Genomic DNA, 144,179 nt, shown 5'->3' on the forward strand with positions numbered 1-144,179 from the left:
TAAGAGGAAAATGTAGCACCGGCTGAGTAAGAGGAAAACATAGCGCCGACTGAGTAAGAGGAAAACGTAGCTTCGGCTGAGTAAAAGGAAAACCTAGCATCAACTAAGTAAGAGAAAAACATGGCACCGACTGAGTAAGAGGAAAATGTAGTGCCAGTTGTGTAAGAAGAGGAAGCATCGCTAGCTGTGTAAGAGAACCCATCCCCGTCTATGAATGCGAGGCCTAGTGCCTGCTGTGATCTAGCGCCGACTGGAAAAGAGAAGCAAGAACGAGAAGCATCGGGAGTGTCTTGGTCAAACATACAGCCTCCGTACATGTCAGCACCGCTCTGTACGTGTCAGAGCTGCTCTGTACATGTCAGAGCAATGAGTGATTGCGTCAGCCATAGTGAATCCCACCAATCGTGAGCACTTAAGCCCTTTGACAACCAGTTTTCTTCATTCTACTCCATCTCTCCCCCTAAGGAGTTCACTGTTGTCCCTTGAAGATAACCCACTGGTGGAGCTTAAGGAAAATCCGTTGAGGCTATGAGTGAGGATTTGAGATACCGTGAAAAGTCAAGGTAAGTGGGTTTAGTTTCTATGCATCCATAGTTATGTAAAGAGTAAATATTTAAAATGGATAAGATGAAAAAATGGAAATGTGAAGAATGAATGGGTTAACATGAGGTTGAAATTTCAGTTTTTGTGCTTCTCAATGCCATGACTGTTTTTACCACATATAGGATATTTTTATTTATGGACACTCATGAAATTCCTCACTGTGAGACTCCTTATCATGAATAAGGTTCCAAGCCCAATGTGTAGCTTGGAAATATTAAGTGTTCTTTAAACGCATGTTATCTTAAGCATTTGAATTTCCAGAACTGTGACTGTTTTGCATCAACGTGTTTGACGACCAAATGGCATCCAAATGGGACCAAACCTATCTCAAATGAAAGTAATGTATGTCTAATTTAAGTCTACTTTTTATGTCATGATGAAATTTCGCCTGGAAGAAAAGATATCGCCTAAAATGTCAAGGCATGACACTACTCACAGTCGTTGCTAATTCCAGCAGCTGTGGCCCTCCTTAGGCAATACTTTTGACCTATCAAATGGTTTCTAAAAGCTTAAAACTTCCACCATTGGAAAGGTTTATGAATTTACTCAAAGTTACATGTTTTGAGGTTTTTAAAATTTCCCTTGGATTTTGAATTATGACTTGAAATGCGCGAGTATGTCACTGCACACTATTGCAGGGAAGATTTCCATCAACTAATGCTCACCTTGTACTGAGCTATTGACCCATCAAATGGCTCCCAAATTCTTTCAAATTAATATCTTTGTAAAGGTCTGTGTATTAGCTCAAAGTTTCATGTTTAAGGCATCCTAAAACTCCCCTTAAATCGGGAGCTACACCCTTGCAAGAGGGACATGTCACTGTTACTTGTCACTGCATCATTTTACGACCATGCGGTGCTAAGTTATCTTGATATATGATAAATGTAAATGCCATATGATAAATTCCTTAAGAATGCCGTAAAGATAAGTGAATGATGCCGTGTAAACTGCACTTTGTGAGAAAGATGGGCCACAAGTGCGGTAGTGTAATAATTCTAAAATTTTAAAAAAAAAAAAAAAGTTAAAAATATAAAAAAATAAATAAATAAATAAAAATAAAAAAGAAGGAAAGAAACTCTTAATAAGTGATGGTCTATATGAGCATGATGGTCCTTAGGGACCATCACTATTTTCAAAATCTTTTGGTTAAGTTTCTTTTGTTTGCTCCTGCCTTGCCACGTCAAGTGGACGTGAGCTTTAAGCATATAAGGGGTATTGTAACGGTTACACCTCGTTTATGAGGTGTCACTTAATAAAATATTATAATAAGGTGTCGTAAGAGTTTAAATACGAGAGGCGAGGACTCCCACCCTAGAAAACTTTTGAAATCTTTCCCTTTCTGGTCAAAACACAGTGAGCTCCTCTCCCTAGCCGAATTTTTATCGGAAGCTCCCTCTCAAATATTTTAGGTAAGTGACATCGTCTTCCTGAAAAATAGTCTATTTCTAATAAATAGTGATATTTCCGTCTAGGATCTTTATTTTATAAGTTTTGTGTGTAAGTGACATCGTTTTCCTGAAAAATAGTATGTTTTTAATAAATAGTGATATTTCCATCTAGGATATTTATTTTATAAGTTTTGTGTGTAAGTGACCTCATTGTCTCGAAAAATGATCCATTCTTTTTAAAAAATAAAATGAAATAATTATTTCAACTTATTATCATGAATTTTAGGCGCGATAAATTTTATGCGCACGTGACCTCATTATCTTGAAAAATAATCTTTTTAATAAAAATTGTGATAGTTTATCTATGTTAGAAATTTTGAATGCTGTAAATTAGAAAAATAAATTTATTTATTTTTCTTGTCTATTGTTAGAAATAAATGCGATATTTTTGCTTTTAGTAAAATTGTGATATTTCTTTCTACTGTTTTGAATATTTAGACATTGTAAAATTCATGTGCAAATGACTGCCTTATTATTTAAAAATTGACATTTTTGCAATCGATTATAGTATTGTTGTGAAATGTTTATTTGTGGATTGATATCCCATAAATTGTGATAATTCCGTATTCTTGAATTTCTATAAGAGTTTTTCTATACATATTAAATTGGCAATTATGCTAGAATGCCTTTACAAACTGCTACCTTTCTAAATTTGAGCCCAAAATATTTGATTGGTTATTTTTGAAATGTTATTGAAAGTGAATGTTATTAATGGTTTCAGTGAGATTCATATTAATGATTCCAGTGATATGTTGAGTACATGATATTGCTGCTTTCGAATGTTTAAAGAGATTTAGAAATAATTTAAGTATGCAAGTGGACTCATCCGGTTCGCCGGTGAGGTATAAGTGGACCTATCTGGGACGCCGGTAGGGTTTAAGTGGACTCATCCGGTATGCCGGTGAGGTATAAGTGGACCTGCAGGGATTAAGTGGACTTATGTGGGACGCCAATAGGGATTAAGTGGACCCATCAGGACGCTGATGGGGTATATAGGTGACCTACTTGGGACGCCAGTAGGGTATTTTGTGAAATCCTTTGAATTATGCACTACCGTTAAAGTGTTATATGCATTTCAATTATTCGGATTATTCTTAATTATGCATTTATTGAAAGTGAAACTGTTGATGCATTTCTGTTAATATGTCTCCTTTTGGAAAATATTGATATCTTTCAACCATGATTATTTTTAGGATTATGATGATCACTTACTGAGTAGCCAAACTCATCAAACTATGGTAAACATTTTTCAGGATAACTGCGGCTTCATTTTGAGTACTCGTCAAGGGCAACTTTGGAAGATATTGTAGTTGTGTCTAAGCTTTTTTTTTTTTTTTTTGTAAGAATTCGTCAGTGTAAATTTGTCCTATCAAGAGATGTATATATGTTTTGACTGTCACATCTCAGGAATATCAGTATTGTAAATTCTTGGGGTGTGACAGGTAGTGATGAAATGAATTCATGATGAATGTCAAATGCCACTGAGAGGGCTTATGTGTAAATGCCATGTGAAAGCTTATGAAATGCATATCTTTTACTTAATACTATGATGTTATGATGAAATATGACTCATCTGTATGAGACATTCATTTATGAGAATGTGATTCATCTATTATGAGGCATTGTATTGGTCACTACGCAGTGGGACACTCATTGGGAGTAAGGAAAGAGATGTCAACATATCCCCTAACTTGCATTATGATAAAAATGGGTTAAGGGAGAGAATAGAGGGTCGCACCCTAGATTTATGAAATGAAATGATTGATGCCTTGCAAGGTAAGGGTCTATCAAACCCCAATACGCGTTGGGGACTATGTGTGTGTGTTGAGGGCATTACAAAGTGGATTAACCCACTTTTCATTACCCTCCCTCATGTACGATGATAGAGGTCTTAAGCAATGGGATTGGCTTAGCCTGATGGATAGGGCCTCTACTGCAGGAGTAGGTGATTTGGGGAGTGACTGGACAAGAATTGATTTTCTGTATATTTAGTATTTCAATGATTGGATGATTAATGATTTCACTAACTAAATTCTTATGATCACACCGATTCAAAGGTAACTGTCATTTAAATGACATGTTCATATTCACTGCCTTGACTTGATATGCATATATGTTAAACTATGACTTCATATTGATGAACTGTACTGTTTTCACACATGGATAGAACCACTACATATGCATGACACTAGACCTGCTTATTGGGATGTATAGCTCATCCCATTATTTCTCCTCTCCTTGTATATTAATAGCGACAGGTGCAGGGCTGGAAGTTCGTGTTTGGCAGCTGGAAGACGAAGCAAATATTCTTGAAGAAGGTGCTTAGACCTTGTTTATGTCTGGGCTGTTTGGCCCTGGTTTTGTTTTGTTCTTGGTGGATATGTGTAATATTGGACCTATGTGCCCCTAACTGAATGTAATATTTTGGAAGATTTTTATATTATGAATTTTGGTATGTGGAGTTTTTCCTAATTTTGGTATGTAGAGTTTTTCCTTACTCTCCTGCTAGTTGAGTTTTTGTTCTAGTTCTTTTCCATGGTTTGCTCAATTATTGAAAATGAAGGCGTTGAGTCTACTCCTACCTGAGTGACAAACGTTGGTTGGGGGCAGGGTCGTGACATGCCTGGTTTCGTCCATCACTGCATGACGTTAAACTGTCCAATCGGCTCCTCAGTCACATGAGCTTAAACTTTGCGACCACCCTTATTTCTATAAAAATCATTTCGAAATATAGCCCCACGATGGCGCATAGCCCCATGGTGGCGCATAGCCCTAGCCCCCCAATGGTGCATAGCTCCACGATGATGCAAATATCATTAGCCGGTCCTGAACTTTCGGCATGCTCAGGGGAGTGCGTGGGGAAAACCCTTTTTTCTTAAGAACCTGTGGTGTCTTTCCGGATCTCAGAGAGTAGGAGAATAAAAGAAAAAGAAAAGGTGAGTGTGTGTCATGGCCCCCCCTTTTTGGGTTCATGCACGTGTGTCGTGGAGGTGACCCCAGTGCCCACAAGGATAAGGGTCGAGCAGTGCTGTAGGTGTAGATCGAACCAACAAAAGAAGTAAAAGTGCGAGGTAAGGCCTACCTCGCATGTTTGGGGTCGGGACACGAGTTGAGCCTTCTTAAATCATTTCGAAAGCCCCACGACCTCTTTGGCTCGATTTGGCTGTAGCTCCCTTGCAACTTTACATAGCTTCACGTACCCACTTGATAAATGGCTTAAAATTTTGTCCCTTGGCTCGCCCTTTCGTAATACGATTTAAAGGGTTTTGGGGGATGGGAGTTTAAGAAATGAAGATGGACAAAGGGGAGATGGAATATAGAAATATAAGACAAGACAAAAGAGAGCTAGGAGTCACTCAAGAATCGGATAGCCTTCGGGCGTCACCTCCCTAAGGAGGTATTTGTCTAAAAACAACCGAAATGGTATTGAGCACGAGACTCAGATACCCGAGGGATTCATAAGACACTATACTGGTCCGTAAAATTTGACCAGGATGTGTCTCGGAAGAGCGTCCTAAGAGTGACCTAAGAATAGTAGCATAATCAAATGGAAGACAAAAGAAAAGATAAGAAGATAAGGTGAGAACACAAAGGAGCTCGAGGGTGAGTCGAAGGTGGTAGCCCTCACAAAGAGGGTTTAACCAAGAGCACAACCCCTCCTAAGGAGCGAGATGAAATAAGAAGAGGAGAAGAAGAGAAGTAGAGGGAAAGGGAGAGAAAATGAGCAACCTCATGGCATTGCCTCCCTAATGAGGTATTTACCAGAAGACAACTGAAAAGTTACTAGGCTTGGAGCCTAAGTACCCTGAGGATTCACAAGAAATTATAATGGTGGGACGAGCCTGACAAGGATGCGTCTCATAAGAGCTTCCCAAAAGTGCTTTGAGTGGGATGAGAGGTAAAGAATGAAGAGGGAAAGTTAGAATAAAAGAGAAGAGAGTGAAGAAAATAAAAAGAGCAAAGAACCAACCCCAGAGGTTTCTTAAGGTCAAGGGAATGAGCCAAGTCTGGCATGACCTCAGAAGAGCCTCACACAAAAGGATGGTCCAACTTAGAGGATTGAAGTGAGAGGTGAGAAAAGAGGATGATGAAGTGGGTAGAAGAGCGAAATAGAGTGAGGGAAAAGAAAGGGGAGAAGAGAGGAAGAAGATGAGGAAAAGAGGAAGAGAAAGAGAATGAAATGGAGAGATTAAGATAGAATAGAAAGAGTGAGAGAGTGAGAAGAAAGGAGAATGAGAGAGGAGAAGAGAGGGGGACGAGAAAGATAAAGAGAGATGGAGGCAGCGACTAAGTTGCTAGATCGAGTGGAGAGAGAGAGAGAGATTAGCGGCAACACCTTAGCTGCTGGCTCAAGGAAGAGAGAGAATGAGAGGGAGAGAGAGGTTGGGAGCAATGGTCTAGCCACTAGCCCAAGATATATATATATATATATATATATATATATATATATATATATATATATATATATATATATATATATATATATATATATCTTTGTGTGTGTGTGTGTGTGTTGGGAGCAGCGGTCTAGCCGTTGGCCTAAAAAGGGGGGGAGAGAGGGGAGAGTGAGGGAGAGAAAGCGGGGGAGAGAGAGAGAGATTGGGGGAGCAGCCTAGTTGCTTGCCCAAAGGAGAGAGAGAGAGAGAGAGAGAGAGAGAGAGAGAGAGAGAAAGAGGAGACATGAGATAGAAAGAAAGAGAGGGGGATAGAAGAATAGAGAAAGTGAACATACCTGAGAGAGAAAGAAAGAGAAGGAGAGAGAGAGAAGGAGAAGAAGAACAAGAAGAGAGAAAGAAGATGAAGAAAGAGAGAGAAAGAAAGAGAGGGAGAGATAATGAAGTTAGCTCTGGGTATCTATGTTACGAGCCAAGGGGCTTGATCTCGAAAGACTATGCTTGGTCCTAGTGCTCTTTGAGATGTCCTTGTAGGGGAGAAAGGTCACGGAAGGCTAAGGGATGTGTTCAAAGGGGTGTGGTTTATGGTAGGGCTAGGCTAGTGTGTATGGTTTGTATGGGTTGGGTAAGGTTAGGGTGTATAATCGGTTTGGATTGGATAAGCTAAGGTGATCTAAGGGCTACGATTTAAGATGGATTATTGTTTACGGTTGAGGTAACCTAAGGCATAAGGCTAAGGTAGTCTATAGTTCAGGGTTATGAGAGTATGGAGTATGGTTGGGAAAGTATGGGCAGTATGAACTGTAGTTAAGGGAGTATGGACTATGGTTGGAGTGGTCTAGGGTTAGGGTAGTATGGGTAGTGTGGTCCAAGGTTGGGGTAGGGTAGTCCAAGGGTATACTCTCACAAGCAAAATATTTCTCTCTCCTCTCTCTTGAAGTGAAGAATGAAGGAACAATACAAGAAAACTCAAGCTATGGCACATTGTTTTCAACTTATGTTCAACTTAGGGTTACAAATAAGAAAAACAACTTATATAAAGTCATCCCATAACAAGGGTGGGTGCTCAAAAGACAACAAAATTGCTTAAACATAACATTTAAGTGAATAAAATAAAAAATCCCATTTTTGTGCAAAATGGCAATTTAGCCCTAGCTAAAATCTTGCAAATGACAAAACCATCCCTCCAAAAGGGGCCTCTTGCCATAGCATGCCTTGGGGACTTTTTCGATGCTTTACAATGACATTTGAGTGATTCGACATCATAGAAATTATGGTTGTCTTGAGATGATCGATTTGATATCTATTATTAAGCTTGAATCAAATTTTTGAGGCTGAACCAAAAATCCAGCCAAACCCATATACTTGAAAACTTCGATCATTGATGTAGCTTGATTTGTCGTGTTCTTCGTCGATTTCTTTATCACAAATCAAAAGGGAAGTTGTTGGGATCGTTTTGCAATGAAAAATCCCCGAATTGAGTGTTGATTGATCATTTTCCTAATTTGGATTATTGTCAAAAAATGAAATTTCTTCGTCAGAAAATGGAATTCCGACATCGAAAAATCATGCTTTGCTTCGATCTTAAGTAAGGTTTCTTCCCTCCCTTAATCTTAGACAAATTGTACCTTAAATCGAAGCCCTTTGAGTCACGGTCGCAACGGATCTACTCTTGAGGCCATTCAATGTCGAGGCTTCGAGAAACAGCCATGGGAGTGAATTGATATCTCACTTTAAATATTCTGCAATTTGTTCTTTTTTTCGAACTTCTCTCTAATATTTCTTCTATTTCAAGTATCATCTCGGGCCATGCCATACGTCAAAATGTGCGTCTTGGTGAGACGAACAACGTACAAAAATTTGGGCTTGATTGGTCTTAAAAAAAAGAAGTCATGAACTCTCAAAGAATTTCCTTTTTCAAAAAATACAGTTTTCATAAATGGAAACTGATTCACCGAGGCTATATAGGAATAATATAAAACCTACCTAGTTTAGGAAAGTTGGGCCTAGAAGAGTCCAGAAAAATCCAAATGAGCTAAAGTTTGGTATTCAATGGTTTTTTAGCCTTTTGAATCTATTGGTGGTGGTCTTGGCAATAGTTATAAGGCATATTTTAGCATGCTAGGAAGCAACATTGTAAATGAAATTTCGTCTTTATCCTTGTGAGATCGAGATGAAACTTAGAGGACATCCTTGGGACATCGAATGCTACCCTTTCATAGTTTTGAGGTCAAAATGAAACCTTTTCGAATTATTCCAAAATTAGGCTTATTTGATCAGGGGCTCCCATAGTCCCTAGGCATTTTCATACCTGTGGGCCTAGGTCGCCATTAGCTTCTCCATTATTCATATTGGGGATACAAGTATATCAAAAATACCCTACAACAACTTGCTCCACCGAATGTTACTCTTCAAGAGGAGCAAGAAGTGTAATATTCAGAACAAAACTTGTCTCTCAATTTTCATTTTTCTTCCCAATCACTGGCATCGACATGACTTTTGAGAGGAAATCATACCAAGCTTCTCCCTTGGGGGATGAATGAAGTTGTTTTTGGTTCGAACGACTAGGGGTCTTGTTTAAGGGCTTGAAAACCCAATAATGCTAGAACTTTTGAGGGAGACTGGTGGCTGGGGCCTTGCTTAAGGGCTTAAGACCCAACTCATCAATACTCCAATTTATCTACTGGTGAGGGTCTTGCTTAAGGGCTTCCTTCCTACTTTAATAGGTATTTTTGTTCCAACAATCGGAAGTCTTGTTTAAGGGCTTGTGACCCAGTCATGTCAAAGTCGAGATTTGTTTAGCAGTTGAGGGCATTCCTTAAGGGCTTCCTTCCCACTTCAGTAAATTTGCCTTGGCGGGTACACGAGCAACTACACCAGGACTCAAACTGGTTGACATGTGGGTGCCTCTTTGGGGCTTGAACCCCATCTTACCGTATTTAGTCAGGGGCTTTTTAGTAGCTATCTCGAAATTCTAAACCTTTAGCAACTGGGAACCTTAATAAGATGGCCTCTATGGGGCTTGCACACCAATCTATTGGGATTAGTCGAGGGCCTTTTAGTGGCCATCCCGAAAATCTAAACCTTCAGCAATTGGAAACTTAATAAAATGACTACCCTATATGTCGGGTACTGATCCGGCATGGCAATCAATATCCCAAGTTATCTTCATGACTTTGCTATGATTGACTTTTTGAGGAGGAAATATTTCGGGCATACAACTGATCTGATTTACCATCTTTGTGATTCTTTTTATCTTAAGGAGCCCTTTAGAGGTTGGCCCTAGTTGTTGAAGATTTTTCTTAAGCTCTTTTTGGTTCCAGTAGTAGGGTATTAATCCCACGCTACCAAACTTTTGCATAGTGAGTAGGCTGAAGTCACCTATGAAGACAAGCGCTGCATCAACCTACTTATTAGTCCAGGCACCTTTTTGGTTTTTCGCTTAAACTGGGTGGAAGTAGTGCCACATTATAATTTTCACCAACTCCTTTTTTTACCCGTGACTTCATGATCACGTTTATCTTTATTTTCATTTATACTCACGGTCCCCTTTTAGGTTTTGACGATATCCGATTTCTTTTTCTTTTTGGCTCTTTTACCTATAGCTTCATGGTTACGTCCGCCTTTATTTCGACTTTAACTCATGGTGCCCTATCAGATTTTTACCATGTCCAGTTTCTTTCATTTTGGGCTCTTTTACTCCTAACTTCATGGCCACGCCCGTGTTTATTTTTCACTTTTCTGATAACATGGTGGTGGAGTGCATTATGAATGACAGGAAGTTCCCTTATTGGTGATGGGGATGGGGAGATGGGTTTAATAGTGAGTGTGAGACTCGGGGAGACCCTTGGCTTGAATGAGGCTTCAATGGGGATGAAGTGGTTAATATGAGCACTCATTCGTGATTTCGAATGATGCTCGGTGGGGTTTGAGGATATTGAGTCATTTTCGGGGTAGGAAGTGTTTGGATGTAGAAATGACGACTCAGAAGGTTGAGGAGTGATGCTGTTGATGAGGGTACTCATTCGTGAAATTTGAATGATGCCTGATGGAAGGTGGGGGTATTGAGTCGTCTAGGGAAGGTGGGGGTATTGAGTCGTCTTGGGGGTATGAAGAGATCGAATAGAAGCGCGGCCAGGAGGCTAACGACTCACCTGGGGAGCGATGTGGTTGAATGAGGCAAACACTCACGGACTTTGTATGCGGTTGAATGACCAACTACTTACGGACTTGTATGGAAAGAGCACTTGGATTTATGAAAAGGTTGTTTGGATTTATCCATGATTTATCCGATCTCCAAACTCACATTTTACACTTGGATTTATGAAAAGGTTGTTTGGATTTATCTATGATTTATCCTATCTCCAAACTCACATTTTATTTCTTCATTCATCTTGATCCGCCCAAAATAGGGTTTGGTTTATTCATATATGATTTGCTTATATAGAATGTCATTTCTTCTTCTTTCTTTGAATGTTGGTATACATTCTATCTATTTCTTTATCTCCAAGAGAATTGTTTGCTTGGAACAATAAGGATAGAATTTCTTCAATGGCAATCGAGTATGTGTATTGTATTGATTCCTTTTTAGTAATATATTTGAAAATACAGTGATTCCTTCTTAGCATCAGCAACACTTCGAGCACGACTGTACATTCCAAAATAACTATTACTCTAGCATTTTACCTTTAGCCAAGAACCTTCTTGATTTTGAATTCACTCTTAACTCTTCTATTTTTTATCAAAAGAAATAGAAGGAACAAAAAAGAAAGAAGTAGGAATAAATATATTTTATCTCTCAAAGGTCACCAATTACTTGTCTCTTGGCGTGTCCCTTCATATGTGTTGTACATAAAGAAGAATTTGATTATTCGTTCACTTGAATCAAAAGTGAAGATTATGTGTGAACAGGGATCCTATAAAAACATCTTTGGAGGATTGGGCCAGACCCGGCCATTTCTCAAGGGCAACAACTAAAGGCCCACTTCTACCACTTAGAGTCTAGGGTCTAGGTCCTACATACTGATGGTCACAATTTCAATAACCATACCAATGATTTGGGGGAGATTTTGAAGTATTTAGTGCTCATTTCAGTCAATTATCTATCATCTTTCTTTGGTTGTGGTATGTACTTCCATCATGCCCATTTTTCCAATTATGAAACCCGATTGCATGATCCTACTCACATCACACTCAGTGCCAAGTGCTTTGGCCAATAATTGGTCAAGAAATCTTGAATGGCTATTTAGGTGAAATTTTCTTAGGAATACAAATAATCTCTAGTTTTTTTTTTCAGCTTTGGTAAGCATATGCATGTGTTATATATATATATATATATAGAGAGAGAGAGAGAGAGAGAGAGAGTGAGAGCCACAATCTAGACCTCTTGCCCCAATACATAGGATTACTTTTTGATGTCCAATTTTTTGGCTGGTTGGTTTTTGGCTAGTTGAGTGGTTTCTAGCAAAAGATTTTAACTCGGGTCTCTCTTCGAAATTTTAAATTTTTGCGGTTCCCAATGATCAGCGATTTCCAGACAATATTTATAATTCTCAGCCCAACATCAGCGATTTCCAGACAATAAACGTCTTATCTTTGCCTGAAATCGAAGTTAAATAGAAGTCTTCCCGGCCTAGAGCAAACATTATTCCCGCCAAAAGGACACTTCACAAAAAGCTAATTGCTCATTTAAGAAGAGGATATCAAGACATTAGACCACAAATTTCGGGCACAAAATAATTATTTCATTACTGAGAGAGAGGTGGGGGCAGGTTCAGATTGGGGCACAGAGACAATTGGAAATAGAGAGTGAAGAGGAAGGTGGAAGAGAGAGAGAGACAGAGAGACCGAGAGAGGAAGGTTTTAGAGGCCGCCTGCTGGTGCTCTGGAGGTTTGGTGTTTTAAAACTTGATTTGGGCAGGGTGAAGAACTATATTCTCAAAAAATAAATCACTGCAAACATTTCAAATGACATTCTTGCATGTTTCTCAAGAATGATAATGGATCTGCATGCAAATGAACATTGATCCACCTAAAAATAGCCCAAAGGAGTCCAATCCTCACAATCCTCATGTTTTATGAGTTTGGATCCACCAAATTGATGAGCGGTCTGATCCAATTAATATGGTCTTGAACACCAATCGAACTGATTGGATTAGGTTTTAAAAAAAATAAAAAAATTGTAATAATAATTTAATATTACAAAATATATTTAAAAATAGTCGAACAAATTTATTAACCAATCTAACTAATCAAAACCAATCCGCTCAATCGGTAAAAGCTGAACAAACATTAATTTTGACCGGTTTTCTATGAAACCCCATTCTTTTGCTTTTGACTAGAATGGCCACATCACCAGATGGCAATCTGATTTGATTGGACCAGCCAGTCTGATCAGGTGTTGATAACTATGATATATACCACGCAAATAGATTCGAGCCTTCAAGAAAGTGGTCAACAATGGAAACATGAGTAAATCGACAAAATTGCAAATTTATGCATTTCAACTGTCAAAACTGATTACATGGCTGAGCTCTTAGAATCACCACTTCTCTAACATGTAAAGAGAAGTCATCTCAAAGCCTTACAGCTACAAAATTGTTCCGAGCTCTTAGAATCACCACTTCTCTAACATGTTAAGAGAAGTCATCTCAAAGCTTTACAGCTACAAAATTGATGGGCCGAAACAATGCTGAAAAGTTCCACAGGAGGTTGATAAACAACACCGGCCATTAATGAGCCCAGGTAAGATATAATTATGTGATAGAGTTGAAAGCCATCTGTAAGATATAATTGACAGAGCAGATTTCCCAGCTCTTAATGCACAGCTACTCCCCATCTGATAAAGACATCACTGGGATACCCTTAGTCGAAAAGCTTGAGCATTTGACCAGAAGCTCCTCTCCAATTTCAAAGTCCCTCTTGGAACAGGCCTGAATAAGAAAAGCCAAAGCATTTAGTTCAATGGCAATGGTGAGAGAACCTTTGTTTCTTGGAATGCACATTACTTTCAATAAGGCAACAATTACCAGAGCAAGTACAACCAAAAGGCAAGAAATATTTTCATAAAATTTGGCTTTAGTCTTTCATTTGTTGACAAGAAATAAAATAGAAAATCGGGACGAACAGTCAGGCAGATCACAAAATTTTATGCACCTCAAAGAAAGAGCACGCAAAGTGTGACTCTTTTCCTCCAAAGGTCACTAAGAACTAAGACATTAAAAAAGTGTAAATGGCCATCAATATCTTTCCTCCACGAAATCAAGTCATCTCTAAGAACTAGGAGAATTTAAGAAAGTTTGAGCATCACTATCCCAAATAACACAACTCAACTAAAAGATCCCTTCTGCCAAACTACTAGAAATAAGGTTCCAAACTTCCAGTATTTCATTTGAATGTTAGTTAGCAGACACATATCCAGAATTAAAAATTTCGGTATCTGAATTGATGGAATAAGCAGGGTAAGATATTCACTAAAAACTCAAATACGAATTTTAACATACCTCAAACCTGTACATACCACGAATACCACTTTCCAACTGGAGAACAAGACCATGCACACGAATCTGTTGAACGGTAGCAATGCATTTATCTCCAAGCTTCAGTGAAGTTGCACCAGCACGAGTGCTACCCACTGGTTTTTGCTTGTCTCTGCTTATTTGCTGAACCCTAGAAGTAGTCTCTTCTTTATCGCGCTCCTGTGAAAGAGGTACTGATTTCTTTGTGTTTTTCACAGGTGAAGAGAGAATCCCACTTATATGCTGAAGTAGTGGAGAAGCCCTTGATTTGGGGCTGGTATCTTTCTCTTTCTTGTTTTTAGGAATGGAATTTGAACCCTTATTATTATTTGATTTCAGACGAGAAAGAGATTCTTGCCTATTGCACTCTTCGACACTTCGAATCAATACTGAAGGTGGGGAATACAACGTAGTAGGATCAGCCGCTTCATCGCCATCACTGCCAGATGATAAGGGACTGGGAATGACGTTCTCATTCTCTTGACATGGGCTCTTTTCACTTTCTAATGATGTAGAGCTTAGTGCACCGTTCACAGGAGGTGACTCAGGATCACCAAGTGGCAAATACTGAATTTGAGATGGGGAAGGTTGGTTAATAGCCTTTAGTGATAGTTTAATGTTTCCCCTGACATCTTGCCCAATGCACATTAATGATAGCTCTTGCCCTACAGAGACCGCATCAGAGACCCGAACTACCTGAAGCAAGGGTGATAAAAATATATATTGGGGCACAATTCACCACCAAAGCAAAATGAAAACGCTCGAATGCAGCTGTCCTACAGAAAATGAGAACAGGGCCTCAGTAGATGAGGAAATATGCCATACACATCCATTGTATATCATACACAGGTGGGCACCATATGTTTCCGAGATGGACAGTGCAGTTGAAACATAGTTCCAGGGTAAATTTCTGTCAATGTAACACAGCTCATCTCCACCACCTGCCATCAAGAACAAATGAAGGATGCCCCACCTCTGTATGACATATAATGCACAGGATGCATATGGCAACTTCCTCCTAGTAGAAAAGGGAATTTATGCTATTAGACCGTTTATAAGGTCACAAGAAATCTAGAAGTCAGATGTCAAATCTTAAAGCACATGATGTGTCACAACAATCAAGAATTTTCTTCTGAACATTGAGCTCCATCAATGGAACACCCCCAACCATCCGATTTCAAATCTAATGGCCACCTAATAATTGTAACTTCCTTGTATCAAAGGCAAATAGTCTTATTCCATACTTTGCCAATTCGCTGGCTCAGGATTTGATATTTTATTGACGGGCATCATCCATAGCATTGTCTAAGTGTTTAAAAACAACTGAAAAAACTAGTTGAACAAGTTAAAAAAGATTGTGTGACTTACGAAATTAAAACTAGAAAGGCATCAATAAAGCTTTACCATGTTTTAGGATAAATTTATTTAGAAGAGACTCGTTATGGATGGTTTACAGATAAAGCTCATTTCAAGATCCGGCAATGCATACAAAAGAGTCATGTACATAGTTTGCAACTCTGGTAAGTGTCAGGGTACACCTCAATAGCTGGACATGATAAAGCTTTAGGGGCCAAAAAGAAGAATATCATCGGCAATGCCATAATATGATTGGATGGGTGAAAAGGAAATTTTCCTCCCATTCAATTAACTAAGTTCTCCGCTGGCTAGTACAAAAAAGTCTTATTAACGCAAAATGGATACTTACTTCAATGGATAATGCTTCTATATAGAATGAACAAGATTTATTACTGGTGAAAGGATAAAACAAACAGCTATCTTCATGAACTGACTACTATAGATTTTTCATGTTACTGTAGCTTCCATAGCTACTAGTGACTGTACGCTCTATAGTTCATACTACAATAAAATCCAGGGAGGGAATTTATTATTTAAGGACATTTGTCATACAAATCCCACAATAACGACAGTTTAGAAAATAGAAAACGACGACTGTGTAAAATAACACATGCAAGCATCCATGAACATCATAGAAATGCATTGTCATTACGAATAGAGTGATATCATGTTTCATGCCTGCGCACTCATATCCTACATGAATATGGAATATTAAATCATAGCTATGTTTGTACATTCCTTTCATTCTATGTGCAAAGGCACAACTATTCGTAATGACACCTTTATTCGTAATACAAATACAAAAGGCACAACTATTTGCAGGTAAATGTAATGCTTTCCAATGAGTTAGTGATGTATAGAAGACTATACAAAGACAAGTGAGTTCCTGTAAAGACATATCTGAAGGCTACTAATATTATGAGAATACCTTAAATGTATTCTCCAATCATTAAAGGATTAAGGCAACCATGCCAATAAATATTTTTTTTTTTTTAAGACTTATAGTTTTCCATATTTCTACAAAGGCAACCAGAAGAAATAATCATTTAAAGTCTACAGGTGGGTAACAACAGATACAAAGATGTTGTAATAAAAAAAATTTCTCAGTGCTTAGGAATTTTTAAAAAGCATACAGCAACAAATAATCAAATGGAACATCAGTCCAAGTTCCTAATTGACGCCACCTCTAGTAACTCTAAAGATTAATCAACAGAGTAATACTAAATGATGCCAAAGAACAAGGTCAAATCAACTTATATCATTTACTATCATGAAGAACAAAAGATTTATATCAGCCCCAAAAGACAGAAATATCCATTTACTTTTGCTTACCGGCTCATGTGATAACTCAGAAATATGTAACAACCCTTGTTGGCCTCCATTAAACTCCACAAAAGCCCCATACTCTTTGATTGAAACTACAACACCTTTATAAATCCCACCAACCTCAATTTCGCGCCCAACAATGAAATCAACCTGAAAATGAAAAATGGTTAGTGACTGTTTTCAACAGTAAGCTACTAGTTACAGCATAAGATTGCTAGCACATGGCTAAGATATTTTAAACCATATCAGAAAGCAACGCCAGTTCCATTTAGCTGTGGCCATCCCCAACATTGGTCCAGGAAAATAGAGAGGAGTCCTAAATGTTTCAAGACTCGAAAGAACCAGACTGCAATGGCTTGAACAGGCTGGTCTATTCTTGTCTTACATGAGAACCAACAAAATCAAACTCCCAGTACTGAGGTGTCATTCCAGTGCTAATAACCTTTTTTCAGAAAAGTTCCAGTGCTTCAGACCTTATTTACATTAAGATGCAGCTAGAAAGAATAAGCATTTATATGGAGTAACATTTTATATGGAAGGTATACATAGGGTTGCCCTTCCTTGCAGGAGTTTAAACTTTGGATCACTTGAGGATACCTATTTTCACCTTGGTTAAAAAGTGCAGACCGTTTGATATGGTAGAAAAATATCCCTAAACATTTCTCTTCCATGCCTTCATTAAAAAACACTGCAAGATCTAATCTCTTCCGTATAAAAATTTGGATTATCAAATGAACAAGTTACAGATGTAAAGACATGATCATGTATCACAAGAGGAGAGTATAGAGTCATGAACTAAGATGGTCCAAAAAGATAGACTGATGGTGAAACATGTTATCTCATATAAGGTACACAAGTTGAGGCCCCAACTTTCCCTAAACTTCGAGTGTGGTGAAAGATTCAATTTCAAGCTTAGAGCATACGGGTTTCAAAGCCTACATGATGATAGTGCACCTCACAGTGTTAGTCTCAATCATAAGACTCCTTGTTCACACCAACTTCTTTTACAAAAAATTTTAATACATTGAGGCCCATGTCATCAACCCTCAAAAGAGTTCAGGCACAAGATATAGAGCAGAATGCATGGATATATAACTGCACCCATAGATGTGCAATTGCTAGGAAATCACTGAAGTAGTATCAAGGGAATCACACAAGGTATGAAAATTAAAAATTTTAAAACTTCTTACAGAAATATTTATTTCACTTTGGGAAAACCCTTGCTCACTACAAACTAGGTGAACAACAATGCCCTTATAAATTGATCATTGCTTTTTACAACTTGAATAAAGTGCAACAAAATAAAGACAAAAGAAACAAAGTGCATGAGCTTAAAGTATCGGATGGGAAGCCAATTTCCAAGAGATCACCGTGCGAATACCATAACGGTATAGATACAACCCTTGACTATCACTCAATATCGATAGCGCAAGAAAGGTCGGATTTTCGATCTAATCTTGGAAGCAAAATAAATCAACACATAATTGAATGTCTTTCACATAAAAGGAGATCAAAATAATGTTATCAAGGACTTGGGACCACCGAGACAAAATAGGTACAAAACCGGACTCCAGACGAGTTCCGAATGTAGTCTTGGTTCAAAACTTAGGTGCAAGGTTTCATACAACTATGGGGTCAAAGGGAGTGAACTATGTGTATGAAGCAAAGCTAGCGCTCACTGTTATGTACTATGTCTACGCAATTCCAGTAGCATAAATAGGCATAACAGTTTGCATTAAGTACTATGGGAAAAGCACCAACCAAATGCACAAGCTTGAAGGAATATTAAAGACTACTAACCAAATCAATACAAGAGATATGGAAGCATTAACCTCACTGTTGTTATTAATTTCCAGCAGCATAAGGAGTCAAAACAGTAGCTCCTAATAAATGAGAATGGCGTGGGAGAGTTATGATGGACACACTTTCAACTAGAGTGAAAGAGGTGCATCAAGGAAGGAGAGCTACTAACATAGGCAACAAAGAAGAGAGAGAGTTATGAAGTGGAGCGTGAGGGTTTTGAAAGGAAGAGATAGGTGGTTCAACACAAAGGCATTCAAGTCAAATTGAATTAGAGGGGGATCCTATTTATAGACATTTCATAAGGAGTCAAAACAGTAGCTCCTAATAAATGAGAATGGCATGGGAGAGTTATGATGGACACACTTTCAACTAGAGTGAAAGAGGTGCATCAAGGAAGGAGAGCTACTAACATGAAGGCAACAAAGAAGAGAGTTATGAAGTGGAGCGTGAGGGTTTTGAAAGGAAGCGATAGGTGGTTCAACACAAAGGCATTCAAGTCCAAATTGAATTAGAGGGGGATCCTATTTATAGACATTTCATAAGGAGTCAAAACAGTAGCTCCTAATAAATGAGAATGGCGTGGGAGAGTTATGATGGACACACTTTCAACTAGAGTGAAAGAGGTGCATCAAGGAAGGAGAGCTACTAACATGAAGGCAACAAAGAAGAGAGGAGTTATGAAGTGGAGCGTGAGGGTTTTGAAAGGAAGAGATAGGAGGTTCAACACAAAGGCATTCAAGTCCAATTTGAATTAGAGGGGGATCCTATTTATAGACATTTCATGGATGTAAAGATTAGATAAAATCTCACACACCCATAGAATGATCCAAGGGTTGAGAGAGGCTAAAAGCCTAGCCTAGTTAATCACCATTGATGGCTATCACATGGATAGTGTTTGGTGAATACACCCTTACCACCATACTCACATACCACCTTAACACATTTCCAATATTTTCACATGTGCCCTTTAACTTTAATTTTCAAAAAAAAAAAAAACATTCCATCTCAATTGATTTTATGATCATAAGATCTTCACCATCAATAGAATATCTTCATCAAGCTTAAATGGGGGCTGTGTGCCACCCATTTGGTTCATTAAAAATGAATGTTCATCCTCACTTAAGCCAAATGAATAGTCACTTTCAAAGGGGGGACATGACATCACTTTATGTCATGGCTTGTCCCGTTATCCCCTTCACAACAATGAGAACTCTTTATTTCAAATACTTAAAGGATAACCTAATCAAATAATTAAGTGACAATATTTAAGAAAAATGACATTTCTATATTCCCACATGTGAATCCCCACGTCCCCACATGTAATTCACGCATGCGCTATAAAACATATCACACAAGGGCCTCCACGCCTAGGTTTAGGGTTTGCACGTGATGCCCAGTGGGCAATGACATGGCCATCCCATTGGATGCACGTGTGACACACATTGGCCATTTGTGTGCCACACGCCACATATGTGTGTCCGTACTTGAAATTTACACACAACAAATTTGTTAAAGAATTTTTCCCATGAAATAAAATTTTCAAAAATCATTCAAAATCATGATAAATCATTTTTCATCATTTCTTATCAAAACATTAACGTTTGGCACATTAAATAAATTCAGGGTGGAAAAACCCAGTTCCACAGGTGGTCAGGTTGTATGGTACTCCACTGGGCTAAACCCAGAAACCCAATCCAATTTCTCAGACCAACCCAACATGCCCCTATGTGTCACAAACTTCGGTCCGGACATGAGTTCAAAGCTAACCGATGGTTGGACAGATTCCAAGGCATTCAATGGATTACAGGTGCCCCCCAAGGACATGCACTCTTGCGGATGCAAGGATCCTCTCTCAACACGCATGTACAGTTCTGATAGACAGATCTTACCTTATCAAAACGGCTTCCCAAAATGCAACTATTTGTGCACACGTTGTGAGCAAGCTACATATGTCAAGGATTTTCGCTTATGTCCTCATCTAGCCCAGCTATGCTCACACATGGCTTATTCACAACATAACTCAAACAAAACGGGGATCCACCAAGCCCCAAGCCCTGGCTTATACGACAAGAACTCAGTCAAACTGACCCTGACTAGAGGAACACCCTAAAACCTCTTGGTTCACAATGTGGTCCGAGAACCTCACCTTAGTCAAACTGGGTTATTTTGGCTTATCTGGATCCCAATACGCAAGGACATCGGCAGCCACCATGTTCCTGGTCACTCCCACTATGACTCTGAACTATGTTGGTCATTGCATATAAGGCCTTGAAAGGCCATATATCCAACAATCACGAAGTAATAAAAGTGGATGCCTAAACTCATATCATCGCAAGAAGTAGTTATCATAGGTCTTAGACAAGACAAACGCAGCCAATTCAAAGCCTGACTGGAGAAGTCAAGGGCTAGCACTTGGACTCCTACAAGGCACTAGTATGATCATTATGACAGTCAGATAGTGGCAAGCCCATGAATGGGGCACGTCCAACAAATCACTTGACCACTATAGAGGCAGGCTCAATAGTGAATTATTCAACTTAGCACTCATTCCATGTCTTTAAAAGCAATTTCTTAGTATGAACTTGCATCATGTATTTCAAAAAGTCCATGTTTTTTTTCTATTCAATAAGTAGGGTTCAAACCCTTAACCATCAAGTAGCAACATGTAACGAAGCCACAGGCATGAAGCCAACACAAGGCCTTTAAGTCATGAGTCAATCAACTATGCTTCAATTTAATGATGCCAAGAAAGATTATGATACATGGGTCTATGTACCTACACGCACCATATGATACCTTCTGATGTGGAGTAGAACATAAATGTGGATTAATTGCAAGTGGCACCCTTGCGAGTTGCTTTGATACCCTGCAAACATTAGAGGGGGGATCCACATCCTAAAGCCCGAGGTTGAGTTGTTTTACATCAGCAAAGGTAATAGAGTCATTATTTACATCAATAGAGGCAATCAGGTGCGAAGTGTTAGAGAGCTGTGAGAGGCAAGGGCTTGTAAGATAGGAGCAAGGAGAGAGGGCAGGTTGATAAACAAGCATTTGTGACCATAAAAAATGCTTTGGCTTCACATAAAGTACGTGAAATCATTCTAAACAATAAAAGGAACTCCCTTTGAAACTGACCTGTCTTCGAGAAAGACAGTTTAAGGTAACTTAGTGCACGGTGGTATGAGGACATCCATGTCAAAAACAGGCTCAGGGGTTCAATCCCAGCTCACCACTTTTAAGCTTTTGAAAGAAAGAAACAACATAAGGATCTTCTTGTTTAATACATGGAGCCAATTTGGATGCAGCAGGTAAGTCGCCACACCAAGCCACCTTGATGGGGATGGGGAAAAGGAAATATTTAGGGCACACTTTTGTTTTTGGGAAAATAATTGTCTAGAAAGTATTTTCCGAAAAAAGCACCTTTTTCGCATATGCATTTTCGAAGGAGGAGTTTTATTGTAGCTAATGGGAAACCCAACTCTCACAAAAACAATATAGCAACTAGGAAAAGTAGCTTAATGTTTGCGGCCTTTAATGGCCGTGAGAGCATGTAAATAAGAATTAATAGTGGATTATACACTTAAGTGAGAGTGTGTATGTTGGTGGACTGACCTAAGGTTAGGCAGTCCATGACCCTGGCCAAGGTCTAAAACTCTTACCCCTTGGCCTATGGTACTACCAAAGAGGGTTTGAAGAGGGTTATCCCTTGTTGAAGTTGGAGAGATGCCCAGGGATGTTTTTGTAGGCCAGGTGAGCATGGTCTCCTATGTGTAGTTGTAGGCTTGTGCAAACAAGGGCTAAATCATCAACAAACTTCCGCACACAATGTACAAATGACAACCACATTACTGAGAAGCAACTCTAAAAAGAGATACGTGTACATGTATATAGAGAGTCCCCCTTGCACTATAGTGATACATGTGTCTTGCTCTTAAGGGAGAACATGTAATCCACATTTCGAGACCATTGGTTCCACTATTTATTAGCTAGTTTTGACAAGCTAATCCTGAGGCCCTGCATGAAATTATAGGTTATGGGTCTCATTCGGTTGGTTTGAGAACATAGTTGAAGATCACAATTACTAAGACAGGTAGAGTGCCTTGACCCTCACTTATCTTGACCAATTAGAACTGATCCACTTCTAGATATCTTGTTTTCGATGTAAGACATATTTCTATGAATTTTTTAAAAAAATTCAAAATTTTAAAGTTAATTTCACAATTACTAAGACAGGTAGAGTTCCTTAAAAGGGTGCCTTAAAAGGGCATTTTGAAAATTCTAGAACTATAGAGGGGTGGAGCGTAAGACATTGGGGTCTTTGGATCCAGCCTGCATGCGTATCACACCTACATGGGGTGGGGCATGCAGCCCATAGGGTCCACACCTCACACATGGAGGTGTCACGCCTCTCTCCACTCTTCTCTATTCTTATATTTATTTTTTTGGAAAGTGTTTTGGGTGGGTAAGGAAATATTTTTTAAAAGATTATGTCCTTATTTTGTGGAGTTCAAGGTATTTTGTTTTCACTAAGAGCGTGTTTGATAACTGGAAGTTTCTGGAAGTGGGAGTTAAATGTCCCACTTCCATGTTTGATATTACTGCGTGGAAGTTGTAAAGTGGAAGAGCGACCTTCCATGCAGCTGTTTTTTTAGTGTTAAAATGGGTTCAGTTTTGGAAGACCTCTCTTCCATCAAAAATGATGGAAGAGGAGTCTTGCATAATTTGTGGGAGAGTCCCTTCCACTCCCAAAAAGTCCATGTATTAAACACGCCCTAAACCTTTTATCTTTTTGACTTCTGGCAAGTTTTGTGAAGGACAAAGGAAGTTCTATAAGATTATTTTAGATTGGTCTTATCCGAATTTGACTAGAAGTGGTTATGTATCAAAGATTCAAGCGATATAGGTTCTATAATTCCCCCCAAATCATGATGGTTCATTCATGAGATAGATGCCTCAAATTTATACCTCACATATTTCCTAAAATCCTAATGGCCATGATGAGTCACAATTTTGGATAGGCATACCTAGGGCGCTTCAGTCCTATATAAGGAGGGGAACCCCCCCTCATTCTCTACACTATTTTTCCAAGCCTCTCTCTCTCTCTCTCTCTCTCTCTCTCTCTCTCTCTCTCTCTTCATTCTCTGTCCTCCACATCCCTCTCTCTCTCTCTCTCTCTCTCTCTTCATTCTCTGTCCTCCACATCCCTCTCTCTCTCATCTCTCTAGCTTTCTTCTCTCTCTAGGTGGCACGCCAAGCCCATAAGAACATAGGGGTGGCACGCACCACCCTATAAGATTTGAGAGATAGGGGGCACAACAAGCTCTAGTCTAGGTTAAGGAGAGGTGCCACATAGTGGCATTCCCCAAAGGTTAAAAAAGGGCACCAGAAATCCTAATTGTGTTTATACTCTCAAAACCTTAGATTCGATAAGTATTGCCTTCGACGCTTACCAATTCAGAAAATTCAATAAGATCAATAGGATAAGAGTGCACCATCAGTTAGGAAATCGGTTGGGGGGGCGTACTAAGTCCTAAAGAGGTAACCCTAAGCAAATTCTAGCAAGTCTTCCCAGCTGTTTAGTTTTTATTTTTTCAGTCATCATTGCTTGTTTATTTGAATTTCCAGGAACATTCTTTTTAGTACTAAAATTAATAGTCAAAGCTTGTTTTTAATCTTGGATTGTGTTGATTATTTTGGGCAGTAAAAGGAAAGATCTTAGGTTGCATTTAGGGCTTTATTTCTTGTTTAAGGCAGTGTTATGTGCCACTTATAAGTAGAAGTTAGATTCATTAATAAAAAAAAATAGAGAAATTTTTTTATTTTACTCCCTTCAATTCCACATAGCACTTTCTCTCATTGGTATTGGTGTAGTTATATTTTACTGCCATAGTTTAGGAGTTGTCTTTTATTTTTTAGTCAAGAAAGAGGGCAGCTAAAAGTTTTATGCCTAAACTTATTATATCTGAAAAATTCAATGCGAAGAATTATGCAAGTTGGAAAAGGAAAATTGGCTTTGTCCTCTTCGAAGGAGTCAACTAAATGCTCACTGAGAATCCCCCACCCGCTCCAAGAAGGAATGTTTATGAAAGGCAGTCCATATGGGATGTGCTTATGTTCAGAGTACAAAAACACCATGGCTAAGCATCTCCTTCTTATGGCCATGGATGATATTAATGCCCTCAAGTACGAGCCTCTCAGGTCTACAAAAGATATCCATCAAAAACTCAAGGCTGATTATGCTACTCCTTCCCTCATTGGAAGAACCATGCCAATGAAGCAATACTCAGACCTAACAATGAAAGAGGGAGGAAAGCTGACCAAAAACATTCAAATTTTTAGAGCCCTGATCTGAGAACTCAAGACCGCCCAAATAAAGCCTGACATGCAAGTGTGCCACCAGCAGAATTTCATGATAAGCTCTTGGGAAGCCCTCATCTCAGCCCTCAATGCAAAAGAGAGCATGCAAGCGGGATGAGATAAATACCAAGCTCAAATCCGAAAAAAGAAAGAAGAATTGACTCATGATACTCCAGCTATTAATAAATCTCTGAACCTGGTAAATTTGAAACCTTGGTTCATTCAAGAAAAGACAAAGGCAAGGGCAAGAACAAGAATAAGGATAATGAGAATCAAAAGGGGTCTGACTGGCCTAAAAGAAGAGGGACTTGAAGAATACCCAATGCTATAACTCTAAGAAGTTTGGGCACATCGCAAAATACTGCGAAGCACCCAAAAATGTGATTTCCAAGGGCAATAGGGAGCATGCTTGGGTGGTTGTTGAGAACAAGCTAGTTTATACTAATGAAGGGTCATGGTGTTTTGACTCAAAGTCCACTGGCCATGTCTCTAACAGCGAGGATGGCTTCAGAAATTTCAACCATGTTGCCCCTCGGGATCAACACATCGTTGATTTTTTTTTATAGGAAAAGGTTAACTGTATAAATATAAATAGTAGTAAAATAGAAACCACAAAAGTGGCAAATAGGCATCTCACAGATAGGGCTGAGAATTTACCCGGTTTGAATCTGAAACCCAAAATTCGGATCCTATTCGAATCTGGGTATGGATCCAAGATTTGGATCCAAATTTCGGATCCAGATCTAATCCAAATTTCGGATCCAAATTTCTGATCCAAATCTAACCCGGATCCGAAATTTGAGTCCAAGAAACCCTAGCTCGAAGAGAGACTCACTCTCTAAACGGCCCCATTGCTTGCCCCTCCCACACCTCTCTATCTCTCTCTCTAGACGGACCCATAGCTTGTCCATCCTGCACCTCTGTGTGTGTGTGTAAACTGTAGTTTATTTTTGAGCTCTCTAAAACCCTGGAGGAAGAAGGATTGCCTACAAAACTTGTTTATCTTAGACTTTCCCGCAACACTTTAAGGAGTAAAAGTCCGTCATTGGTCAAAGAATCGGGTGTAGGGTGTACCATGTCCTGGTTGGGTAACTCCAGGTATCTTCTAGTAAGTCTTCCTATTAGTTTTTATTTATTTTTAGTTTTATTTTCTATTTTCCGCAAATTTTTAGGAAGTTTAAAGTTCCTGGATACTTTATATTTCTCTTGCCAGTAAAAATAAAGATCTTAGGTTGTATATGAGGCATCGTTTTAATTTTTCAGCAACATAATGTGGCCCATGTAAGTGGAATTCAGGTGTTTAGAGTAAAAGTAAAAAAAACACCAAAGTAGAATGGATTGTTAAGGTGGAGGTGCGGTTTGGTTACAGTCCTTTTATGAAAGGCTTTTTGAATTAGTTTTCTTTTTTAATGGATTGGAATATAAGTGTCGATCATGTCACCCTTGGGCATATGGCACTATTGAATAGGATTTTCAAAGCGTCATCCGCTGTTGAGATTGAAAAGATGCCCAGGGATGTTTTGTAAGCCAAGAGAGCTTTGTGCCTGTGAAAGCAATGATTAAATCCTCAACAAACTTATACACAGTATGTACACATGATAGCCACATTACTGGGAAGCAACCTTGGAAAAGCATACATGTACATGTGCATAAAGAGTGTCCCATGTTGATAGTGATGTGTGTGTATTTCTCTTAAGGAACTTGTAATCCACATTTTGTGGCCATGGTTCCACAATTTATTGCCCAGCTTTGACAATCCAATCATAGCCCCTCCATGAAATTGTAGGTCATATTTCTCGTTGGGTTGGTTTGGTAAGATAGTCGAGGATCACAAGTACTGGGTTAGGTGGAGAGCCTTAACAGTCACTTATCGCGAACCCTTGGTACCACTTCACTGATACTTATGTGAAATTCAGAAATTGTTTTCTAGAAATTTAAAATTAATTTCAGCAATAAAAACCCTTAGACGGCCTTTCGATCTAGCACGCGTGTGTGCCATACCCATATCGGTGGAACGTGAAGCCCATGGGGCCCACATCTCACACATGAAGGAGGCACGCCTCTCTCCACTTCTTTATTTCTTATTTCTATTTTTTAGAAAAGTATTTTGGTTGGTTAAGGAAATCGTTTTGAAAAGATTATCCTTATTTTGTGTGAGTTTAAATATTTTTTTCTAACTAAATATTGAACTTTTTTACTTCTTTGTGAGAGATAAGGGAAGTTCGAGAAGAGTACTTTAGATTAGTCTTATCCTAGTTTGACTAGAAGCGGATATGGGTCAAAAATTCAAGGGATACAATTTCTATGATGTATTTTGTATGAGTTTAAAATATTTTGTTCTAACTAAATCTTTAACTTTTTTACTTCTTTGTGAGAGATAAGGGAAGTTCGAGACGATTACTTTAGATTGGCCTTATCTTAGTTTGACTAGAAGTGGATATGGGTCAAAAATTCAAGGGATAAGATTTCTAAAATTCCTCTTTAAATTATGATGGGTGATTCATGGGATGGATGGCTCAGATTTAATCCTCTTTCACCTCACATATTTACTAAAATTATATTGGTTATAATGAGTCACAATTTGGATAAACAAACCTAAGGCCTTTGAGGCCTATATAAGGAGGGACATCCAAAAAAAAAAAGCTCTGCACACAATTTTTTGAACCTCACTCTCTCTCTCTCTCTCTCTCTCTCTCTCTCTTTTCATTTTCTCTCCACATCCACTCTCTCAGCTCTCTCTCCTCTCTCTCTCAAAAAAAAAAAAGGAAAAAAAAAAAAATAACCTCGAGTTAGTGAAGGTGCTCAAGAAAGCCGGAAATTGAGAAGAATGAACAAATCATCGTTCCATATCGAAGGAGGGAAGACAAGCCTCTTGCCATTTTCTACAAAAACATCTTTTGCTCTCACCATAGAGAGGAAAGAGTCCCAACCTCCCAAAGCAAAAGAGGTAGGGATTTTATCTTCCCCAAGTCTCAATCCTCTCTCCCATTTATTCAGATGAAACCTTTTTCCTGTTGTGTTCTCGCTCTATCTGCTTCAATTTCTCTCAGCAAACCCTAGTACCATATCTGAAACATTTTAACACCATCTCATTGTTCACTTTTTAAAAAAAATTTCTTGATTTTCTTATTTTGAATCTTAGTCCTTGTCCAAGAGAGAGTTCTGAATTTTCTCATAAGTTTATATTGTTACTGATTTTGATCCTACGACTACTAATTTTGATGGTGAATGACTTGATTCAGTTCCATGGATTTGTTTCTTTTCACTTTCATATTTTTTTATTATTTTGAACCCCTATTTATTTTTTTTATTTTTTTTGACGTTTTTGCTTGAATTGGTTATAGCCAGTACTTTCATTTAATTGCTCATCTTTATATTTCTTCATTGAGTCCATAAAATGATGCATATGGTCCAATACCTGAAGGAAAAGATGCTTTTATCTCTTGAATGTAATTGTATTTTACATCATTTACGCAATGAATTGATGATCATAGCATTTTAGCTCATCTTTTTTTAGAAACGATCTGATGAATTTTACTTCGTGAATGCCTTGAATATCATTTCCCTTTGTGATTTGCCGTGGTCTTTGGTTTTAATTGACAGGTTTTTCTTGTTGGGAATGCTGAACATTGGAAACGGAATTGTTGTATGACTGCAAACGTCATGAATTTGGTCCTATTCTCAATTTTTAAATTTTCACTTTTTTGTTGCGATTGTTTGGAATGATGAACCTATACAAGAAGCAGTAGTTCTGCATCAACACCTTCTAACTTCATTCAAAGCTTTTAGGAAGCTTGTGTCGAAAATGGTTATAAATCCTATTGTGGGCATTCAGTTCATGCAATATGGGCTACATTGATGACTTTTGCATCTTCTATTGGGTTTGCAGTTCGTTGAATTTTAAAGCAATTTGCTTTGTTTAGAATTTTGGTTTCTGCAAATGTGGATAAAATAAACAAATCCATATTGAATTTGATAAGGATCAGACCTGGAGCACCTAGTAACCACATGAAAATAGCAACCACTTCCAACTCAAGTGCATCTTCAATTTTTGGGATTGACACATTCAATAGAATATCATCCCAGCCTCTCTCTCTCAACTAAAATGCATGCAACTGGTGACTTTGATCAAATGCTCTTGGACAGTGGTTTGTTGTGATCAAGGCTGCAAAGAAATTATTCTCCTCTCCTTAAGCTCGTTTTATTGTGCAAAACAATGTTTTGCTCCAACGTCAAAATTGAGCAACTCATTACTTTAACTGCATTGCCAAATCTCTCACCTTCACAACCTGACTATATGTCAACAAGAACGTGAAGAGCCATTTTGGATCTATGTCTTCATGGAATGCCACTTTGTCTTGAAGCTAAAAGAGTGAAACAGAGTTTTGCACTGAGTGAATCTTCAGCACCTAATATTGTTTGAGATATTTTTTCTTCTTGTTTACCAAAGTTTTATATTGATTTACTTATAAAGCATTGGCAAAGAAATAGAAATGAAAAAAAAAAAAGGAATGGAAAAGGCCATGCATCATTTGTAATTTTGTGTCACATATGAATTTTATTAAGAATTATGTATAATTTTTCTTCATTTATGGAAGAAGGTATTAATTTACACCAATTTGTTAGAACGATTTAAGTATTTTTATTGTCTGGATTGATCATTCTTTTCTGCGCATTATCTTTGGCAAAAAATATAATGCATTTATGCATCACAATATATCCCAGTTATCTTTAGACCACCCAATTCCTATTTTTACCCAATTCCTATTTTAATGTGATGATGGCGCAAAGTTCACTCTTTCATTGAGGGTTACTAAACCCAGTCCTTATAGGAGTCTTCACTCTGATGATTTAATAGGGGACAGGTAGGGAGAGAGAGAGAGAGAGAGGAGAGAGAGAGAGAGAGAGATTTAAATAAATGCGCAATCGACTGCTATTTAGCAAAGATAGAGAAAGATTTAAATAAATGCTCATTTGAGTGTAAATGTTCATCAGGCAAGGAAGACAGCAATAGAGAGAGATTTACAGAGAGAATACCTGTTAAGAATAAATTAAGAAAGAGAGTGACCACTAAGACTAAATCAAGAACCTATAATCTGGAATGTTCATTTTGTGAGTCCTACTATGGATGGTTTAAAAAAATTCACCTCCATTGAACAGATATCAACATCTAATCAGTGAAATTTTTAAGGAACGGTAAAAAATAGGTTGCTTTCCAGATACCAGCAAAAGCAGTTACACAAACAGGTTACCAATCAAAAGACTTATGATTTCCCAAGGAATTCCAGACAAGTTACCAAACATGGGAAAAAACAAGGACTGAGAAAGCAGTTTCCTATTAATCTATGCTCCCAGGAAACTCAATTCAGGACAAAACGTTTCCTAAAAACAAATAAACCCCCAGCATCTCGCCCCAATCCCAATATGTTGGGGCTTAATTATAGGCAGAGCTGATTTGCTCTAGCACTCAGCCCCACAGCAAATCCCAAGCGTGTGATCTGCATGTATAAAGCTACCGAATCGGTGTCTTGTACACCATCCATAAAGGCTTCATTTACAAAGGCACATAATTGACAAGACAAAAGTTGCAGGACATTCTGTAAAGTAGAAAAAGTACCTTCAATCATATTTGGTGAGTTATTATTGAATGGCAACTTCTAACTTCAATATTGCACAACAAGAACAGTCAAAGCTCTTCGTGTGGTTGCTTATCTATTGGTTTATACAATTTTCATTTGTTATTTTAGTTTTTTTACTCAGTGGTGTTCAGTTAATGCACAGTAGCTCACACTCCAGTAAAATTCACCATCCATGTCATGCTCATGGAATTAAAAATGCATAAGCATACAATTTAGTAGAACAGATACCATCTTCATGGGAAGAAGAATGCTAACTACATGTTTCAATAAATCATAAAAATTAGAAAATAGTTCTATTGAAAACTTCCAAAATTAAAACTTAAAAAGAAATGGATAAACAAATGAGGTTGAATTAAATACCTTTTCCTGTGTCTTTTCCAAAGTCACTTGATTCTTCGCCAATATGGTAATTCCTCCATCAGTATTGACAGCGATCCGAGCACCTATATTAGCATCATCAAATGATACCACTCATTGATCAGAATGCCATGAAATTCTTAATGCCATGAAATTCTTACTCAAGAACAACAAATGCTATACATTAAAAGAAGTTATATAGTTATCAACAAAAGCAAGCACCTCACAACCAATCTATGCACGGTTTAAAAAAACCATTGGAATACTGATCCAAATACTAGCAATCTAATAAAAACACCTATATTTCACAAAGACAGAAATATCCTACGTAAAACAAGTTTCACACGAAAGCAACATAAATCCAAAAAGTTGCATTCAGAAAGTTAGCCTGAGCTGAATTCTCATACGTGAGACATACTAACTAGTAGGGGTCAAAACTTAAAAGTCTGAAAGTAGAAAAGTGGGAATGCTTCAGCCCAGTCAAACGCAACTTGCTCAGGAATTGAAAAATGGCACCAACTTTTGCAAGTCAGTAAGCATTTCTAAATCTCCAATTCTTGGGGAGAACCTGAAACTCCAAATAGTGATCTTCGGACCTATAAAAGCACACTGGATGAAGAGTTTGGCAGGGCTGAAGTTCATTTTATCCTTTCACCCACTGAACAACCACTTAATAAATAACTACCTCGTATGTTCAAAAGAAGCAACCCAGAAAAGGGAACCCTCCAAAAGAGCCAATCCAAACCTAATATAGTATAGAAACAGCATAAAAATAAAAAGGCGTTAATAAAAACCTGTTTCCTGCTCAATCTTTTTGAGTTGTGAACCTTGAGGACCAATCAATCGCCAAAGGGATTCCCGACTGAACTTCATAGTAACTGCAGTAGATTACAAGTTTGTTCCTTATTAGTAAGCAAGGACAAAGAGTATAGAACCTCTAACTGAAACATGATACAAATCATGAAGCCACCGATGATCGAACCTAAGCATGGACAATTTCCAGCTGAACGGTCACGTGGTTCGCTAGTCACCCTCTCCATGTGATTAATGATGTGGGTCCGAGCTTTAAGAGCAGGGTCTAAGCTTTCGCAGATGATATTTAAAGGGATTCCAGCAGGTTTTATGTCCAACTGTATAGCAGTCACACCTTTTCTTGTACCAGCAATTTTGAAGTCCATGTCACCCAGATGATCTTCTAGACCCTGTCATAATGCACCATTGAAAAGAAGCTGTTTCCATTTTCCAGAAAAGGCTAAATGATAAGAAGATATTTAGGCAACAATAACATCACAGGGCTGGGGTTGTGGGGGTAGCACCCCCTATACCTTAGTCGCACATCATGCTCTCCAATCCCACTTACAGCTTTGAAAACCTAACTATTTTGGAAAAAACAGGGTAGGGGGCCTGTATTCCCCACTGAATTTCCCTAAAAAAAAAAAAATTCAGATTTCATAGTTTATATTGCATACCAAAATATCAGTCAATATACGGTAATCCTTTATAGTTCCAGTAGACGAATCCACCTCACTAATAAGCCCCACAGAAACTCCTGCAACATGCTCCCTGAGTGGGACACCAGCATCCATCAAAGCTAGGCTGCCTGAAAATTTCAAGGACATGCAAGTCAGCAAAATGATATGCAGACTAAACTTATGACAAAGAAGTCACCAAGCACTCATGAAGAAATGATTGCTGAATCAGATAAAGCATATCAATGTCTGCTAATGATAATTGATGTTTTCGGAAACACTGAACATATTGGTCAAGAATTCAATTCATAGAACTGGGTAAACCAGACTAAATAGAGTAGCTCCTTTTGTCCTAAAAAGTTACTAAACAATTACTTAAGCACAGTAGTCAATTGCTCATCATTTTCAAGTAAGATGTAATCAAGTCAGCAAAATGATATGCATGCCAATCTTATGACAACGAAGTCACCAAGCAATCATGACGAAATGATTGCTGAATCAGATAAAGCAAATCAATGTCTACTAATGATCATTGATGTTTTCGGAAACACTAAACAGATTGGTCCAGAATTCAAATCATAGACCCGGGTAAACCAGACTAAATAGAGTAGCTCCATTTATCCTAGAAAGTTACCAAACGATGATTTAACCACGGTAGTCAATTCCTCATCATTTTCAAGTAAGTGTAATCAAATAAGATGGAATAAAATACACAATGTAAAACTAGAGCTAAAACATTTTGAATGAGGGCACAAGTGCAAGTTATTTCTTTTCCCGATAAGTAACAATTGCAGTGTTGTGAAACTAAATAATGTACTAGAGCGAAACAGATTAATACAGTAATGGAGATGGAGAGCTCGAAGGTTACAAGGGTCTCAAATTTTCCATTTTTTTTTTTTTTTTTGTTTCTTATTGTTTATTTATTCAATACATGGCATACTGGTAGGCCAAAGCAGGAGGTCTACAAGGCACAAGCATTCATCCACACAGCCAATATTACCCTTAAATGAAACCTATAGTAGTCAATTTCTGTGATAGTAAGTTTGTAGCAAGGGCCGCAGCCAGGAACCAAGAACTATATATTTCTGCCGAGAAATCACAATGCACTCAAACAGAAAACCTAATCTACACAAATGTAACAAGAATCAAATCTTCCATATCATTCCAAAATTCTAATATAATAATAAATTATTATCATCATCCGAGCGTCATCCCAACTATTTGAGGTCTGCTACATAAATCATATTTCATCATTCTGCTCTATCCAGGGTCATAACGCCAGTCAAACCATAAATCCCTAGATCTCTTCTCACTTTGGGCCTTCCCGCTGCCCTTTCAAAGCTTTCCTCTTAGAACCAAATCATCCCTCCAAACCGGTGTTGCTCTAGGCCAACACAGTGCATGGCCAAACCATCTAAGTCTACTTTCTCTCATCTTATCGCCTATTAGAGCTACCCCTATGTTCCCTCGGATGTATTCATTCAGACTACCATCCTTTCTTGTAATGCACTCCATCTCAACATCCTCATCTCAGTTACACTCATTCTATGGATATCTTATTTTTAGATCGCCAAACATTTTGTCTTATAAAGCATAGTTGGTCTTACAACCATCTTATAGAACTTCCCCTTCAATTTCATAGAATCTCCCAAAATTCTAATATAACAATCATTGAAGGCAAATCTTGGACTTTAATTTCAATTTCAGAAATTAACTTGAGCATGTAGAAACCATTACAAACAATACATTGTAATGTATATTTCTTTTTGTTGAGAAAGTTAACTTTGTATAACTATGAAGGGATAGATTACAGAGATAAGATGATCCGAGAGCACCCTCATGGTGTGTCTCTCGGTAAAAAATGCGTCAACCAGCCATGTACAAAAAATGGCGCCCGATTACAAAGATTTACAAGAAGTTCTCAAAAAATAAACCAAGGCTGATAGATTTGCCCGAATACAAAAAAGTCTATGTTGTGTGCCTGTGGTCCAGAAAAAAAAAAGAGTAGGACCGGGCATGTTCTTCTACTTGGATTCTAGCTCCGTCTTTCGCGATGAGATCTGCGAGCTTGTTGGATGTCCTCCAGATATGCTTTCAAGAGATGTCCATATCCCTGCAAATGTAAGCAATTTCATCAAAAATTGTGGCTAGGTACCATGGTGGTGGTGTCGTCCCAATTGCCCAAGAGAGAATATTTTGTGAGTCTCCTTCCACTAACAGGTGTGGACCCCAGGAACGGTTGAAGCCTTTCGGACCTAGTAGTAAGGCCATGGCTTTTGCGTAATGAGAATCATTATGGCCAAGATGCTCAGAGTAGGTAAAGAGGATTTGCGATGGTGGTCTCTAAAGACGCCCCAAGCTCCTGCCAGGCCAAGGTTCCCAAGGGAACAACCATCAAAATTGAGCTTGATGGTCCTTCTGGTGGTGGCAGCCACTTGTTAGGGTTTTTAGCCTTCGCGGTTGATGGTGGATGATGCTTTTCCATTGGCTGAGGAAGAAGTTCCCTGATATGCCCAAGAACACTTTGTGGTTTAAGGCCCAGAAGGTTGCCAAAGAAGTAGCCTTGTGGAAGAGTGCTGATATGTGGAGTTTGTGACCTTGAAAAATTCTGGTATTTCTTTCTACCCAGATTACCCATATGGACGCGGCTATGGTAGCCTTCCATAGGGTTCTTCCAGCCGTCGGCCAATGTGACGCAAGATCGTATGAAATCAGGGCCTTGACCGTTGGGGACATGGCCCATTCGATACCAAAGAGTTAAAACACTTGGCTCCAAAGTTCGTGAGTGAAATTGCAGAGAATAAAAAGGTGGGGATTGGATTCCTCCTCACATTGGCACAGGGCACATCTATTGGGGATTAAGATCCCTCCCTTTTGGAGTTGGTCCACTGTGAGTGCCCTTTGAGAACAAGCAATCCAATTGAAAGCGGCGATGGTGGACCAGACTTTCGACAGTACAAAGGTGGGATTTAGGGGAAAGGTAGGGGGTTGGGTAAGGCTCTTATAAAAGAAGGCTACCGTGAAGAAACCTGAAGGGGCTGAAGTCCAAACCATGGCATCTCTCCCATGTGTCGAAATGAAGATCAAGTGTAAGACTGTTGAGCGACTGGAAGTGGTTGGTTTCCTCTTAAGATAGGTCTCTTCTGAATGACGTGTTCCATACTCTTCGGCCTCCGAACAATACCATTTCCTCAACAATGGTAGAATCTTTGTTTGAGGTGAGTGTGTAGAGGGCTGGAAAGACTTCACAAGGTGGGGTGTGTCCCAACCATAGATCTGACCAGAAGCGCACTCTAGTACCTTCTCTTGGATGAAATCTGATGTACCTTTTGAATTGTGAGAGGAAGGAGGCAAAAGATTTCCATGCTCCTGAGGCTCTATGAAGCTGTCTCCTTTCTGGCACCCAGGCTCCTTCCGGGATCCTATATTTTCTACGTAAGACCTGAACCCAAAGAGAGTCTGGCTGAGTGGTTAGACACCACCACCATTCCCTAGGAGTGACAAATTGTGTTTTCTAAGGACCCGAATCCCTAGTCCTCCTTGGTGTTTGGGTAGGCAAATCTTATCCCACGATACTAGGTGAAATTTGATCTTTTCTACCAGCCCTGACCAGAGGAAGTTTCTTATGAGCTGATCCAAGCGATTGGCCACCAAAGATGGCATGTGGAATAGGGACATGAGATAAACCGGAGAATTTGCCAGGGTGGCTTTGATTAGGGTGGCTCTACCTGCCAAAGAGAGGTATCTACCTTTCCAACCTGCTAAACGCTTATCAACCCTGTCCATTACATGAGACCATTGTCTCTTTTTTGGCTTCCCCAATCTCAGTGGAAGACCTAGGTAGGTTGTGGGGAGATCCTCCAGTTTGCACTCCCAATTAAGAATGATCGCTCTTATTTCTGCATTCATTTGAGCAACTCCCAAAATTTTAGATTTTCCATGTTAACTTTGAACCCTGTCGCTACTTGGAATCATTTAAGAAAAAGCTTGAGGGTGTCAACTTCTCTAGGAGAGGTATCAAGGAACACCATGGTGTCATCTGCATATTGCAGGTGAGACACTGTTGGGCCATGGGGCTGCTCTTGAAGTCGGAGAGGATGCCTACCTGGTAAAGGCAGGAAATCGAACAGCTGAAGACTTCCGTTGTGATAGCGAACAAAAAGGGGGAGAGAGGGTCCCCTTGGGGAAGTCCCCTCGAGGAAGGAAAAAAGTCTTTTGGGGTTCCGTTGATGAGGATTGAGAAGTGAGGATGAGAGTAGCAACCTTTCATCCACTTCCTCCAACGGTTCAAGAAGCCCATTCTTTCCATTGACTCCTCCAGAATCGACTAGTCAATGTGATCGTATGCTTTCTCCCAGTCAATTTTGAAGATTAGACCTGGTTTCTTATATAAGTGCCTCGAGTGGATGCATTCGGGAGCCACTAAGGCCCCATCTAGAATCTGCCTATCTTTGATGAAGGCAATCTGAGATGATGAGATGATTAAAGGGAGGACTTGTTGTAGCCTTGAGGCCAGGACTTTGGCGAAAATTTTGTAAGAAGAGTTAAGTAGGATGAGCGGGCAGAAATCCTTGATTTCCTCTTCCCCTTCGACTTTGGGGACAAGGGCTATGTAGGTGGCATTGATGGCTTTATGAAGAGTTCCCCGGTGGAAGAATTCCTCAAAAACCTAGTGAAATCAAGACGGAAAGTATCCCAGAATACTTTAAAGGGTGCTATCGGAATCCATCTGGTCTGGGGGCTTTATCTTTGGCTAGGGCATCGATAGCGTGTATAATTTCTACTTCAGTGAAAGGTTGCTCTAGCCAAACAGCCCGGTCTTCTGGGAGGGTTAAGAAATCAAGGGTCATCATTCTTGGTCTTGGGCCAGAAGGAGCTGCATAGAGAGTCTGAAAGGACTCTAGGATTGCCAGCTCGATGTCTTCTGGTTGAACCAGGTAGCGACGGTTAGATTTGATCATCGAGATAGTATTGTCTCGTCTACTACAATTAGCTATCCGATGGAAGAAGGTTGTATTAAGGTCACCTGCTTTCGACCAATTTACTCTTGATCTCTAGAACCAGTAAAGTTCTTCTTTTTTGAGGGTTGAGAGGTATTCCAATTTAGTTTTGGTTCTAAGATCCAGCTCTGTGGCATTTCAAAGATCTGGATTCCTCGAGATGGTCAAGGTCTTTGATGGTTTTCAAAAGGGAAGATTTGATTTGAGTGTAGTTGCCGGGGACGAAGCTACTCCAGGTTTTGAGGGAGGTTTTGAGGAGATGGATTTTGGTCTGGAGTCTATAGCTTTCTCTACTCGTGACCTAAGAGGTGAAGGAGTTCCACAGGGTAAAGAGGACTCCTCTTGAAGCCAAGCTAATTCAAATCTGAAGGGTTTAGGGACTCTCCTTACTGCGAGGGTATCTAGAAGGATGGGGCAGTGGTCAGAGGTGGGTTTGGGTAAAGCCAAAGCATGAGATCTCGAAAAGTGTTCCTCCCAAAACAAGGATAGGAGGAATCTATCTAATTTAGAGAGGGAAGGTTTGGGAGCATGGTTGGACCACGTGTAACGACTGCCTTGAAGTGGGATGTCTAGGAGTTCATTTCGACTAATAAAGTCAGAGAAGTCCCTCATGTCCTGAGAGATTGTGGTCGAGGAGTTCCTCTCATGGGACCATCTGGTGACGTTAAAATCTCCTCTCATGCACCAAATTGGGTGGGGCAGGGATGCTACATGGTCCAATTCTGACCAAAGCCTGTGTCAGAGAGAGGCTGAATTGGGGCTGTAGATGGCCGTCAATTTCTAAGGGAAGCCGTCTGATGTACTTGAAAGGAGTATAGTGACGGAAAACTCTTATATATGGAAGGACTTAAGGGTGTGATCTGAAGGATGCCCCCTGATGCCCCATTCGCCGGCAGAGAGACCCACTAGAAGGGTGTTCTGCCCCACACCTGGCGTATGAGCTGGAAAGTGGGCTCTGGTTGTTTAGTTTCTATGAGAGCAAGAATCGCAAGGTGTTTTGAGGTAAAATCCTTGACAGCATCGCTTTTGGACGACTGTCCAGAACCTCTTACATTCCACGTAAGAATCTTCATAAGTAGAGGAGGAGGCCAATCTAGAAGACCTCCTCGGACGAGCGGTGGAAGAAGAGGGCGGGAGGCGGCTTGCAGACTGTCCCTCTTAGGAATTGGAGGAGAACAAGTTTAGTAGTTCTCTGTCCTTTGAATCACACCTTCAGTCGACTCTAGCGTCTGCGAGTAGAAACATGTGAGCCGGTCCTTCGGGGCCATCATGTCAAAACCCCATAATCCTATACATTTCTTTCATTTTGTCCTCCTCCCTGTTTATCCCATCCTCGTTGATCTCATCGATGTTGTCAAGGGCCGAAGAGGGAGAGATGGGTTCTCTTGGTGACTCGATCGACGCTACTTCAGGGTCAGCTAAAAGCGAGGTTGGGTTGATGGGGTAGAGATCTAAGGGCAGAGTAGGGAGAGGCTCTAGGAAGGCCGGGGCAGGCAGGGGGAGAAATGCAAAGCTAGGAGTAACCAAAGAGGAGGTGGAGGGGGAAGGGAGCGGTGCAATAGGAGGCAGTTCTGAGGGCGTAGGAGGGCAAGAGGTGAGCAGCCCCTGGGTCTGAATCGAAGGAGAAGAGGGCGGGGCGTAGGGGGGAGAGAAGAGGGGAGGAGGGTAGGGGAGGAGGGGTAGCTAGGGGAGGGGGTTCCATAAGAGAAAGAGGGGAGGAAGGTGAGAAAATGGTGGGCCTGGACAGAGGTAAAAAGGGGGTAATTCAACAGAGAGTGGGAAGGCAAGGCAAAATGCAGGGTGCAAACCCTACAGATATGGACCAAGTGGGGAGTATAAGAGAGGTGAGGGGCTAGCAAGGAGGAGATTAAAGCTAGGTCTGGGGGAGAGTGGTCCATGGAGTGAGTTGCTACAATGCCATAGGGGAGCAAGTGCCTGCCCATTTTTCCGTTTTGAGTTGGGCCATCCGACTGCTTGTGCGTCAGAGCTGGTTCCAAGAGTTCTTCTAAGTTGAGGGGGAGGAAAGTCAAGGAGAAAGGGGGGGGAGGGGAGCTAGTAAAGGACAAGGGTAGCAAGGCCAATAGAGAAAGGTTTAAAGAGGTGGAAAAGGAAGAGGGAAATGGGGCCAGAGGAAACGGTTCCAGGTTAGGGTTCGCCGAGGGTGGGGAGGTAGCAGAGAGGGCTTCGAGGTTTCTAGGGGTAAGGGAGAGAGTCTGAAGAATGGTAGCCTGGGGGTGACAGGGGGGAACGAAGGTGGAGAGCCGGGCAAGGTCAACAAAGGCTGAGGGTGAGGGTGAGGGAGAGGGAGGCATGGCCAGGTAACACCATCATGGGGAGAGAGACATGGGGGTGACTCTTCGAGAGGCGACACGTGGGAAGGCGTAGGTAGAGGGGGCGATTGATTCTAGAGGAAATGCAGCAAGGAGACGAAGGGGTTGGGCGGGAAAGGGTTTGAAGAAAAGGACGGAATGGGCGATGGGGACAGGTGTGCCAGAATGGGCGGCTGGGGCGACAGGTGGTCTAGGAGGGGCGGCGAAGGCGATTAGGTGTGTCAGGAGGGTCGGCTGAGGAAGACACGTGGCGGGCTAAACTGAAAGGGGGTATGGAGAGATTAAAGTGAAGGGCTCGGATGTCGAGGATGTGAGCGGGAAAGTGGGAAGGTTCGAGAAAGACGGGTCGGGTCACTCATGTTCATCTAGCGATAAAGATGAGGGAGAAGAGTCCGCCATAACTTCCTTCCCGAGTCGGCGAGGGTGGGAAGGGGAAACGGCAAGGGATGGCAGCGATGGGCCGGTGTGATCGCCACCTTCGGGGTTCGAGCCAATCAAGAGCAACAGGGTCGTAGGCTGCTTTGCCAGCACGGTGGCCCACCCCCTTTACTCGGACTGATTGAGGGAGTTGACACATGGGCACCAACTGGCAGCCCGTTGTGGGAGGGGGTTGGTGTCCCTGGTGGGGGCGGGGGGTCGCCGGCGGCGCCTATTGCAGTTGCACCCTTTCTTCGACACTGTGATCGAAGGTTGAGGGGCAATTTCCGATGAAGTATATTGATACATGCCAAATCAAATATACATTTAAATATCTATGCATTAATGTATCATATTATTATGATTGTGCAGTGGCTAAATTAGATGAAATGTGACCTATCAAAGAAAGGATGAGAAGTGGATCGGATCTGCAATGAAATTAAAAACAAATATCGATTACAACTTATCTTATTTTTTGTTTGTTGTTAATTATGTTATTGAAAATAAAAGAATCGCCAAGTCGACTCTCCCCGGTCGTCAATTGATTTTGTATCAATGTTACATCTTGAACTAGATTCTTTGCCCAATGATATAGAGAAAATGTTGATTGGAAAATCAACTAATAGAAAAATGATAGAATACAAGCAGTACAAATCAATAGGTGTCAACAACATCATAGCCAATGGAACCGGTAATCATAAGTAAACCAGTAATCATAAGTAGTTGGCTTAAGCCTACCTCCACAAACTGTGGCCATCGACGTTGATCCATCAGAAGCCATGACTTCAGAATTGATGCGTACACTGTATGGGAAATTATCCTCAGGAGGTAATAATGCAAGCAAAGCTTTCTCTGCTAGCGTGCCTTAAAAAAACGAAAGAACGTCATAAATATGGCAAGGGTATCATGCAGAAAATACAAAGACAGTGATTTCTAACATGTCCAATTGCATATTAAACAGCCTGGCTTGAATAATATGCTGAAAGCATGAACCCAAAGTGAAATGAGTAGTAGGTAAAAACTACAAGAACTACTGCTCAAAAAGTAAAAAACGTACGTAAAAACTACAAGAACTATTGCTCAGAAAGTCAAAAAAACTAACTTCCCATTTAAACAAAACAAATTATATCGGCTACCATAACCAACCAATGAATGTACCATAAGAAACTGACAAGTGAACTAGATCTCACAGCCAAACTCACCGTGGAAGAAGTAGTTCAAGCAAATTTATGAAAAGGAATCATATACATTATAATTAGAAGGGCCGAGATAGAAGCAGAATATGATTTAAAAGGAAATAACATGTTAAATCACATCAGATCAAACAATTTGGCAATAATGAGCAATTCAAATCAAATCGGATATAAATTGGCTTAATATTCTAATGATTTTTCCAACTCAGCTTATTTTTAGAGATCACTGCCAAGACCTGGCTGTATACATGTCTGTCCACGCTTTTTTTCCCTTATTTATTTTTGAGAGGATGTTCATTTTGGAGAAACCCAGAGATTTTTATATTAATTGGAATCAGAAGCCAATTTCACCCATATCTCTCATGGTTGAGCATTAATATACGAAATGGCCCCAGCACTTCACTTTTTTCGTTAATAAATTTTGTACTTTTGTTTTATTGTAAGTTTTGGAAAAGTTTTACGTTGACTACCTAACTAACACAACCAAACTCCTTTACCAGGGTAAATAACTAAGGCTATTTATGACATGAAATGGGTGCATCAAAAAGCCAATTCGATTTTATGCCGGGGAGGTCAATAACCGAGAGTAGTTTCCTACTTAGGCAACTGATTGAGAAGTTTAGGACGAAGGGAAAAGACCTCCACATGGTCTTTATTGATCTAGAGAAAGCTTATTACAGAGTACCTCGAGATTTGATTTGGTGGGTGTTTAAAACAAAAGGAGTCTCCTGACACTACATCGACTTAGTGAGAGATATGTACAATGGAGCGTTGTGTAGTGTACGAACAACTAGCGAAGAAATGAGTGAGTTTTCAATGACAATAGATCAACAATAGGGGTCAGCATTGAGCCCGTCCCTTTCTCTTAGTCACGGATAACTTAACTAGGCATCTACAAGATGAGGTACTATGGTGTATCTTATTCACATATGACATAGTTTTGATCGTTGAGACCCGAAACGGCGTCAGCACAAAGTTAGAACTTGGGAGGGATGCAAGATTTTAAAATTAGCCGAACTAAGACAGAGTATATGGAAAGCAAATTTAATAATAGGAGTAGAGATGGGGAAGTAGTGAAAATTGATGGCCAGGAAATATCAAAAAACGCACACTTTCGATATCGTGGGTCGATAATTCAGGAAAATTGAGAGATTGAGAAAAATGTTGCACACAAAATTAAAGATGAGTGGGTGAAGTGGAGATGTACAACTGGAATTTTATGTGATGGTCGTATATCAATGAAGCTAAAGGGCAAGTTTTATAAGACAACGGTGAGGCCAGTTTTGCTCTATGGGATAGAATGTAAAAACAATATACCCATAGAATGAGTGCAGCGAAGATGAGGATGTTGAGATGGATGAGTGGAAAGACAAGAAGGGATAGAATTCGAAATGAATACGTTAAGTAAAATTTAGGTGTGGTACCAATAGGTGATAAGATGAGAGAGTAGAGTTAGGTGGGCTGGCCATATGTGGCACAAATCCAGTAAAACACCTGTAAAGAGGTGCAAGTTAGTTCAAGTAGAAGGCTTAAAAATGGCAAGGGGTAGGCCCAAAAGTACATAGTTGGAAGTAGTGAAAAAATATATGGGGACTTATGGCCTCAATGAGAGTATTGCCCTTCATAGAGCAGAATGACATACTAGGATTTGTGTAGGCGACCCCAATTACTTGGGAAAAGGCTTTAACGACAACGACTTACTATTTTATCCATTTTCTCTTTAAAAGTTTCCCATTTCCTCTTTTCTAACTTTTATATCACCATAACAGAGAAATTTGTTCACATCGACCATTTATTGAGCTCCATAAATCAATCCGCTGATTTAACAAAGCTTCAAGTATCCAAGTAGGGCACCAATGAGATAGAACAAAATGCATTATGAAATCAAACTGGATCGTCAAGCATGAAGCAATCAAGAAAAATAAAGCAAAATCAATTCAATAGTCACACAATTTGTGTGAATAAGTGTCCAACTAATGCAGTAATGAAAATAGAAAGTATTAAAAATCCATTTTATTATTTTTATTTCTCTTATATTTAAGTTAATACGACCTATATGTCCTATTTCCAATTCATATAGGCAGTTTTGGCTTTCTCTAATTTTACTAATATAAAAGATATTTGAGAGGTGCGTGAAATTTATCGGAGAATCACATAACTCTCACTTCCTCTCCCTCTTTTCTTTTCATCTCTCCTGCGCCCCCCCACCACCTTCTTTCTTTAACATGATATCAGAATCATTTTCTTCCCTCTTGCTTTTGTTCTCTACCCTAAATATTTCCTCCATCGGGATTTTCTTGTCTATCTTATAAAAGGGTTACTTCCTACGCTGTTTGATCCAAACCATGGGGTTTTCTCCTTTTATTTATTTTTTCTTTTCTTTTCATTTTTGTGTGTGCAAAAACTCATGGGGTTGTGCGTTTAGTGTGGTGATGTTGTTGTTCATGTGATGATCGAGATAAAAGTTTGTAAGCAACCGTGAATGATTCGCCAAAGCTTCTCTCAAAAACCTGTTAAGGTGTTGCTCTAGTCTACTCAGAGAGTGGCAACATGTTGATGCTCAGATTTGGATGATGGGTTATTGCCTTAGTTTGGTCAAGTGTGAGAAAGTGACTATGCTCTGAGTAATAAGTCTCTCTCTCTCTCTCTCTCTCTCTCTCTCTCTCTCTCTCTCTCTCCCTTGAAAATTGTTAACTCAATATTAAGTGTAAAGGATTTACAGGTCACAAAAAATTGGTTACCCATAAAGAGAGCACTATAAGAATACCACCCCCCCAGTGGTAGTATCAAAAAATGCTAGACAAGCAAGTGATTATAAAAAAACAAGTCCCCAAGATGACAAAGACATGTGCGCTAAAGAGTCGCCTAAAGAGCCCCTTCTATGGTGGCGTCCACTCAACCAATAGGAGAGCGAACGAGAAGACGAAGGTGCCTTCATGGTTTCTGAAGATGGCCCCGATACACGCTGGGCCCGGGTTGCGAAGGGAGCAACCATCGAAGTTGCGCTTGACGTGGTCTGGGTCCGACAATCTCCAAAGGGAAGTGCAGGGTGGAGAATAGCTACCTAATTAAGATGGAAGTCAGAAGTGGAAAGGAGCTTGAAGCGGTTGTGGTTGATGGCCCAAAAGATGACCAAGGACCTGATACTATTAGTCGATGCCCTTGAGTTGGTGATCTGACCGCGAAAACTACGATGGTTGCGCTCTATCTAGATATTCCAAAGGGTGGCAGCAACCGAAGCTCTCTAAAGCATAGTGACTAATATGGGCCACGGGAGGAAGCGCATTTGGTGGAAGAGCTGGGGCAGACTTGGGTGTCACTTAGGTCTAATTGAACAACTTAAGAAGGTCAACGCACAGAAAAGTAGCAGATTTGTAGTGTAGGAAGAGGTACAAGTTGGTTTCCTCGTCTTCCAGACACATGCAACAGTGATTAGGGATCATCATGCCTCTCCTTTGGAGCTGATCGACTGCCAAGGCTCTCTCCGACAAGGTGATCCAATAGAAGACTTGAATCTTGGGGGGATGAAAGGGATCCAAGCTTTGGCAACAATAGAGTGTAGGTGTGAGGGGTCCCGCGAAAAGGCAATAAGTTTATAATAAAAGGAGGAAACAGAGAAAACTCTGGAAGGGGTAGGAGACGAGATGATTTTATCCTCGCCATGAGGGGGGAGATAGAAGGAACGAAGAAGAGCGGAGAGTTCCAGAAAGGCCAAGATTTTGTTGTCACGGAGATTTCTATGGAAGTTCGGATTCTAGGCTGTGGAGTTCCCTTCGATAGAAAGGAGTTTAGCAATTGAAGAATCTAGGGGTTTCTAACAAGGCGAAAAGGGTCATGAAAGCGAACCATGAGGGCATTATGGCCAATCCAAAGGTCTGACCAAAACCATATTCGATTGTCAGTTCTGGAGTTGGAAACAAATGTGAGACTTAAAATGGGTAGAGGCTGCAAAGCCATGATCTCCAAGCACCAGAGGAGTTAAGAGGCCCCACTTGGGAGCAGCCATGGAGAAGCGTAAGATGATATTTGTTGCAAAGGGCATGCTGGCACAGTTGACCATCTTGTATAGCTAGCTACCAGCACCATTTGCCAAGCAGCACCATTTGCCATGCTGGATGCGTATACTGAGACAACCGAGGGCATTAGGTTTGCAAATTTTGCTCAAAGAGATGAGATGATATTTCCTTGACTCCATGTTGCCAGACCAAAGGAAATTGCGATCAGATGTTCGAGATGTTGCGCCACTGAGACTAGCATGTGGAAAAGCAACATTTGAAAATTTGGGACATTAGATAGGGATCTCTATCTTCTTTTTTTTAAGAAAGAAAAATAGTTCCTGTCATTCCACTAGACTTGGTATAAGTGGTTGTCTTCAGATGACCCTAGTTGGTTCCTTTATCTTTTATTTCATACCAAATGACTAATGAAACTAAACTTGGAACCTTCCGTCTTTCCTGAATACGTGGGGATACAAATTACTTCAACAAAATTAAATAAGTCCAATTATACCGTATGAGCTCAATCTATTAAGGTATTCCATGGTGCTAGGGGGGAATTGAAGTACTTGACTGAAAACAATCCTAGTGAGTCCGATAGTAGATATGAAGAGTAGATGATAGAGAATTGCATAATCATGACTTGTTTGTGGAGTAGTATGGAGCTCAAATAAGTGCAAATGTGATGTTTCTTAATACTGCTAAAGAAATTTGGGACATTCTAAAACAAACACATTCATTAGATAAGAACATCTCTTCTGTATTTGAACTGTTCGAGAAAATGTTTCAATTGCAATAAGGCGATAAGAGTGTCAGTGAAAAATATAATGCTTTAAAGATATGTGGGAAGAGCTGAATGTTGATCAACCTACATATGGTGATGTAGAATTACAAAGAAAGCAACATGAAGAATTCGGAGTTGCCAAATTTTTATCAAGTCTTAACCTTGAGTACCATTCTCTGTTTATTGACAAATTTTGGCAACCAGTGAGTTGTCATCTCTTTAATAATATGCATGTGCATTCAACGTGTCAACATATCTGCCTCTTAATCTTTTTTTGACTTAGAATATTAGTGATGGATCACCATTGAATATGTTTGTGGGAAGAGGTGATGGAGGTAGAGGTAAGGGGTGTAGTCGTGACTGAGAAAAAAGGTCGTAGTAGAGGTGATGGAGGCAGGGGTCGTAGAACTCGAAAGCATAATCGTACAGTTGATAAGTGTTGGGATAAGATTATTAAACTTATTTGGGCAAATCAAGTTATAGATCTAAGAATGATGTTTATCTGAATGGACCTAGTGACAATAACTACAATCAAATTCCGCTGGTGGCTCTATTGTGTTTAGTATTTACAAAAGAAGAGTACAATAAATTTGTTAAATAAGTACGACAGCCTAGTATCCATCCTTCCACTTCCCATGCCATCCTTGCCGAAAGGAGGAATGAATGGGGAGGAGATCCAGTGTTCGTTGTTTTCGTCTCCACCCCCTCACCTGGAACAATATCTATGACATGTATCCTAAAACCTACCTTCCCCCACCACCACCCGTTAACCCTCCTACTTCTCCCCCTCGCCCTAAGCCCTCCTCATTGGATACATCCCAGCCCCAGATAACTGCCCACCCACATCCAAAGTGCACCTTGCTTGTTTCGCCTCACTCTCAAAAGTCTCTTTTGCACAAGCAGTTGCCTCAAACAAAACTCCTACCATTTCTCCTCCCACCATCCCTTCGCCCTTAAGAGGCCACTCTTCTTCCTCTGTTGGTTCTCCCTTCCTCCCTTCCTGCATCCACTCCCCTTCTAAAGAGACTTCGAAGAACAAATCTCAACTCCTAGCGTCGCTAGTAGGAAGTTTCCAACCTGCACGTGATGATCTAAGAGGGAGAGAAAATTGGGCCAGAAGACTTTGGAAGGAGCCAAACTTAACCTGCAGATGCCTATCTAGTGACGACTTCCTTTTCTCCTTTCCTTCACCAGATGAAGCCCAACATGCATTACAGGAAGCCACTTGCCCTTCCTTCAAAGGGGCCTCCTGTCTACTTCGGGCGTGGTCGCCTAAAGAAGGCTCTTTCAGAACACAAAGAGTATGGCTTACCCTAAATCACATCCCCCTTCATGCATGGGCCCTCGAAACTTTTCGGAGAGTGGCGGCTGCTTGTGGTTCTCTGGTATCCATTCACTGGATTTCACTGGAGACTCTTCCTCTGGGCTCCATTCGACTCCTCTTGGAAGTTTTAGATACTAGTCGGATCCCACAAACTGTTTGGCTCGAAATAGAAGAGCTCTACTACCCTGTCTCCGTTTCGTGGTCGTCGACCTCACACCCCCCACCCCATTTTCTTCAACAAGCAAGCAGTAACCCAGCATCGAAAACCTCCGCTCAACCCTGGACTCTGGTGACCAGAATAAAGAGACACCGCAAGAGGCCCCACCGGCGTCCTCCGGACCGGGCCCAACTCAAAGCGAGCAACCCGGGACAATTTCCACTGAGGAAGTTGTACTGGCGTCCACGTGTCCAATACCACGACCAATCCAGGTGAAAGGTACTGGACACCAAGCATTCAAAGCTTTCATCGAGCTCGCAGGCCTCAACTGACCCGAATTCCAATGCCTTGACCGGGTCACCTCTTTTTGTCAATCCCCCCTCACCCCATCGACCCAGGAGAGAAGTGGTGGAGGACTCTAACCCCTCCCCCCCCTCTTCGGGCCAACAGGGTCGACCCGGCCCATCCTCCTCTTTCCTCCCGCAGCCCGTCTCTTCGAATGCATTATGTCCTAAGCCACCATCATTATTACCCCCCTGCCACACTTCAGCCTCCCTTTCTACGTGTCCTCTCGAGCCCCCCCACCCTGCACACTCATCGCCTTCCCCCCCACCTGTCTTCGTCCGATGCCCACCTGTCGTTTTCGACACCCACCCCTCGCCTTCTACTGCAGCCGCCTTCACCCTCACACTTGTCTTTGACCGACGCCCACCTGTCGGTTGCACCGACTACGCCCCTACTCTTGTCCCTGACGGAGTCTGTGACCCCGGACCTTCTGATGACCGATGTTGCCAATCTGTCTCCATCACCGCCTCTTTCTGTTCCTCAGACTTTGTCACCCACCCCCTTTACCCCTCCAGCCTTTTCCCATCAATCCTCCAGCCTCTATCCTACCAAACCCACTAAGTGAGTCACCCCAACAGCACCCCGCCATTGATCGCTTTTCTCTAGAAGGTGACACATGGCTTAACTGCACCTCATTTCACGCAAAACCCCTGCCTCCCCTTAATGTTAACTTGACTTCCCCTCCCTTGGTTAACCCCCTCGGCTTCTCCTGTTCCCTCTCTTCCAACCCCAGCTCTGCCGCAAAACCTCTGGTTCCCTACGACCAGATCCCTCTTACCCTTCCCTTTCTCCCAACCCATCTGACCCATCCCAACCGCTAACCCTCCAACCCTCTCCTATTCCCTACTCCTCTTTGTTGGAAGGTATTTTTCATCAATATGCGGCGTCCACTCAAAAAAGGCTTAGCAAGTAGTGGAAATTCGGACATTCTCATAACAGCCCCAGAACTTGCCAAGATCTTCATGAGGTCTCTCAAGACTCTCCAGCCAAGTTTCACCGCATTCCAAAATGTTTAAAGCAATGCAGACTGAGAAACAGTTCCGGCAGAATCGGCCTCGAGCACCCTGAAACGGACTCCTATAACTAGAGCTACATTTTCAGCGTCTCAAATTGTTGTGGGACCACCACCATTGGATCCGTCACGGTTGAAAACCCCCAGGGGTAAAGTTTCAGCTCAAACGGACATTCCAGGAAGAAGTTACAGGCGAAAGAGTAAAACAAGAGAAGCCGCACGCTATTTCCGTGCGACCACCCTGCAACACTACACCATTGAAGGGACTTTCGACGCTCATATCTCACTCGTCCTAAGTCGGATCGCGCTCAAATTCGGTTAGCATGTTCGTCCAGTCAAGACGAGCAATTTGTTATGTGGCAACCCCCGTGATGATACCTGAGCGCGAAGAAAAGCTAGAGAGAAGTTGTTGATCCGTGAAGAAATATGCAGAAAAATCGACAGCATCATACCTCGCTCAACTGGCTAAATCACCCTGCTCGCGAGCCCGATCAACACGAGACCAATTCCATTGCGGGTGTAAGGTCTCGGGCCATCTCTGACCCGAACCCCGTACATGATTAACGGTCGGATTCTGCACACGAAGCCAACAAACAGACTGCAAATTCCGTCGCCCGAATCCTTGATTCCGGCCAAAATTCCAAACATGCAAAGTCTTCGTTAAGCAACGGAATCGAGCTGCGTTTGATGCCCCGTGATCGTAGTGGCATGCTCAGTGTGATTTAGTGAAGAAAACACAAAAAAACATCGAGGAACGAACACACTATTGATCCAAAGTTTCAAGATCTACTCAAATTTCAAGTCACATGATTGTGCACCAAAAACACGATCCATGGCTCGAAGTTGGTATCAAATCGATCGTCATCGCGAACCTTACAAGAAAACAATCATCTTACGATCAATCAGGTATCAGAACGACCCCGGATCAGCCATGCAAGATCACGCAAGTCTTAGGGCAACATAAGGACTGCTCTGGAATTCCACGACTTGTTAGGAATGGGCAAATCTGTCATTTTGTACCCTATTTTCTAATTTCTTTTAATTTAATTTAATGTTAATTTCCAGCAAATAGCGTTACTTTTGATCATCCATCCATGTTTGGGGGAATACTTCTATATATACATACCATCATTGTACGAAAAGAAGAGACAGAGGCATACACACACGAGAGAGTTTCACTTAATACAAGTTTCTCTTTCTTACCATTGTGTTGTCGCGTTTGAGAGAGTGAGGTGAGAGAAACTTTTTAACCGGTACCCCTATGGTTGAGGTAAACCTTCTCTCTTCTTTTTCTTTTCTTCTCTCTCTCTTCTCCCCTCTCTGTTCCCTCTTCTTTGTCTGAGTTCCTTGCAAAGGTCTTGCACGGCAGTGGCAGTGCCGTGCATGCCTCTCCCTTGGTCCCACAGGTTATGCATGGCGATGACAGCACCATGCACGAGTCCCCCTCCCCTTCTATTCGTCTGTCTCTTTCTTCCAGTGAAGTCTGTAGGCACTGCCTATCGCCGTCCACAGACATAGCTGTGAAGTCTCGACGAAGAACCCAGACGGCAGAGCTTGTTGCCGCCTGCAGGGGTCCTCTTATACTGCACGTCTAGCGGAGACGACGATACCTATCGCCACCCGCTAGAGGCTCTGGTGACACCCATCGCAGTCTGCGAGCTTCCTCCGCGCAACCGGCGCCCATCGCCATTCTCCCTGCGTCCCGTGCCTATCGTCGTGCAACCTAGGAGAAGCTTTCGCCGTGTGCCTCGTCAAGAGTTGACGCCGTCCACAAGGGATGCGTCGTCTCCTTACATTGCCCACCGCGATGCCTATTGACGTTCAGGCTTTCCCTTCTCTTTGTCGTCTGGTTCTCTCCTCTTCACCTCTTTCTCCTCTCACTTGATTGCGAGTAGACCTAGCCTATCACCGACACGCCAACCACGGTTTCGAGTAGTATTGCTGCCGTGCTGGTCCCGAGAACCATGTCCGTCTTGCTGCCACTCCGAGTCGGTAATTTCTGACTGTCATGCTAGTCTCACTCCTACGTCAAGCTCTCTTCTCTTTTCTATCTTTCACTGAACCTTGCACTTCATCGCCTTCTCATGTGAACGTGTACTGCCCTAAGACAAGCGCTTACAAATTAACCATAGAAGTGTTGTGAAGAAAAACAAGAGGATTACAGGTCAAGGGAAGCGATTCCAAACCAGCTCAAGCAGGTAGGGGGACTTTCTTCGTGATCTAAGACGCGCCCACACGAGCTAGCCCGAGTAAGTCCTGAACCCACCTAAAATTCCTCTCATTGGTTGGTATACCTGCCTTTGCCCTCGACAAGGTTCAAAGAGAGCGATCTAAAATCCCGAGTTCACTAGAAACCCGTGACATGTGCCGCCAGATCACTTAGATCCGAAGGGTGAGATTGAGGCACCTAACCAGCTTGGCGACTCCATTGGGGAACTTACTACCCCTTAGTCAGTTCGCTCTTGTTTGACCAACTTCTTTTTTTACTTTCTGCACCTATTTCTATGGCACCTGGGTTGTTCAACCCGTTGATCCGGGTCAGGAACTTCCTTATCCCTGCACTCGTGGCTATCCTAGGGAAGTGAGTCGCTCAAGCCTCCTTCCCTGCTCTACTTCTGAGTTAGGACTCACGATCCAGCATTCACTTTCCACAGCTCAAGGCAGGGCTAGCTCTATGCCACCTCGAGCACAGGAGGGTCGACTGTTCCGTCTTCCCTCCCGGCACACACAGCTTCACCTTGTGAGAGACAAGCTCCCGCCTCATCCCCCACAAACACAAGCTCGTGGGTCTCGACCTCCTCAGGTCGATCCCATTGACCGACGGCTAACCCTAAAGGTGCACACTCACCATCTTTGCAGATACCTATCGGATCCCGACTCAGGCGGAGTCACGAACCTGCTTCTTCCTTCGCCATGTCCCCGACGCCAAGCAAGCACCTCCAGCCTTGTTACTCAAAGGTCTTCCCTAAGAGTACCATCTTGAGCCAACCCCAGGTCAACCAAACACCCGAGCCTCACAAAGGAATTAGGGGCAACGGCTTGATGTCAGACAGAGGCCTCCGGCCTCCAAGACAGGAACCCAAGCTGCCCTCCATCCTTAGGACCCACTCCCTGCTCCAGCTCATAGACATGGCCCTCGCATGCTCAAAGAAAACGGGGCAATCCAGGTCTCAGCTCGGTTCTGGACTGAGGTCCACAGCCGCCTCAGGATCAAGCAGAAAAGAGGCTTACAGATCTTGACCAGGGAAACCACCAAGGCAGTCGAGGTTACCACCCCTAACGACCTCCTGCCTTGTAATCCCTTCTTCCCTCTTCAAACTCCAGAACCTGAGCAAGTCTAGAAATACTGTTCGGTGATCACCACCCAGAAGTCACGGTCCCAAGACCGTCAAGAACCGGTCCTCACAAGATCAGCAAACAAAGCCCGAGTTCAGTCGGGGCAAGTTGAGCCCCTCCAGACAGACGTGCCACGCACGACTCGCCAGTCTCGGCAGTCCGCTGCATCACCTGACTCTAACCTTCCAGAAGAAACGGTCAGTGTCATGGTGATCATTGACTCGAACGACACTCCGGAGGAGCGGATGAACAAGTTCGAGGAAATGATGCAAGCCATCCTCGGAAGATGGAGAGCCTAGAGGCCTTTAGGTCCCCTTCTTCGTCTGATTCCCCGACCGGTGAGGACATAGCTAATAGGCAAACTCCCCCTCCAATCTCCCAAGACAGCGCCTCTTCTCACAAGGTCTCCCAAACTGACATAGATACTATGGTGGCCCATAGCCTCAACAACAAGGTCCCGGGCATGTAGGAGATGCCACTCTACCAAAAGTCGTATCCTTCGTACGTTGACCAGGTGTCGTTTTCCCCGAACTACCAAAAAGGGAAACTCCCCCTGTTCAATGGTACCACGTCTCTCACCAGCATACAGCCCACTTCCCAGCGGCCTGCCGGGAGACAGCAACTAATGGACGTCCCCTCCTCCACCAGTTCGTCGAGACTCTCAAAGGACCATCCTTCCAATGGTATGCTCGGCTGCAGCCAAACTCGGTGTACACTTGACAAGAAATGGAGCAGTTGTTCTACTTCTACGAAGTCCAAAGGAATGTGGAAACCATCGAGCTCCTCACTTTGATGCAAGACCCTGGTGAGCCGGTTGACAAGTTCATCATCCGATGGAGAGAGCTAGCGACCTTTCACGCCACTCCCAAGATCGAGAAGGAAGCAGTCCACACCGGCATACGAAACATGCTTCCCGAGATCGCCCTACATGTCAAGGCATCCAATCTACCCTCCATGTCAGAGCTCATCTCTAAGGCAGTTCGTGTCGAGGGATTGTTCAAGCACCACGGCAACCCTCGTCAGCAATCTCCCGACTCAAACTCTCAGCACTTAAAGAAGTTTGTCCCTGAGACTAAAACTTATGATGAGTTCAAGACTAATGCACCTCGAATCGAAGGGGTGAGGAAGCCATGAATTATGAGTCCCTCTCCAATCAAACACTAAGGGGTGCGAAAGCCACTGCTCCCCCATTCGAGGTCATTGAAGCCACAGCAGGCTGCCACAAAACGAAGCAAGGAGTAGGCTATTCTCTCTCGTCTAAAACCATGAAAGAGCGGAAGCAATGAAATGAAGAAGAAAAAGAGGGAACAAAAGACATGCCATGCACAGGGAAGAGAAAACAGTCATTTCATTCATCAATCAAAGATGGTTACAAATATTAGCAAAAAGGCAAAAAGGGGGATTCTATCGCTATTTGGGTACAAAGAGCTATGAATAGAAATATCCGGTCAAATCTCAAAGCTAAGCCTATAATGGTCCTGTTGTGCCCACTTGATCCCGTCCTTCAAAGCTGCCGCCTGGAGGAGTGCAAACTTTCTAACCAAAGGAGGATATTCCCCATGCACCAACTGAGATGAAAATAGGTCCTTTCCCACCTCGCGGGCCACAATAATCAAGCTTTGCAAATCGCTGATGTTGCATTCACGAATCGTCATGTCATCCTCATTCTCAAAGCATGCGATTTCTTTAGCAATCGAGGGAACCTCTGAAGGCAAAATCTAGAAATCAGGATGAACGAACTGACGCATGAGCAGGCTGGTTCTAAGGTTACCCAAGTGTTCCACCACAGAATCTGTGACAGTTAAAGGCTCGAGAAAGAATCTAAGTAGTCTGATAGAGAGATACTCCTCAGTAGAAGCTGATTCTTCTAAATACAGAACTTCCCTAGCTTGATGAGCCATCTCAATCACTTTCACTTTGAACAAGTCTGCGCAAGGAACATCGAAGTCTAAGAGGTTGTCTATCAGCCTCTTCGCCAAAGAAGGGAACATGATCAGCTTGAAGAGAGAAGCCTGGCTGAAAAGTTGATAAGTGGCTCTAAGAAGATCACGGCTGTTGTCTGTAGAGACATTATGGCAATTAAGCCTGGTGACTTGTGCAGGAAAGGGCATCACAGCCTGCAATACAACAAAGCCTCCCCAGATGCGCCAGACAAGAGGGTGAATGACTTGCCCAGAAAAGGAGGTGACTACAAAGGCTGAACCTATGATTGGTTCCCTACGAGCAGAACGTGCACGACTCCCTCTCAAGGTGGCAAGAGGGATCGCCTTGTTGCCCATGATTACCAGGCTGTACTCGCACTCACCTCCGGAGACAAGATGTTGAGGAGAGGGATGCAGTTCATTCTCAGTAAAAAGGGGCTCTTCGTCCTCAAAGACGAGGCCCCTGTTTGAAGAGGCCTGCACCCTGAAAGCTTTAGAGACCTTAGCTGATCGTGGAGAAGGCATGTGTCAGAGGGCTTTTATCCAAAAGCATAAACTATTCACCCGGTCACGAAGAAACTGCACTCATCAGGCGGGACTATCGTCGTCTGCCCACTGAGATGCAATCATCGTCTCGCAGTCAAAGGCAAGACTATCACCACCAGGAGGGAATCGACGTCTCACGATCAGCCAAGGACTATCGACGTCTCGCGAACCAAGGCGTATTAATGCCTTGCTACAACTGTCACCACGTGCCGCACGTGCGACCCTTGAAATCCGGAAACGCCACCCGACACTTGCGGCATGGCCATCGCCGCGCGTGCGGAGGGTGACCGTTCGCCGCCCCACGACCCTCTGTCTTCGCGACTGTTACGGTCCCACGACCCTCCGGGTTCCCACCGGCGTTTCCCCTCTCCGTCGGGGAATCCACCCCTGTTCACCGGGAAAATCCTTCCCGCCTTCTGTTTGTTGCTGGAGTTGGCGAAAACCACCAGAAATCCCCGAAAGCTGCAACCCTACGGATTGCCCTTCTCCATCGTTTCCCACTTCAGCAGTTTGCCAAAGTCACCGGAATTCTACTAAGTTTCCGGTGAACTCAATGCAACCCCTTCTCCTTCTCCTTCAACAACCAGAGAGTTGACAAAGCCCTCTGAACTCCCTGCGACGTCCCCTTTAGCAGCAAAACGACCGGAGGAGCACTAGAACTCCGACACGGCACATCTGCAAATCCTGCTAAGGCCTCGAGAAGCCCTATTCCTTGCTCATAAAGCCTCGACACTTCCTAAAAAGGTTCGCAATCACGCTGCGAAGCTTCGCACCTCCAGAAGCTCACCAGAAAAATCCCTAAAGACCTATCCCTGCAAGTTTTGGCCAGGAAGTGCTCGTCAGAAAACCCTCACCAGAAAGCTTCTCTCTCTACGAAGTTTTCTACAGTTTTACCCTTCGTTAAAACAGTAAACTTTCTCCCCTTTTTATACCGCGTGGTACCGCGAACTGCCCCCGACAAACTCAGAATGACGCTCCATTCCCCAGCTCTTGATGGCGATAAGACCAAACCGGGGCGGGCCAAGCCCGAGACCAAGCATCATCGTCGCGGCCCTCGTAAAGACTTGCGTCGCATGCCTCATCAAAAGGCTAGTGTCCCACGCCCCATCAAGACTTTTACCGTGCGCCTCGACCACAGACTATCACCGCGCATCTCGTCCAGAGGTTATCGCCATGTGTCTCGTCCAGGAATCACTGTCGCGCGTCTCGTCCACAAATCACCGCCACACGAAACGTCAGAGCCTACTGCCGCGTGCTTCACGAAGGGACCTAACGCATCACCTAGGCTTAGTGATGCATGTGCCACTCCACACTTGGTGTCGCGCGCATGCCTTGGCACTCCCCTCTGGACCATTGTCCTGCCTCTTCAGGAAGTTCTTTCCCTGCGTCACAGTCTTACTCCTCAGGGAGTCCAGTCTCTGGTGACGGCCCTGTTCCCCATAGAGTCGCATGCCTTCATCACTTAATGGTCTACATTGCATGACCTTAAACTGCACAGCCATGGTTCGTATTGCATGACTCTAAACTGCACAGCCATGGTCCGCATTGCATGACCTTAAACTGCACAGCCATGGTCCGCATTGCATGACCTTAAACTGCATAAACATGGTCCGCATTGCATGACCTTAAACTGCACAGACATGGTCCGCATTGCATGACCTTAAACTGCTTAGCCATGGTCCGCATTGCATGACCTTAAACTGCACAGCCATGGTCCGCATTGCATGACCTTAAACTGCACTGCCACGGTCTATGATGCATGACCCTAAACTGAATAGCCATGGTCCAAACTATACAACCCTAAATTGTAACAGAAGTCTAATTGCACGACCTTAAACTGCACGGTCCTGGTTGCATGACCTAAAACTACATAACCACAGTCCAAGCTATATGACCTTAAACCATAGTGCGCGTCCTGGCCGCATGACGTTAAACTGCTTTGCCCAAGTCTAGGAGGCGCGACCTTAAAATATGCCCCGTTAGCAGCACACCCCTTACACGTGCATCTTCGCACACGCCTTCCCTAACCACTCATTTGTGTGCGCGTACCCTCTTCTCCCCAATGAACCTACGTAGGCGTGTACGCCCTTTATGTGCATCACCACGCACGTCTTCCTTAGCCAGCCCATTCGTGTGCGCGGGCCACCTTCACCATCTTTCATCATCCCCCAGTGAGTCTTACCCATGCTCACCAAACGGCAAGCCACCTTGGCATCCGTATTCGCCTCAGCTAGTGGGTTGCCACCTTTCACCTACCATCCAATCAACTCTTCACAGGCAACTTCATGCCATCCTCCCAAGTGAGTCAAAGTCATCACCAAACTCACTCTATGGCCTCTACAGACTGCCATTCCTTACTGCTACGGTCCAGCTGTATGACCCTAAACTATAGGCCGCAAGACGTTGAAAGGCTTCGCACAGGCCTTGAAGGCACGACCCTAAAACACGTCCTCTCAAAAAAACAAGGCATGGTGTACACCTGGACAAGGGAACGCCATGAGTAAAAAGGACAAACGGACATGGTTACAAAATCATGAGTAAGAGAGTTTCATGGAAAAACAAAAACCCAGGCACGGTGAACACCTCAAAAAGGCACCGTGGGCAAAATGGATGAAAAGGGTGGACAATGATCGCAAGGTCATGGGCAAAAGAGCCCAGAAATAACAGAAGTTAGTGAAAGCCGTCGTCACTGCACCACTTCTGTTAAAGTTAAAACCCGCGCCAGGGCGCATAAGATCTCCCCGGTTTCATGGCTCATCAGGGAGTGAGAGTCGCATAAGATCTCCCCAATTCAACAACAACAGGAGTCCTTGAGGGTGAAGACGATGACCAAAAGATCCCTCCAAAAATGTTAAGAGTCATCGCAAAGGCAAGAAACTGACGAAGCCAGGGTCTAACCAGCCTCAAGCTTCAGGGTAGTCTTCGCCAAACCCCTTAGCCTACATGGGACCAGACTTTCAGGTTGGGTCAGAGCCCCCAACTGGACCCCGTTAGACGAGACCTACAGGAGGTACCTTGAAGATCAAAAGGAAACCTAGTGTAGCAGCAAACAACGGCGAGCGAAGGTTCGTAGCATTGTTCCTTCAAAAAAAGGCGTGGTTTTGTGCGAGGAGGTCCTGACAAAAGCCTCATGCTCCAGAACCACGGATAGCCTCTTTAGGGTGCAGACTCTACAAAGATCCCTCAAACTTCTCGAATGATTGCACTTCTCGATTCTCTCGAAGCGCAACATTCGACGGGGCATGCTGTTGGAGATTATTTTTCATTAACATGGGGCCCCTGCATAATAAAGGCCTAGCAAGTAGTGAAAACTCAAACAGTCTCAAAACAGCCCCAGAACTTGCCAAGATCTTCATGAGGTATCTCAAGAGTCTACTGCCAAGTTTCGTCGCATTTGGACAAGTGTAAGCCAGTGCAGATTGAGAAACAATTCTAGCAGAATCGGCCTCTAGCACCCTGAAACGGATCCCTATAACTAGAGCTACATTTTCAACGTCTCAAATTGTTGTGGGACCACCACCATTGGATCTGGCACGGTTGAAAACCCCCAAGGGTCAAGTTTCACCTCAAATGGACATTCCAAGAAGAATTTATAGGCGAAAGAGTGAAACAGGAGAGTCACACGCTATTCCCGTGCGGCAACCCTGCAACACTACACCATTGAAGGAACAGCCGCGACCAGTGACTTTCGACGCTCATATCTCACTCGTCCTAAGCCGGATCGCGCTCAAATTTGGTGAGCATGTTCGTCTAGACAAGACGAGCGATTCAATATGTGGCATGCCCAATGACTCTACCCGAGCGCGAAGAAATGCTAGAGAGAAGTAGCTGATCCGTGAAGAAAAGTGCAGAAAATTCAATAGCGTCGTGCCTCGCTTGAGTGGCCAAATCACGCCGCTCGTGAGCCCAATCAACACGAGACCAATTCCATTGCGGGCATAAGCTCTCGGGCAATCTCTGACAAAGGTCTCGGGCCATCTCTGACCCGAACCTCGTACATGATTAACGGTCGGATTCTGCACACGAAGCCAACGAACAGACTGCAAATTCTGTCGCCCGAATCCTTGATTCCGGCCAAAATTCCAAACTTGCAAAATCTTCGTTCGGCCACGGAATGGAGTTGCGTTTGGTGCCCCGTGATTGTAGTAGCATTCTCAGTGTGATTCAACGAAGAAAATACATAAAACATCAAGGAAAGAGCACACTATCGATCCAAAGTTTCAAGATCTGCCTAATTTCAAGTCACATGATCGTGCACCAAAAACACAATCCATGGCTCGAAGTTGGTATCAAATCGATTGCTATCCCGAGCCCTACAAGAAAACAATCATCTTACGATGAACCAGGCATCAGAACGACCCCGGATCAGTCATGCAAGATCATGCAAGTCCTAGGGCAACATAGGGACTGTTCTGGAATTCCACAACTTGTTAGGACGGGGAAAAATCTGTCATTATGCATCCTATTTTCTAATTTCTTTTAATTCAATTTAATCTGAATTTCCAGCAATTAGGGTTACTTTTGATCATCCACCCATGTTTGCGGCATACTTCTTCTATATACACATACCATCATTGTACGAAAAGAAGAAGCAGAGGCATACAAACACAAGAGAGAGTTTTCACTTAATACAAGTTTCTCTTTCTTACCATTGTGGTGTCACATTGAGAGAAAGAGTGAGGTGAGAGAAACTTTTTGACCGGTACCCCTAGTGTTGAGGTAAACCTTCTCTCTTCTTTTTTCTTTTCTTCTCTCTCTTCTCCCCTCTCTGATCCCTCTTCTTTGTCTGAGTTCCTTGCAAAGGTCGTGCACGACAGTGGCAGTGTTGAGCATGCCCCTCCCTTGGTCCCACAGGTTTTGCATGGCGATAGCAGCGCCATGCACGAGTCCCCCTCCCCTTTTACTCGTCTGTCTCTTTCTTCTAATGAAGGTTGTAGACGACGCTGCTTATCGCCGCCCACAGACGTAGCCGTGACGTCTCGGTGAAGAACCCAGACAGCAAAGCTTGTTGTCGCCTGCAGGGATCCTCCTCTTCTGCGCGTCTAGCGGAGACGGCAATACCTATCGCCGCCCGCTAGAGGCTCTGACGACACCCATCGCCGTGAGCTTCCTCCACACGACCGACACCCATCGTCGTTCTCCCTGCGTCTCGTGCCTATCGTCGTGCGACCTAGGAGAAGTTATCGCCGTGTGCCTCATCAAGAGTTGGCGCCGTCCACAAGTGATGCGTTGTCTCCTTGCATTGCCCACCGCGATGCCTATTGACGTCCGGGCTTCCCCTTCTCTTTGCCGTCTCGTTCTCTCCTCTTCACCTCTTTCTTCTCTCACTTGATTGAGGGTAGACCTAGCCTATCACCTATGCGCCGACCTTGGTTTCGAGTAGTATTGTCGTCATGCTGGTCCTAAGAACCATGCCCGTCTTGCTACAACTCCGAGTCGGTAATTTTTGGTTGTCATGCTAGTGTCACCCCTACGTCAAGCTCTCTTCTCTTTTTTATCTTTCACAGAACATTGCACTTCTTCGCCTTCTCATGTGAACGTGTATTGCCGTAAGACAAGGGTAGGTCCCTTCGACCCACTTTTCTTACAAGTTAACCATAGAAGTGTTGTCCAAAAAAACAAAAGGATTACAGGTCAAGGAAGGCGATTCCGAGCCAGCTTAAGCAGCTGGGGGCCTTTCTTCGTGATCTAAGAGGGCGCCCACGCGAGCCAGCTCGAGTAAGGCCCGAACCCACCCAAAATTCCTCTCTTATTGGTTGGTATTCCTGCCCTTGCCCTTGAGCAAGGTTCCGAGAGAGCGATCTCAAATCCTGGGTTCACCAGAAACCCGAGACACGTGCCGCTAAATCACCTAGATTCGGAAGGCGGGATCAAGGCACCTAACCACTCTTCATTGCCCTTCTCCTTGACTTTCTTCCCCCTGAACCTTGAAGATTTTCTTCAACCGGTCAAGAAGATCAAGCCGTTGATCAGCCATATTCCCAACCTGATTACGAACAGAGACCTTATTCCCTAGGACATGGTTGCTGCTCACTCCATAGACCACTCTCCCCCTGACCCTGCTTCCATCTCTCTTCTGCTGGCCCCTCACCTGTCGTACACCCCGCACCTCGCCCTCATCCGCAGGGTTCAAACACTCCAGATTGCTTGGCCTTCCTCCTCCCCCGTGATGGTATCCAGTTACTCCTCCATCCAGACCCACCATTTCCTAACTTATCGCCCATCCTTTTCTGTCACTAACCCTCCGCTGCCCTTCCCCTTCCCTTATGATATCCCTTCTCCCCCCTCACCTTTCTTACCAAACCCTAACTTGGAGCCTAACCCCCAGCCGCTTCATACTTTGCCCCCTTTCTCCTCCCGTGCTCCTCCTACTCTCCCTAGCAACATCTCTACCCAGGTTCTTGCCTCAGACTCTTTAGTGCCCCAACCCCTTCTACCCCCTGACCTCTACCCCTCCAACCCACCCTCACCCATGGCAGAAGTTGAAACCGTGACACTTGACTTGACAGATTCTGAAATTGAGTCTGCCGAGGTACCTAAATCGGCAAAATCTGTTACTATACCCCTCGAAAACTCACAGGTACCCATCTCTCCTTCCCTAGCCTCCGTCGAGGCAGAGGAGGTCGACGGGGATGGGACAAACAGAGCTGAAGATAGAATGATAGAGATGTACAGAATTAAGGGGTTCGAGTATGATGGACATAAAGGACCGGCTCACAAGTTCCTCACAGCAGACGCGGAGCAGGATGCAAGTGAAATTCAAAGGACAGAGAGAGCTTTGCAACCTTTTCTCCTCCATCTCCTTTGTGGGACAGCCTGCAGACTGTCTCCCCTCTCCTTCCATTACAAACCATCCAAGGAGGTCCCTCAAACTGGCCTCCTCCTCCTTGCTCACCCCCAAAAGATGAAGTTGCTAGTTTGGAACGTTCGAGGGTTAGGACAGTCCTCCAAGAAGGACGTTGTCAAAGACTTCACCTCCAAACTCTCTCCTGTAGTTCTTGCCCCCATCGAAACCAAACAAACAGAGCCCAATGTCAAACTCATTCGCCAGGTCTGGGGAAGAAGACCTTGCCAGTGGGTCGCTCTTCCGGCGAATGGGGCTTCAGGAGGAATCTGGGCGGTATGGAACCCTTCAGAACATATCCTAAACTCCTCCTAGATAGGGGAGTTTTCAATTTCAATTCTTCTCTCTAGCACCTCAGACGAGGTCAAATGGAAATTCACGGCCGTTTATGGCCCAAACTCACCCACCCTCGGAAGCAGACTTTGGTCTAAGTTGGAACTTGTTGCGTCCCTACCACACCCCATTTGGTGCTTGGGAGAAGACTTTAATGTTACCCGATGGTCCTATGAGAGAAACTCCTCATCATCCATCTCTCAATATATGAGGGATGGCTCAGACTTTATCAGTCGGAATGAACTCTTTAGATATCTCTCTTCAAGGCTGCCGATATACGAGGTCCAACCACGCAACAAACGCCACCCTTTCTTAAAAAAATAACATGGAATTGCTGACAGGAAAAATCAATATTGACTTGAAGTACTTGCACTCTGCTAATTAATATGCATGTTCCAAAAGTTTATTGAGGAGATGCCTTGCTGACATCATGTTATTTAATTAATCAGACGCCCTCTTCAGCTTTGAAAGGAAAAACACCACTCTGTTCTCTTCCTTGATACTCCGATGTTTGTTGTTCCTCCATGAGTGTGTTTGCTTTGTTCCTCCAACAATGTGTTTTCTTGGTGTGTTTGCTTTGTTCCTCCATGAGTGTGCTTGCTGTGTTTGCTTTATGCATGTGTTGGGTACTAGTAATGATAAGTTAGATCCTTGAGTTTTTGAGTGCGTTTTTCATGGGTATTCACACTTTTGAAAGGTTATCGATCCTATCATCCTAGTTTACAAAAGAAATTTGTTTGCACTAATGTTAGTTTTTTCTACAACAATCCTTATTTTTTCAAAAAAGGGTCATGTTTGATGCACATTTTATTTTATCTTATTCCGGAAGAAGTCTCACAGTCCTCTTCTTCTATAATTCCTCTTCCTGGTCCTGTTGATATTTCTTATTCACCTCAGATACCTAGATCAGTTAAACTTACTACTCCTACACATCATAGTGCCCCTTAGGAGCCACCCATAAAGGTTTACATAAGAAGTAAAGTACAATGGAAACCCTCCACCAGATCACCAACTACTCAATCATCATCTTCACCGGTAGTCTACTGACAATAATGTACATATTGCCATCCATAAAAGTATAAGGTTCTGTACTCTAACATCTAATTGCACAATCTTTTTAACCTCGCAAAATATTCTCCATCCTATCATAGTTGTGCTTTAGCTCTTTCATATATTTCTATCCCTAAGTCATTTGAGGAAGGACTTTCTCCTACTAAGTGGAAGAAAGCAATGGAAGAGGAAATCGATGCACTCAATTTGAATGATACATGGGAGCACATGTTGTTACTAGCTGGAAAAAGAATTGTTGGATGTTGAATTTATGCAGTAAAATATTAGACTTAATGGCACCATCGAGAGATTAAAAGTTGCATTGGTTGCTCAAAGGATACATCTAAACCTTTAGCATTGACTACTTTGAAACTTTTGAGCTAGTTCAACATCATCATCATTTTAGCCTTGTCCCAATTAATCAGCGTCAGCTACATGAATTCAGGTTCTCCAATCTGCTCTATTAAAGGCTATATCCTCAGTGAGATCATAAGTCCCCATATCTTTTTGGACTACTTCCCACCGCATCCTTTTGGGCCTACCCGTTGACATTTTCAGTCCTCCACTTGAACTAATTCGCATCTCCTAACAAGCGTTGTACTTAGTGGGCATCACACATGGCCAGCCCACCTAAGTCTACTCTCTCTTATTTTATCACCTATTGGTGCCACGCCTAAATTCTCTCAAATAAATTCATTGCAAATTATATTCCTTCTTATCTTGCCACTCATCCATCTCAACATCCTCATCTCCGCTACACATTCTATAGTATATTGTTTTTGTCCGCCCAGCATTCTGCCCCATAGAGCAAAGCTGGTCTCACTGTTGTCCGATAGAACTTGCCTTTCAGCCTTATTGGTATGTGGCGATGACATAAAATTCCAGTTGCACATCTCCACTTTGCCCACCCAGATCTAATTTTGTGTGCGACATCTTCCTCGATCTCTCTATTTTCCTGAATTATCGCCCCAAGATATCAAAAGTGCGGTCATTTTTATACTTCATGGCCGTCAATCTTAACTACTTCCTCGGCTCTACTCCTATTATAACTAAATTTGCACTCCATCTTAGTCTGACTAATTTTAAAACCTTTGGACTCTAGAGCATCCCTCCAAAGTTATAACTTTGTGATGATGTCGTTTCGGGTCTCATCAATCAAAACTATATCATCTGCGAACAACATGCACTACGGTACCTCATCCTGTAGGTGCCTAGTTAGGTCGTCCATAACTAAGACAGAGGTATGGGCTCATTGCTGACCTTTGATGTAGGCCTATTGTCACTGAAAACTCACTCCTCTCTCCACTAGTTATTCATACACTAGTAACCGCTCCATCGTATCTCTCACCAAGTCGATGCAGTGTTTAGAGACTCCTTTCTTTTCCAACACCCGCTAAATCAAATCGTACTCTATCATAAGCATTCTTTAGATCAATAAAAATCATATTGAGGCCTTTTCCCTTCGTCCTAAACTTCTCAATCAGTTGCCTAAGTAGGAAAATAGCCTCAGTTGTTCACCTTCCTGGAATAAAACCAAATTGGTTTTTAGATATACTTGTTTCATGCCTTAGTCATTGCTCAATGACTCTTTCCCAAAGCTTCATAGTATGGCTCATAAGCTTGATCCCTCGATAGTTTCAACAATTCTGTATGTCTTCGCGAAATTGTTGTGGCACATGATTTCAACAAAACCATGCAATGATCAAGAAAGAATCAATCATCTAAAGAGGCACCTAAATCAATATGTTAAGACATAAAGATTTGGGCTAGCTAAGGTCTGTTTGACAAAACAAAATCTGAATATTCAAATTTTTAAAAATTTGAATAATGCCATTGCCGGACATTAGATATATTTGAATTAGATATTAACTTGATATATCATTTTTTGCTCTATGGAGCGAAATGTTAGGCAGACAAAAAACAGTATGCCCATAGAATGAGTGTAGGGGAGATGAGGATGTTGAGATGGATGAGTGACAAGACAAGAAAGGATATAATTCGAAATGAATCCATTCGAAAAAATCTAGGTGTGGCACCAATAAGGGGTAAAATGAGAGAGAGTAGACTCAGGTGGGCTGGCCATGTGTGCCGTCGATCTAGTACAACACCTTCTAGGAGGTACGAGTTAGTAAAAGTCGAAGGATTGAAAGAGGCAAGGGGTAGGCCCAACAGGACGTGGTTGGAAGTAGTTAGAAAAGATATGGCGACTTATGACCTCACTGAGGATATGGTCTTTAATATAGTATAATAGCTGATCAAAATTCGTGCAGCTGACCCCAATTAATTGGGAAAAGGCTATGATGATGATGATCATTTTTTGCACCTGTTTGACTTCTACCTGTATTTTAGAATTTTTTTCCTACCATTTCTCTTAGCTTTAATGGTAGGGCTGCCAATTGACAGGGCCGAGCCTCGGGCTTCTAGGACGGCCCAGCTAACGAGCCTCCGGCCGGGTAGGTCGAGCTATTGTGGATCTATATTGCTACCATGCCGGGTAGGGTAGAGCTATTGTGGATCTATATTGCTACCCAGCCAGCAGGGCCGAGCTATTGTGGATCTATATTGCTACCGAGCTAGGCTGGGCCAGGTTGAAAACAAGCCCGAAATGTAACTCCTTTGTCTCTATCTCTACATGCACCGACATTTAACTCTCAAAATTTTGCGAGGAGCAAATATCTCCACATTTAATTCCTCTATCTCTCTCTCATTAAAACTGCCCCCATCTCTGCGTCCTTCTATCTCTACATGCGTCCTTCTATCTCTACATGCGTCCTCCTCTGCGTACCAGCCCCACTAGAAATGGCGTTCTTTGCATCTTTCTCTCGTTCTTTCTCTCTTCGTCATCCTCTCTCCCCTCCCTTGATGGCGTTCTGTGTCCTCTGGCTCTTTCTCTCTCTTCGTCATCCTCTCTCCTCTCCCTTGATTTCTCTTCTGCTCTAAGGCTAGGAGGGAGGGCAGAGATCCCAAACGTGAAATCGAACACAAAGGTTTAGGACTTGGGCGAGTTTTGCGTGGAAACATACAACCAAGATCACCATCCTCAACTGGATTTCTCTGAGGTTGTTAAGGGAGGGAGAGAAACATGTGGTCTCTGGTATAAGTATTATCTTCTGATCAAGGCTAAAGACGGAGGTGTCTTGAAAAAATTCGAAGTTGTGGTCATTGTCCAGGCATGGCGCCACTATAAACATATGTTTTCCTTGTCCCCTTCTACTGATTAGGGTAATTTGCATGCAATTTTTTTTTTTAGTTTTGTTTTTATCTCTAGGGTTACTTTCTAAGGTATCTTTTCCCCTTCTACTAATTAGGGTAAATTTGCAAGTAATTTTTTTTAGTTTTCTTTTTATCACTAAGGTTTCTAGGTCTCTTTTCCCCTTCTACTAATTAGGGCAAATTTGCAGGTAATGGTTTTCATTTTCTTTTTATCGCTAGGGTTTCTTTCTAAGGTCTCTGGTTTCTAGGGTTTTTTCTGATTTTTGTAAGGATTTCTAGGGTTTTTTCTAAAGTTTGGAGAGGGATTTAAAAAGAAAAATCTAAATTGAGCTGGGCAAGGCCCAATAAGCCTAATGGGCTGGCCCGAGTTTTTGGTATAGTTCCAGGCCTTAATGGGTCGCGACAGGCTTCTGGGTTTTGACGAGCATAGATCGGGGCCGGGCCTCACCAGGTCAGGCTGAATCAGCCCCAGGCTTCTCCGGGCCGAGCCGGCCCAGGCCCTACCCATTGGCAGCCCCTATTTAACAGTGTAACAAAGGCTCTTGCTTTCTCCAACGAATTATTCAGAAGAGGCCATAACTACCTTTTTAGAACAACCAGTTCCTATTCATATCTTAGAGATGAAAGCCAAAGGAAACAACGGCTCTTCTCTTGTTCATGGCCAAATTTCAAGACTAGGCCTTTCCACTGTTGATATGGGCTCGACTATAGGCACCTCGATGACCATGCCTACGTTCACGCCTTCACCATCATGCCGAGTTCTAGTATAAACCCAGGAATTTGCGGCCATGCTTATACAAATTCTGGCAAAAACAGAGCAATTTTAGGCAACTCGAGCACGAATTTCTTCCAAAATAGAGAAATTTCTGGTGGGGGGTCACTTTCCCAGCAAGTCAAGTTTATTCTCCAACAAAGCGAATGATTTTTTCTGGGGAAGTGGATGACTTTTCCAGCAAGTTGGGTCAGTTTTCCAACAATTGCCTGAAACTTCAAGTAGTGAGGATCCCTTTTCCAGTAAGTTGGGTTAGTTTTCAGGCGATTTAAATACATTCTTCGACAAGGTGGGTCGCTTGTCCAGCAAATTGGGTGCATTTTCCACGGAGATAGATTGTCGAGAAATGGTGGGATGAGGAGAGAGAGAGAGAGAGAGTGAGAATAAAAGAGCGCGGTTGGAATGGATTTGCTGACAAGAAGAGATTATCTTGGGAGGAGGGGGGGAGAGAGAGAGAGAGAGAGAAAGCAAATTGCATCCCGTCAAGTGACGGAAAATAGCTGCCTGATACAATTTTTAGTATCCCGCAAATTTCAAGCCTGAGCTGAATTCTTGGGGATTGAGATATTAAGTGGTTATTAAGATATATTCTAGTACGATTTGATCTTATCAACCATGGTCCACTAACTTCAACTATTAGAGTTACATTTGATTATATAATATTCAGAAATATTATGATATTAGTGTGTTATCAATCAGACTCAGAGGTATTTTCTAGGAATTGAAGTAGCCAGATCAAAGTATGACATTTGCTTGTCTAAAAGAAAGTATGTGACTGATTTTGTGACAAAGACTGGAATATTGAGTGGTAAACCAGGTCATACTCCTATGGATTCAAATACAAAATTATTGGTTGATAAGGGGGAGTTGTTTGAAGGTCCAGGAATGCACAGAAGACTGGTAGGCAGGATGATTTATCTGACCATCACTAAGCCGGATATTGCTTTTGTAGCAAGTGTAGTGAGTCGATTTATGCACTCTCCAAGGATTCTTCACAAGGATGTTACTCATAGAATTTTGAGGTATCTGGGAAAACTAGGCCAAAATTCATGCAAGCACTGTCCAATATATTTCATATAAGTAACACTTGCTCTTTAATGATGAAATTTCTAACCTGTAACAGAAATACCAGCTACAGTCAATGCAAGCAATTCAGGAAGGTTCAACGTTGCAACAACAAGCTTACCATGCCCAACTTCACGTCTATTCAGGCCACTTTGTTTGCCGACCTCATTAATTGAGAATGATGGAAAACTATAATGAAGCATGAAGCGCTTGGTAGGAGGGCCAACCAGGGAATCCAATTTCTGGGCATCTCCAGGTGCTCCTAGCGTCACTGTGCACAGGACCTACTAGACAGAATAGGAATGCTCCATATTATGTGATCAAATGAAGTGCCTCTTAGTTGTTTTACAATTGACAATCAAAAAAGAGACCAAAAAATAGCATATTACCTGTGTTTCTCCACGTGAAAAGATCGAGGATCCATGCAAAGCTGGAAAAGAACCAGATTCACAGAACAAAGGCCTAACTTCATCCAAACTCCTCCCATCTACTCTAAGCCCTTTCTCAAAAATCCTTCTACGAACAGCCTGAAAAAAATGTAATGGAAAACCATAGCCTCTCTGGCCCAATACAAGAATTTGCAAGCATAGAAGACATTATTGCAGTACTATCGATGAAAAATATAGGACCAATATACACTATTCTAACAATGAAGTTCACCAACATCACGAGCACTACTCATCTCATCCTCTAGGAAAGTCCAGAATTTTCTGCACAACAAGGGATCATCCAATAAAGGAAAGCAATTCATTTAAAATGTGATCCTACGTATGAACTAGTATAAAATCAACAAACGGAATACCCACAACATATGTCTTCAGCATCTTTTAGTTGAAAGTATTGTGGTGATGGTTGTTGGCCATCTAATGAATTATGACACCGACCAAACAAATACATCTACTGGAGTTTGTGGCCTTTAAAGGCCTTGAGAACTTGTAAATAACACTTCAATGGGAGTGCGGTCCATGTGGGACCAGTATAGCATTTTTATTTTGTTAACTGACTCACCCAGCGTAAGTGGTCTAGGTCTAGTATTGAATCTAAAAGCCATATCCCTAGGCATATGGCATAATCGACAAGGTTTCAAAAAACAGTCCACCCAGCACCTAGGTGGGGCACCTAGGCACCCAAGACCCCTGAGACAGCACGCTTAGGCCTAGGCCCCCCGCTCTGGGCAGCTGAACCTGGGCAAGCGGACCAGGTAGGTGCCCAACACCCAGTTCTGGGCCGTGGGCCCTTTTACGAATATTAAGGTATAAATATGTTATGGGGGTCATTTTCAACCACGCAAAGTTAAAAAACACTTCCATGAGCCCTCAATCTCTTAGCTATACCTATTTTTGATAAGCAAAAGTATTTTTATGATTTGAAGAAGCTTTTTAATCTTTTCTTTTCTCATTGGAGTTATTTTTTAAGGTGTTATTGCAGGGTTTAGAAGACTTTTGAGGTGATTAGTAGCTCGATTGAGGTAACAAACATCGAATAGCAAAGATTTGGGCAAAAAAAGTCAGTTTGTAATCTTTATTTGAGTTTTATTTCCGCATTTGGAATGTCTTCTATAGGGTCTACTAGGTGTGGGGATCCGGGATGGAAGTATTGTGTCATCTGGATAAGAATGACAAAAATAAAAATTATGTGCAATTTTTGTGGACATATCTATAATAACGACATAAATAGATTCAAGAAACATATTCTTCGTTTGGACTTTAGACATTTGGATGTTAGATAGACTTCTCACCTTTTTAGACTTTTTTTTTTTTTGATAAAAGTTGACTCAACATGAAATAAAAGGAGTTACATCGGTACGGTGAGGTCCACCACGCGTAGACCTCAGCTGTGTCATGGTCCCTGAGTGGAGGACCAGACGAGACAGACACAACCACTGAGAGGGGCTTATCGATATGCCCAGTTACAAAAGCAGACAAAAGGAAAGCATAGAACCAAGTTACAAAAGCGGACAAAAGGAAAGCATAGTAGGGCTTGTAGTAATGGCCCTATACAAAGACTATTACGAAACGGACAAAAGAAAACTGCGTGGGGCTCATAGTTTTGCCCTTTCACCCACACTAACTGCATCCATTTAGGTATGTTGCCGGGCAGCTTCTTTAGCGAGTGCATCTGCAGTTGCGGTGCGGTCCATCGAGTGTGCTTCCAAGTGGCTTCCAAGTGACTTCCAAGTCCCTGCATAAGTGTTCAATTTCATGAAAAATATGTCTCAAATACCAAGGTGGATCGCTTATCCTAGAACCCTAGTTAATAATGTTTTTTGCATCTCCTTCAATCTGTAGTATTCTACCCCAAGAATGGTTAAAATTCTTGATTCCAATTAGAAGGGCTTTGGCTTCTGCTGTCTGTGAGTCCTTTATTCCTATGTATTCTGAATAGGTGAGAAGGACTCGTCCTTCATGATTTCTATACACCCCCCCTACGCCTGCCGAACCAAGGTTTCCCAGAGAGCATCCATCGAAGTTGAGCTTTAATTGATCCTCTGAAGGAACAGTCCATCGAGGGGTACTTTGATTCCTACGATGACTGACGTTTAAGGAGATTTTCCCATTCTCGCATAAGAAAGAGGCGGAGATACCCACAAATAGTTTATGATGGGAGGCCCAAAAAATAACAGAGGACGTTATTTTTTGGAACGTGATCTGGAATGTATTCTTAACTCCTCGAAAGATCCTAGAGTTTGTTTCCCCCATATGTGCCAAAGCGTAGCAGCAACATAGGCTTTCCATAGAATTTTCCCCGATTTCCTAAAATTGTCCTCATAGGTCTGTGTTAACATAGCCTGGACTGAAGGTGGAAGAACCCACGAGAGTCTAAATAACTGAATAAGTAGACTCCACAATGAGTATGCAAAGTCGCAATGTAATAACATATGTGATATTGTTTCTTCTTCATTAAGGCACATTATACATCTGTTAGAAAATTGAAATCCTCTTTTCTGAAGGTTGTCTATGGATAGGGGCCCACCTTGACTCGCTAACCACTAAAAGAGTTGAGCCCTTGGTGGGGCTATAGACTCCCATGCTCTATTTGATGAGTCGATTATGTTTGTTCCATCTACAAAGACCCTATAGAAGGAGGCTATTGTGAACCTCCCTGAGGGTGATGGGGTCTAAATCATGGAGTCCATGCCTGATTGCGATAAGAAAACTTCATAGAGTTCAAAGCTGAGTGTAGCAAATTGAAGGAGTTCTTCATTAGACAGAGACCTTCTAAAAGATGGGTTCCACGTCCTACTATTGCCAAAGAGAGTCATTGCGTCCACTATCATTGACTCTTTACAGTTGGAGATGGCAAAAAGGAAGGGGAATCTATCTTTCAGTGGTGAAAAGCCAATCCACAAATCCTCCCAAAATCTCACTCTATTTCTTTCTCTTGCATGAAAGCGAATATTAGTTCTGAACCGAGGGAGGATGGATACCAGAGTTTTCAAGATACCTGATCCTATGGAGTAGTAGTTGGCCTCTGGCAGCCACATTTGTGAGGAGATATTATATTTGCTTCTAATCACCTGCGTCCAAAGTTGGTTTTCATAATTTGCTAGCCTCCACCACCATTTCCCCAAAAGTGCCCAATTATGTTTCCTTAGGTCTCTTATCCCCAAACCTCCCTTCTTCTTGTGTGTGCAGATCTTGTTCCAAGATACTAGGTGTATTTTCTTTGTTTCTGCTGAACCCGACCATAGGAAATTCTTCAGAAGCTGTTCTATCCTTTTAGAGATTGAAGATGGAATTTGAAAGAACTACATGAAGTAAATCGAGGAATTGGCAAGGAAAGCTTGATGAGAGTACTTATGCCAGCCATATATAGATATCGCCCTATCCATCCTGCCAGTCTTCTATCTATTTTATCAATGACGTGGGCCCACAGCTGCTTATTGGGTTTTCCAAGGCCGAGGGGGAGCCCTAGGTAGAAGGTTGGGATTTCTTCCACTGCACACTCCCAATCCGAGATAAAGTTCCTGGTTAGGGAAGGATTTAGACCAACTCCAATCATTTTAGATTTCGCCATATTGACCTTAAAACCGCTAGCCAACTCAAAGCAAGCAAGGAAGATTTTTAAGTTCTGGACTTTGATCTTATTTGCATCAAGAAATACCAAGGCGCCATCTACATATTGCAAGTGTGACACACTTGGACTTGTTCTACTTGTTTTGAATCCAGAAAGTAAGCCAGCCTGGAAGATCCTGAAGATTGATTGGCTGAAGACCTCTCCCACTATGGTGAAACGAAAGGGGAGAGGGGGTCTCCTCGTCTTAAACCCCTAAACGAAGGGAAGAAGCCCTTAGGAGAACCGTTAACTAAGACGGAGAAATAAGGACTAGAGTACCAACCTCTCATCCACATTCTCCACCTCTTGCCGAATCCCATTTTGGATAGGGTTTGTTCTAGGATTGTCCAATCGACGTGGTCATACACCTTCTCCCAGTCAATTTTGAAGATAAGCCCCGGCTTTTTTTGTCTAAAGCGAGAGTGAATACATTCATGAGCTACCAGGACTCCATCCAATATTTGTTTGTTTTAATGAATGTTGACTGGGATGGGGATATGACCAAATTGAGGACCTTTTTTATCCTGGAAGGCAGGACTTTGGAAAGGATCTTATATGAGGAATTAAGGAGGCTGATAGGACGAATGTCTTTAATGTCCTTTCTCCTTCAAACTTTGGCACCATCACTATGAAGGTTGTATTCAAGGCTTTATTAAGCTTTCCACGCCTATAGAATTCCTCAAAAAACAAATTGAAATCTTCCTTAAAGGAGGTCCAGAATGTTTTGAAGAATGCCATGGGGAAACCGCCTAGACCAGGCACCTTGTCAGAGGCCAGGTCATTCACAGCCTTCTCGATTTTTTACTTAGAAAGGGTCGTTCTAGCCAGTCTGCTCTATGGGTGGGGAGGGTTTTGAATACTAGGTCTCCCATGGTAGGTCTAGGTAGGTTTTGAGCTGAGTAAAGGTTCCTGAAGTGGGAAATGATGGCTTCCTCAATTTCTGGTGCAGAATCAAACGATTCACCAACTTTGATGGTCTGAATCAAGTTAGCTCGGTGTCTGCTATTCGCAACTCTATGGAAGAACTTGGTATTTAGGTCCCCTGACTTAAGCCAAGATACACTGGACCGATACCAGTAAAGCTCTTCCTTTTTTAGTGCAGAAAGGTACCCCAGTTTAGTTGATTGTCTGAGGTTGGCCTCTGCAGGTGAGAGGGGTCTGGACTCCTCTATCCTATCAAGGTCTTGTATGATATCTAGTTGTGTTTTTTTGGAGGTTGTGAAGTTACCTTGTAGTGAAGAGCTCCAAGATTTAAGAGACGACTTTAGGATCTGTAGTTTTTTCTGTAGTCTTAACCCAACCCTTCCTGTGACTTGGTTAGAGGACGATTGCCACCATAAAGGGATGAGGGAGGCGAGGTCCTCCTCCTGAATCCAGGCTAATTCGAATCGAAAAGGTTTGGGTCCCCTAAGGATTGGTTGGGTACAAAGTAAAATTGGGCAGTGGTCTGAGGTGGGTTTTGAGAGAGTTCAGGCATGCGACCCTGGTAAGGATTCTTCCCAAGTAGGAGAGACCAGAAAGCGGTCCAAGTTAGATAGAGTGGGTTGGGCCCCGTGATCCGACCACATGAATTGATTCCCTAAGAGTGATTGAGATATGAGATCCGAGAACTCTATCATGCTCTTGGAAGTACTATTCGAGGAGTTTCTTTTGAAAGACCATCTGCTAATGTTGAAATCTCCACCCAAGCACTAATGGGATGAGGTAGGATAGCTATGTCGTCAAGTTCTTCCCATAATCTAGGTCTCAATGACAACCGGTTAGGACCATAGACAGCAGTGAACTTTCATTCTAGGTTATCTGAGTTCCGGGAGAGGACGGCGACCGTGAAATCACCAATATGATAGGAGATTAGAGAGTGTTCAGTAGGGTTCCAAACTACCCACATTCCTCTGGAGGTCCCTAAAGCTGGGCGAGAGATCCATTGACAAGGGGATCTACCCAAAACACTTCTGACTGAGATTAGGTCAGTCTCCTGTCATTTGGTTTCTACGAGTGCCAATATGGAAGGTTTGAACTCGGCAAAGAAATCTCTAACGGCTTTTTGTTTAGAGGCCTGTCCAAAACTCCTTATATTCCATGATATGATAGTCATCTTGGAATAGAAGAGGAGGTTGTTGCAGCCAATCTGGATGACCTCCTTGCCGAGGACCTTCCAATGGACAAGGAGGACTTAGTGGACAAATCTGAGGGGTAGAATTGTCCAGGGTTAATAGAGGAAAAGAGGTTAAGTAGCTCTCTATAACCTTTTTTCCTACGCTGCGATCTATCCCTTGTGGTAGAATCAAGAGAAAGGAGAAGCTGATGGTCTGAGTCCTCCAATTGAAATCCCATAAGTCTAAAGAAGTACTTAACCTTTCTTTGATGAGATCTGGGCTGTTCTCGATGACTCCTCTCTGGACGATGAAGCCTCCTGCAAGTTCTTTGACACTTGGGAAGAATGGCTAACGGGTGTAGGCCTTCAAAACCTGGCCGAGGAAAGCGAAGAGGGATGGAAGTAGGGAGGCACAAAGACAATCCAAACAGTGGAGGGGCAGGAAGACAGAGAAGAAAAGGGGGGGGAATGGGGGGCCTTGGTGGTTAGATTGGGAGATATTGAAAGCGATGATAATACCGTGGTCATTAGGAGAAGGGTAAGGTGGCGTAAGGTTAGGAGGGTGATAGAGGATTTGGCTATAGCAGTGTGGACCATCATAATGCCAATTGGGTAGTGGAACCAATCCATGTCTGGGAAGGCGTGGGAGAAGAAGGCAGGAGGAAAGGTAGGATGGTGCAAAGAGCAGGCTAGCAAATCGAGAGGGGGTTCGCTGGGAGGAATTTCCAATAAATCAGAGTGATCCTCAACTAGAGCCTTGTGCCTAAATTTTCCTGCTGCGACAGTCTCGAGGGGTAGCACCTCTTTGCGGGGATTCACCACCGACGTTACAGTCACAGAGGGGAGGAGATGAGGGATATGCTTCGACGGCTTTTGGGGGAGGGAAGACTGGGAACTAAAAGAGAGCACTCTTCTGTCATGGGTACCGTCTCTGCGTCAGATGGGGGAGACATGACCGCTGGGGTTACAAGACCTCTCTGGGCTAAGGACATAAGAGGGGAGATCAAGGGGTTGTCTCTCGAGGGGAGAAGAGGGGGACATGAGACGGATGGCAGTCCCGATCGCAAAGGAGTGGAGGCTGGGGTCACACGTGGCTGACTTTGGTAGGCGGCACAAGCGGCTGGGGCTGCTGAGGCGGCTGAGTTATTGTACCCGATGGCAGATAAAACGGCAAGGTACATTTTGCTTGGACACGTGGCGATGGTGTCTTGGGATTTGGGGGAGCGGGTGGTGGCATTAAGGCGGGATCTTGAGGAAGATCCTTAATAGAGGCGGCTCTGACAGGAGTGTCTGGCTCTTGTATAAGTGTATCCACAGATGGAGCTGAAACTAATGGTACGCTCGTTTGGGCACATGTATTGTTTTCTCCGTCTAGTGACACGTGTATTGCTTGAGGAACACACGTTGTTCTCCTGGAGGCGTTCGGTATAGACGACTGGGACCTAGATTTCCCGGTGACCTTAATCCACTGTTTCGACAAGGCCTTGTTCTTCGTTGTAGGTCTCTTCAACGAAGCCAAGGACCATCTAACAGTAATAGGAAAGAAGGAATCGTCTACCTTGATCCAGATCGTAGGAGGGATGAGGGAAGGGTTTATGGTCTCGAGCAACACTTGCATCGACCCCATGGGAAAGACCTCCAAGAATTTCCAGTTAATGAAAATTAGTTGGCCACACGCTTGGGCTAGTTTCCTAAGATGACTGGAGACCAAGCATGAAGAGGGATGTCATTAAATGTAACCCAATATTTGAGAGGTGACGAAGACCTTCCTTGGGGGACCAGGGTCGTAGGAACAGCTTTGCCCTTTTGAAGGTAAGGTCGGAATGGCTGTTGGCTACTTCCTGAATGGCTGTTGGCTACTTCCTAGGCCAAGGTCGGAGATGGGAAGGAGAAAAGAATACCTCCCCTAGAGATGGTTCTGCAAGTAATATTAGGTTCCCCCCATAGTTTCTGTGCCCATTTTTCTATGCCCCTGATGTCATTACGCTGAGGGACGAAGTAACCAACAAGCGCAGCTTGTAAATGGTCTAAAAGTGGGCAAGAGACTGATTTCGAAGTTTCTATCATCATAGGGTGAGCAAGGAAAGACGAGGCTATTGGGACCTCCGAGGGAGAGTGGGGGAGGAGCAGGGGGAGTAGGGGGAGTAGGGGGAGTAGGGGTTTTGGAGGCAACGACCTATGCGTAAGAGGTAGGACCAACAGGCAACCTTTTAAGGTAACTCGCAGAGGATGGGCGACGATCAAACGGGGGAGTGGAGATCGAGGGTAAAGGTTATAAATTACCTCCCAATTGAAAAAAGGAGAAGTAAACCTATGGTTCCTTCTGTGAAGATCTCTACTATAGGACCTCTGAGATATGCTCCTACCCAAGGCTCCACCACCTCCTTCTCTCTGTGCAGACGCAGAGCTATTCCTGGAAACACCTAAGCGACTGTCCATATCTTCCCATGAAATTCAGACTCTCTCTCTTTGGCACTCTCGCTCTTTAAAAGAAAAATTTCTTTTCATATTCATGTATTACGATGTCGAGATGATCAACTAGAGGACTTTTCAACATTAATAAATCTTTTTCGATGGATTTTTGAGGTGCATTTGTAATTTTACATTTTAAGGTAAGTTTGTTGAAGACTTGGAGAGTTGGAGACTTGGAGTCCATGTTATTTTGGAATATGGAGAATTGGAGAGTTGGAGACAATCAGACTATCACTATTACTATTACATAGCCTATTAGACTTTTAAATGTTTTGTATCCTTTGAATTTTGAAATTTAGAACAAGTTTATTCTCAACATGCGATATGTCATATGTTTGTATATAAAAAAGTGTGTTACAATATTTTCAAATGCAACAAATTGAGGATCTGGGCACATACATCAAACCGGCTGCTTAGCCATTTTTCAAACCTTGGCAATCGGAAAGGGTTTTACTATGGGGTGGTCATTCCTCGTTGAAATTGGAGAGATGCCTAGGGAAATGTTTGAGCCAAGAAGTGGGTGGTCTCCTGTATGCTGATGGAGGCTTGCAGGGGTAAGGGTTAAATCTTCAACAACCACCGCATGGCATGTATGCATGATTCCGCATTTTGGGAAGCAAACACCTCAAGGTTTGTGTGGATGTGCTGAAGAGAGGACACCCTACACGTTTGTGATACTATGAATTCATCTTTATGGAAATGACTTGTTCTTGGGGTGTCCACACACCAGATTCATGTTCCCACTATTTATTGGCCAACTTTGATGGGTCAATGATGAGCCCCTAGATTGACTATGGATCAAAGGACCTATTGTGTTGGTATGAGAAGATAGTTTGAGGGTCACCGGTTTTTAACATAGGTGGAGTGCCTTAGCGATTCGCATATTCCAGACATATTCAATCCAATCCTCTTCTTTATGTGTTATTTTGAATCACAAAAATGAATTTTTAAAAATGATTACATATTCCACTTACTAAAATACTTAAAGGGCATTAGAAAATGGTTTGGGGCACTAGAAAATTCTAGGATCCATGCGGCACCCAATGCACAAGTGCCCACGCATGGGAGCCCCATCTAGGTGAGGAATGTGAAGCGCACAAGGCTTCCATGGGCCCACACGCCCCTCTCTCTCCTCTTCTCAAATTAGGGATGACTATGTCAACCTTTGTTGTTACTTTGAAATTGGACTTGTATTTTACGAGATACGGTTTATTACAAGAAGGAATTTTTAGAACAACAGGATTATCTTGAATTAGATCTTTCTATAAAAATATGAGATAGGATAAAGCTTTAAGAGGGATATTAACTCTAATTCAAATATAATTCGCTAAACCTAATCTTATTAGAAGAAGAAGGGGATGAGAGTCAAGGAAGCTAGATAATGGTTCTAGATTCCATCCCTTCATCATGATGACTGATTAAGGGAATGGACAGCTGAGACTAAAGTCTCTCTTCATCCTACAAATCTCTATTGATTTTTGGTCAAAGCTAAATCTTAAGCTAATTAAGTAACACCCCAGAAAGTTCGATAAATAGTGGCTCAGAGCCCTCATTCTCAGCACCTAAAACCCTCTACCCACTCTCTCTCAGCTCTCTCTCTCTTCTCCACAAGGTCTCTCTCCTCCCTCTCTCTCTTCTCCACAAGGTCTCTCTCCTCCCTCACTCACTCTAAAGGTGGCACACAATAACCTAGAAGGAGCCTAGGGCAGCATGCACACCTAGGGACCCCTCAAGAGGGAGGCATGCCCTAGCCCATTAAGTAAGGGGAGGTGCCAATCCACGCCCTCTAGCAAACAGGGTTGAAAGGAAACCCCAATAGTTATAGAAGAGCTTGAAAAGAAACTCTATTTGCCTTGCTCTCTCTGCCTCGGCTATGCTCTCACATTACAGTTTGCCATAGCTCGCTTCCTATATGAAAAGGATTCAACAGGGACCTTACATCGGCGCAGCATCAGTATGGTGATCTGGAAAGGCATATATAAAGTCCTTTGAAGATGATCCTTAGGCATATCATATTCTTGTCAGTGGCTTCCCAGTTCTTGATTTATTTTCTCCTTGTAATTAATTCTTAGTTCATCAACAAAATTCATGCTTTAAATTCATCAAAAACATTCATGCTTTGGCAGTAATGAACGATGTGACTATGTGGAATTCAAGACTATAAAATAAAAAAAAAATTACTTTGTTAGTTATTGAAGCAGAATTCCGCTTGCAAGTGCCACAATACACTACAGTAAATAAAAAATAAAGCCTTTAAATACAACCGAGGACCTTTCCTTTTACTGCCAATAAATATAAACATAATCCAAGAATAAAAACCAAGCTTCTACTAAAAATTAAAGATTTTAAGTACATATAATGTTCCTGAAAATTCAGAATAAAAACGCAACTATAACAGAAAAATAAAACTAAATGGTCGGGAAGACTTATTGGATTATGCTTACGGTCACCCATACAAATTAATACATCCCACACCAGATTTCTTGACAGATAGCACACTTCGATCCTATTGGTCTTGTTGTGGAAGCTTCCTTAGGCAATATCTCTTTAACTGGGGTTTTAGAGAGCATGAAAAACAATTAAGGCTTTCTTGCCTCAAAGGCATCTCCCTTTTCAGGGCTAGGTCTGTCCTTCTCTCTTCAAACCTTGATTAGGGTTAGGCATGCCAGCCCCTCTTTATTTATTTTTGGGTGGCGAGCTACTAAGAGAGAGTGGCGTGTGGAGGAGAGAGAAGATCAAAAAGGGAGGGAGAGGCTAGAGAATTGTGTAGAGAATGAATAGGGGTCCCCTCCTTATATAGGCCTCAACATCCCCCCCCCCCCTCCAAAAAAAAAAGAAACGTATGCCTATCCAGTTATGACACACTTTAACCAATAGGTATTTAGGAAATCAGTGAGGTAAGAGAGTATTAAATATGAGCCACCCACCCCATAAATCATATAATTTAGGGAGGAATACTAAGAACTTTATCCCCTTAATATTTGAACCATATCCACTTCTAGTCTGATTAGATCAAACTAAAAACCTTCTAAACTTCCTTATTTATCTCTTTAAAATTGGAGGAAGTCATTATGAAATATTTTGGTCAATAAGATACTTTGCACTCTGTTGTGTGCTATATTTTGACCATAAATTAGTGAGATCTTTGGAGAAAACTAACTTCCCTATTGTGGTTCTGAGTCTAGTTTTAAAGAGAGAAAAAATGAGAGAGTCATTGTGGATTAGAAGAAACAATTATTCTCTTGAAGGATGCTCAACTTGTTTTTTCCTGCATTATTTTGGGGCTCCCACCGATTGAAAGGAGTGGTTATGTGGAACTCAAGGTATTAAATTCAAAAAAATTATTTTTCCTTTTATTCAATATACCTTAATTCCACTTATAGCCACTATATGTCACTATAAATTAAAATAATAGCCTAGAAACAACCTAGAATCTTTATTTTCATTGCTAAATAAATAGAAACTATCCAAGGGCTTTAAACAAACTTCCAATATAATTTTTAGCACAAAACAAGTTCTGGAAGATGCTTGGAGTTACCCTCATAGGTCTAGGTACACCCCACACCCAATTCCTTGATTGATAGCACACTTTTACCCCTTAAGGTTGCTGGAAATTCTAAGATAGGGAAGCTTTGTCAGCAATACTTCTTTTTCTAAAGTTCTAGAGAGCTCAAAAATCAACAAGGGTTTATAGAAACCTTATGGCAACAAACTAGGGCTGAGCTTGTGGGTTGAAACCCTCTTTCTAGACTGGACTTCTCCTTTTTTTTCTTCAAAATACAGCAAACCCTTATTTAGTTTCACTTACCCCCTCTTTTTTATTTTACTTTTAGCAAGCATAAGAGATTATGGGAGAGAGAGGTTGGTGTGAGAGAGAGAGAGAAAATACATGGCTTGAGAGAAAAAAAAACATTTTGGGGCATGAGAAAAGATATTTTGGCGTGATGGAGAGAGAGAAAACATGATGCGTAAGAGAGGGAGATCTTTGCATGGGAGAGAAAGATCTTGTTCGTATTGAAAGAGGTTCAAATAGGTCTTTAAATGGAATGAAATCTATCTCCTAATTTGAATAGGATTCCAATCTAAACATGCATTATCCAATTTCCAGCTTGACCTTTAGGAAAATTAGAAAATATGGGGTGCGAGAGATTTAATCAGAGTCATCCTTCCCACAAATCAGTTATCATGATTTAAGGTGAAAATATAGGAATTTTATCCCTTTAGATTTTAACTCAAAGTCCAACTCTTTTTTAAATTTAAAATACAATAAATTTTACCATTATTTAGATCACCCATAATTTAGAATAATCTATATTTTAAAACTCCCCAAAGACAGGAAACCAAATCTAATTTAAAATTAAAATATTTCCTCTCTTTAACTAATTTAAAACATATTTAGAAAATATGGAGCATGTCCCCTTTATCCAAAAAAAAATTACGTGCTACTTTTTTTGCATAAAAACTGGCGTGCCCCCCCTTTTGCATGAAAAGTGTCTTGTCCCTAGAAGGTCATGTGGGCCCCACATGGGTAGCAAACACATGTGGGGGCGGGATCCTTGGTCCCCACATGTGCCTTATCAAGTTCGGAAATTTTTAAAAATACCCTTTTAATGAATATTACAGCAGAAATAATATTTTGAAATTTTGAAAAATACATAAAAATCATAAAAACATTTTTAATACCAAAATAAAATGTACTAGGAGTAGACTAGTACCAATGGGTCAAAAATACCAAAAATAAGGGTACTCCAATCGCCCTAGAAATCATAATCCACAACTATTTTCTTATCCAACCTAACAAAGATCAATGACCCACAATCTCATCGCAGGGGCTCATGATTGACTAGTCAAAATTGGACAATAAACAATGGATAATATTAAGAGAGAAAATATTTGCGAATTGAGAGAAATAATTATTTTATTGAATAATACTCATCCTAAGTTTTCTGCGGCATGACCGGAATTGTAGCATGAAAGTCAACAATACATAATCCCATTGAACAGTATGATTTCAAGCCCGGCACAAGTTTTTCTATTATGTTTTTCGTGGTATATTTCAACAATAAATCAGTGAAAGCTTTGGGAGAAACTATCTTTCCCTATTGTGGTTCTGAGCCTAATTTTTAATAGAAAAAAAGGGAAAATTTCTCTGTGCATTTTTCTGTAGCCCTTATTTTTGGCACCCATTTCTCAGGGAACCCAAGATTTTATATTATTTCTGACAGCATTAAGTCTTTATCATTTCTATCTTTCAACCCCCTAGACTCCTTTGACCTTATATTATTGACCTAAATAATTTTTTAAATGACTCCCATTTATCAAAACCTAACATCCCATTAACCCCTCCGTCTCTATCTCTCAAAACTCAGTCTCTCTCTGTCTCTCAAAACTGCGTCTTTCTCTCTCGCCCCTCTCTCATACCCAAAGTCAATGGTTTCTACAACTCTCCCCATCGTCTCTCTCCTCTCTCTCTCTCTCAAAACTCCATCTCTGTTTGTCATTATGTGAGGCAAACAGCTCAAATTTCACCTACAAATTAGAAGTAATTAGGGAGAGGACGATCCACAGTTCCACCACCCTTGAAATAAAACCCTAGCTTTGGTAAGGTCAATTTCTCACCTTCCTTTGAAACATCAAAGCAAGGCCTCAGACAGCTCTTCTCCTCAATTCCTTTCTATCTCTTTAACCCAACTTGTGCCTCTAACTTCTCTGCAACTCTGTCAAAGATTTCTCTCTCCATAAATGTGAAGGTAGTACCAGAGTCTATGATACAACCGCCATTACCAGAGAGGGCTCAACCTTTAACAATTCATAAGGAATTTTCACCTTCTTTCCACCTACTGTCATCTTTGTAAGCCCCAAGTAATAATAAACCTAAAAAGCCCTTTTTTTTATATTGGGTTCTTCTAAAAAGGTGTGAATTCAGGGTTGCTCTCAACCAATGCACCAAGCTGCATTGTATAGCTCTTTTTTGTGTCATCAAACCTATGTGAAACTAAACAATAAGAGAATTTCTCCAAATTTAGTAGGTCTGGTACAGAAAGATTACCCCTTCCAAACTCAGCAATATCTGAGGGCTGCCTACTAGAACTTAGAGAGCAGCCCACCACAAAGCCTTTAAATTTAGAGCAGCTTGTTAAATTTAGAGTCTCATAAAGGAGAAGACTAGAGGTTGAACCAAACCCATATTGTATGATGTAAGGTGAGCAAACAGGGGATTTACAGAGAGAGAGAAAGGGGCGAAAGAGAGAGACAGAGTTTTGAGAGGGAGAGAGACGGAGTATTGAGAGAGAGAGAGAGAGAGAGAGACAATGGGGAGAGTTGTAGAAACCCACTGACTTTGGGTATGAGAGAGAGAGAGAGGGGGGCGAGAGAAAGATGGAGTTTTGAGAGAGGAGACGGAGTTTTGAAAGAGAGACAGGAAGTTAAGTTTTGATAAAAAGGAATCGTTTCCAAAATTGTTTAGATCAATAATATAAAGTCAAAAGAGTCTAAGGGGTTGGAAGATAGAAAAGATAAAGACTTAATGCCGCTAGAAATAGCATAAAATCCTGGGTCTCTTGAGAAATAGGTGTCAAAATAGGGGGTAAAGAGAAATTTTCCCAAAAAAAAATGAGACTCATTCTGGATTGGGAGAAAAAATCATTCTCTTGAAGGATGCTCAACCAATTTTTTCGTGCATTATTTAGGGGCTTCCACCAATTTGGTCGCGCATTGAACAACCTTCTTTGGGGCAAACACCAATTTTCCTATTGTGGCTCTAGTTTCAAACAAAAAAATTTGTGAGAGAATTTTTTTGGATTGGGGAAGAGAATTATTTTATTGAATGGTACTCATCCTGATTTTTCTGTGGCATGACCAGAATTGTGACGTGAAAGTCATCGATTCATAATCCCATTGAAGAGTAGGATTTCGAGCCCACTACATGTTTTTCTATAGTGTTTTCGTATTATATTTCAACCATAAATCAGTGAGATCTTTGAGGGAAACTATCTTTCCCTATTGTCGTTCTGAATCTAGTTTTAAAGAGAAAAAAAAAATTGAGAGACTCATTGTGGATTGGAAGAAACAATTATTCTCTTGAAGGATGCTGAACTAGTTTTTTCCTGCATTATTTCAGGGCTTCCAACAATTTGGTGGCTCATTGGACAGCATTATTTGGGTGCTCACACCAATTTTTCCTATTGTGGTTTTGAGTCTAGCTTCAAACAAAAAAATTTGAGTGAGAAAATCTTTGCAGATTGGGAGAAATAATTATTTTATTAAATGGTACTCATCCTGATTTTTCTGCTGCATGACCAAAATTGTGACGTGAAAGTCATCGATTCATAATCCCATTGAACAGTATGATTTCGAGCCCACCTTACATTTTCGAGTTCTAATGTTACCCCAAAAAATTTTAAGAGAGAAATTCCTTGTGCAAATTGTCATTTTAGTAGAGGGTGCTATCCTATTTTCTGCATCATAATTTGGGATGTCACCTTGTAAGTCACAGATTTGTCACACCCCTTGGACAACTTGATTTAGAGCTTATCCTAAGCTTTTATGTGGAATTTTTGCACCTAGTCTCATTACAAAAAAATTTGGGATAGAAACCCTTAAGGATTGCGAGAAACAGAGATTTTATTGGAGGATGCTCACCTTATTTTTCTGCTGTAAATTTAAATTGTGACATGCTAGGTCATCAATTCATACTGCACTTGCATGACTTCGTTTGGGAACTCACCCCAAGCTTTTCCCTATTGTGCTTTGCTCATATTTTCTGGAAGTACAAAAAGATAATAATAGTATTACTATTATTATCATTTTTTATTTTGTTTTCATTTTGAATGTTAATGGTAAGTATTATAATAGTAAGATTTTTTACAAAAGTAAGGGTCGAGGTAACCCACAAATTGGGTCTCTCAACCAAAAATTGGTCACTAGGGATCTAGAAGACTGGCTCTAACATCACCAGTGAGGCAAAATATAGGGGCTTATATAATCTGCCCGTTACAAGATAGAAGACTACAATCTAGAAAGAGGAGGCCTCCCCATCGTGTTAGCGATGTAAAACCCCCTGTTATGCACGTCTATACGTGTGCAAAAGACTAGTTCCCAGCCCCTTCCTTGGTGAGACAATATGCGAAGTTGTTGGACGTCCTCTAAATATGCGTCCATAAGACATTTATACCCCTCCAAGTGTGCTCAATTTCGTCAAAAATGTGTGCTAGGTACCTAGGAGAAGGGGCCTTTCTAACGGCCCAAAGTATTACATTTTTGGCATCTCCCTCTATGTGCAGGCGTAGACCCCAAGAAGGGTTAAATTTCTTAGTTCCCATCAATAGGGTCGTGGCCTCTACGAATTGTGAGTCTTTGTGGCCAAGGTGTTCTGAGAAGGATGCGATGACTTCACCATTATGGTCACGGAAGACTCCTCCCGCACCTGCTAAGCTTGGATTTCCCAAGGAGCATCCATCAAAATTGAACTTAATAACCAGTGGGGGAGTCCAATACGATACTCTTGGGTTGCGGTGAGGGGTTAGTTGAATAAGGTTCACCCAGTTGCGAAGAACACTAGCTGTCGAAATCCCAGTGAACAGGTTGTGAAAGATTACCATCGAAGTAACCTTGTGGAACAAAGTTGGGAGTTTGCTTTTGATACCACAGGAAATTCTCGAATTTCTTTCTGGCCAGATGGTCCACATCGTAGAAGCTAGAGCGGCTTTCCAGAGGATCCTGCCCGACTTCGACCACTTAGATTCGAAGGAACAAGAAGTTAGCGCCAGAATTGAAGGGGGGTTGACCAAGGATATTCCAAAAAGTTGGATAATTCTACTCCAAAATTGAAGGACAATCTGACAGTGAATGAACAAGTGGGGGTTTGTTTCTTCATCGTCTAGGCACATGACACACCTATTAAGAGTTTGGACACCTCTTCTCTAGAGTAAGTCTATAGTGAGTTCGAGTTCTGAACACGTAATCCAATGGAAGGCTTGTACTTTTGGGGGGCTATGAATGACAAAACTTTGGAAAGCACTGGGTTGGGGTTTAGGGGGAAAGAAAGCTGTAGGAGTTTCTTGTAAAAGGACGCCACCGTGAAGGAACCGGTAGGCGAGGGAGTCCAGACCAAGGTGTCTAAGAAGTGAGGAAGGTGGAGTGGAGGGAGTCCGAGAGGGACATAAACTCCAAGGTTTCTTCTTTTGTGAGGAGTCTCTTAAAGGATAGGTTCCAATCTCTGCGATTGCATGAAGGTACTATTTCCTCCAAGACCATGGAGGCTTTGTTAACTACCACAACGAATAAGGAGGGGAATCGTTCTCTTAACGAGGTGTGGCCTAACCATAGGTATGACCAAAATCGCACTCTTAGCGCTGGAATTGTTTAAACGGTCGGAGGGAGGAGAGTAACGATTTCATTACACCCGAGCCCCTAGTTGTTGGATAACCCTCAGGCAGCCAAAGGTCTAGTGGGATACTATACTTGCTTCGTACGACATGGGCCCACAGCTGGCAATTCTGAGTAGCCACTCTCCACCACCATTTACCTAAGAGCGTTAGGTTTATCATTATTATTATTATAGAGTATCCACTGAATGGGGTGCATGGTCCAATGTCACATTAAGGAGTTTGAAGAATCTGGGGCACACCAAGTTTGAAGTTATCTTTCAAGGGCAATTTTGAAAGTAATCGAGTAATTCTCCATGGCCTGTGTAGCCATTTCTCAAAAATGCAAGATCATCAGCAAGCAAGCAAGGATCAAAGGAACGTCGGTACCACACTGTGCGACTCTAGCAGACAAAAGGTATGAGATCTATTCCACTTTTGATGGAGGAAAATATTGTTCTTGTTCTTTATTTTTATTCAACTTTAAAGGATGTATATTATAGTTTGCTTTTACAGCTTATTTCTAAGGTTTTTAGTGTTTTACGGATTCTAGGGTTTCTATATTTTTTTGTTTATTTCATGAGAACTACTCACAAGTACTATTCATAGTTTGTAATTACGAAATTAAAGTTTGAGTAAGGATATATAGGTCCTTTTAATCGTTGTATGGATACGTAATGTCCTTGAACATTAAATTACAATATATAAGGTCTATGGGGCCTTGAAAGGGTCAATTACACATTGATTTTTAGAAATTCAAATAGAGAAAAACTTAGGCTTTTGGTACCCAAGCTTGGGTATGGCGAAGAAACCCCAGGTTTCTTCAAATTGTACTTGTGTTTGACTTGTTTCTAGTTGATTTTATTGTTCCCTTCAAAAAATTTTGAGTAATGGAATGATGGAAGAAAAAAATTGTACTCATTCTTTATTTTTATTAAACTTTAAAGGATGTATATTATAGTTTGCTTTTAGGGATTATTTCTAGGGTTTTTAGCATTTTAGGGATTCCAAGGTTTCTATATCTTTTTGTTTATTTCATGGGAACTATTCACAAATACTATTCATGACTACTATTCACCGATTCTATTCATTGGGGTAAATTTGTCATTACAAGATTTAAGTTTAAGCTCGGATATATAGGTCATTTTGATCATTGTATGGACATGTAATGTCGTCGAACAATGAATTATAACATATAAAGTATGTGGGGCCTTGCGAGAGTCAATTACACATGATTTTTAAAAATTCAAAGAGAGAAAAGCTTAAGCTTTTGGAACCCTAGCTTGGGGTATGGAGAAAAAACCTAGTGTGTTTGGCTTGTTTCTTGCTGATTTTATTGTTTCCCTCAAATTTACCTGCATCAAGTGGTATTAGAACCCGCGATTTACACAAAAGTTGTTGTAGCAAGTACGGAAGTTATTGTAGCATGTACGGAAGTTATTGTAGCATGTACGTAGTTATTGTAGCACCGCTTCTTTTGGTGCCCTAGGTCAACAAAAAAGAGGGGAAGTTATAGTGGAGCCTAGGGTTTGCTGATTTTGGCCAAAGATTTGCCAAAACAGCCTAGATCTTGTTGATTTTTTTGTGATTATTTGCCTAGGGTTTGTGATTTCGGCGAACCTATGACAGCGATAAGGGGCGATAGAAAGGGAGCTTTCGTAGATCCACTTCGTAATCCCATAGATGACAAAATTGAAGAACTTGAAAGGCAAGTACAGCAGCTGGTACAACAGTTCCTAAGCCTTAATAATAAGCAAGACGATGATCTTCCAGCCCAAGAGGATCTCGAGTACAAGTCTTTTCACTTTTGCGCTCCACATGTGGAGTCGAGTGATAAGGATAGCAAGATCTAGAAGTGGGGGACATCACTCTAGGGTTTTCGATTTGGAGGATGAGATTTTTTATTTTGACATAGATTGCATAGAAAGTCAGAAAATTGTAGAATGGGATTCATCACCAATCTTCGATATATACTTAGATGAACAACAAGATTTCTTAGGAGATTCGATTTATGATAAGGATCACGATGATAGTGAAGATATTTTGGCAGGGGGTGGAGTTGTTGGTTTAATCGCTGATCTCAAAGACACTCGTAGTGTATTCTAAAACTGAGCCTGAGCAAATTCAGCAGGGTTACATGGCTGAAGTGATGCAAATTCAACAAGTTTATGTGATTAGAAATATTCTATCAACATATAGTAACCCTTCCTCGAGGGTTTATCAGATTCAATGCATAATCATCGTGTTGTGATCAGGGCACTCACCCACAAGTCCCAGGATCATGTTTGCAATATTCAAGTTGAAGAATGTTGTCAGATTAACGCCAATTTCATCTTAGCACCCTTCAAAACTCGAAGACGAGTTTTCTCTAACTATAGGAGAATGATGGAGGGAAAAATTGTTCTTATTCTTTAGTTTCATTCAACTTTAAAGGATGTATATTATAGTTTAACTTTACGGCTTATTTCTATGGTTTTTAGTTTTTAAGGGATTCCAGGGTTTCTATATTTTTTTTATTTACTTCATGAAAACTATTCACAAATTCTATTCATGAGTACTATTCATGGGTACTATTCACAGGGGTAAATTTGTAATTATGAGTTTAAGTTTAAGTTAAGATATATAGGTGATTTTAATCATTGTATGAATATGCAAAGTCCTTGAACATTGAAATTTAATTATAAGGTGTTGGTGACTTGAGAGGATCAATTACACATGATTTTTAGAAATGCAAAGAGAGAAAAGCTTTGGCTTTTGAAACCCCAGCTTGGGGTATGGAGAAGAAACCCTAAGTTTCTTCGAATTGTGCTTGTGTTTGGCTTGATTCATGCTGATTTTATTTTATTTTTTAAATAGTTTATTTTTTTGGAAATAGATGTTGATTTTATTGTTTCCCTCAAATTTACTTGCATCAACTTTAAATTGTTAAGTCGAATGAGAAAAGAGGTTTCAATAACAAAAATACCACTATGAATCAAACCTGGCCCAAATCCTCTTATTTATTTATTTTTTCTTTAGAGGAATATCTTAGCTATTATTTGAGAATGTTAATATGGAGAGCAAGGATATAGTTGATAGGTGATGCAAACTTGAAGGAGCCAATTTGCATACCCATAGTTATGTAAAGACTCTAGGTCTATTACATTGCCCCACTCGCAAACACCAAAGAAGGGGAAAGGCTCATCCAGATGTTTAGCACATAGAAGTGATGTACAATTTTTTTTTTGTGAAGCCTCGATGAAGTTCTTGTTTTTTTGGTTGATTGTTCACCCGATGATGTTTATGATTCTAAAAAGAGATATGGTAAGATAAGAATTCCATCTTGGCCCCTCCAAGTTGCCCAGTTTAGTAAGTTGTGTCAGTTTTTAGAAGCCATTCAGCATTCTTTTGGGTCCCGCTTGTTTTTAAGCAAATTTATGGATGGGCTTAACGACCCATATTTAATATTAGGGACTTAATGGCTTTTGTATGGGAAATAAAAATATAACCTCTTAAAAAAAAATTAAAAGAAAAATTGAATGGGATGAATTGAGAACCACAGAAGTTGTAGAGACTAGATGGATAAATTAGTAAATTTCTTTTTTTTTCTCTTTTTTGACAGATCCAATAGTCTTGCAAGCTTGACTTATTTTGTGAAAACTTTAAACCTATAAGTCTTCACTCATGTTTTTTCAAAATTATACCAAGTCATAACACTTTTTCTAAAAAGGGGAAAACATTAAGTCAAGGAATTTTCTTGGGGCATTGACGATGCTAGGCATGTGTATATCATCACTAGTGTTTTTGAAGTTAACCAGCAACCCATTTATCTTTTAGAGGAAAATGTTATTGAGGATCTCAACTACTAGACCACCAACCTTATGCTATGTCTAGGGTGACCAATCTATTTGGTTTCCATGACATATGTTGAGTAGATAAAGATCACTTCGTTTGTAGTGAAATTCAACCAAAAGGCAAGTGTGGTTGAACCTTCAAAGTTAGAGAAAAGGTTTGTGATTGCAAACCGGGGCAAGAGCATTTCTTCGTGCGAGGCTTGCTGAGCAAGCATGTGGCATGGCCATGAAGCAATTAAGTGAGAGCATGTTTTGTGTTTTGTGTTGTCGATGTTACAATTGCATGAATTTGTTTGAGTGGGAGTGCTCGCATATCCCACAGTTATGTTTTGGTGGCCCAGATCTTTATAAAAAAAAGGTATTACTTTGCGAACTGCCAAGGGGACCCAAATCCAAATGATTCCATCAGTTTATGCTTGGTGGGGCAGCTGTGTCATGGTGCTCAAAGAAACTGATGAAGAGTTGCACTGTCCACCATAACATACAAATATGTAGCTTGTTGCTTGGCAGCACAAGAAGCTTTTGTGCGTGAGGGACTTCTGTGATGACCAGTCCGCATTTTGTATGGCCAAGAAGCTATGGTTTTGTTAAGAAGCCCAGGCACATCAAGATGGGCTACCACCACATTTGTCACAAGATCCGAGCATAAAGAGATCAAGGTCTTAAATCTCCCATAGAGGTCATGTTTATGGATCCTTTTATGATGGAAAGGATTGATGACGAATGTGCTTCATCGAATACGTTCATTGTATTGGGCTTGAGCGAATTTGTGACATGGGGCTTGAGAGAGGTTGTAATTAGGGGTGAGAGATTGTGAGGGAAATACTGTAAGGCCCCCAAAGGCTAAATGGGAGATGTAGGGGATTGTGGCCTTTAAAGGCCTTGAGAGCATGCAAAAAGTACTCCGGTGGGAGTGTGGTCCATGTAGGACCAGTATGGCATTTTTTTTTTGTCGGTTGACTCACTCGGGTTGAGTGGTCTAGGACTGGTATTGGGTCTAAAACCCTTAACCGTGGCCATGAGGCACAACTGGAGAGGGTTTTATCATAGGCTTTTCCCTCATTAAGGTTAGAGAGATAACCAGTGATGTGTTTGAGCCAGGAGGCATTTGTTCTCTTGTATGCCATAGGAAGCTTGCAAAGGAAAGGGCCAAATCCTCAACCTCCACCGCATGGCATGTACACATGATAGCCTCATTTTGGGAAGCAGACCCTTTGGGGTTCATGTGCATGTGCTGAAGAGAGGACGCCTTACGCAATTACTGTACTGTGGATTCATCCTTATGAATATGACTTGTCCTTAGAGAGGAACCTGAAATCCACATTAGATTCGTGTCCCACCGTTCATTAACCAACTTTGATGGGCTAATCATGAACCCCTGTGTTTAACTATAGGTAATGGGACCCATTGGGTTGGTTTGAGAAGATAGTCTAGGTCGCGGGTTTTAAGCAAAGGTGGATTACCTTAGCAAAATGTATGTTCCTGATCTGTTGGATCAAATCCTCGTCTATAAGTGTTTGTTTATCACAAAATTGAATTTTACAATTGATTACATATATTTTTGCCATTCGAATTTTAATTCCAAATTAAGTGATTTTAAGGTATTAAAAATTCAAACCAATTTCTAAAAATACTTAAGAGGCCATCATAAAATGGTTTGGGCACTAGAAAATTCTAGGACCCACATGGCACCTAATGCGCAAGGGTCCACATGCGAGAGCCCCATCTAGGTGTGGGACATGGAGTGCACAAGGCTTCCATGGGTCCACATGTGGGAGCCCCATCTAGGTGTGGGACATGGAGTGCACAAGGCTTCCATGGGCCCACACGCCCCTCTCTTCTTTTCTAATTAGGGATGACTATGTCAACCTTTATTTCGTTCATGGGAACTTACGTATTTTCCATGTATTCAGAGAATAAGAAACCTTCCGGCTCAGATCAATTGTAAACATATAATCAACACAGCATTTTCAAGTGATCTGGAGTACCCGGTTGATATGAATAAAAACCCAAATAAGGTGCAATTTTTTTTTGGGTGAATAAAGAGGGTTCATTTTGATCGTTTGATTCTTGAGTTCTTTGATTTATATCCTTAAAGGATTCAATTTCACAGCTACATGCACAAAAGCCCAAGAAAACAAATGCACACACACGCAAGGAAATATACGTAAGCATAATATGGCTGTCATATCTCACATCCATACCCATGTCTGTCTTTATGCTCAAGATCAAGGTTTTAAAAAACGGATTGGTGACCCGGATTGGCCACCCCAAAAACCGGGTTGGGTAGGTGCATCGGTGATCCGGATCGGTGAATAGGTAGGTTTCAGACAAAAAAATTTCAAAAACATACTAAAATTTCTTTAAAATTTGTTTCTTAGGTTTCCCAAAAAAATTGGGTAATTGAATTATGGATTTTCACTCAAATACATAAATACTGAGAACGAGTTTCATGTCTAAGTTTTTGCTCACCATTATACTCATGTGATAATCAAAACAAAATTTAAAATGCAACTCATTGCAATAAATAGATCTTTTTAACTCAATCATTTTTATTTAAACATTAACACTATTTTTATAATCTCAAATCCCTCTTGTGCTTGTAAAGATAGGGAATCTTGCCTACTAATTTCTTCTTTTTCCCCTTCTCCTCAAAATTAATTGATTAAATTAATTATTTCTATTCGTATATTTATTAAGGGTTATGTTAGGGTGCTCACACTATAGAATAATTTATCATTGTACTCAACAACATTTGGACACTTATATACCCTTTGTTTTATACATAGAGCTATTTTTTAATAAGGTTATTTTTTGCCATTAAAAGGATAAGACATCATCTACATGGGGTGTGACATCACCCACATGGAGCATTAAATGCCCCTAGTGTGCTCCATGTGGGTGATTTCATACCCCATGTGGATGATGTCACACCCCTCCTAATGACCAAAAATACCCTTACTAAAAAAAATGCTTCATGTACAAAACAAGGGTATGTAAGTGTCCAAAATTTATTGAGTACAATGATAAATTACTCTATAGTGTGAACACCCTAACATAACCCATTTATTAATATATTATTCTTATTCGTAATTAATTTAGGACTTTTAAGAGAAACACCTCAAAAGCTGAATTTTTTTTTTTTACGAGAACCACGAATGGGATACACGTTAAATGGAGAAGAGAGAGAAAGAGGTAGAGAGATAGAAAAGATATAGTCACAGGAGAAAGAAAGAACCAAAAGAGCAAAGCTTTAAATTGAAGAAAATGAGAGAGAGAGAGAACCCAAAGAGAATGAAGTTGCATGGATGGTGTGGACTTCTCTCTTATAATTAGTCCCACATCAGCTATGTTCAAACGCTTTAGGAGATGCATGTGCTATAAATATGGGTCATAGCATGGACAACCCACCCACATCTGGCTACCAATGAGTGTGTGGGCCCGGTCATAAACATTTCAAAATAAAAAGTTGAAGAGGCAGAAAGAATTTGGGAATTGGTGATCAGGCCAAGTGGGATTGGCAGCTCAAACTCGGCCGGTTCAATGATTAAAAACTTAAAAAAATTAAAAAAGAAGCGGTTCTTTGACAGAACCGCCCAAACTAGTACGAACCTGGTTGAACGAACCAGTTCTGGGGGGGGACGACCAGATCCTAATATATTACGAGATCCATAACTGCCAGAACAATTCCCGGTCCGAATCAGGCAATTCCGATCCGGATCGCTGATTTTTTAAGCACTGCTCAAGATACAAGGCATAAACATTGCCGTGTATCTCATAAACATATCACTTAATGGAATCTTCACTATAGAGCAACAAGAACAAGTTCCAAAACATGTAAACATATAGTCATTGGCACAACATTGGTACTATAGTTCAGTCACTTGAGTACATTGCCTAGAACATACAGCTACTAGATTGGCTTATTCACAACTAACTTCTAACCATTCAAGTTACAAAAGTCAGGGAAGTGGCATCCCTGTAACAGTTTTCTTTATCATTTTTATTGTTTTTGAAGAGTTTTCTTAACATTTTTTTCTCTTTTGAATAACAGTTTTCTTAACATATTCAACTTGATGAAATTGAAGATCAATTTAAACAGCTCTTATACACCAAAGGTTCGTAAAGAAGAAAGAATTTCAAGAGAGAAAAAAAACAAAACTAAATCTGATTACATGGATGATTACTTACCATTTTCCTGACTGTGTCAATGGCCTTCGGGAGCACTTTTAAGCTTTCCTCATCACACTCTTCTTCCAATATCTTTTTGACATCATCCGCAATTTTACTCAAGGCTTTCCCCCGTTCAAACTGTCACAAAAAAATCAGCCCTTAAAGAAGAACATAGTAGTTGACAATTACCACAAAGGGCACCTACCAATGTACATATGCTTACACAATGACACTTTGACTATTCCCCAAGAAGAAAGCATTATCATTGTTTTTAAGAAGAATTTTTCCTCAAAAAAAACACCAAAGGTCTGAAAGACACATGAGTAAAGCTTTCCCACAGAAGTTTCTGATGTTTGTAGCTTTCCATTAGTTTTCTGTTATCTTTTTACTTCCCCACCAATGCAATCATAGCATTAAAATATCCTCAATTTCATTACATTGACCAAAGCTTCCCATATATGTGACATCCTTGATAAGCAGTTCGAGTGCTATAGCATTTTCTAATAAAAATTTATGAAAGTTCTCTTTTTCTGTTCCAAAATGTGGCTATAAAATATCCATACTTTAAATAATTTGATCGCCCTCAAAAGAGAATACAATATTTCTGTTACATTTTTTTTTTAATCTAATATTTCCGTTACATTTTCATAAAACTATTGCTGAAGATCAACCAGAATACTATATTTACATCTGACAATGGTTAAAGTATCGCTCTTAAGAAATCAAATAACATTTAAGAAAACAATAAAAATACTTCTAATCTCAGGATAGTAATTACTAAATATTTCAATAATTAAATATTTAACTTATTTTAACAGTATGTGCTCTTGTTTTTTTTAGAATCGGTTAGCTTTATAAAAACAAGTACTTTACAGTTAAATAAATAATGAAGAGGCAGCCCACAAAATTGGGCGCTCAGAGTAAAAAATAGAGAGAGAAGATGAGAGAAGAGGTGGGGGTGATGAAGAGAGATGCTAACAAAAACCAGGAGTTAAGTAGAGAGGGAGATAAAAGACGGACTTCTACTAGAGACAGCCACTTTTAGGCAAGCCATGGACATCTTGCGAGGGATGGTAGCAGCACCAACAAAACAGAGCTACAGATTCAGCGCAACACAGTCTTCTTATGTGAGGCAGCAACATCACCATCTTTATGTAATAGCCGGCCCATCTGAAACTTGCAGAAGGGGCGCCGGCCAGAACACAGCCGAGAGAATTATGAAATAGAGAGATCATAGGGCTGACAAAGAAAAAGAAGAAAGGGAAAAGAGGAGAGGAGAACGAAGAGAAACAAGAGGTAGAATTAGGGTGAAGGGTAGAGGGTTTATAGAGCACGAAAGACCGAGAATGATAGGTGACTAGCAAATTACAGAGATAGAGAGGAGAGAAAGGAATCAAGAAAAAACACAGTTATCAAGCACACCTTATTCTATCCAATATTTTCTCACTCTTTTTTTTCTCTTCTATATTCCTTCGTTTTCTTTTTCTTTTCTCCTTTCTTTCTTCCTTTATTTTTCTACCTTCTTTCTTCTTTCCATATCATATTTTTGCGAAAGGATGAGGGCAAATAGAGAGTATCAGAGAGAGAGAAGCCGAGAGCGAAGAAAAAGAGAATTGAGGGAGACGAAGCAAGGGTGGGGGGAGGAAAAGAAAACGAAGTGGGGAAGAGGGGTGAAGGGGAGAATGGGGTGAAGGGGGAAAGGGACAAAGAGAGAAAGAGAGAGGAGGTGGGGGGGAAGAAGGAGAAAGAGAGCAAAAGGGGTTAGGGGCAGAGAGGAGAAGATGAGTGTGACAGGGTAGATGCTTCTACTTCTTTCTTTTTTTTCTCTTTTTTTTCTCTTTTTTTCCTTTTTTTTTCTCTTTTGTTTCTTTCTTCCTTTTTTTTATGCTTTTTTCCCAGTGATATGTCAGCTGGAGACAGAGAAGGGGGTAGGGGGAGAGAGAGATGGAGAGGGAGAGAGGCTAGATATGGGGGGTGGGGGGAAGGGAGGGGGAGCTTAAGAATATCGATTGTACCTGGATAAAGTGCTTAGCATTCACAATTTGTAGAGGCTGAAAAGCCGAAACCACTATGGCACCGAGAAGATGTCGTCGTAGGCAAGGGGGCGAGGCATGAACTCCAGGGTGTGGAAAGAATCTCGAGCACCTCCCTTAGCCCTAGCATCGGCTACAGAATTAGCACATCTAAGAATGTGGGAGACGGTCGGAGATGGGAGGTTGCTGCACAAATGGGAGATGAGGTCAAAAGTGGCCGCCAATCTCCAAGGGGGTTGTCCTTTCTTGGTAGCCTAAGAAATAACATTGCTTGAGTCGCATTCGATTACTAGTGCCGAGAAATGACAAGGGCCAACTTTGTAGCCTTCCAATAGAGCAGAAGCTTATGCAGCGTTAAAAGTCAGAAAAACCCAAGGGACCCAAGAAAAGAAGAAAAATGTCATTCCAGTTTGCTAGGGATCCTCTGTACCCAGAAGGACCCGGGTTGCCAAAACAAGCTCCATCAGTGTTGAGCTTAATCACTCCCAGAGGAGGGGGATACCACTGGCTCCTAAGGGAAAGGGAAGGCGAGGTCATGAAAAGGAGCTCATGCCAGCTATCTCAGAGATGGAAGATGAGAACATGAGAAAAAACAGGGATGCTAGTGGCCCAAAGAGAAACCAAGGAGATAATAAAGTCCAAGAAGGATGGTAATGGTTTGGCAAGACCTCTAAAGATTCTCGCATTTCTTTCAAGCCATATTGATCATAGAAAGGAAGCCATGGCTATAATCCAAAGTTTTCTACCATTTTTGGGGAAGGAGGGAGATCGAGTTGGCCAGGAAGAGGTCCATAACAGACCCTGGAGTAACCCATGGGATCCCAAATAATATTAGGAAATAAGACCAAACAGAGAAAGAGAAAAGACAATGGATGAAAAGGTAGAGAATAGACTCCTCGTCCTGAAGACAAAGGGTGCATCGATTTGGCATGAAAATGCCTCTTCTTTGCAGCTGGTAAAGGGTTAGAACTCTGCCTTGGATCAGAATCCACAAGCAGGCCTGAACCTTGTGAGGGGTGGTAAAGGACCAAACTTTATTGAGAGTCGGGGCAGGGGACAGATTCGAAAGGAGGTTAGAGAAGAAGGATGCAACCAAGAAGCAACCCGAAGGAAAAGGGGCCCAGACTAGGGAATCCTGAGTATCTAGCAAGGAGAGAACAGGGGATAAGAGGAGAACGAGAGAATTGAGGTAAGGATTTCGAAGTCATTTAGGTTCCTCCTAAAAATAGGGGTCCAGGAAAGAGATGAGCTAGAGCTTTGCACATAGTGCGCAATCAAAGCATCTGGATCCACTGCTAGACGGACAAGAGAGGGAAAGAGGAGGGCAAGAGGGAGAGAACCTACCCAAAGATCTTTCCAGAATCTGATTCTCTGGCCATCTCCTAATTCAAATCTGGAAGAGGCCTTAAAAGCAATTTTGGAGGAAGCTATGGATTTCCATGCCCCTGAAGCCCTAAAAATAGGGGTTCTAGGCAGCCAGCCATTCTCCTCAAACCCATATTAGGCCCAGATGATGTCCTTCCAAAGAAAGAGGTGGGGAGAGGAAAACCTCCACCATTTCCCAAGCAGTGCAGTGTAGCATTCATGATTTTAAGACTCTTGATACCTAGACCACCGAATTTCTTAGGAGTACAGCACTTCTTCCATGAAATTAGGTGAAACTTATGGTCCTCAGAGGCCCCACTCCACAGGACATTTCTCATTAGTTTTTCAAGACGGAGAATTATGGAGGGAATTTGAAACAGGGACATAAATAGATTGGGATGCTAGCCAAGGTAGAGTTTGTGAGAGTTATTCTGCTTCCTTAAGATAGAAATCTACCTTTCCAATTATCAAATTTCCAAGAGAACTTTTCTAAAAGATTGTCCCATAAATGCTTTCTGGGTTTGCCTATACAAAGGGGGAGGTCCAAATAATTCGAAGGAAGAGAGTCCGTGCCGCAACCAAGGTGAAAGGCAAGGGACGAGGTTTCAGCCTCAGAGAGTCTGATCCCCAACATATTAGTTTTAGACAGATTAAGTCTCATCCCAGAAGTAAGTTCAAAACATCTCAAGAATAACCAAAGGATCAAGTTGAGATAGATCAGCATCGCAGAAAATCAATGTGTCGCCTGCGTAAAGAATATGAGACACTGTCGGGCCAAAAAAGATGCTTCAAAACCTCTCAACAAACCCCTATCGAAAAGTCTAGTGAGAGATTTAGAGAAGAACTTACCATAAATAGTGAAAAGGAAAGTGGAATGAGGGTCACCCTATCTGAGACCTCTGGAAGCAGGGAAAAGATCTACAGGGGAACCGTTGATGAGGATAAAGATATAAGGATTAGAAGTGCACACTTTGATCCAAGATCTCCATCTTGCACCAAAACCCATGCGAGACTTAAGCTCAACTAACAAACCCCAATCTACTCTATCATCAGCCTTTTCCCGGTCTAATTTGATGACTCAATCTTGGGTCCCAGAGGAATACCTAGAGTGCATAGCTTCATGGACCTAAACTTTGTCTATTAGCAACAAAGCTGACTGAGAACGGGAGATGATGGAATCGAGGACAGATTGAAGACACTTGTAGGAGGAATTGAGGAGGCTGATAGGGAGAAAATCCCACATTTTTTGCGCCCCTTCTTTCTTAGGAATTAAGGTGATGAATGTGTAATTGATGGCAGAGTTGAGCCGGCTTCTCAAGAAAAATCATTAAAGAAAGCCATAATATCAGGTGCCAAAGTGTCCCCGAAATCCTGAAAAATGGAGTTTGGTGCGCCGTCGAGGCCAGGGGCTTTGTCTCTGCCTAGGTCTAGGACTGCCTTGTGAATTTCTTCCTCCGAGAAAGGTCTTTCCAACCAAAGGACATCTGAAGGGAAGAGTGAGGAAAAGGAGAGATCTCCTAGGGAGGGCTTAGATCTAAGCAGAGAACAGATTTTTGAAGTATCAGATAACAAGTTTGTTGACTTGCTCAGGGAGGGAGAAGGTGGAATGACCTACGGAAATCTGGGTTAACGCATTATTTCTTCTTCTGGCACTGGTAGTTTTATGGAAGAAGGCAGTGTTTCTGTCCCCTACCTTCAACCATTTGAATCTGAACCTTTGGTACCATTAAGTCTCCTCCCTTTTGAGGAGGAGGAGAGAGGTTTTTGCCTCAGATCTGGCAGCTAATTCATGGTTTGAAAGTGACCTGGAATCCTCCAGGGAGTCAAAAGAGAGGATTGAGCTACTACATGCACAGATTTGATCCCTAAAATTTCCAGGAAAGTTTCGACTCCAAAGCTTTAAAGACCCCTTCAAGGCTGAAGTTTTTTGGAAAGACAAAACCCAACCCAACCATGCACCGACTAGGATTTCTAGCAAGATATAAAGAAAGAAGGGAAGGAAGGTTCATCAAACCAGAATAATTCAAATCTAAAAGGTTTATTAGCCTGGGGAGTGGGGCTGGTGTCAAGAAGGATTGGTTTATGATCCGAGGTAGTTTCGGGCAGAGCATTTGAGCAAGAACCGGGGGAAACGGATTCCCAGGAATTAGAGACCAGAAACATTTCTATCTTGGTCATGACTGGCATGACAGCATGATTCGACCAGTTGAAAGAGGCTCCTAATAGGGGAATCTCCAAAAGAGGAATGGAGTCCATAAAGTCCGAGAAAGCTCTCATTGAGGCGTTGATACGACCGTCTAAGCTTTTCTCGTAAGCCCATCTAAAAACATTAAAATCTCCCCTAGGAACCAAGGGATATCATGGGAAGGTTTTTCGGAAAGGAGCTCAGGCCAAAGCAGTTGGCGCGTTTAGGACCATAGATTAGGGTCACTTGGAAAGAGAAGTTGTCCGAAAATCTTTGGAAGAGAATATTAATTGACAAGTCTCTAACCAAAGAGGAAATAACTTGACAAGCAGTAGGATTCCATAGAACCTAGATGCCTCCAAAGCCCCGATAGAATATTTGGCGATCCAATTACAAGGTCTCCTACCCCTAGTATCCCTAACAGGGTTAAGGTCAGAAAGGGCAGTGATATCAGGGTAGTGTAGGGATACAAGAGAACGAACGGCTCTACGCTTAGAGTGAGACCCAAGTCCCCTAATGTTTTTTTTTTTTTTATAACTGTTAACTTTTGTATTGATAGACGAGATAGATACAAAATGGTAAAAGTAAATCCCAGAGTACCTTAAGAACGCAGAACTCCTAGTAAAAAAAAATTAGGTCATCCGACCCTATACAAAATAGGGTTATAAAATAATCCCTTACACAATATTCAGGCAATGTAAAAAGAAAGTAGAGAGAAAAATGGGGTTATAAAATTATCCCCTTACATAGAATTCGAGAAATGTACAAAGACAATAGGAAGAGTAGATCACAAAAAATCCCAAGCCAAGAAAGAGGAGTATGTTCTGCAGCCGACCCGAATCCAACTGTGGTATGGCCTATTGTTCAACATGGGCTTTGGTTCCGTCCTTGGCCAGCGGGTCCGTGAACCCGTTCGACGTCCGCGAGATATGCGTCCATAAGATGGGCGTATACCTGCAAAGATGCTAATCTCATCATAAATGGACCCATGTTACTAGGGGGGAGTAGCTGTCCTAGAAACCCAAGAGATAATGTTTCTAGCGTCTCCCTCCACTAATAGTAACTGTACCCAAGATCAGTCAAAACTTTGTATGCCTCTGAGGAGAGCCATTGATTCAGTGTACTCTGAATCTTGGATGCCGAGATATTCAGAGAAGGTAAATAATATTAGATGAGGCCAATAAGAAACAGACAGAGTGCATATAAATGTAGAAGATTACAATCAAAATAAAGTGTCTACGGAGATGAACAGAGTAAGAGAGGCGGAAGATCAAAACATCATAAACAGCCTGAAAGAAACATACCAGAAAATGAGCATAAACACAAGCAAACTGGAAAGAAGAACTAAAGCACACCAAAGTAGTAAATCTAGACTGAGAGGCTCTAAGCAGCTCTCTTCACTAGTGGACCCTATGAACCCTAACAACGCGAGGGAAAAAGTCAGTGGAAGTGGAGAAATGAGCAAAGGAGGGAGACACTTGGTCCCAAAGGTAGGGGGAAGAGTTCATGAGGGAAGAAGGGTAGGAAGGACGAACCGAAGAGAAGAGAGAGGGATGGGCAGACCAGGTGGGGAGAGACCCAGGGGAAGTGCAAAGCAGGGGCAGGGAAAAAGGGGAGGCGAGAGAAGAAGGGACAGAGGAAGGGGAAGAAAAAAGAGGAGGATGCGAAGAGGTAAATGCCGGTTGCAGGCCGCCATCAGGAGAAGTCCACGCGTCAAACTAGGGGGAAGGCACGGGGGCAGGGGGAGGCTCAAGGCCAGGAGCAGGGCAAGCGAGTGGAGAGGGTGAGGAAGCCGAGACTGACAGAGAAGAGGAGGGACCAGGGGAACAAAATTCAGAGGGGATGGGGAGGGGGGGGGGGGGGTGGCAGGCGGCACAAGAAAAAAGACGCCAGCTGGCAGCGAGGCAAACCGAAGGGGGGATTTGGGTGGAAGGAACATAGAATCTTCATGAGGGGGAATTTGGGTGGAAGGAAAGCTTCTTCTAGTTCTACAATTCTTGGGGCTAAGGATTAAAGATTCTAAAAGCGAAACTTGGATAGGGGAATAAGAATGAGAATCATAATTAACTGAAGACTGGAGATTAACTAATTCTCTAATACCTTTAAAACTTTTGCGAGAGATAGTTACCTGGGCAGCTCCTATGTCCTATCTGAGGGAGTCCATGAACCATGATATCAGCTATGCTACCATCAAAAACCAAGCCCATGGCTTGAATCATATCACGCACATTAGGCTCTCCTCTGTTGATTCTTTGGAGTTTCTAAATTGTCCACCTCAATAGGAAATTGGATGTCTGAATCAAATCCTTCCAAGGAGGAGTGCCGACTCAAATGGGCCATGGGAGAGGAAGGGGGGGAGTGGAAGATAAGGTCCACGGAAACCGGGGATGAGGCAAACGCCATGATGTTAGCACCAAAAGAGGGATCAGAGGGAATTACTTGTAAAGGGATCAGGGAGGAGGGGTAAGCTTGCAGTTGGGGATGGGGGATGGGGGATGGAAGGGTGAAAGAAGTAGTTCAGGGGTAAGATAAAAGGGGGGATCCTACCTTGAGAGGACTGGTAAGCATTGAGGGCTAGCCTCATTTCCAACAGGAGAGGGACTAGGGAATCAGGTCAGATTGAGGCAGGCCTAAACCAACAGGTCTAGGGATAGGGATAGAAAAAGGGTTAGAGGGGGAGGGGGTGGGAGGGGAACGAGCAGGGTTTTTGATAGGAATAGCAAGAGAGTTAGAGCAAATGGAGGTGGAAGGGGAAGTTTCTGAGAAAAAATAAAGTGGGGAGAAATGAAGTCTGAGAGAGTAAGAAAGGGAGGGGAACCCAAAGCAGTGAAAATAAGAGGGAGAAGGGGATGCGAGGACCAGAGGGGTAGGTATGAATAGGGGCCAACAAAGTCTTGGGTTTCCACCATCTCCCGAGAAGGATCGGGCGATGTTTTTGCCTTCTCGGCATGAGAGTGGGAGGAGAAGAGGAAGAGAGCAGATGCGGTAGAGATAGAATAGAGGGTGAGAAAAGGAGTTGCAATAGGATGAGGAGAAAGGGTAGGAGGAATGGGATGAAGATTGGGGAAAGACATCAAGGAAAGGAGAAGAAAGAGAAACTGAAGGAAAATAGGGGGTAGCTAAACCAGATAGAAAGGGGGTGGCGTGATGGAAAGAGGTAATGATGCCAAGGGAGGATAACGAGGCCTGGGATTGAGGAAAACCAGGGGGAAGAGAGAGAGGGATAGGAAGAGGAAGGGCGGGAGGCTAGGTGGCAAGGGTGGAGCGGGAGTAGAGGTGACAAGGTAGCAAGGGATACTGATGACGAGAAATGAGGAATAAAGGAAGATGATGGGGAGGGGGAGGGGGAGGGGACAGAGAGGTCATTAATGAGGAAGACCTCGAGAGAAGGTAAAGAGATGAAGGTGACTGAACACTTTGGCTAGGATTGATTGACCGCATGTACGGGGAGACGAGACACATTGAAAGCAGAAGCTTTCTCAAGGACACATGGCGGAACATACACAGAGTAGGAAGATGAGCCAAAGGAAGACAAGACGAAAGGAAGACGGCCGGAGGATGAAGGGGCTGCAGGGGTAGGGGACACGAAGGACAGAGGCTGCAAGATCAAAGGGGCGGTGTCAAGCGCTAGGGAATGGGAATAGATCCCGGGGCCTGGGGAAGAACGAGAGAGAGAGGAGGGCGAAATTAATACACTCTCGAAAGTGGTATGCGAAAGCGGTGTCAGGTGGACTGCAATAATTGCATTGTCATGGACGAGACCAGAAGATCAGGGAGGTGGTGGGGTAAGGGGAAGGCTAGGATTAGGGGATTTAATGGGGTTCGTTGATGGAAAGATTCAGGAGCATCCCGAGGTATGATGACATTACCGATTGGAACATGCATCTGCTGGGGCTGGGGATGGACAAGATTACGATGGTTCCTAGGCAAGACCATACACCGGGGAGCAAGATTCTTAGAAGGCACAATAGTCCAGCCTTCGTGGTTTGTATGATGCCTACCATGGCAACCTGGGGTAGTAGACCCCTGAACAAAGATTTTGAGAGGGAAAACAAAGCCATTAAAATTTAAGAGAATAGAGGAGGGGATGAAGCCTATGCAGTAGATTCAACAAGGTTGATGATGCAACCAAAGGGGTGGGAGCCTAGGGATTTCCAATGGATAGATATGAAGCTACCACAGGAGTTTCAGATTGCTCTGAAAACAAAATGGGACCAAAGATAGACCAGGATACCATGGACAAGAAGCCATACTTTCAATTTTCGCTCAGCGTCAATAGACTCGGACCATTTCCTCAGAGCAAGGCGACCTCTAAAAAGAAGGCTATTGGGTCGAGCTTCAGAGGGAAGGGTGGGTGGCACCGTCCGGCCAAGAGATGAGATAATTACCGTTGTGCAATGGCCTACAGAAGATGTGGTTGTTCTTGAAAACGTGTTGAAACCATCTATAGATTCCTTTGAAGCGATTTCTCTACGGTGACAAAGAGGCTGTGAATGAATTTTTAAGGACAAGATTCGATCAAGAATCTCAGGGTTTTAGGGATCCAAATTTGAGGGACACCATTGGAGAGGGAAAAATGAGGCAAAGGGGGGGAAGCTAGGACCTTATATGGGGGGCAGGGGTGGGCAGGGGTGGAGGGGGTATAGGATGGGCAGAAGCAACTGGTAAGGGGGCTGAGGAAAGACCAGAATTCAGATTCACAATTTCCGCGTAAGATTAAAAAATTCTTCAGAGTAGAAATTTCAAGGACGGGTTGGGGGAAAATAGAAGAGGGGAGGGAGCATGCAGGATTGACGAATTGGCGGTAGAAGGGGTAGAGGGGGAGAGGTTGGGGAAGGGCATACATGGTTTTTACGAACACGTTCCCTCTTCTTAACTGTGGAACGCCCATCCTAGTTGCATACAGTATGTGCTCTTGTTTTTGCTGAGCAAAATTTGGCAATGTATGAAAAATGTACAAAGCTCCCCAAGAGGCAGAACAGAACCCAAAGAACTCTTAAGCAAAGTAAAAATTACAACATCTTGGGCTGCTTTGAATCCAAAGAAAATACATTTTTTTCAGTATGATATAACAAATTTCATAAAATGTGCATATTAGAGGGACAGTTAAAGAAAATATGAAAATGACAACTATTAACAATAAATTTAAAAAGAAGTGGCAGACAGTCTGACAGCTACTACAGAATGTTGAGACTCTGAGTGTTTATGGCTTATCCACGCTATCTTGATAAAAGACAAGAAAAAAAGCGAGGCAGAGGAAAATCTTGACATCACATAGAATGAGGCACATGCTATATGATAAGCACATACACACACGCCTGCCTGCCCGCCCGCCCGCATGCACCCACCGCAATGCGCACACACACACAGTCATAAGGTGACAGGATAAACATAAGAAGTTTGAAGTTTGAACGGTCAAGGGGAATGACCTTATTTGCCTGAAAATATCAATGCCTTATTTGCCCAAGAATTTTAAAACAGGTTATCTAGGGAGACATGCAAGCAGCAATACCTTACAGCAGGTCTTATTTTCATACAGCTGGCAGAGAAAATACTGTGAACTCAAAAAGCCACTTGCAAATCAAAAATAAAATAACACACACACACACAGTTACAATGTGATGGGAGCAACAAAAGAAGTTTGAAGTTTGAACGATCAAGAGGAATGACCTTATTTGCCTGAAAATATTAATATGTTACTCGCCCAAGAATTTAAAACAGGTTACCTAGGGAGGCATGCAAGCAGCAACACCTTACAGCAGTTCTTATTTTCATACAGCTGGCAGAGAAAATACTGTGAATTCAAAAAGCCACTTGCAAATCAAAAATAAAGTACCTTGCCATATGATGGATCTGAGAAGACAGTCTCAATCGAAGTTTCAGACAACTTCTTAATTTTCTCGAGTGTCCTATCCATTATAGTGAACAATTTAAAACTCTTTTTTTGATTCTTGACTTTTGCAGCAAGCTGTCTCTGAGGTTTAATCAGTTTGATGGCCTGGGCAATCAACACATCAATCATGTTAATATATGTCATCATAACAAAAGGAAGCCTAGAGCACAGTCCATATGCCTCACCTCAGCATGTGCTAAATGAAGAGCGTCAATCAAATCTGCATTTGATATCTCACGTGCTTGCATCTCTATCATTAAAGTCTTATCTAGTGCGCTGGAGTAGACTAAGTTCAGGTCACTTAAGCTAAGCTGCATCAAATAAAGCTTATCATTGAAAAATACCAGCAATATATAAAGAATGCATACCAGGACACATGCATAGACATGAATGCACACTAGTTTCCTGTATCTCAATAATTACAGTACTTACCATGAATGCAGTACAAAAGATTAGGTCATCGAAGCTAAGCTGCGAAAGTAAAAAAGAACTAAGGGTAAACTTGACATTGCTTTCACTCAGCTGCAGTGAAATAACAAGAGTTATTCGCAATTGAAGTGCACATATATGCACTACATACCATCATGCATATTCTTCCTTTTTCTTTTTCTTTTCTCCTTAATGAATACATTCACATACATTCTCACATGCAAGCTAAAGCCCAACCCTAATATCCAAGCCGGAAAAGCCGGAACAAGGAGGAAAAAGAAAAAAAACTTAGCAACACAGTCTGCTCCAGCTGAATAGGACTTCTTCAGATTCTTCAACTGATACAGATTCACTTGGTAGGTAAGAGGCGCATAACTAGACAAAATTTTTGATGGTGCAGCACAAAGACCAATACCAGAGCCTTCAGCCTTCGAAGTTCTGGGCCACAAACAGCAGTTTGAGCTCACATTGCAAGATAGTAACACAATGTTATAACACTCATATCCTAGTACTTGGATAGCCAAGGACCATGCCGACAACTGAATCGCCTATGAAGGACATATAAGTGATCCTTTGGCACTCAACTAGGTATTCTCAACCACAAGCTCCAGAGGCAAAAAGTCTATAAATACCATATATGGAAACAGCCCAAAATGTAATTAAGCTGAATTCTTAATTACTTTGAACACATAACAAAACGCATGTAAATGTATTATGCTCCTGGGGATTCACAGGGCATAAATCGGCAGAGGCAGGGTCCATCTAAGCCTGTTCACTTGAGAAGCACCATCATATTCTTAGATTGTACACCTTGAGTCAATAATTGCTTTTCCGATTCTTTTTTTTTTTGAGAGAGTTAACATTGTACTACTGAAAGAGATGAGTACAAGTATTGGTAAGTCCGAGTTTGTTCACCCGCTAGGGTTGGCTCGGTAAAAAAAAAAGCGTCAGCGTATCATATACAAAAGGGGCTGATCTTGCCAATTTATATCGTCAGCATATCATATACAAAAGGGGCTTATAGATTCCGCCCGAGTACAGGGCTTATAGATTCCGCCCGAATACCTTTCCTATTCTAACTTGAGGCAATTCATGGATTTTCATTTGAGGAACACCCAGTACTTCTTTGCACCGAGAAATGTTAGTCAGATTTGGTTGCATCCACCAAATCAAATAATCCAGGTTTAACACTGATATTTGCAAATATTTCAGATAAAATTTCCTGGCACAATTCCAAATGACCTAGGAAGAGTGTCAAAATGGTATTTTTCTGTCCATCAGACTGTCTTAAATGCCTCCTACCCTGAAATTATTTTGCATACAATTGACAAAAGGTTATGAAGATTCACATTGAGGATATTTGGATTAGTCCTGATTTTCTTAACTAATGGCAATTAGATAAGATTAACCACGAGAATTTACACAAGAACACAAAAGAAACAGAAAGGGTTTCAGGGAATAAACTGTGTACAAACTTTCCTTTATCAATAGCAAAAGAAATAAGGAACTCCTTTCTCAAAAAAAAGAAAAAAAGAAATAAGGAACTCAATTGCCAAAAATAGTTCTCTATAGCATTAGTACTGGAGCAAACCCCAGTATCTTCTTGTTGGGTATTCTTCTATACCATCAGATTCTTCAACCAGCCTTAAGGAACCATGATATGTGCCATACCTCCTAAAATCACATTAACATCATCCAAGCCAACAGAAAGATTGATCATCCTCTTAGCCCCATATGGAAACTAGAGGGAGCACAAATATTCCCTAAAGTTTACAAGACATACTAATTTACTGAATTGAACAAAATGAAAATGTGCAATTGTATGTAATGATAGATGAGGAAAAAATCCTTACTGAGCAACTAGAGTTAGCTTAGAGGAATAACAATCCCTATATAAAAATCGTAACACCTACCTCATCCATGTCAGGATTAACAACAAATTTTCCATCTATCCTTCCAATACGCACAACACCAATGGGACCATTCCATGGGATATCTGATATCATCAAGGCAGCAGATGAGGCATTTGCAGCCATCACATCAGGATCTTGCTCACCATCTGAAGAAAGAACATTTGCCATCACCTGTAAAAGGAAGAAAGGCATGATATAAGCATAAGATATGTTATAGTTAAGATCAAAGGAGATATCGACTTGGGCACAAGAATGCTACAAGTGATGTAAGGCATACACGAACCTGGACGTCATGAACAAAACCCTTGGGAAATAGTGGCCGGATGGACCGATCAATGACACGACCACATAAGAGCTCACGTTCCTTTGGAGCACCTTCCCTTCGCATAAATGTGTTAGGAATTTTTCCTTGGGCATATTGCTTTTCCCGATAATCAACCTTATGGCAATCAAAGCACATGCCCATTCAGGATCATTTAGATGTTACACCAAGGGTAGAGGATGGCCGATAACAAAAGACTAATTAGCAATAAAATAACATCAATAAAAAATTAGCAATACTATAATGTGGGATAAGTGGAGAAACCCAAATTAAATAAACTGAGCAACATTAAATTTTCTCAAAAATTCCACACACCAAGAAATAACTAGCTTTGGATGGTGACAAAGAAGCAGACGCGCATGACATTATTAAGAGACTGACAGGACTCAGGATATACAATTCAGTCAATATAGACTTTCCGAAATAAATTATGAAAATACACCTTGCTCAACTTTGAATTGGGAAAAGAGGGAGAAAGGCAAACTGCAAACAAAAACGAACTCCCCCAACTAGGTAAGGGTAGTACTATGACAACTCATTAACTGATAACATTATACTCGACTAAAGCGATTGCCAGTTCATAAAATGCATGCTATTTGATGCCACTTACATGCACTCATTCATGGAATCATTGCTGGCCAGCAGCAAATTAGAAGCGAATCATCAATGGTTATCATTTCTTGACTATAAACTAGAGAGATCGGTTATTCAAACAGAATGCAATTACTGTTAATCAAGGTAGCAAGTGAAAGGCCAAGGGAGGCCACCGAACAATCCCTAAATCACAAACTTACCTAGGTTAAATGAAATGGCAGCGCAGACCACCGGATTCTTGCTTGATTATAGCTTCCAAATATGAAGCAAGAAATAACACACAGTGCCAATTTCTCATGAATGTGATCAGGAAACTTCAACAAACACTACAATACACTTTGTAGGCATTCTGTGATTCCATAACGGGCTGATCAGTTACAGAAAAATCCCTTATTATTTGTCATCATCTTGCATTGAATTTAAAATAAAAAAGCAGAATCCAACTTTGCCACGGCAATTAAAAACCTGAAGATTCTTCCTAAAGTGCATAAAAGGGCACTCCGTATCTTTTACGGCTAGGATGGGCCCTCTAACCCATCTAATGAAACTCAAAGGGAATCCTCATGTGAATAATGGTCAAAAAAGTTCCATTATTGAAATACAAATCCATATAGGCTGCATATGCTGCAGTCTAAGTCGAATTCATCTTGAATAAAGAACCTGCATATCATCTCAAATGGTCCTATCAATTTCCATAATCATCCCTCAAATCCATCCAAAGTAAAATTACCTTTAACATATTTATCTAACTTAGCATGAGCAGGCCAAGAAAAGCTAAAATCCACTCAATTTGCAGACTGTTCATTTGTCAATGCTCCCCATCTGAAGGCCTCAAAAATATTTTTCTTTGAAGCCTTTAAATACATGGCTCTGCAACTCTCATAGCACCCTTTCCATTATAAATCTACTCTCATAGCACCCTTTCCATTATAAATCTACTCTCATAGCACCCTTTCCATTATCATTCTCTCGATTTATTACTTGAAAAATTCTATAACATCCTCTCAATCTGAGGAGACTGCCACACTTCTTACAGTGTGCCAAATCATCACATTGCTAAAAGTGTTCTAAATAGAAAAGAAAAACCTAAGCACAAATGTGATTTCGAGATTCATGACAAAGCAAGCTCATGGATTTCCCCAACTACAAGAATATCAGTTCAAACCTTGAAAAGGATAGGTAAACAACATGCAAGAAAACATTAAAGGAAGCAGAAAATCAGGACACCCACAAGACAGATGCCCGAGTTCAACAAAAACTCCCATGTCTACAAAAACTATTATAAAGCAAAATGAACAGCCTTAGGAACCAAGGAAGGAGACGAACACAAAGAGCCACATTAAAGAAATACCATGATTCTCCTCTCAATTGATAATATGTAAATGTGAAAAATATAAATGATATTGGCAATATGAAAGTTGAAAACGGCAATCACATCCAAATGCACATCCAGGGCATAATGGAAACTTACAGTCAGTGGCAAAAAGTCCCGAGCACCATCTCCCTCAGCTGAGACGACAGTGGAAAGCACTTTAGTGTCTTTAATTCCCAAGACAACAGCACCTGCAGCAAATCTCGCAAGCTTTCCAGTTTCAAAGGTTATTAAACGGGAGCCGACTTCAACTTCTTCAGAATAAACATCACCCATATCTGCAAATTGAATTGAGTGTTAAACATTAAACCATTATGCGGTTTGAGTGTTGAATGTAGTATGGGGTATCTTTGTCCTTTTTATGATCTTTAGGACATTAGGTTTTACTAAAGTACTTATCCAGTTATTATAAATAAAGTATAAGAGGTGCATGTGGGCTGTGCAATTAGTCTACATGCCTCTCTCTCTCTCTCTCTCTCTCTCTCTCTCTCTCTCTCTCTCTCTCTCTCTCTCTTTTCCTTCATCTTTTCTCTCCTCTCTTTCTTTTCTTCTTTTCCCTTTCTCTTTCTAGTTTTTACCGCTCGCAGCACTGTTCAGAGCACTGCTCATGGCACTGTTCATAGTACTGTTCACACAACAAAACACAAAAAATGAGCATAATGGTAGTTGTCACCATCAATGGTGCCATGAAACTCTTTGCTTTCAAAGTAAATGTGGCATAAACTTTTTCTTTTTTAATTAAATTGTGATGTAAGCATTTAAATACCATAATTTATAGAGATGACAACATGCAATCTACTCAACAGACCAAATAAGAGGTAAAGCAGGCTAAATTGAATTTTTCTACTAAACTATACAAGAGAGCCAGAGAGATTGACCAATAGAAAAAAATAACAAGAGAGAGCTAGAGAGGTAGAAAAGCAAACACACATGCATTCGAGTACAACCTTGCAGTGTATGCATTCATATGGAAAAAAGAAAAACTCCACACCAAAACTTCATAGAAAGGTCTATACCAAAACTTTATGCCCATATGTGGTTGCACCTGCAAAAAAATATATCAAGAAAAAAAACATGTGCACATACACGTGCAGCGCACACAGAAATATCAGTCATGTATGCCAACAAATAAGTGCAAGAAAAAAAGATGTCTACATTCAGGTGCTCCCAAGTTTGAACGCATACAACGTGCATGCAGAAAAATGTGCAAAGTCAGAGACGCAAATCCAGAATCACGTGCATGCACACATATAAAGTATGCAAAGCCCTCCTTTCTCACAAACCTAGAAATCACACATTTGTGTTTCAGAACATGATCACCAAATCTTGGACTCCCCTAAGTCGCTTGGACTAAGCAGGGTCCTGGTTCTCGTTCCAAAACCTTAAGACTTGCCCAAGTGTCACCTGTCAGACCCTACCATGTCAATTTCACAAAGACCTGGCCAAGTACCGAGTCCAACCAGCTGACAATGGTTCAAGACCCTAGCGAGTTAGAGCCTGATTCCATGTCTTTAATCACTGCTTTTAACCATTCATCCATCCCATCTTGTACATAAAAAATAAAAATAGACAGTTTGCCTTTTTCATACAGCACTTGAACCTGATGTACTAGATCTGTACAAATGATGTCAAGTGCTGGTGGCATAGACTGTGCACATATTGTACTCAAACCTAGAGTTCTCAGTCCACATAAGCCACTAACAGCAGAGACTATTTCACTCAATAAGATGGAAAATTTAAGTGCTGTATCCCACAATCCAAGGTTGCAACCCGGCATGCTTGTGAGTCTCAAATACCACATAATTGAGCATATCTGAAATTGTGACAATAAGGATCAAACATAGGAAAAATATATATTAAAAAAAGGAAAAGATTCAATAGGATTAACAACAGCAACAATTTCATGAAAGCCCAGAGCGGAAAGAGAGAACTTCCAAACAGTGATGCTTTTTCTTTTCTGGAAAATACTCAACCCTGAAAGTAAAAATTTCCTGAAAACTATTATATAAAAACCCAACAACCAATTAACCCTACATATTCACACTTCTCCCCCCCCCCCCCCCCCCCCCCCCCCGATGGAAGATATTTAAATAGGCATTGTTCACTCCAATGGCTTATACAATATACTAACTAGAGGAATTGCCACCTTCTAAATGTGGTTCACAACCTATAAAAAGGAACAAAGTACCCAAAATATTGTTTTACTGTGCTCTTTAAATTGTTTTAGGTCTTTGGTAGTCTGTTTTGTCCACATAACTGACAATGCCTGAAATAAGTTGGACCACAGCTAATGCACTTTTGTAAGGTACTCGAAAAAATGGTAAAAGTATGCTAACTTCAAAATAAAAAATAGTACACTTTCAAGAAAAAGAGAACAAACAAAGAAGATACTAAACTTTCAGGGGATATTACTTTTGATGTAATGAGCTTCTCCAATATTCAAGAGCCCGTAAAGGAAATTACGCAAAAAAAAGAGCCCATAAATGATACTTTTCAGGTGAGGAATTTAGGGTTAAGAGTTAACATCAACATCCAGACTTCAATTCGTTTGCTTATTACTCTCAGCAAATAAGAATCAATTTTACTCTGCTCTTGTGGTAGAGATTTCATGTTAAAAAAGATAAAATCATGAAATGATGTAGACAGCAATGAACGAAAAAACAGCTGCCTTGCCGCCTAGGCAGGTTTTTTTCAAAAATTCCTAGTCGAGGACTAGGCAGCCTGCTTAAGGTGGGTCCTTCAAGGCGCCACCCTGCCCAATGGTAGAAAAAAAAATCCGGCAATGGATAAAATCGCCATTTTACCCCCTATAAAGGGGGGAAAGGGTTTTGGAAGCCATTATTGCTCCCAAAAACATTGTTAGTGAAGTTTTTAGAGTGAGAAAAAGCTTGAAAAAAATAAGATTTTGAAGATTTGTAGAAAGATCAAAAAAATTTCGGCCTCCTCGGATGGTCACAAAATTAAAGGATATTCATCCCCAATCTCTTTGAGGCTTTTAGTGGTCGTAAAGAGGGTTTGAACCGATATCAATTCCTCTTCAAGAACGTTCATATATTTTAATAGCTTTTATTAGCTTATGTATTTGTTTTTTTCACAATACCTTATGATGTTATTCTTTGCTATTTGTATTTTTTTTTTTTTGTAATACTTTATGATATATATTTAATATGTTATTGACTATTTGCATTATTATTTTCCCATTTTGATATGTAGTTTGGGTCTTTGGGAAAGCATTCCAATAAAAAAATCCATTGACCCCAAATCGAATGAATATTGTTTTTTACCCCTTTTTTAAGTTTTTTTAATGTTGCTTTTTAGTTTTAACTATTTAATTTACAGTCTAAAGTTGTAAATGTTTATCTTTGATCTGTACGTAACTGATTTCTGCCTTCTAAACAATAGAGTATATCCAAAACTTAGTTATTAAACAAAAAATTCATTTCTATATACAATGAAATGGGGTAGGTGTGTGGGGGGGCAAAATCCGCAACGATCTACACTTTCATAGGATAACTGCAGTTGCTAAGTAGCAAGTAATACACTCTAGGATAGGGTAACATAGATAAAACACAATAAAAGAAGAAAACTAATCAAATAAGAGCTCTGTCATTCAACTCATCCAACAATTAAAAAATGATCAAATAAGAGAGAAACAATAAAGTTCACAGCTACGAAATAAAAATGAATATCAACATCACAACAGAGAAATAAAACTTCCATGCAACCAATAAATAAATATGATAACGAGAAGCCCGCGGAAAATGTCAAGGTAAATGAAAAAATGCAATACGAAAACACCCAAAATATCGACAAGTAGGATTTCTAGTAAACAATGGAATTACATATGAGTGATTCATTCCATGAAGAATGACTATGGAAATGAAATTATAACAAAAGAAAAAATGAAGCAGAGAATGGGCATCAACCTGGCAAGAGACGCCATGACGAAGGCTCATCCACTGATATACGCCTTACAGCCTCTGAAACACTACAAAAACCACAGCCCAAAGGCTTTCTTTGCCCTTCCCTGTAATGGCTGAGATGGCTCAATGTCCTCTGAAACTTAACCAGACGAGCCTGAGCCATTCCTTAACCAATATACCAATTTCTAGGATTTTTTATACTAAATATCCAGGATTTTTCTACTATAAATCTCTTAGCGTTTTGATTTGGGTAGAATCGAACCAGTGCACAGGCAATGGAACCCTCGAGCTCGAACATGTAGAGTGCTCCCTGTTAAGCTTGAAGGCGGCAGATAAAGGTAATCATGATGCCCCTCCATTACTCATAAATAACGCGTATAGCCTCAGGTCCGGGCTCAGAATGACCTGGTGGTGGCCCGTCGCCGCCTTTCATGGTCTTATGTAAACCCTCGACCCTACTTGGCCGTAGAACTTAAGCCATGGGAAAATTGATCATAACCCTTCCAAATTTAGCATTACAATTAGGGTACAGTTGGCATACGGATGCATAGTAGCCGTAGACGTAAGGTGCGCCTTCAAATTTTATCATTGTATATAATTGTGATGTAAACTATTGTTAAGATTATCTCAAAATCTATATTTATATCTAATTATAAAATTGTAAATTTAAAAAATAGTTAAATTCGAGTAGATCTATAAACATGTGAAAATCTTGAAAATAGACGGTGTAGATAATATGTTGTAAAATACACTATTTTGGAGACTTAAAATCTTTTTATTTTTCATGGTCATATATCTTGATGTCGAGATGATCAATCAAAGAGTTTTTCACATTGGCTCCTCCATTTCTTTTTCACATTAGGCCTCTAAATTAAACATTAGGAGACCCCTTTCCATACAAAAACTTCCCTTGGCTCCATCTGTTCTTTTTCACATTGGAATTTATTTAATTTCTCTAACCTCCCTAAAACCCATAAATGTATTTCCTTCTTTATCATTTCCTCACTCACTCCCTCTCTCTAAAACATTTCCCTCCCCATAAAACATTCAAACACCCATTTTCATGCAAACTTTTCTCATTATAAAAGTAAAATAATAATAATGATAATATTAAAGTCAAAAATACATTTTAGTTCTCAAGTTTCAAATGAGCCTGAAAATAGGCCCAGCCCGGAGGCCTCGAGGCTCAGCCCAGAGGCCCCAAGGCCCAGCCTGTCCATTGGCAGCCCTACATGGGGTATGATTTGTCACATTATCTATAGAGGTAATCTCCATCCTAAGGAATAATAATATCACAATACTAAATTCACAAATGAGGGATTAACCATGGCCTTTATGGCACACTCTTGGGATTTTCCATAATCCATAGTAGAAAGGTATGGAACGAAGAATGAATCATCGACAAAATTACATACCAATTTCATGATTAACATATAATAGATGTTGCATATAGTTACACATAGTGTTTCTAACCCTTGTAGTAATCTCACAACAAATATAAAATTATGGCATTTTAATTTTTCAGTGATTCAACAAAATTTGCTTGTAATATAATAAATATAAATCATATATAATAATATAATATTACTCTACGTAATATATTTAATATAATAAATATTATATATATATACATGTATATTAACAATATAAATATATAATATATATAACATTATATAATATATAATAAAATGTAATTTATATATTTTATTAACATATATTTGTATTATATGTTACTATTAAAAATACATTTTATTATATATTATATAATGTTATTATTAACAATAATATATATATATATATATATATATATATATATATATATATATATATATATTCCATGCATAAAACTACCAAAAGTCAATAGAATGGGGCCCATGTGTATATGCTTTTCTTTTTTTTCTTTTTTCTTTTTTATTGAGAATTGGTTTGATGATGAATGAATAGTATTTGTGAATGGTGTAGAAACGTCTTGTAAAATATTAGTTTCTGAATTTTGAGATTTTTCGTATTGAACATTCTGATATGCCATTTCAATCACTCTCAAATGAGCACGAGAACGTGAATTTCTACGTTGATCTTTGTACAAAGAACTCTTTATGAATTGAGTGGTTTTTAGGGTTACGACCCATATCCTGTTATTACATAGTTACTACGAATTTTGAATATGTATTGCATACTGATTCAGTAAATCATAACACAAATAAGATAGGAGTAGATACATAATGCACTACATAATAATGAACATATGCTATTAGATTTCATGGAAGTACAACATGAATGATAATAACAAAAAACAAAAAACAAAAAGAAAAGCATATAGAGATGGGGCCACTTCTATTAACTTTTGGTAGTTTTATAGGTGCATGCATGGACTATTATAAATTAAGCAATATTTATTATATTATATATAATATTTATATTATTATATAATAAATAATATATTTATTATATTAAATATACTATATATAAGGGTAAATTACGTAAATATCTATTTTAGTTTCTATTATTACCAAAAATACCGAACACTTTCCGTTATTACTGATATGTCCCGTTTTTTGTACTTAATAATAATTGGTTTTAAAAAAAACATGAAACTACTCATTTTCGGTTTTTTGAAAAACTGAAAATTTTGAATTTTAAATTGTTTTTCTCTCTTGTGGGTGCTCTACATATTCTTTCTCTACCTCTCTCTCTCTCTATGTTACACAGGTAAAAATGATTATTTTTTTTAACTCTTTCTCTCCCCTTTACCCAACGTCGTTTTTTTCGTGGTAAGTTTCACCTAGCATCTTGCGAGAGGAATTCGGTCTGGTCTGGATATTCCCATAGCTTGAGGAGCTTGATATGATGAGGGATCTCTTCTTGAAAGTAGGGAATCATGGGCTGGGTCATCAACACACTGAAGCTTTCCGCTCTCCTCTAATGCATACAAGCTAAAATTGAGTCATATTGAGAGGGCCTATCGAAACCAATCGAAGGTGAGAGCATAGAAGGCCTATAATGGCATTTTGCAACTGCGAATTCACCTTTGAAATAGGCCAAGAGAGCATTGTTGGGAGCAAAAGTGTCGGAAATTTGAGTTGGGGCAGGATTAAGTGGTTGCAAAAGTGTTGGGAGATTGAGTTGGGGCAGGATTGGGTGGTTGAGGAAGGGCATGAGTTCGATGATTAGTGCCATTAATGGAGGAGAGAGAGAGAGAGATAGGATTGGGGCGTGAGAGAGAGGAAGGGAAGTAATTAGATGTTCAAGTTGAGACCTCGTTTGCCCATCATAGATGCATGGAGAGAGAGAGAGGGGTTTCTTTTTTAATTCTAAATTTTCAATGGCGGAGGCTAGAAATTACATAAGGAGATGTCATTTCTACGTTTAGAGAGAAAAGTTAAGTAGTATGTTATTTTTGAAGATAGAGAGAGAAGCGTAGGGAATCCAGATCGTGTTGAAATATGTAGTTTTAATGTCATAAATTATCTCTGAAAATCTATCAGAAAATTTGAAAATTTGAGGGGCAAAATCTATGAGAGAGAGAGGAGAGAGAGAGGGGAAAAAAATTGAAAATTCGGGTTTTGAACTTGATTAGTCGATAGAGAGAGAGAACACGCAGAGGACCCACAAGAGAGAAAAAAAATTTGGCTATTCAAGAATTGAAAATTTTAAATTTTTGGTTTTTCAAAAACTGAAATTTCTTGTCATTTTTTAAAAAACAAAATATTATGAAGTCCAAAAAGCAGACATATCAGTAATAACAGAAAGTATTAGGTATTTGGGTAATAACATAAACTAAAACAGATATTTACATAATTTTCCATATATATAATAATATATTATTATTATATATGATATATATTTATTACATTATATATAATGTATACATATCTTATATTAAATTATAATAAATATTATATATAATACAAATATATAAATATTATATATAACAATATATTATTATTATAAGATATATATTTATATAATATATAAATCTATATACTATATCATATTATAATAAATAATATATTATAAGATATATATTTATATATTATATATAATATATAAATATATATATTATATCATATTATAATAAATAAATACAAATATATGTTTATAAAATATATAAAATACATTTTATTATATATAATATAATATTATATATAAAAGTTATTATATATTATATTAGTTTACAATATTATATATATATTATATACATTAATGTAGATATAAATATACTATATATATATATATATATAATTTATATTTAATAAATTATAAAAAAATTATGTTGTTTGAATCACTGAAAAATTAAAATGCCATAATTCTATAGTTGCCGTGAGATTATTGTAGGGGTTAGAAACACTATATGTAACTACATGTAGCATCTATTATATGTTAATCATAAAATTGGTGTGTAATTTTGTCGATGATTCATTCTCTATTGCATAACTTTCTACTATGGATTATGGAAAATCCCAAGAGTGTGCCATGAAAGCCAAGGTTAGTCCCTCAATTGTGAATTTAATATTGTGTAATTATTATCCCTTAAGACGAAGATTACCTCTGTGGATCAATAATCTGACAGATCATACCCCATGCCTTTGCTGCATGATTGCTTAGAGAGAGATTCTTGGATGAGCGAAAGAGCAAATATATTGGAGCTCATGGATTTGGAGAGTAGAGAGATAAAAGACCGAATCATACAGTCTTGAGGGTAGAGATGAGATTTTTTTATATATAATAGAGATAGGTTTTCTGATTTTGAATAACAATCTACCATCATCAATTAAAAAAACCACAAAAGGACAGATTATGAAAATAAATCCTACTATTCTCGCATCTATCTCATATGAAAATCAAATTTACAAAATTACAAAACCTTGACAAAAATATTGGAAGAAGGGTTCACTATACATCGGTATATTCATCTTAAATAACATTAATAGTTTCCCATAATAATACCATGTAAGCCGATGTCCATGCAGTTTCAGCTTTCAAACATAATGATACTATATAAAGTGACATGAGGCCCAAATATATAAAGCTGATGCCAAAAAAAATTAGATGTGTATCTCAATTTATCCATGAACAAAATCTTAAGATTCTTTTATCCAGAATTTCACTACCAAAAACCAAAAGAAGAACATGAAGAGCATGCAATATCCATCAAAAATCCTAATATACTTTGAAGGAAAGACTAATGCGATCTTGCCGAGGAATATATTTTTTTATTTTTCTTTTTTTCACCTATTTTCTTTATTTTATTTTTCTTTCCTTTTGGCAAAGATCACGTACAAGTAGTTTTATTACAATAACTCTTGCTTCAAATAAAATAAAACTAATAAGTCCAATATCTTAAAAACCTTGATGCCATTGAACCAATTTTCTTTAAACAAAGAAAATATCCACAATTCTTATGCTTGGGAATATAAAGACAATATAATTAAATATGGTAAAAAACAAAAGAAAGTGCCGAATATTACCTCAACCGGCTTAGTACACCCCACACCGAGTCTCCTCCATTTCCTAAATCTATGCCCATCAAATCTTTTAATAAAGAAAGTATATATCTTATTTTATAATTTAGTATATCCAATCTTTATTTATTGGATCAAGCAATCTTAATTCAAAGATTTATTAAATATTTCAAACATTCAACCTTATCATGTAAGTTGGCTATACGAAAAAGATAAGCCAACAAACAAGGGATAAACATTCTTCCCAAGAAGAATACATGAATGGGTGGGGCGTTCCACCCTTTTGGTGGCCATGTGTGGGCCCCACCTAATCTGCATCTTTTTAAATTTTGGGTTCCATATTTTATGGAGGCTCCATATATTTTTTAAAAATATTTGATTTCATATTTATAATTTTTCAATATTTTATTTTATTTAAAATATTAAAAAAATTAATTTTTCTTAATTTATAAATCCAAATGACAAAATATCATAAGGTTCACAAAAATTCAAATAAACATTCTAAACATCATAATATCATAAAATTACAATTAATTTTGATGGAAATCAGATCCGTTAGATCTAGGAATTTATCAATATACGGGAGCACTCCACCTTCAACTGCGAACCATGATCCACCTAGCTTTCTCAAACTGAACCAGCAATTCCCATGACCCACAGGCCACTGTAGGGGCTCATGATTCAACTACCAAAGTCAACCAATAGACTAAAGGAAGCAATCTCAGTTTATGGATTTCAGTTTATCCTTTAGAGACAAAAAATCATGGTCCTCCAGACCATGATGCAAGTATGATTCAACCTCATTAATGAATCTCAAAATGACTATCTATGTATATGTCGTGTGACGTTATAACGATGAGGTTTTGTCTCTATCTCTAAAGGCTATTCATCACACGCAATGGTCACACAGTCTATTGGCTCTCATCTGGGCATACTCCGACCTCGTCAAGGGTAAACCTATTAAGCCCTTCTCGGTAGATTCCCTATGCCTAGGTACCTTAGGTTTTTCTAAACTCGGCTGGCCTAGCACGTCGAGCATAGTCTGAGTATCTGTAAATCGCATTTTCTTAGTATGGTCCACAAGAAGAGCACACTCCTACTGAATTTATGCTCATACAAGCTTTCATAAGGCCTTCAAAGGTCACATAAACCCAACATACTTAACTCAACTTCTCACTTCAAATAGCCAAAACAATGATTAAAAAACTAAAAAGCCATCTATGACCAAAATCTTAAGATTCTTTTATTCAAAATTTCACTACAAAAAACTAGAAGAATAATATGAAAACCTTGCAATAACAATCAAAATTCCTATCATATATTTAACTCAACTTCTCACTTCAAATAGCCAAAACATTGATTAAAAACTAAAAATCCATAACTTCCTTAGTTCAAATAGCAAACTAAAAACCATAAATCAATAAATTTATGAAACTAAAATGCCATAACTTCCGTATTTCAAAAAACAAACTAAAAACCATAAATCAATACATTTATGAAACTCATGAATAGAGAGAGAGAGAGAGAGAGAGAGAGAGAGAAACAAATAACACATTGTTTTTGAGAGGTTGAGAGGGTAACGTGAAACTATTTTGGGAGGTTCGACTTCTATTTATAAGACTTCCAAGCTTAATTAGGATAGAAGTGTTAACATAGCGTTAGATATTAAATATCTCTCTCTTAGTATGCAAGAAATATTTTAGGAGAGAAAATAGTAACTAGGATTTTAAGACAGGTGAGATATAGATTGAGCTCTCTCTCTCTCTCCCCTTCCTCTTTCTTGCACATACTCTATCTCTCCTTCTCAAAATCTCTCTTAAAATCTTTCATTCTCTCTCTTGCACATACTCTCTCTCCTCAGAATTTATTTTAAAATCTCTCATTATCTCTCTCTTATGTATATTCTCTCAAATAAATCCTTCTAAAATCTTGAGTTCTTAAAATCTCTTATTCTCTCTCTCTCTTGCACGTACTCTTTTCTTATTCTCAAAATCTCTCCTAAAATATCTCATTATCTCTCTCTTTGGTGTATATTCTCTCTTTCACATACTCTATCTCCTTCTCAAAATCTCTTATAATCCCTCTCTTGTGCATATTCTCTCTAATAAATCCTACTAAAATGTAGATTTCTTAAAATCTTGTAGTAGAAGATTATCTCTTATACTCTTCCTAAAATAGATCCTTTTTGCGCATAAAATATTAGGAAATGGTAGAGATCCCCTTTTCTCTACTCTTCACATACAAATATTAGGAAATGGTTGGATAAAAAAAATCATCCCATTTCTCAGTAAGATATGGAAACAATATATCTCTCTTCCTAAAATCTCTACTTTCTCTCTCTCTCTCTCTTTTCTTAAAATCTTTATGATATAGCACAAAATTTTAGTCTCTTTTTATTGCTCTAAACATGGGGTATATGTCCTACAACCTCTTTAATATTAGGGTTCCTTCTAATTTCATGACACGTGTCTACCCCTTAACTCTTGCTTAATAACGTAGTATTGATAATATATATATATATATATATATAGGAAAAGTCTTCCCAATGCCTATAGGCGAAAATGAACAGTGATTTCGCCTACCCTCATCACCGTCCAAAGTTCATTGTACGGTTACAATTGAAAAGTATTCCCAATGCCTATAGGCGAAAATGAAGAGTGATTTTGTCAACCCTCATCACCATCTAAAGTTCATTGCACGGTCACGATTGTCCGATGGTGTGTCATTTTTCATTTTTTTTTTACAAATCGGAATGATCTGAAATTTGGAGCATGTATATATGGAAGATACTGCAAAACCCCTATAAGCGAAAATGAATAGTGATTTCGCCTACCCTCATCACCGTCTAAAGTTATATATATATATAAAAGATACTGCAAAATGCCTATAGGATAAAATGAACAGTGATTTCGCCTACCCCCATCACCGTCCAAAGTTCATCGTACGATCACATTTGTCTGATAGTGTTTCACTTTTCATTTTTTTTACTAATCAAAATGATCTGAAATTTGGAAAGTATGTACATCTTAGTGAGACCAACCTAATAAAAATATGGAAAAAAATAATTTGTTAAATATAAATGACCAAAATACTCCTGTAAACTTTTAGGTGCGTCTCACTAAGATTTACACTCAGTCCAAATTTCAAGTAATTTGGATTTGTAGAAATAAAATGAAAATTGAAACACTACTAGACAACTGTGACCGTGCGATGAAGTTTGGAGGTGATGAGGGTAGGCAAAATCACTATTTATTTTCGCCTATAGGCATTGGGAAGAGTTTTTTGAAAATACTGAGATTAACCCACTGGCTCATATGAACATATGTGTTCGTATGAGCCCAACGACCCAGATTAAATCTGGGCCGATTTGACAATCACGGCCTCATTTCATATTTGAATTTTAATGTTTTTTTCACGAATCCAAATAATTTAAAATTTTAGGCGTGTATTCTTTAAAAATATGATAATATCAAAAAAATGATTCACAATAAATAAATTGATTAAAATACCCCTGAAACGTTTCGCTCTCTCGCAACCTTTTAACCCAAAAAAAACCTAACCCTCTCTCTCTAAACCCTAACCCAAAAAAGAAAACCCTTGCTCTCTCTCCCTCTCGCCTCTACTATGTCTCACAAAACCCTCTCTCTCTAAACCCTAACCTAAAAAAGAAAACCCTCGCTCTCTCTCCCTCTCACCTCTACTGTGACTCACAAAGCCCTCTCTCTATGTAACCCCCCCCCTCTCTCTCTGTGTACATCCCCCCTCTATCTCCCATGGGCATGGAGGAGAGGGAAAATGTGTTCTTCTAAGAAGGGTAGAGACGATGAAGATGGAGTAGAATTTGGGGTTTTGCAGAGGCATGAGCGAGGAGCAAAGAGAAGGCTTTTCATACTTAACATGGCCCTGGATTTAAAGGCTCACTCCAAAAATACATAGATGGCAAAAAACAACGAATGGTGAAATTATTACACTAATAGGTACAGTGAGATAATTACATTAATGGGATTTGCTTTGGATTTAGAGAGAGTGGAATCATTCTACGATTACTAGAAGGAAAAGATGGAAGTTTCTGATGATACTGACATTTATGATGTTGTGTATTAGAAGGAAAAGTTGGAAGCATCTGATGATAATGATATTTATGTTGTAATTGTTTATTTGGTTTTTTAATGTTCTGGTCCTTCTTTGTTTATTTTGTTTCTTCAATTCAGTTTCTGTTTCATTTGGGTTTTCTCACTCTGCCCAATTCAGTGCTTGTGGTGTTCTAGTGCTCGAGAGAAGCGAGAAGTGTAACATTCGAAACAAAACCTGTTAGAGTTCATCTTTTGAATCATTACGAGACGCTTTTATTGTCTCTCAATAATTCTTTTTTCTCAATCACCAGCATCAACACGATCCTTGAGGGAGAGACCATGCCAAGCTTCTTCTTTAAAAGATGACCGAAGTGGATTCTAATGATTGGGGGCCTTGTTTAAGGGCTTAGTGAACCAAATACTGCTAGAATCCCGTTCTGGGGGAGCCTGATGACTGGGGGCTTGGCTTAAGGGCTTCCTTCCCAATTCAACAGTGCTTCAAACTGAGCCAACTAGTGGGTGCCTTCGGGGCTTGAATCCCAATCTGGTGGCATTTTTTGTTTCAATAAATGGGGGCCTTGTTTAAGGGCTTGGGACCTAGTATTATCAGAATCCAGATATGTTTGGCAGTCGGGGGTCTTGCTTGGAGACTTCATTGCTAATCCTTCAGATTATTTTTGAAAACCTAGTGGCGGGGACCTTGCTTTTGGGCTTCCTTCCCATTTTACAATGAACCTTCAATTTGTCTACTTTGATTTAGATAGACAATCAAGAGGAGCCCTTAATAAAGTGTATAGACTGTGTCACCAGGATTTGGACTGATGGCATAGGGGATGTCTCTTTGGGGGCTTACACCCAAAAAACACGGCTTAGTCAGGGGCTTTTTGGTAGCCATCCTGAAAGTCTAAACCTGCCGATAACTGGGGCCTTAATAAGACGGTCTCTTTCGAGCTTGAACCCCGACCATACTGGGCTTAGTCGAGGTATTTTTAGTGGCCATGCCCAAAGTCTAAACCTGTCAGTAGATTAATACCCCTCAGAACCGGGGTATCGATCCAAGCTAGGCAATCTATTGCCTTATGGGAACTTCTATCTCAAACTTTGAACATGCTCTTCTTATTCTTGACTGACGTTTTGAATTGGAGAATCTCTTCGACAAGTGGTCGTTCTGACTTGCCATCTTAATGATTCTTCTGATCTCCAGGAGCCCCTTGGAGGCTAACCCGAGTCATCGGATTTTCTTAATCTCTCTTTGGTGAGGTACCCTATGAAGGGTATTGATTCCTAAACCACTGAGCTTTTGCTATCTTTTAATTGGCTGAAGCCGCCTAGGAGGGCAAGCGCTGCATCAACCTGCTTTTTAGGCCAGGCGCCCTTTCAGGTTTTCACATGAATTGGATAAAAGTTTTGTCGCATAACGGTTTTCACTATCTTCTTCTTTTATTGAGGCTCTTTTACCTGTCACTTCGAGGTCACGTCCACCTTTTTATTTCCATTTTTATTCGTGACTCCCTTTCGGGTTTTCACCATGCCCGATTTTCTATTTTAGAACACTTTTACTCGTGGCTTTAAGGCCACGTCCGTCTTTCATTTTTACTCATGGTGCCCTTTCAGGTTTTCACCATGCCCAAGTTTCTTCTTTGCAATTTTACCCATAGCTTTGTGACTATGTCCTCTTGAAGCTCTCACTTTTACTTATGATGATCCTCATCGGATGCTCCTCATGCACAACTTTCTTTCTTTTTGGACAATCTTACCCACAACTTCATGGTTGTGTTCGTCTTTATAAAAGAGAAGGCCTTCTCCTTGATGATGAAGAAGATGGAGGGGTTATAGTTGTATAAAGCTCACTGGGGTAATGAATACCATGGGTAAGGCTTTTATTAGGAGGGTAAATACTACTGGGAATGTTTTGGGTTTTACAAGGCGATGGATGAGTCGCGCTTGCTGGGACACAGGGGTTTTAGGTGAACCATGAGATATCTGGTGTATAAAAACCCATTGGAGAAATATATGCCTTCATTTTCAAGGGTGAAGAAATGGTTACCTCCCAGGGGATTGAAAGGCTTCCTTGGGCGATGAAGGGGTAATATGTTTCATGTATTGATCATGGCATATTTGCACCACTGGGGATGATGAACCGTTAGGGATTATAGACCACTGAGGATTACGGACCACTGGGTGATGGACCACTGGGGTTGATGGACCTTTAAAGACTAGGGTCCATATGACTCTTTAGACATGGTTTTACTCATGGGGTCTTATGAAGGCTCAGATGAGTAGGGTATTTTGGGTATGGCTCCATGGGAATAATGGAGTTCTTAGATGAAGCCCAAGTGAAGGGGTTTTTAAGAGGGTTCATGAATTTCAATGGAAGAGGTAAATTCTTGATAAAAATGGTATTTAACTGACTCATGAAGATGATGGTTCAGGTTGGTATGGTGATTGAGGCTCCCATGATTTTTGTGACCCATCAGAATTCATGGTGGAAGCCATGCATCAGCCAATTGGTAGGCTTAACTGCATCTTTGGAGCTCATGTAAAGGTGTGCCTCCAGTGGTGCTTGAGCAGCAGTTTCCTAAAAATGCTTAGTGTGTCTACCCTGGGGATCAGGCATATTACATAAACATTTTTACTAATGTGATGACCTAGGTGAGGTGAACTATTTTTAGGAATATCTGAACCTAATGGGTTTTGAAGGTGGGTTTGAAAATGGGTCTTGGATGAGTAATATGGACCCATCAAAACTTAATACGCTGAACCCAGGGTTTTAATGAGTTAATAGGTTCAGAGTTTAAACCTAAAGGGTTTGAAAAAGGGGCCAATAAGCTTATGGTTTTGGGCTTCACATGGCTTGAATGGGTTACCCACTGAGGGGTCTATGTGTGCAAGTGGATCCAAAGGGTGTAACCCCCTTGACCACCTCTTGTCAAAGTGCACAAGTGTGTGTTAAGCTCATGGCTGATCTATGAGCTCATGTGGGTAGCTGAAGGATGAGAGGGAAATTTTGGACGAGAGGGTGAGCGAAATAAGAGAGAGTGTGGTGGACCCGTTCTTTGGTTGCGGGTTTAAACCCATCAAAAGAGAGAACAAAGAGAGATGAGAAGTGGATGGGGCAACTGTAGGCCCATATCTATGCAAACAAAGGAGAGGGGGTAAGAAGATGACTTAAGAGAGATGGTGATGGGCACACCCGCGGGAGATTTAATTAAGTAGGAGAGAGATAGCAAGGAAGAGTGGGTGAAAGAGAGACGGGCCCACGCCTAGGCTTGACGGTAGAGAAAGAGAGAAGATGGGCGGAAGAAGTGACTGGCCCACCGTAGGCATGGGCCCGTAAGTTTGACGATGGGGGGAAAGCAAGATGAGAGAAAGAGGGAGGAAGAAAGTGACAGGCCCGCGTCGAGCCCAAGTGTTTTGACGGGAGAGAGAGAGAGAGAGAGAGAGAGAGAGAGACCCTGGATGGTCTATCCAGGCCTTTATGGGCCTACAGCTCAGGCCAGGGGCCCAATTTTAGCTTGTAGTAGGCATACCTTAATAGTACCGAGCCCGAGCTTCACAACGAGCCCGGTCTCATCCTTTTCTGATGCCATTTGGTGTTTCAAATGTCCTCTTGAAGCTTTATAACCCTGGTGACAATTTTTGACCAAGGGTTGTGCAAGGGTAGTGGGTGTCTTTGTTCCCAATTCTTTGACTTAAAGGCCTCATTCTTTTTGTAAATTCCATCCTCTTTCCTTATGGACTTTGATGGGAATGAACATTTGTGAGGGCACGTGGGGAAATAGCTTTTGCTAGAGCTATATAAGGATGAGGAGGGCTTCATTTTCACTCATTCCTCATTCATTTTTTGCCTCCATAGAGAGAAAGTGAGAGAGACCCCTCTTAAAGTAAGAAATTGACTTTTTTAAAGGGGATTTTTGAGGCCATGGCTAGCTCTTCTAACCCTCAAGGTAACTATTTCTTGCCTTCTTCTTTTCCTTCCATGTTTTTTATGCTCTTTATCTCCTTTTGCTTCTCATTTCCATCTTTTACATGCTCCATGTCTAAAACTTGTGCATAAATGTTTCTTTTTTAGCATAAGCTTGATCACTGAGCATAGCCTTAATAACTGAGCATCCTTGATCCTCTTTAATCATTTCTTCAGCATGCTCGACCATATTTTGCACCTTCATTTAGCATCTTGTGCATACTTTGAGCCTCACGAATAATTTTTTAGCGTCACGAACATGTTTGAGCATCCGGAGTATTTCTCTGAACATCATGAACATTTTTATGAACATCACGAACATTTTTCTGAACACTTTTGAAGCACTTTTTATGTGACCCTTCATTTTCCCGTATACTTTCACGCTTTCTATAGTGTACTCCTATACCCATTTGCACTACCATATCTTCTTGTATTTTTAGGGCATCTTTGTACACCCCTTCATATTCCCATGTTCCTTCATGTATTCCTTACCATTCAAAGCATCCGTTTGGCATTTTCGTGTACCCCTTGCATAATAATGCATTTTTGCATCATGTCTTGACATTTTCAGCATATCAATGGCATAATTATGTATCTTTAAGCTCCATTAAGCACTTCTAAACATTGTCGTGCATTGTTATGCACTTTTTAATGTGGTTGAGCATGGTTAGGCATAGTTATGTACCATTATGAATCTTTTGAGCACTTCTATGCATAATCAGGCATTTTTTAGCGTAGCTCATTTTCATGCATAGTCATGCATTTTTGTGCAATCTTGAGCACTTTTATGCTAGAAAAGGGAGCTCTTCAAGGTCACTTTTCGTGATGTTCTTTGAGCCATGGACTTGTGATCTCTTAGGATCTCTTGAGTGTTTTGGATTAGCCAAAAACCTTTTTTATCGACTTCCTGCATATAGAGGAGATGCTGTCAAAATTTTACAAAATTCTTGATGCCTTATTTCCTTCTTCAACTTGAACACCATAACATATTGAACTGTCATTTTGCTCATCTCTTATTCTTCTTCTGTGCTTCTTATGCAGTAAAAATTGTTGATGTGAATCATTTACCACGCTTGAGGGAGTTGGGCACTGACTCCTACACGTGTGCTGCCTTCACGAGGGCTTCATCTCTCAATAGTGTCAACATTACCAAAAAATTAGAATGGTCTTTGAACGTCACCTATGTAGGTGAAGACACTTGATTATATCTTTATGAGAATGTGGATGGTGAACCCGTGATACAAGGTGATGGTATACCTATATATCATTCTCTTCATATGAACTATGACTCAAGTGTAGACCTTCCCACCTTTGGGAAAAGAATGATGGCAAAGAAGCGTCTTCATTGGTCATCTTGTGGGCTTCGATTCGAGGGAGAGCACTAATATATGAAGGGGTACAACACATGGACCTTTGATGTCCGTAAATCACATGCTAAGGATTTGGATTCATGTGCCCTAGCTGTAGCTTGTCAATGTTCGGCCGGGTATTATGACAGGTGTTCCAACACAATAAGAGCCCTATTGCAAACCTAGTGTTTCAATACCAATACCTGATTCCTTGATCGTAGCGAAGGGGAATCACTCTCCTTGACATGTATTTTAATGGTGGTTGCTTTTATTAGGATCCATATATGAGGAGTTCATCCCTAGTAATGGGGTGATTTTTGGAACCCAACTCATCAATGGCGAAGCACCTCTTCCCGAGCTGTTTGAAATCTACCAACTCTTGCTTTTAGAGAACAATAACAATATGGTACATTTCAATGCATGACGAGATTTCTTTCATGGGAATCATCAAGACAAGGAGGAACCCAATTCTAGTGCCGTATGGGATGACGTTATTCAAGAGGTGGTGACAGAGACCAAAGATCGTGATTCCTCTTAGAAGACTTGAAGTGGATCATGTACCTAACATCTTATCTCACTCTCTTCTTGTGCAAAATTGCACTCCCAGGGCCAAGGAGCAATGCCATCCGTCCCGAATGTTTCTTTGTAGCTTGCAAGATCGCCCAAGGATGTCAGTATGCCTTGGTTCAGCCAGTCCTTTGCAACTTATACCACGATCTCGGGGTAATTGCCCATGGTAAGGCAATGTCTAGTGATATCAAAAGTGAATCTTTTGGTAGGTAGGTTCTTCCTGGTCGCTTTACAACAAACTTCCTCGTTCACTATATTTTTGGCTGGCTCTCAGCTTACTTTCTAAAGAAAGATTCCCCTTATGCACCTAGAGTATACGAGATCAAGGAAGATCTGTCAAGGTATGCTTGCCCTCAGATGATGAGAATCACTGGAATGAAGGCCATATTCAGAGGACCAGGTGAGGCATGTCAATTCCTTGCTGATAGTTCTTTCTTCTCTCGTGGGAGCCCTTTCCCTATAGGGGGCCGCACTGACCATGTTTATACCGATGCCTTTGGTGAAGTCTTTGACGGACACACACTAAGACCCGGGATGCCATGTATCTTCTAAGTATTAGGGGATGCATTCTACTTTATAGGGGTGTTGGGGACAAGAAGTTTGAGGGTTAATTTTCGCATAGATTTGCATGCCCACACGACTTGGATCAAGGATGCACTTTCTCAATGCTCTTTGAGAAGAGATATGGGAAGAAAGGGTATTTGCAAGATCCTCATGCTCCAGGTGCAAAGCACGAATCGTGGACAGATAGTAATCTGCGAATGGCATGGGAAACTTGTCTTGCTCTTACTAGTTTGAGCAAGTTCGTCATCTCTCACTATGGTTGTGTCGGCCATGCTACTGAAGGCTATTGGCGGTGGTTGAACACCACTAACCGTTCTTATTGGAAGATGACACATGAGTGAAAGGTCATCAACTGTACAAAAAATGATACAAGGCATGGGAAACGTTTCACGCCTCCCATCTTTTTCAAAGTTTGTGAGCTTGATTACCCACTAAACTGGAAAGATCTTGGTATGCCTCAATCATTGATGGTAGATCATACTGACATTCGGTATCTTTCTCTTGAGGGTGAAACCAGGTCTCTTTTTGATCATCTTTTCTCTATCTTCAAATGGACCAAGGGTCATGCTATCTCTGGTCATGAGGGTCGCCCATGCAAGATCTCAATGCTTTGATAAGGAGTGGGTCACACTCAGCTCTAGGTACCAAATCTCGTTATGGACAACAGGCCAAGGGTTCTTCTTCAAAGTCAGGGGCTAAGGCAACTCCAAAGAAAGGGACAAAGAAAAAGACGAAGGCATCAGAGAGCTTTGAACCCAGTACCACTGCAGAACCTGAAGTTTGTTGAAAGAGCACTCGACTGAGTAAGAGGGCTTTATCAAGTCCAAATGCATCTCCTTTCGTGTAAACTGTCGCTAGTGAAGCAACTGGTTTATCTCCCAGGCCAAAGAAACGTGCAAAGAAAAAGGCTTCTTCTAGCCCAACTCTGCCATTGAAAGTGGTGCCTCCCATTCAAGAGCCAGTTATTGTAGCACCTGAAGGCATTATAGCTCGACCGACTTCATCTGGTCAAACTTCTTTCGGTTTGAGCTATCGCTTAGAGAGTGTTCCTTCCCCTGTGGTAGAGATAGAGACACCTATTGATGGTGACCCGATTGTGCCTGAAATAGTGTAATATGAGATAGTACAGTCTCTAACTCTCTCCCCATCAAGTCAAGGAGACTTTCCTTGCACTATTACTGAAGAAGAAAGTAATCTTGATGATGATACTGGAGCAATCAGTGTGGCCCTATATACAGAGATAATAGCTCCAGGAATACCAACTTCAGCTATCTCAGAGGCTGAGCCTAGACTTGAGCTAGATATCCCTTTGAGTAAGAATTTGGAACCTATGGTGGTTACAACTCCAGAGGTGCCCACTTCAGCGATTTCAGAGGTACAACCCCAATTCTAGCCAGATACTCCTTCTAGTGAGACCTTAGCTCTTGTCCCTCATGAACCATCTATCGTCGCTGAAGTTCCACTCCTTATTGTGGTTAACTCTTCATCTTTACCTTCTTCTGTATCAAGCACTCTATCAAATAATAAGGCTTCTTTGACAACAACCTTATTGCGAACGAGCCTTGAAGGGGTGCTCTCTTTTTTATCTCGAGCTTGAGATCATTACTGTTAGAGACTGTGCGACTGCCCTGAGAGGTATGAGCTTTAAGAAGGAGGCCTTTGACTGATTCGAAGGTCTTTTGAATGACCTTGAGTGGTGGAGAGTCTAGGCCTTGCAAAGTGAATCCAATGTTTAGGAACTATGTGGAACCTAGTTAACTTCCTTGGAAGATTCCCTGGTTCAACATTAGGACCTGATGGCGGACAATAATGAGAAGAAGGCCTCTCTCCTTGCTTATAAGGATTCCTTCAAAGGTGAAGACACACGATGTCTTGCAAAGATGAAGGCTATAGAAAAAGAAATAAACAGGCTGCATGCTTATCACAACAAATTGAAGACCCAGCTGGATCAGAGGTGAGTAGAGGCCCATAGCAAGTCCCAAGGGTTTCTAAGATAGCATCAACCAACTTATGGTCAAATCAAATCAGTAAAGCAATATCCACCCTCAAGGAATATATGAAGAGTACTGTAGAGCATTCAGAAGCATTGAAGATAAGGATTCAAGAAGCCCTTGACAATTTCTGGGGGCTCATGAACTCCTTACTCTTCTCCTCATTCCTTCTGTGGATTTTGATGATTGTGACCACAAATTTTTGTAACTTTCTTATACTGGGAATGAATGCTCTTTTCTTTCATATTTGACTTGTTTGCTTCTTTTGCTTTATAGCTTGCACTTTCTCTTATCTCTTGTGATCGATCCTTGTCTCCTTCAAAAGGGGGTAAAAGACGATATTGGAGGCTGCTTCATATGGAAGCATATTTGGTCTCCATTATGTGTGACTTGAACGCCTTTTTGGGTTTTCATTCAAGTCCTTAGGTTATGTATCATTTATGGTTTTCACAAAAATCCCGTCGGCACTTTTTTTGTGGCTCTTTTTCCCATAGTTTATACACCATGTCTTCTATTTTACATTTTTACTCACAATGCCCTTACGGGTTTTCAATTTGCCCTTTTTTATTTTTATTTTTGACATATTTTGCTCGTAATAGTTGATGATGCTATTATGCTCGTCATTTTTTTCTTTTTCTTTTATTTTCTTTTCTTTTGACTCTTTTACCCATGATGCCCTTGCGGGTTTTCGTCATGTCTGTCTTTTTGAGGAGGCAATTTTAAGGTCATGTCACCGTGACCATGGGGAGGTGTGTTTAAGGTCATGCCGCAGTGACTGTCGAGTTAGCGTATTTTAAGGTCATCCATCGAGACCTAATGGAGGCAACTTTAGGGTCATGCCTTCGAGATCGTAAAGTTGGTGTATTTTAAGGTCATTCACCAAGGCCCAATGGAGCCAATTTTAAGGTCGTGCCTTCGAGACCATATGTGATGCAATATAACGTCGTGCCATCCGGACGTGTGCTATAGTATATGGTCAAATAGCTTGGATTGGTGCCACACAGTTTAGGGTCGTGAGGCCTGGACTGTAGTCTATGAGATACTTTTTCAAGTATCTCCCATTAATTGGGGGCATAGCTTCCTCTCCTTCAGCATTGACTAGTACATAAGATCCATTTGTAAAAGCTTTCTTTACCACAAATGGCCTTTCCCATTTTGGCTCAAACCTCCCCTTTGTATGGCCATGGGTAATAATTGATCTTCTTACTGCCAAGACTAATTCTCCCTTAATGAATGATCTCACTTGTATGGATTTATCAAAAGCCAGCTGCATACGGTTTTTGTAAATCTCAAGACTTTGTTGTGCTTGTAATCTCTTTTCATCCAGTGCATCAAGCTCTTGATCACGGATAATAGCTCGTTCCTTATCCGTCATCCCATGATGAAGGGTTATCCTGAGTGATGGTAATTGAATTTTCAAAGGAAAAACAACCTCACCCCTACCAAAGAATAAGGTGTTAACTAAGTTGAACCTCGTGTTGTAATACGATAAGCTCATAAGATTTCAAGAAGTCTTCAATGTCAATCCCTCTTTGTTTCAGAAATGGACTTTCGTGAGGCATTACAAAGGGTTTTTATTAAAAGCTTCAGCCAGACCGTTAGCTCTAGGATAGTACATGGTCGAATATTTCCATTTAAACCCAAATTGATTGATCAAACGTTCTATTTGATGGCTTCAAAACTGAGGACCACTATCTGAGGTGATCCGGTCAGGCATTCCGAATCTATAAATGATATTGTGTCGCACAAAATTAGCCATTGTAAGCCCTTACTTTCTTAAGTGAGATGGCTTAGTCCATTTTGAGAAGTAATTGATGGCAGGTAGAATAAAAACATGCCCCAAAGAAGATGGTGGATCGATAAGACCCATGATATCCATACCCCACTGTTGGGTGAAGAGGCTCATAAGCTTGATGAATAAAGCTCGAATGAATCTAGCAAACCGGACAATTTCTTGCAATATGAGTGAATCAGTAATCATACTAGACTAGTAATAGCTTATCCTGGTGATTTTATTGTATAGCTTGAGGCCAGACTGGTGCATCCCACAAACTCCCTCATGGACTTAGTTGAGTGCATGATTTACTTCTTTTTTATCAATGAACCTGAGCAGCATGTCCTTGAAAGAGAGTCGGAACACACATATCGTGTGGCGGACCTCCAGATCTTATTACGCTCAATGGGATTGTTAAGAAGCCGATTGTCCTACAAATATTCCTTTATAGGGGTTTGTTAGTTTGTCACTTGCTCCACTTCCGCACATAAAGGGACCTGACTTTCTGACTCTTCTTCTTCTTCTTTGTCTTCAGTTCTAAGAGGTTTTTGCAAGATACTCAAAGCTTGCAGGGCCTTCTTAGCTGTAATTAGTGCCCCGAATGAATAAGGTGGACACTGTGTTTGAACATATTTTTCAACACCTTGGTCCATGATGCAGAATTAAGAGGAAGCCGGTCGATAAAGCCTGACAAAATAGTAGAAATTTTGACAGCCTCAGAATGGCTCCAAAACTGGTCAAGATCTTCATAAGTACTCCAAAAGGTCAACTACCAACTTTCGTTGCAATTCGACATGTCTAAGGTAGTGAACACAAAGAAATAATTGCATAAAAATGACCTTGAGCACCTTGAAACAAGCCCTTGGACTACTGCCATTGGATTCAGCACAATTAAAACCCCTACGGGTCAAGTTTTGGCTTAATCAGACCCTCCAAGACAAAGTTATGAACAAAACATTGAAACAAGAGGAGCTACACACTATTCCTGTGTGGCCACCCTGCACTAAAACATCATTAAAGATGACTGTTTTCATAGTTACAGGTAGTGACTTTCGAGGCCCATATCTCATCCATCCTGAGTCGGATCGCACTCAAATTTTGTGAGCGTGTTCGTCTCATCAAGACAAGCTTTTCAATATGTGGTGACGACAGCAGAGCAGGGAGAAAAGCTAGAAAGAAGTTGCCGATTCATGAAGAAGTTGTAGAAAATTCAGCAGCGACACGCCTCGCAACCAAATCACGGCGCTCGCGGATTGGATCGACGTGAAACCAATTCCATCGTGTGCGTAAGGTCCAGGGCTACCACTAGTCCAAACCCTGTACATGATGAACTGTTGGATTTGGCACACGAAAGTGACAAAGTGACTTTAAATTTCGGCTGTCGGATTCTAGATTCTGGCCAAAACCCAAAAGTTACAAAATCTTTGTTCGGGCATTAAATCATGTCCCGTTTGTTGCCACATGAGCGTGACGGCATGCTTAGTGCACTACAGTGAAGAAATCATGAAAAAAAAATCAAGGAACGAGCACACTATCGATCCGAAGTTTTCAATATTCTGGTAAATTTCAAGTCTCATGATCGTGGCCTAAAAATACGATTCATGGCTCGAAGTTGGTATCAAAGTGATCACCATGCCGAGCCCTACAAGAAAACAATCATCTTTCAATCAAATGGGCAATAAAGTAACTCCGGATTAGTCGTGAAAGATCGCGTAAGTTTTAGGGCAGCAGCATGGACTGTTTTGAAATTCTATCTATTGTTAGGCAGGAGCAAAACAATCCTTTTGCACCCTATTTTCTTAATTTGTTTTAGTTCAAAATAATTGTAATTATCATGAATTAGGCTAGTTTTTGGGCATCCACCCATGTTTGGACCCAATTCTATATAAGCATGCAAAACCTAATTATAAAGGACCTTCGATTCAAACCTTCATTCATTCAATAAAAATTTCACTTCTTGCTTGAGTTCGTGGGAGTATCTTGGAGAGAGAGAGAAGAGAGAGAAGAAAAGGGCCGGTACTCTTCGATAACATAATTTTCTCTCTCCTCTTTTTTCTCTTATCTCTCTCTCTCTCTCTCTCTCTCTCTTTTTCTCTCTCCTCTTTTCTCTCTCTTTCTCTCTCATCTCTTTCTTCCTCCTCTTTTCTCTCTCATCTCTATCTCTTACTTTCTCTCTCTTCTTTTCTGTCGTCTCCTCCTTCCTCTTTCTTACTTTTATCTTTATCTCTTCCTCTCTCTTCCTCCTCTGGTCTATCATGTCTCTCTTTCCCTACTCTTGTTTCTTTTCTCTATTCACCCATGGTGGACCTCTTGTCGGGTGTGATGTCTTCTTGTTTTTGGGACATAAACAGTGACCCGGGCCGGGCCTCTGTCAAAATTCTGTCCCTTCTCTTTTCTGTCACATACGGTGCAAGCCTATCGCCTCCTATGCTTTCTCTCTCTTTCTTCTCTTATTTCATAGATGGTGCAAGCCTATCATCACCTGTGCTTTCTCTCTCTTTCTTCTCTTTTGTCACAAATGGCGCAAGCCTATCGCCGCCTGTGTTTTTTCTCTTTCTTCTCTTATGTCACAGCCGGTGCAAGCCTAGTATCGCCTGTGTTTTTCATCCTTGTTCTTCTATCACAGACGGAGGAAACCTTTTGCCACCTGTGTTCTTTCCCTCTCCTCTTTCTTTTGACATAGCCGGTGCAAGCCTATTGCTGCCTGTGTTCCTTCTCTCTCTCTTCTGTCACAGACGGTGGAAGCATATCACCGCCTGTGCTCTTTTTCTATCTTCTCTCTTTATGTCATAGCCGGCAGAGGACCATCGCTACCTGAGTCTCATTCACCTCTTTCTCATGTCACGGTCGACATGTTTCCTCACTTTTCTTCCTCACGTCATAACTAGCGGAAGCCATCGCCATTTGAGTCTTCTCTCTCCCCATCTCATTGCCATCTGTGTCCTCCTTCTCCTTTCCTTCCTTTCTCTTTCTTCTTCTTCTCTCGTTGTTTTCTCTCTTACTTTGCTTCTTCTTCTCTTTTCTCTTCTTTTCTTATTCTTCTTCTCTTCTCTCTCTCTTTCTGTTCTTCTTCTTTCTTTCTCTTACCTTTTCGTTTGACCAAGAGAGGTGGAGACTAGTATTCCATGGTAGTCCAGCTGTCTAGCAGTAATGCCGGTCAGATTTACTATGCCCGCTTTACTGCCACTACACACTAACCATCGTGTCAAGCTAGTCGATGTTGGTTCTATCGTTTAGTAGTAATTTTGTTGAGCCAGTCTGAGTCACCGAGCCCATTTTACTGCCACGCTAGATCAATTACTTACTAGTTTAGTCACTGTGTCGGTCTCACCGTCTGGTCAAATTCTTCTAATCCTAATATTTCTTATCTCACTCTTCTCTTCTTTTTTTTTTTGAATGTGCACGCCTGTGTACGTTCACCCAAAGGCAAGCTGGGGTCCCTTGACCCACTTGTCGTGTAACATTTGCCATATGTGTGCAATTGCAAAAATAGGAGACTACAAGCCAAGGGAGGCGATTCCGAACCAGTTTTACGACTGGGGGGTTTCTTTGTGATTTAAGAGGGCACCCATGTGAACCAGCCCGAGTAAGTCCCGAACCAACCTTAAATTCCTCTCTCATTGGTTGGTGTACCTGCCCTTGTTTTTGAGCAAAGTCTCGAGTTCCCTTGAGACCCGTGACACATGCCGCTAGATCGTCTAGATCCGGAGGGCGAGATCGAGGCACCTAACCAGCTTGGCGACTCCACTAGGGACTTACTACACCTTAGTCGGATTGTACTTGTTTGGCTAGTTTCTCCTTTTATTTTCTGTTTTTCGCACTTATGTCTTCTGGGTTATGTAAGCCGTTTATCCGGATCGAGGACTTCCTTATCTTTGCATTCGTGAGTGTCCCCAGGGAACAAGTTCCTCCAACTTCATTCCCAACCTTCCTTTTGAGCAAAAACCCCCTGTCTAGCTCCCAGGTCCTAACCTGGATGGGTGTGAGGTGGGACTTAAAGGTCCCTCACTCCCCATCTCCTCGCTCTGGTCGAACCTCGACCAAGGCACCCTGCATAAGCGACACACACGCCACCATTAACAACATGCACCCTGTTACCAGCAAGTCACTTGTCGGTCATATTGTCGAGGTACGCCAGAAGGCTGCCCAGTCCCTCTTTGCAAAAGGCAAGCAAGTTGCCGTTGCTTCTGTGGGTCGTCGTAAGGTTACCCCCCACACTTCTGCACCACCACAAGTTTCTATCCTTAGAGGCTCGACACATCGAGGCGAAGACCCTGGGGCCTCCACCTCTCGCACACACCCTAAGTCTCATGGGCTCCCACTCAAGCCACAGCTCAGGGCAAACTCTCGTATTGCCTCAAGCCAGTGTCTAGAACCCGACCTCCTTGGGCTAGGTCCTCTACACGCTATGCATGCAGACCCCACCTCTTGGGGCAAAGCTGTCGCTGCGCCAACCCGAGTACACAGAGGGCGGCTTCCTTGGCCTCCTACTCATCACACACTAGTGCACCGTATAAGGGGCAGGCTTCCACATGTTTCCTTATAGACACCTGCTCGCAATTCTCGGCCTCCTAAGGCCAGTCAATTTGCTCGAGCTCGGGCTGACCCCAAAGTTGCATGTGATCCTTCTTCAAGGGGTGCACATGTGTCGCCTCCCTAAACTGTTGTTCCCCGCTCCCTACTCGGGCTTCATCGTGAGTTGATCATTCTACCGCCTGCCCCGTCTCTTTCGAGTAAGCACCTCAAACCTTGGTCCTCGAAGCCCTTCCCCAAGAGTACCATCTTAGACCAACCGTATTATCTCGATCATGCCCCTGGGGTCTATAAGAGAGCTCGGGACAAAGACCTCATGAGAGACCCCTTCCTTCTTCTCCCTCGAACTAGACTGACTTTAGTCCCTGACCCTCATCCTTTGCCGCACCTGATGGAAATAGCTCTCTCTTGCACGAGACCAGTTGACCGGTCGTAGTCCTGTTTGTAATTCTAGCATGAGATCCCTCAAAGTCTCAAAGCTAAGCGCGACAGGGGTTTGCGAATTACGAAGGGATTCTTGTGAAGAAGGGATACCTGACAACCTTCTTCACCAGAATCCCTTCTACCCTCTTCGGAAGATAAACCTTAAAGAAGAGGAACGAAAATCTTGCGCCGTGGTTAATGTCGTTGAAGATGACTCAGCCACCCAGCAGTCACGGTTCCAAGACCATCGAGAACCAGTCCTTACCCGCTAAGCATACAAGAGTCGGGTCCAGTCAGGGCATGCTGATCCACTACTGTCTGACTTGCCACGTGTGACCCATCAAGCACGAAAATCTTTGATTGCATCTAAGCCTGACCTCCCTGGAGAAATGGTCAGCGTCATGGTTATATATGAACACGACGACTCTCAGAAGGCCCGTATGGAAAGGTTTGAACATATGGTCCATGCTATGATGGACAAGATCGACTGTATGAAGGTCATCCGACACTCGGCTAACCATGAGGTCAATTCCCATCATTCGAAAGATGTACCTCCCAAGCAAACAGCGCCTACAAAAGGCCCTTCAGCACACCATTCCCAAAATCCTCGAAACATGGCTCAACACCAGACGATACAAACAAACCCAGATCAAATGGGAACAATGCCCTTTGACATGACACTCAATTGCCAGATGGGCTTGATTATGATGCATGAGGCCCGTACAAAATCCTCAGTTATCATAATCACAACTAGTCCCTTGAGGGTGAGGTCTTCGACATGATCCCTCAAAAAAGTCTCTTCTCTCTCCTAAAGTCTCCATGGACGGACCTATGAACAATGTATCCCAACATCTGAGCATCCTAGTTGCAGCATTGCGTGAATTTCCTCGACGTTCAAGTGGTCCTGTGGATAGGAAGAAAAAAAGTAATAAAGCCGAAGGAAATTTTTCAAATGTTGTCCTTTTTGCTTCCCTCGAAGCACAACATTATGTGGGGCAAGCTGTTTGAACACATTTTTCAACACCTTGGTCCTTGATGTGGAATAAAGAGGAAGCAAGTCAATAAAGCGTGACAAAATAGTGGAAATTTTGACAGTCTCAGAATGGCCCCAAAACTGGTCAAGATCTTCATAAGTACTCTAAAAGGTGATCTGCCAAGTTTCGTCGCAATCCAACATGTCTAAGGCAGTGAACAAAAAAAAACAATTTAAAAAAAATGGCCTCTAGCACCCTAAAATGAGACCTTACAACTAAACCTATATTTTTTGTGCATCAAACAGCTGTTGAACTACCACCATTGGATTCGATACGGTTAAAGACCCTTATGGGTCAAGTTTCGGCTTAATCAGACACTCCAGGACAAAGTTATGGGTAACACATTGAAACAGGTGGAGCCTCACACTATTTCCATGTGGCCACCTTGCACCAAAACACCATTAAATGTGACTATTTTCACAGTCACAGGTAGTGATTTTTGGGGCCCATATCTCACTTGTCCTGAGTCGGATCGCGCTAAAATTTTTTGAGCGTATTCGTCTCGTCAAGACGAGCTATTTGATATGCGGTATGCCCCGTGACGACACCCGAGCAGGGATAAAAACTAGAAAGAAGTTGTCGATTCGTGAAGAAGTTGTAGACACGCATCGCTCCAGCGACCAAATCCCGACGCTCGCGCATCGGATCGACACGAAACTAATTCCATTGTGTGCGTAAGGTTCTGGGCTGCCATTAAACATATATGATGAACGGTTGGATTGTGTACATGAAGGCGACAAAGTGACTGTAAATTCCGATCGTTGGATTCTTGATTTCGACAAAAAACCAAAAGTTGCGAAATCTTCATTCAAGCTCCAAATCGAGTCCCGTTTGTTGTCATGTGATCATGATGGTATGTTCAGTGCACCACAGTGAAGAAATCACAGAAAAACATTAAGGAACGAGCATACTATCCATATGAAGTTTTCAAGATTCATGCAAATTTCAAGTCTCATGATCGTGGCCTAAAAACATGATTCATGGTCAAGGTTAGTATCAAATTGATTGCCACGTCGAGCCTTACAAGAAAACAATAATTCTTTGGTTAAACGATCATCAAAGCAACCCCCGGATTAGTCACAAAAGATCACGCAAGTTCTAGGGCAGCAGCAGGGACTGTTTTGAAATTCCATCTATTGTTAGGCAGGGTAAAATAGTCCTTTTGCACCATATTTTCTTAATTTTCTTTAAATCAAAATAATTGTAATTATCATCAATTAGTCTAGTTTTTGGGTATCCACCCATGTTTGGGCCCAATACTATATAAACATGCAAAACCTAATTGTAAAGGACCTTCGGTTCAAACCTTCATCCATTCAATAAAAATTTTGCTTCTTGCTTGAGTTTGTGGGTGCATCTTGGAGAGAGAGAGAGAGAGAGGAGAGAGAAGAAAAGGGTCGGTACCCTTTAATAAGGTAATTTTCTCTCTCCTCCTCTTTTTTCATCTCTCTCTCTGTCTCTCTCCTCTTCTCTCTCTCATCTCTTTGTTCCTCCTCTTTTCTCTCTCATATTTAGCTCTCTTTTTCTCTCTTCTTTTCTCTCTCATCTCTTCCTTTCTCTTTTTTGCTTTCATCTTTTTCTCTTTGTCTCTCTTCCTCCTTTGGTCTATCATGTCTCTCTTTCCCTGCTCTTGTTTTTTTCTCTATTCTCCCATGGCGGACCTCTTGTCGGGTGTGAAGTCTTCCTATTTCTGAGACATAAACAGTGAGTCGGGCCTCAACCTGGATGGCAGGCCCGGCCTCTATAAATATTCTCTCCCTTATCTCTTCCGTCATAGACGGCGCAAGCCTATCGCCGCCTGTCCTTTCTCTCTTTTTCTTCTCTTATGTCACAGACGGTGCAAGCCTATCACTGCCTGTGCTTTCTCTCTTTCTTCTCCTCTGTCACAGATGACGCAAGCTTATCGTTGCCTGTGTTTTCTCTCTCTTTCTTCTCTTCTGCCACAACCGGCACAAGCCTAGCGCCGCCTGTGTTTTCCATCATTGGTCTTCTATCACAGGCGATGAAAACCTATCGCTGCTTGTGTTCTTACCCTCTCCTCTTTCTTCTGACACAACCGGCGTAAGTTTATTGCCGCTGTGTTCCTTCTCTCTTTAGCCTGTAATAAGCGCATGATATTCTACTTCGATATGATACTCTATCTCTTGGAGAGAACAACATTCGGCACCACCTCTTTCAGACTGAAAGGCCCCATAAAAAATCATCTTCCAATCACACGAAGCTTATGTGCGAAAGACTTCTTCATCTAGGAGCTCATCAGATTCTCATTTCTTAAAAATCTTTCTCTCTGAAGTGCTAGTTGAAATACATACTAGCCTTTCGTTTCTTTTTTCTTAAAAGCATTTTTCTTTACTTTCTTTCTGAAGAGCTAGTTGAAAGACATACTAGCCCTTCGTTTCTCTTTTTCTTAAAAAAATTTCTCTTACTTTCTTTCTGAAGAGATAGTATGAAAGACATACTAAATCTTCGTTTCGCTTCTCTTCACTCTATTTGGAAAACTAATTGAAAAGCACACTAGCCTTTCATTTCTTTTTAAAAATCTTCTCTCTACTCTCTTTCTAAAGGATTAGTTGAAAGACACACTGGCCCTTCATCTCTCTTTTCTATCTCTACTTTCTCCTCTGTCTTTCTGAAGAATCAGTGAAAGACAAACTGATATTCGTTCCTATTTTCTACTCTTTTCTTTTGCTGTCTTTCTTTGCCTGTCCTCATTTTCTTTATCTCACCCCCTTTTGCTTTCAATTTTCATTCGGAAAAGATGTCATGAAACTTTTGTTATGACGACGCTGGAAGGCTGTCCAATCGACATGGACTCGATAACATCATTTCTCCATTTTTCCTTTCGAATGTACATGCTCATGTGAATTCACCCAAAGACAAGGTGGAGTTTTCTGACCCACTTGTATGTATCCTAATGTGTGTGTATGTTTATAAGGAAGAAGAAATAAGCCAAGAGAGATGATTCTGAACCAGCCACAGGCCAGTGAGGTATTCCACCAAGTTAGCCCGAGTGCATCACAGACCCAGGTGAGGCAAGTCCCACCTCACGACTCAATTCCTCTCTCATCGGTTGGTATTCCTGCCTACGTCTTCTTTACGCGGTTCATGAGAGAGCGGTTTCAGGTCCTAGGTTCATCTAAAACCCGTAACCACACTATCAGATCATCCCGACCCGGAGGTGAGATTAAGGCATCTAAACAACTTGGCGACTCCACTAGGGACACACAACCCCATTGTCGGATCGTCCTTGTTTGGCTTGCCTTTCTTTTATTTCCTGTTCACTAACACATACATGTCTTCGGGTTGGTCAACTTCTTCACCTGAGTCAGGGATTTTCTGATCCCTGCACTTGTGAGTTTGCTTTGGGAATAGGTTCCCAGGACCTCGTTTCCGACCTTTCTTCAGAGTATTGATTCCTAGGTCTTGACCTGTATTAGTGCGAGGAGGGACCCAAATCTCCTAGTCTTGGTGGACCCTCCGCCAATGCACGTTGCATGGGTGGCACACTAGCCACCGCACACCCCATGCACCCTGCTACCGGCAATTCACCGACCGGTCCCTCTGCTCAGGGCAGCCAAAAGGCCGTCCCTCCCCTTCTTATGCATGGAAGTCCACCTGCCAATGCTCCTATGGGTCGCCGTAAGGCTACCCCCCATCTTCTGCCCCAATTACAGGATGATTGACATGTTGAGAAGGAGGCCCTAAGGCCGACACCTCTCACACACAAATTAATGCTCGTGGTCCATCCACTCGAGCCACACCTCGGGCAACTCTCAGACTGCTTCGAACCACTGTCTAGGCTCAGGTCTTCTTAGACCCAGCCTTGCATACTTGTTGCATACATATTACACTACTTGGGGCAGCCCTCTTGTTGTGCTTAGCTGAGTACATGAGAGACGAGCCCCTTGTCGTCCCTCCCAACACATGTCTTCTCACTATGTGAGGGATGGTCACAAGGCCATTCCCTCACAAACACGTGCTCGCAATCCGTGGCATCCTAAGGTCCGACTTATTGCTCGAGCCCAGGTTGACCCTCTGGTCACTCGGAGCCCTTTTACAAGTGGCACACAAGTGCTACCCCCACGGACGACTCTTAACCGCTGGCTGAATGGTCACTGGTGGATGTCTCCTCTCCCGTTTGTCCCTTCTCCTCCCGACGAATCGCTCAAGGCCTGGTACTCAAAGGCCTTCCCCAAGAGTGCCATCTTGAAGTACCCTCTTCAAACTGGCCCTATCTTCGGTGCTCACAAAAGAGCTCGAGGCAAGGCACCCTTGAGTGATGAAGTCTTCCATCCCTCGTGTCTCCCCAAGCTTAAACAGAAGCCGAAGTTGACTCCTGTTTCTGGCCCACATCCCTTGCCTCACCTCATGGAGGTGGCCTAGTCATGTTTGAGGAAAGCAGACCATTCACAATCACGGTCCCAGTCCAGTTTTGGAAGGAGGTATACTAGAGCCTGAGAACTAAACATGACTAAGGCTTGCGAATTTTGTGGAAACAAGAGCCTAAGGCAC

General features: G+C 41.2%; 1 protein-coding gene across 2 annotated transcripts; it reads right to left on the reverse strand.

Annotated features, from left to right (window-relative positions):
* Positions 1-12,917: 12,917 nt before the first annotated feature.
* LOC18426556 (polyribonucleotide nucleotidyltransferase) lies at positions 12,918-114,146 on the reverse strand. 2 transcript variants are annotated; one of them, XM_006833199.4, is made up of 17 exons: positions 113,934-114,146; positions 110,107-110,285; positions 108,003-108,158; positions 107,720-107,890; positions 105,563-105,688; positions 105,321-105,482; positions 93,920-94,039; positions 68,297-68,434; positions 68,029-68,191; positions 40,755-40,880; positions 32,270-32,400; positions 31,783-32,002; positions 31,595-31,678; positions 30,804-30,886; positions 16,651-16,794; positions 13,948-14,658; positions 12,918-13,377 (listed from the first exon to the last, which is right to left on the reverse strand). In XM_006833199.4, the coding sequence occupies exons 1-17, from the start codon at positions 114,091-114,093 to the stop codon at positions 13,273-13,275; spliced, it is 2,979 nt and encodes a 992-aa protein (XP_006833262.3). In that variant the 5' UTR covers positions 114,094-114,146; the 3' UTR covers positions 12,918-13,272. The 2 variants fall into 2 exon arrangements, with proteins under 2 accessions (XP_006833262.3, XP_088704166.1); XM_088848040.1 differs by lacking the exon at positions 13,948-14,658.
* Positions 114,147-144,179: the final 30,033 nt, after the last annotated feature.

The sequence above is a fragment of the Amborella trichopoda genome, chromosome 9, assembly GCF_054954075.1.
Source record: "Amborella trichopoda isolate Santa Cruz 75 chromosome 9, AtrichopodaSantaCruz75HAP2 v2.0, whole genome shotgun sequence".
NCBI classification, from domain to species: Eukaryota; Viridiplantae; Streptophyta; class Magnoliopsida; order Amborellales; family Amborellaceae; genus Amborella; species Amborella trichopoda.

Coding starts and splice junctions, on each gene's coding strand:
- LOC18426556 (XM_006833199.4), bottom strand. CDS start 114,093: ATGGCTCAGGCTCGTCTGGTTAAGTTTCAGAGGACATTGAGCCATCTC. Junction 16,795..30,803: donor TGGAAAAGACACAGGAAAAG/GTATTTAATTCA, acceptor TTTCATTTTCAG/GTTGATTTCATTGTTGGGCG. Junction 13,378..13,947: donor GTGGTATGTACAGGTTTGAG/GTATGTTAAAAT, acceptor TTTCTTATTCAG/GCCTGTTCCAAGAGGGACTT.